Source organism: Uloborus diversus, chromosome 3 (genome assembly GCF_026930045.1).
Source record: "Uloborus diversus isolate 005 chromosome 3, Udiv.v.3.1, whole genome shotgun sequence".
Lineage (NCBI taxonomy): Eukaryota > Metazoa > Arthropoda > Arachnida > Araneae > Uloboridae > Uloborus > Uloborus diversus.
The window spans coordinates 163,135,218-163,279,396 of NC_072733.1; the positions used below are offsets into that span (position 1 = coordinate 163,135,218).

The 144,179-nt window shown below is 33.4% G+C and overlaps 1 protein-coding gene across 1 annotated transcript; it reads right to left on the bottom strand.

The window, feature by feature from the left end:
- Window positions 1-57,228: 57,228 nt before the first annotated feature.
- On the bottom strand, window positions 57,229-102,829 carry LOC129218327 (mitochondrial proton/calcium exchanger protein-like). The gene is made up of 12 exons (XM_054852563.1): window positions 102,748-102,829; window positions 98,539-99,062; window positions 96,835-96,978; window positions 94,153-94,293; window positions 89,779-90,064; window positions 87,644-87,813; window positions 74,630-74,770; window positions 65,361-65,436; window positions 63,799-63,959; window positions 60,778-60,983; window positions 60,398-60,548; window positions 57,229-57,737 (listed from the first exon to the last, which is right to left on the bottom strand). The coding sequence occupies exons 2-12, from the start codon at window positions 99,043-99,045 to the stop codon at window positions 57,570-57,572; spliced, it is 2,151 nt and encodes a 716-aa protein (XP_054708538.1). The 5' UTR covers window positions 99,046-99,062; window positions 102,748-102,829; the 3' UTR covers window positions 57,229-57,569.
- Between the last annotated feature and the right edge of the window lie 41,350 nt (window positions 102,830-144,179).

Sequence of the window (144,179 nt, forward strand, 5' to 3'; positions counted from 1 at the left end):
TAAATGAAAATTAATTTTTATTTCATAAAAAAGGAAAAATAGATTAACCTTCCTTACATTAAATTGGTATAAAATACAAATGTTGAAATCACAAAATAAATAATATTAGATATTGGGTAAAATATGTTATTCGGTGCACCTATGCTTTTTAGTACGGACAAACTGAGATTTGGCACTTGCACATTATAGTGAATCATAAGGAAAGGGGTAAGGAAAATAAAAATTTGTATTGTTGATATTTAGATATGAAAAATGCAGTAACCATTTAAAATATGTAAGTACTGTACACAAGTAAAATACTGTATTAAAATTGAAAATTTAGTTCTTTCAGTCAACCAGTTTTCTGCCAAAATGGAATGTTTCAATGACTTAATGGTTTGAGTTTTATAATTTACGAAACATGTTAAGATTTTTTTTTCTTAGTAACTACTTAATTTAAAGATTAATCATTTTGACTTTTAAAGGGTAGCTATTTCCTAAATTTTCCTTAGCAATTCTTGACAGTTTTCGTGCGTAATTTTTTAAAAAGACTAGCTAGGCTTTGTGTTGAATTTTAAAAATAATGAATATTTCTAAAATAACACACAAGTTATTAAAAAATATATTTAGTAAGATCTTTTAATTTAGGAAATAAAACTTTCAAGAAAATATAATTACACGGAATTAGTATTAATGCTCTACTCAAGCTATACATTGTATTATTTATCTTTTAAATAGTAATGAACAAAGTTTTAATGAACAAAATCATCGGGTTACTGCATACACGTGTTTTGGAGTTACAGGAACTCTTTTTCAATGTAAAGTGGTGAGCTTTTTGTATGTAAAGACCCAAAACACGGGTATGCAGTTGTCTGCTATTTTTGTGCATTAAAACATTGTTCATTACTATTTACTTCCATGCACAAAGATATTTATTTCTTATTTATCTTTTAGTTTAAAGCAACTTTTTTTTGCAGCCTTTAAGAACAAAATAAGATGCCTTCTTTGCACTAAGATTTTCAAGTAGGAGAGTGGAATTGCAAGTCCTTTCTCATCACAGATAAGTGATATTAGTTTTGAAAATATCAGTAGGGGAATGTGGGGCAAAGTAAAATTGTGAAATATTTACCCTGTTTTTAGTACAATATATCTAGTAATATTTTAAAATACATTTAGGCTTCTCGAGTCAGAAAAAGTTATCTCTGAAGGTCAAAGCGTAAGCTAATAAATACAAGCAGTTTTGAGAAATTGGTACTCATTTGGTAATATTTTGTTGTACAGTCAACCTTCGTTTATCGTGGTCAATTCGCTCCAGACTTTACTGCAATAACTGAATTTCCGCGAAGTAGGATTTATTTATAAACCAAATGTTTTTTTTTCCTAATTAGAGTGCATAAAACCAACTTACGACAATTTAAATAGGTTTTAACATAGTTAGAGCCCCCTAAATATTAAACAGCTCTCTTAATCCCCATCACATTTTCATTACTTTGTTAAAACTAAGCTACACGCACAATATGCAGTTCTTAAACATTACTACTAATCTGTGAAAACAGCTCAACTTGTTCGATGATGAATATGTGCCCCCGTTCTTCCTCTTTACTTATCCTCATTAAAGGTATTATATATACAACTTAAAAAGCTTGTACATTGTGAACACTATATAGAAATGTATGTATTTATCCCCTAACAATACAATGATTTATACTTTCCAGTTAGTGTTGAACGGTTAAAATGAGATAGCGATTCCCTACACTTTCTTCGCCGATTTTGTACCTTCACTCCCTTAACTAGTCCAACTATAGCCCCTCAGAAGAGCTTATCTTACTAAAAGGACATACTTTGTTATTCTTTAGTGGGAAAAAATTTACAGGGCATAAAAAAGAATTATTACTATATTTGAAAAAAAAAACCAGAAAAAATCGCAATGTAGTGAAGCCCCGAAAGTCGAAGCGCAAAGTAGCAAGGGATGACTGTAACTCAAAAATTATTTTTGTAATTTTAAAATGAAATAGTTTTTATTATTAACATTTTTAGTACTACTTCAGGCCTATCAGTGCAGTTTTTACTCAATTATTACTAAGCTTAGTTTTATTTTAAATGTTTTTTCCAATTAATCATGTGCATGCGAGGTAAAGTAGAATAGTTTATTCCATGTACTTATTCATTTCTTTTATCACTTGTATATTAATTTACAAATAAATTCATATGCATTCCTTTGCATAAAAATTCACTACTTTAATCATTCATTTACATATTGACTTATTAAAGCATTATTTTATTTGCTCGTTTATTGTTTCGCATGTATTAATCAATCAACTTATTTATACAACTTATACTTTAACCCCGCCTCCCTCTGCCGCACCACCGTCGACCAGCCGCCTCACAGTGCTGCTCCTCTAGCGAAAACCGTCTCCAGGTTGCGTCCATATCTTACACACACACGCCTACACACACTCATGCCTGCACACTGACACAAACACATATGCCTATCAGAGGTCGAAATTAGCATCAGCTACTTAGGTGCCATTGGCAACCAATATTTTTTTCTTAGGTGCCGTTATGCTTTACTTGGTTGCAATTTGCAAATGCGTTCAATAACATGCTGAAATTTATACTAAACTATAATATGCATGAAAACAAGCTGATATATATGTACAATGCATTAAAATAATGCATTTTGAAATCACCTGCTAAGTTTATACAAGTACCATAATTACTATTAACTTAATTTAGTGACATAAAACCAATAAAAAAAAATTCTAGATTTAAAAAGTATTAAAAATATTGACAAGATGCAAAAGGATTGCAATCTCGAACACGATACGCAATTTTCCACAAAGTACAAGTTTAGTGTTGGAATGATTTCGAAAATAAATTTATTCATTAAAAAGAAAAACAAACGCAGAAAATAAGTTAATCTGAAGTGGCATGCGACTAATTGTCAAAAAATATTAATATATTTACAAGATGCAAAAGGATTGAAAGGTCAAAAGCGAGAATACACTTCCCGCAAAGCACGTGCTCATTGTCCGCATGTTTTGAAAAAAATAATATATTATAAATTAAAATAAAAAAGAAAATAAGCTAAGCTAAAGGTAGCATATGTAAAAAAAAATTCTAAATTTTAACAGTATTAAAACATTGACAAGATGCAAAAGGATTGCAATCTCGAACACAATACGCAATTTTCCACAAAGTAAAAGTTTAGTGTTGGAATGATTTCGAAAATAAATTTATTCATCAAAAAGAAAAACAAACGCAGAAAACAAGTTAATCTGAAGTGGCATGTGTCCAATTGCCAAATAATATTAATAGATTTACAAGATTCAAAAGGATTGAAAGGTCAAAAGCGAAAATAAACTTCCCGCAAAGCACGTGTTCATTGTCCGCATGTATTGAAAAAATAATATGTTATAAATTAAAATAAAAAAGAAAAAAACTAACCTAATCGTAGCATATGTAAAAATAACTTCTATATTTTAAAAGTATTATAATATCGGCAAGATGCAAAAGGATTGCAATATCAAACACCGGAACTATTATTCCGAGAAGAACGTGTTCAGTATTGAAAATTGCATTTATGATGTGTTTTGAAAAACAATTAAGCGCAATTTAATAAATATCTTTAAAAATAATAATAAAAATAAAAAAAGCGAATGAACCGCCTGCACTAATCAACAAGAAAACTACTTATTGTTTCGAATCTTGCAGTAGGACAACCATCGATGAATCCAGTATCTTCTTTTTTCCCAAAATCTTTACAGACTTTACATACCATCAGGTCTTCACCCTTTCTTTCCAACCACGGAAACTGCTTTTGCCACTTGATGAAAGTTGCAGCGTTGACACTTTTCCGTGTACATTTAGAAGTCGCATCTACTTCGTCATTATTTTTTTTTTCTATTTCGACTTCATCGGCAATCCTTGGCCGTTTATTTCCGCTAGTATTTAGTGGCGTAAAATATGACTTAAGTTACGTTTACTCATATTTTCAACAAATAAAAAATGATGGTAGCGATGATTAAAAAAAGAAAGAAAGAAAGATGAGCGAAATCCTGTGCGAAAAAAAGGAATCCTCGTGCTCGCTGTGCGTTCGTGTTACGACGGGGGGTGGAACTTGAAACATGAAAAAGATCAGATTATCTGCTCAAACAACCCTGAGATGAGTCCGGTTTTGGAGGGGTGGGGCGATCGGGGGTAAACAACACTAAGGGAACAAAGGGGAGAAAAGATTACTCCAGAAAAAGGAGGAATGGAGGGGTGTGCTTGCAATGACACTGGCTGCTACAGTTCGCGGGCGAAGGTGGGGGGGGGGGGGAATTGTTCAAGCTTTTCCGACTGAAAGCGATACTTCCAGGAAATTTTCCGCGATCGCAACGCACGCAGATGTTTTTGGAGACAAATCTTCCGAAAGTGAAAGCTTAGTAGGGGGGGGAAAGCTAGGCGTCACAGTGACGACTACGTTTCGAATCGCGGTCGTCAAAATGAAATTTACAGTTGCAAAATACGACTAACGACCGCTAATTTCGAGCACTGATGCCTATATACACACACACACGAACGCCTACACACACACACATGCGGGTACACACACAACACGCGCACACACATGCATGCATACATACACACACACCCACCCACACACATGAGTCCACACAAACACACGCATACACTCTCGTGATTGCAAAAAACATAATTTAAATTCAAGATGCCAAAAATTCAAATTACTATAATTTTTTTGTTTATTCTTTCACTATCTCTTTATTAATTTATTAATTATTTTAGTTAATCATTTATTTAACCCAAAATGGTGTTGATAATCAGATAGAAAATATTTCAGACAAAAAATATTTTATTTTTCACTTTGCCCCTTGATAAAAAAAAGGGGGGGGGGATTCTTTATGTGCTGTAATTTTTGAAACAAATTTCCAATTTGCAACAAGTAAGTTATTTTAACTCTTACACTTTGCCCCACATTCCCGTACTTCAAACTTAAGACACCACTTATTGTATGATGGTTTGCTAAAAAAATTTGTCAAGTGTGACTAGATAGCCTTAATATTCCAAAGCAAACAAATGAAATTGTTTGCTCACCGAACATACATACTACAAAATTAATTGCTTCCAGTTCGTCAACCACATCTCTGTTGTCAAGCTTAAGCTGCAGTGAATTAGTTATTGTTTTATGGCATTTGTATTGTAACAAGTTAGTGTTGTTCGAATTCTCGTAAATTCCCCTTTTTTCTAAAAAGAAAAAGCTATGTTTTGATACAATTTTCTAGGGATTTACCAAACACCTCAGTGTGCTGAATACTGATAATAATATAATACAGCCGGACCTCCATATATCCAAGTATGAACTTACGAAGAAAAGATTCCATTTATAGAAATTTGGAAGCTTAATTTTATTAGAATTACTACTAAAACATTAAAGTTCAATCTAATTTTTCTGGAAAAACTACATTACTCATTTATTTGTGAATTATATTACATAAAAGTTAATGATTTGAAAAAGAAAAACAATAAGAAACTTTCTTTTTTTATTGTTTTTAAATAAACAGTATTCCAGACATTGGATAAAATCATCATAGCTGTATTCCTTAAAAAGAAAAGAAAAAAATTTATGAATAGCCAATTTTACCAACAGTTCACCAAAGAAATGTTTGCATTTATTGAATCCTCTACTTCATTAGAAATATTTTTCGAAAATTAAAGTCCAGAACCTGTAGTCAGAGACACCTCCAACATTTCATTTTTGATTAAATTCAAAAAATTGCATTTTTATCCCTCCCCCTTCTGTTTTGCAAGGAGTTATGGCTTTTTCAAATACTTAACTATTTCTGTGTCCATTAAGAGGTTTTTTTCTGCAAAATTTTAATATCTCTTAAGCAAATTTGAATCTTGTGATGTCTTCTTGAATCCAAAGTGTTCAAGTTAAACTTGAGATTTCCTACTGTAAAATTAAATAGTTTTTTCATTTGAATCAATCCATCAAGTTGTAAAGTAAAATGCAGTTGTACTTTACTAATCAAAATCATATATTTTTTTAAGTTAAAATTTTTAAAATGTTTTTTTGGTTTAAGTGGGTTTTTTTTCCATTCCCTTTCAAAAATTGCATTCATATTTTTTTTAAATTAGAGGGAAGGAGAGAATCCCATCCAATCAAATCAACTCTAACTACCCCCCCCCCCCCCTCTTTGTTCCCTTTATATACATGCGTGCGTGTGTGTGTGTGTGTGTGTGTGGAAAAACTAACCCAACTGTCATGAGTATTTCCTGTTTCATTCATTGACAAAAAATGTTTCATTCAAATGTTTAGAGTGGTATTAGTTTTTCAAAATATATTTTAAAAACTAGCAAATTTGCCACTAAATATAAGTTTTTTTTTTCTTTCCAGGAATCAGGACTTCTAATCAGAAAAATAGCTCTTTTAGTCCTTTTTTTAATTTTAACTTTCTCCTTTTATTTCTAACTAGCAGTACCCGCACCGCGATGCCCGTGCTAAAAATTTAATGGAAATCCAATGAATAAAAAAAAATTTACGCCTGCTCTCCCTCTGATGTAAAATGATAATTTTTCTTTGTATAAAATGCGTACACACCATTTCAAAGAAAAAAAAAACCTATTAAAGTTTCTTTGGAACTTAAAACTTTTTGTCAAATCATTAAATTATATTTACAGATACTTTAAAACTCTATTTAGCAAGTGAAGCGGTTTTTTTGCAATTTAAAATATTTCGCAAAATAAACAAAATAAGACATCAAATAATATCTTTCAAATGTAAAAACCAGGGCTGTGGAGTCGGAGTCGGACTAATTTTGGGGTAAAGGAGTTGGAGTCGGAGTCGTTAGAAAACATGCCGACTCCGACTCCGGGTTTCTTTTTTTCTTTCCTTTTCCCTGACTCTCCTTGCATTTTTTAAAAACGGACTACCAATTGGTTCGATTACATGTATAAAAAGATACTAATAAGGAAATAACTGCCATTATGGCAATCAGCTAGCTTGAGTGCTTATCGAACTTTCTGTAGCTGTCCCCTAGTTTGCTTGCTTTTTAACTTAACTAATAGCAACTGTCAGCAAACGGTTTTGTTGCCTAACATTTTCAAGTAATCACTTTCAAATAAAAATAGAAATATAGTGTTTTGTTCGATCTCAATTATAAAATAGTAAAAGAAACGTAACAAATTAGTAAATTGAGGCCAGTAGATAAGGTTGAAGCGTATAAGGGTAAACGGCAAATTCAAAGAAGTTCTGGCGCGAAAGTACGAATCCAAAAGATTCGATGAAATAATCTAATGTTTTTTTCTTTATTAAGACTATTTCTATAAGTTTGGTTCTCACTAAAAAGTATGGAACAAAATAAGTGTAAATGATTTCTTGATTACAACACTCAATAATTGCAGTTAATCTTAAAATCTTCATATTAAGGTTAATTCAAAGCAGCCAATAAAATTTAAATTAAAAATTTAGCGAAGAAGAAATATAGGTATAGTAACCGCTATTCGTACAAATTTATATACCGCCGCATTTTGTGTAAAATTAGCTCCTGACGTATATGTGCCCTATTTTCGTTGAAATTTTATTGATAAAATATAATTTAAAATATATTCGCAAAAATTTTCAGAAGTATTTGTATTTTTTATAAACTCTGAAATTAACTTTGGGTGTCATCTACCAGATGGGTGTCACCCGGAGCGAACCATCCCCTCTCAAGAACTTGGATTTAGAAAAAAAGCTTTTTTTCTCTCAAGTTACAGCTTTAAAAAATTGAAAGCACACGATTTGATCAATATCTATTTGTTAAACATTAAAGGGGGGCAAATTACAGATAATCCTTTTCAAATTTTTTAAAAGGGATTTAAGTCATCTCACTTTTTAACTCGTAACTATTGGAAAATTTGATCTTTAAATTGAATATCTAACGTTGTACGCGTCTTAGGTTTACAATAAAAAACAAAATGCGAAATTTTCATAAAAAGGAATTAATATTTCAATCTCTGTTTAGAAATTTTCCCCCTTCCCCTGAAGAGAGCGAGGGAGTTGAAAAAATACAATTATTTTTTTTTAATCCGGAGTCGGAGTTGGAGTCTGAGTCGGGCGTTTCAAAATCCAGGAGTCGGAGTCGGTCATTTTCCTTCCGACTCCGCAGCCCTGGTAAAAACTACCAAAATATCACGAAACAGGCAATGACTTCGTTCAAATGTTGACGAGTAGAAGCAATTTTCACCTCTATCATACCTTAACGGGCAACTTTCTAGCTTAGATATAAAAATTGATACAATTAAAGCTATATACAGATTAGAAAAAAATGCAGAAGTTGGCGCCTGCAACTTTCTGATATTTAGTCAGAGCCTGAACTCATTCTTTGGGCTTCTTACCCTTGGAAAGGATAAGATTTGAAAACTTTCTGTTGGTTGGTGTCGACATGTGCGTGGTGTACACGTGATGTGTGAAGGGTTAAACCCCACGTAGATATTTTGCGAAACTGATTGATCGTCACTGCATTTTATTTAAGTATTAACAAGTGCTGTGATACTTAGTAGTATTGTATTTTCTTTAAAATTTTTTCAATTATACTTCAAGAATATAATATTTGCCATTATACTTTTTTAAAATTTACTTCAAGATATCATGTTAGGTATTCAACTTCTCTTAATAGCCAACTTAATGTAATAATATATTTTAATACTAGTTGAAATTTGTATGTTTCCCACCAGTACAGTTTTAGTTCAATAACTTTTGTGGCATTTTTCTTCATTTGTATAATATTTTTCCAACTTGCATGTCTGTCTGGAGGGGCACATTTAAATGGTAGTTTATGTACAGGTAAGGACTTATGACCAAACCCAATCCTCCACGTTAATTCTGCCTCCTTTGGTGCATACTAGGTGAGTCAACTCTCTTGGGCAAAACTTTAAGGCAGGTCAGATGGGAGGGTAAAGAGTAAGAATCTTATTCAACATATGGTCACAAGTGCAATGCTGACGCGCTACATGCACACAGAGCTAGAAACTGATGGATGCAAAAGGAGTCTCAAGTTTATTACACAAAGAAAATTTTACGTAAGAGTTTTGATTTTAAAAAAAGGTTTAGAGCCAGGCCGTGATCTATAAATTTTGAGGCCTCCTGCAAAAAATCAGCAGGACCCCTAACCGCCTACTGGTTTTCTGTGCCATTAGGGGCTGCTGGCACTTTTAGTGCCCCTCCACCCTTGTGGGATCTGCAAATAGTTAGAAGTTACGACCTGTAGTATCTAATATGTGCTGTCCCAACAAAAGAGCAGCAATAATAAAAGTTTATTCAAAATGGCTTGTTAGTGCGATATTAAGTGCTTTGTTATTGCCACACATGTATTACAGCTATAGGCTATAAATTTCAGCCAACTACTTTAAACCTTTCTTGAAAGCTAAAGTGTTGTGTAAAATCTTCTTTATGTAATGTGTGTGTGTGTGAATTTTACCGGTTTTGCTTCCATCAGTTTTTCCAGCTTTGTGTGGATACAGCTCATCAGCCTTGTGCGACCATAGCTTCCTACGTGATTCATGCTTTTTATCCTCCCCTCTGTACCCCTTAAAGTTTTGCTCGAGAGTTTCGACTCACCCTGCTTGTATAAATTTTTGGGTGTATTTGGAAGTTTAAACTCAAATAAGGTGTGGGTTTATTTAATAACCTTGCAGTCAGTGTGATAACCATATTATGATAATGTCCTCATGAAATTTGTTCATTTTATAGCATCTCTGTAATATTATATTGGGTTTAGTATTTACTTTGTATGAAATTTCAAAGATATTTTACATCAACATTCAAAGCATATTAATACATATATTTTTGTACCTAAAAGTAGATAAAAGGCTTAAGTGATCCCAAAAGAAACCTTTAAATTCAACTCATGAAATTATTGGTGTGAAACATTGTATGCAGGGTCTATACACTATTCAATTTTCGGGCCCCTTCCAAAATTTAATTCTGTATCTGCCCCCTAATGACATATCCAGGGCATGTAAAATTTTCAGTGTGGCATGAATCTTTGTAGTTTTTGATCAAAAATTTCTTCTAAAACTTGATTATTTCATATTTTATTGAAAAGTTACTGTAGCTCAAAATCGATTGCAAATGGTACCGCTAAAATCATATTTGGACAAATAAAAATCATTAGTCATCATATAAAGCTGTTAAATTATTTTTTTTGTCTGATTAATGCTATACGACACATTCAAATGTTTTTATTCATATACAAAAGAAAAAACTGGGTATGTACAAATTTCATTCCAGCATGTATGAACATGCCTGGCTGGGCATGTAAAATTGTAAATGCTTTTCTAGCCCTGCATTTCAAGTTCTTGGTGTTCTGAGAAAATACGCCAGTTGTCTTAGAGTGATTTTTTACCATTTTAGGCTATTTTGTGCGTACACTTTTGTTCAAAGGTAGTGAAAAGCACTTATTTTTGCAGGTTGTAGATTTCACAAAAGGAAGATATTGTGATTTTGCCAATTTCATTTGAACAGAACCAAAAGTTGATCATATACAAACAGTTGAAATACGTCCAAAACTTAAATCTTTGGATTATGACTGGCTAGCAAAAATTAATGCCTTGCAGAAAATTCTAAGTTCTCGATAAGATGTGAAGTTAATGCTCATTTTGTTTATGGGCTATAAATATTGTAATTTCTTTTAAGTTGCACTATATATGATGTGGGTTCAAAATATGTCTCACTGCAGTGTAATGTTCTGCATTAGTTTGAGGCGTTTCAAAGTGCTACGTTAGAAATCCTTTATTGCTTTATTTTATTTGTTTTGTTATTTGTTCATTCTTTTTTTTTAGAGCAAAATGAGAAAATATCTACTGAAAAGAGGGAAGGACTCCTCTGGAATTGAGACCGAGATGAAGAGAAGGAACAAATATTTATCCGATAAAATTCAGAATCTGCGTTACAATAAAGTTTAATTGAATAAATTTGATTTTAAGTGTTCTTTGTACTTTTATTTTCCTATTTATTACATGCCATTTTTATTTAGCACTGGAGAGGTTAGTAATTTATTATATAAGTCTGAAATGAATTTTATAATAACCTCGGTGAAAGACACTTGTTTAATGCTATAAAAGTGAAAAATTAAACCAACAGTGGGTGGTAAGAAGGTAGCTGGAGTAGCAGATATTAAAGCAAGACAAAAGGTAGAAATCAAGCTAGAAAAGCAACAGATGGTAGAAACTATGGTAGACTAGCAACAAATAAAAGCAGTGTGTGCTAGAAATCTTGCTATAAAAGCAAAAAATAAAAGCAGCATGTGCTAGAAATCTTGCTTTGCAAGCAGGAGAAAAAAGCAACGTATGCTAGAAATCTTGCTACAAAAGTCAAAAAATAAAAGCAACGTATGCTAGAAATCTTGCTACAAAAGTCAAAAAATAAAAGCAACGTATGCTAGAAATCTTGCTAGAAAAGCAAAAATAAAAAGCAACAGATGCTAGAAATCTTGCTAGTCTAGCTTAAAAATAAAGCAACAGATGCTAGAAATCTTGCTATAAAAGCAAAAAATAAAAAGCAACAGATGCTAGAAATCTTGCTATAAAAGCAAAAAATAAAAAAGCAACAGATGCTAGAAATCTTGCTATAAAAGCAAAAAAAATAAAAGCAACATATGCTAGAAATCTTGCTACAAAAGCAAAAATAAAAAGCAACAGATGCTAGAAATCTTGCTATAAAAAGCAAAAAATAAAAAGCAACAGATGCTAGAAATCTTGCTAGACTAGCTTATAAATAAAGCACCCTGTGGTAGAAATCTTGCTAGAAAAGCAAACAATAAAAGCAACACAAGCTAGAATTGGTATGCTTTAAAGCATGAAAAGTGTTCCAAAACACTGCATGGCATGCTAGTAAGTTTGCTAGAAAAAGCAAAGATTTTTGCTAGTTTATGCTAGTTTTTCTTGCTAGAAATTAGCATGTGATGCTATAAAGCAAACAATTTCTAGCATGAATTTTGACCTGGGTAAAGATACATTTACCGGGCTTCCCGCCTTCCCCATCTATCTTCTTATTAGTTCTCTCTTCTCTTCCTTTCCTCCGAAAACACCAATCACTACCCCATCACCCCCAGAGGCACGGAAGAAAAAGCTATGTCCGTAAGGTTAGCCCCCCCCCCCCCCCCGGAGATCATCAGTGAAATTGTTAATGAGGTCTAAGGATATGAATGGTGCAATACTATAATAAGGTTTAAGGCGAGCTGAACGATGGTTTTTCTTGATCGTTGGCGGTCTGTGATGAATTTCCCCTACTGAATGGAAAACTGGTACTCGGACCCGCTTAAACGAATACCGTGAGTTCCAAGAAATATTATTCGATTAAGCGGGGAAATTTTATTTATTTTTCCTGATTGACAACGTTTGTCTTAAAACGTTATAATAAATCAATATCTAAGTAATAGAAAAAACATGTTTTTTATTAAAAAGCATTTTAAATAAGCTAAGTAAATAAAAGTACGTATGAAAATTATATGTCACTTACAACTATGGGTAGTGAATCTTTGTTCCGACACCTTTTTTCAGTTAATATTTTTTTGGAGACAGTCCATAATAGTGAATTCCTTGCTCAAGGTATTTTGGGAGCACCTTTCAAACTTCAATTACCGTGTTTTACGCAATTAATATCTATCAATTTCTTATCTTCTGCAATGTTTATATTTCGTTGTGTTCTTTAATTTAATTATCAACTGTCTGTTGGTAATGGCAACGATAAAAGAAAATAAATAGAATAGTGGATATGCTTTGATGGATTATGAATGTTTTTCCCCCCGCCGGTTGTTTGCCGAAAAATACAATTTTTAATTTTTGCTTCAGTAATTGCTCTTAATTAATTTTTTATGTATTCAAAAATTTTCTCAGCTAAAACATATGCGAAAGCTGATCACTATTATTCGATTAACCGGGGAAATTGTTCGATTAAGCGGGATCCCTAACATTGCGAAATGTCTAACATTGGGAAATATTCGGTTCCTGGAGATTTTATTCGTATAAGCGGGGTTTTCGTTTATCCGTTACGAGATAAGGCGGGGCTGACAACATTGTGTTTCCATTACGATCCAAGTGCGCAGAACAAAAATTGACTTATTTTGTAAACAAACAAATAACAGAATTTTTTAAAAAATACCAAGAACTTTTCATAATGAACTCAAAAAGTACAAAATAATTTTTCTGGGTCACAAAGGACAATTTAAGAATTCCTGTAGTTTTTGAAAATGACACCACAAACGAAGAAAAGTGCGGCTCATGTCATCAAGAGGATTTATTATTATCTAGCTTTCAATCATAACTTTGAGTGTTGAAACATGCATATTTTTGTTATTGGGAAAGTTTGGTTTGAAATGACTAGAACCGCACTTTTCTTCGTTTGTGGTGTCATTTTCGTAGAATTTTCGAAAAATACAAGAAATCTGATCTAGAAAAGCTATTTTGTCCTTTTGAGTGCATTATGAAAAGTGCTTGGTATTTTTAAAAACATTCTGTTCTTTTATTCTTTTTAGTGTAAATGTATTTCAGAAATAGAATAATTTTACCCTCACGTTTTTAATATAAATGCTCCCCACTAAAAGGGAAAAAACCTATGTACGTGTCTAAAACTTTAAGCAGTAGGCACTAAAATTTAATCCTTGTTCCTCTGTAGGATTTATGTTTGCTAATTTCATGATTGCTTCAGAGGAGCCTTGATTCAAAATTTTCATTATGATTGCTTTTAACATTAGTGTTGAAAGGCAACAAAATTTGTAATAATGAGTTTTATATTTAAACATTTAATGAGGAAATTACATGAAACTTGCGGTTTTCCATCTTAACTGAAATAATTATTTTATTTTAGAATTTTTTTTTTCAGCGCTAAGTTGTACCTTAAGATTAAGCAAATCATTTAGTGAAATCCCGAAGTCTCTAAGTAGTCTAATAGCAGAGATATAAGCAAAACCAGGCCTCAGATTTCTCCGAGACAATCAAGCCAAGTTTAATAAAAGTGCTTAAATAACAGAATTAAAAAAAAAAAAAAATACCAAGCACTTTTCATAACGCACTCAAAAGGACAAAATAACCTTTCTGGGTCAGAAAGGACAATTTAAGCATTCCTGTAGTTTTCGAAAATTCCAAGAAAATGACACCACAAACGAAGAAAAGTGCGGCTCAAATCATGAAGAGAATTTCTTATCATTATATAGCTTTCAATCATAACTTTGAGTGTTCAAACATGCATATTTTTCTTATTGGGGAAACGCTTTTTGTGTTCTCAAGAAGCATTATGATATTGAATGCAAAACAGTGGCGTAGCTAGACCCGACTTTCGGGGGGGGGGGGGTTACTTCTTTTATATATATATCTGTCTCTCTGTCTCTCTCTCTCTCTCTCTCTCTCTCTCTCTCTCTCTCTATATATATATATATATATATATATATATATATATATATATATATATAAATAATATATATATATATATGTGTGTGTGTGTGTAATCGCTTGGAATTTTTTCCTTTTCTTCTTTTTTTTTCTTTCTCTTCTCTCTTCTTTTTCTCTTTTTTTTTTTTGAGACTAACTTTTCGGGGGGGGGGTTGTCCCCAAACCCCCCCCCTTATCTACGCCCCTGATGCAAAATAAACCTAATATTTACTCTTTGTTAAGCTTTAGTAGTTCAAAAAAAAAAAAAAAAAAAAAAACTCTTAAAAGTGTTACATGACGTTGTGTATTTATCTCTGTACTTTTTTGAAAAACCTTCTTCATATAAAAACGCTGTCCGAAAAGGTGATTTTCAGGAAAAAGTTATAAAGGTCATTTTATATGTGTCGTGGAAAAGGTCTGCGGACTGATTTCTAGTTGATGAGGATACAATGCGAACATTTATCGCTCGAAATCTGAAGACTTTTATTGTCTTAAAGTTAAAATTGCGGAATAAAACGCAAATGCGTATATTCACAAGGAACGATAAAATTAAAAATTTTAAAAACCTCCGATTGAGTCGCAACTGCAGAATCAAGAGGGAAAATTGAAAATCCTTTTAAAAGTCTTATATTATTTAACCTCAAAGTCAAGTATTTTTTTTTTTTTTTTTTTTGCTATTAAATAGAAACTGGCAACAGATAAAAACTTTAAATCACTGCTTTTAATTCCCTTGTTGGTCAACAATGAATGGGGTCGTTTCCAAAATTTTAAAAGTATTTTTTTCTGAAAGAGCATGCTTAAAAACACAGGATCTGACAATTTTTTAAATAATTTGTTTAAGTTTAATATTTAAAAAAAATGCTAAAATCTGCGCGCTTTCATTGTTTACATTTCTTGCCTATGACATCACAAATGATGAAATGCCATTCTGTGTTGCCATTCACAGAGCAAAATATTTAATTCGCATCTTTACTCACGTGTATTGGCAACGATATGGTTAATAGCAAGCGTAGAGCTCAATTTTAATTGGCTTCTTGATTATCATAACGTGGAAACGCGGTACAAAGATGCGTCAAAGAGCATCATGTGTGACGTCACCAAGACCACGCTTTGTTTGAAAAATCGAACATATTAAAAAATTAATTAAAAAATAACTGTTGGAAAAATGAAAGAATTTTTTGGGTTATGTCATTTATTTATTTATTTATTTATTTATTTATTTTTGCTTATTCAATCAATTTTAGTGACTAAAAGTATTACTTTTGACTGAAGGAAACAACCCCATTCGGTTTTCAATCGCGTGAATAAATGCTTAGCGGTTATTAAAATCTGCATTAAAAAACGTCATAATTCGAATTTTATGAAAGATAAAAGCTCCAAACACATTTTATCAGAAGGCGGAAAAAATTTCTCTTTATTTTGGTATTAAATTTTAAAATTTTTTAACTATGTTCTCACTGCAAAAATCGCGAAAAACATTTCAGAGGTTTTTAACTAATATCTTCGTTAATTAATGTCATCCAAAAACACAACCTAGCTAAAAACACTCCCGATCAACTCCCCTTTCGATTTTTTTTTTAAATTTTTTTTTTAAATAAAGCTGTCCGTCCATTTTGGCGCTAGAGTGCGACAGACAGATACACACACATAACGGGTGCTCAGATTTTAAGAAAATGCATATATACTTGCAGTGGCGGATACAGCCGGCGGGCAGCCGGGCATTTGCCCGGTGGGCCAGTCATGCTTCGTGCCGATCAACTAACAGCAAAGTCTTTCGGACCTGTCTACTAACAGCAAAATAAATTTTGCGCGCATGTGTTTAGAATAACGCAAATTCGCAAAACACAGCCTCAGCTCAACTTTATGCATGGGCTAAAGCTTGCAAGCTTGCTGGTGGAGGGAGGCAGCGCGTCACCAAGGGGGGGGGGGATTTCTGAAATGGGGCTGCTCAGGGCCTGATTACCACATAGGCTGACTAGGTCTAGGTCTGGGCCCCATGTTCCTAAGTGATCCCAAATATTTTAAAGAATTATGCATAGCATTGCAACGATATGAGAAATACATGTATTTTTTAAAAATTAAAAAATATGACTCTTTAATTGGGAAAAAACTTCTTTAAAGGGGGATTTTTAATCATTCTGCCAGTAACGAATTTACTTGGTCACGATTATGAGGGTGCCCAAAGGGGATTCATAAATGTACATAAGTGATTTATACATAGTTGTGTGATTAGACAAAGAGGCCCCCAAAAGTGCTATGCTTTAAAAATATAAATCAAACACTGCACAGCGTTCAGGGGGTCGCCAAATTAATATCGGCCTAGGGCCTAACTTTTAGTTAGTCGGACCCTGGGGCTGCCAATATGTTATCAGTGTTGTAATGAAAAATAAATGCATAAATTTAAAAAAAAAAAAAAAACAGGGAAACCTTAGCGGTCGTAGAAAATTAAAATACTTTTGGTCTCTTTGACGCTTTTATTTATAAATGACAATTCACAATTGCTATAAAATGCAACTTACAACAAGGACTGACGTGAGGTCATGTCAGCTTAGTTGGAGAATAGTTTGGAGGGGCCTGGCTCGGAATTGAACTCGTTCAGAGGGTAAAATATCTTAATGGTGAAAGGTGTAGAAGGGGGCCTGTGAAAAAATTGACCTATGTCATTTTTTTTCCCTGATCCGCTTTTGCTCTCAGCGACCCTGTTTGTAACAATTGGAATAAAAGTGAATAAATATTTTTTTCCGTAAAATTATTTAAAAAATGCAATCTTAAAATACTATTGAGGAGTATGAAAGACTCTAGATTATTAAGATTATCAAATCAAAAGCCAAAGGCCGCCGAAATGTGAATTTCAAACATTTTGTGACGAAACATAAAGTATTTTTTATGCTGTACAAACTCACGGTTTCGGACCCCTCAGTTTAGAAAGAAAATAAGTTGATAAAAATCAATGTCGAAAGAATTCCGTAGTCCCCAGAACCCCCTCCCCTCCCCCGCCCTCTTAATATCATCGAAGATCGTGTAAAATTAAAATTTTCGGGCTTCAATTTTGAATAACTACATAAGAAAACAGCCAAATCCACTCCCACCATAACATGGAATTCCAGTTTCGAAAATTTGCTGGAGGAAAGTACTCGAACCTCTCCCATTTTCTTAACATTACCAAAGATGGTCTAAAAATGTGTTTTTAAATTAACAGTATCGAAAATTTTCCGAGAAAGCGCACCGTCCCCTCCTCTCTCTTGGCATCATCAATGAAGAACGTTTTAAATCTGGTTTTTAGTGCTTCAATTTCGAAAATTTTTCGGGGTGAATCTCCTGAAAACTCCTTCTCCTAACATCACTGAAGACCAGCAAAAATTTCGTTTTTGGAACTTAACTTTCGAGTAACTGCCAGTGCATTAGTCTTTACCAAAAAAGGCTTTTTAAACTTCAATTTAAAAATTTTCTGGTGGATGGCCTCGGAATCTATCTGGACTTAAAATCACTAAAGATCTTCTAAAACTGCGTTTTCAGAGCTAATACTTTTTTAAAAATTTCAGAGGAGAGCCCCCGGAACCGCTCTTTATACCAATACTCGAATATAATTTAAAATTCTGTTTTTGGATCAGAGCCGGATTAGCCATAGAGCAGAAGTAGCAAATGCTACGGGCCCCGCGGTTCTGGGGGCCCCGCGCCATGAGAAAAAAATCCAGAAAAAAAACTACTTTCCGTACTTTAACCCGTTTAAATTTCTCTCTATCTTTCTCATTTTATTTAGATTTAGCTTTTCTAAATGCTCAGGTAAATTAAAAATATCATTTTTTCGACAGCTTGTTTTCGAGAAATTTCTCCCAATTGAAATCTTAAAAACGCAATTTTAGTTGATTTTTCTTAGTGGAAGGAAAAAAAGCTCTGTTGGGTCATAAAAGTTTCAAAACTGACCTAAAAATTACAATTTTAGGCAAAGTTTGGAAAAACGGAGAATTGGGTTTTCTCTGGATTTTTTTTTCTTTTTTCAAAATGAAGTCAATTTTAGGAAATTTAAGGGAGTTAGGGTCCTAAAACTTTCAGCTATTCAAGCCTAAAAAAAAAGAAAATTTTGGTTGTTTCATAACAATTGAGGAAAGGGGAAGGGGTTCTTTCCTGAAATTGTGTTTAGAACTGAAGTCAATTTCAGGTTATCTTTGGGAGGAAAGGGTTTGAGGGATCGAACCATGGTATAGCTGAAAACGAAATTTCAAGCTATGTGGGAAAATTAGAGAAAGGAATGAGGATCCCCCAGAAACAATACTGACTTCAAGTTTCAAACCGTGGTTTTAGATTATCAGTGGAGACGTTATAGGGGGAGGGGGGGGGATACGGGTTTGCTTCGCAAAATGTTAGAAACTGAAATCTTCAAGACGCATACTATCTTTAATTCTAACTTTAGGGAAGAGTATGGTGGTTTGGTGCCTTTTCCCCCGAGTGTTGAGAAGCTAGGGAAGTAGGTGGGTATTCTCCTTTGAAACTTTCTGGAAATTTTGAAATCGAGATGGTTCAAGGGCTTTCTCCGAAATTTTTTGGAATTTAGGTTCTAAAAACTCAAATTTAAGCAATTTTTGTTGCTAGCAGGAGAAGGAGGATGCTGAAATTCTTAAAGCACAAATCCTAAAACCCCATTTTAAGGTTCTCTTTTTTGATGTCAGACAAGAGAGAGGAAAGGGTTACCACCCAGAAATTGTTTGAAAGTGGCTTTCTTAAAACTTTCGAAATTGGAGTCCTGAAAAAATAATTATTAGTCATCCTTTTAAACTCTCTATGTTACCCTCAAAATTTTCCACCCCGCGACATGAGCCCGTAGATCCGACACTGTAAACAAGAAATAAAAACAAAATTAAGAGATCATGATAGAAGGAAAGAAAAAAAATCTGAGACTTCACACTTATGCTGAGCGAAATAAATGAATTGTTAAGAGAATATTTTTTGATGACCTAAAATAATTATGTGTAGAAGAAAGACTTTAAATATCGTTTTGAATTTTTTTCTCCGAGTGGGAGGGAACTAAAAAGTTGCCACCCATACCCCGAACCTAACCCCTTTCTTTTGCATCACTAAAGGTAGCCGAAAACGTTTTTATTCAAACTTGAAATTCAGAAAAATTCAGGAAGAAAATTGCTTAACATAATCGAAAACCCGCTAAACCTGCTTTCTGGAAGTTCAGTTTTGAAAAATTCCCGTTGGTGTAATCCCGATCCCGTCCTATAACGTCGTCTAACAAGGTGGACTACAAGTGCGTATTTTGGACTATAATTTCGAAAACTTTCAATGGGAGTGTACCTCTCCACCCCCCCCCCCCCAACATTGTTTACAATGGTCTAAAATGTACTTTTAAGACTTTAACTTCGAAAATTTTACGGGTTGCCTCGGAGAGTGCCTGAACCAAAGATAGTTCATACGCAAAGATGTTCCACTCCGGTAGAAACGTATGTAACCTTCCTTTCGACCCCTGACGAAAAAGTGGTTCGACCAAAAAGCGGACATTCAGGAACAGGTTGGCGAGACAAGTTTGGGAAAAAGCGTGCTTAAATGATCGAAAAGGCACTAAATCGCCAATGCTGATGTCGCTGCATTTGCAATGCGAATCCGGAGGTGAAGATGTTTTCTCTCTTCTCTCCCCTCTGCGGAAGCGCTGAAAGGCAGGGTCTTGCTGAAAGGGAGGTAATTAAGCATTATTTGTACGATGGTTCATTGCTAAAGAGTAGTAAAAAAGTCATTGTAGAATCGTCAAGCGTAAGTTATTACGTTAGCGATACGTGATTTAAAAGAATTGGGGCGAAATTAGAATGGCGCAAAAGTATGAAACGAGTAAAAATTTTGAATCCTTAAAATAAATTAATTTTGCAGGAAAAAAGAAAACATGCGTTGTTTTTCACTTCGAATTTTTTTTTTCTTTTTGTCCTTTTTTTAAATCACAATTTGCTTAACACCAGGGCCTGTCATCAGTCGGTGGACCCTGGTATCAGATATTATAAAGAAACCGCTTGTGAACCCCCCCCCCTCCCTTTCACTTATTCATTTTTACGCGACATTTTTACCTCTTACATACCCCCCCCCCCCTCTTAATTCTAAAATGAGAGTACTAGTGGGTTGGTAAGATAACTTTATATCAAAAGTACTAAATAAACGATCAGCAAACTTCAACATATTAATTAATTAGCATACTAATTTACATCAGAACTAAACATCCGAAATCTAAATATTTTATTTTAGTTACTGGAAAAACCAAAACATACTTTTTCATTGTGTTCGTGTGCTTTTCACTGTAGATTTTTGCAGTCTAAATGTTCTAGACTTTTGATAAACGCTAAACACGTCTGTTATTTGTTCCCAAACGTGCTAAATGCCCCTCATGTTGTTGTAAAACAATTGTTAGAAGATCTTCGAAAAAAAATAATTCATCATTTATTGAATTACCTTCTCAATCAATTTGGCCAGCCTGAAAAATTGAGACGGATGGACATTCTCCATATCCAATTCTAAGTTCCACAGTACTTCTTAAAGCACGTGAATCAATTATATCACTGATATAGTAGAGATAAGCAATTTGCAATTATTCAAGTACACAGTGGCGAATTGGTTGAAAAAATCGGCCCTGGCATTACGAGATGTAGCGGCCCCAAAGCTCTTATAGATACTAAATTTTACTTAACGATTGGGATATCCCTTAAATATGAGGACTTTGCTTTCTGACTTCTGGGAGTCATTAAAGTACTAGCAATATAAACTTAATGGAGAGATTAACATTGAGTTTGAAATAGGGGGTCCGGGGGATGTTCAAAATTGTAGTCTTAATAACTCATCTTTAGACAATATTTGGTGATGTTTGGGGAGCGTAGGTTCAGGGTTTCTCCTGCTGCAATTTTTCGGAAGTGGAAATCCAAAAACAGAATTTTAAATTATATTCGAGTATATGGTATGAAGAGCGGTTCCGGGGGCTCTCCTCTGAAACTTTTTAAAAAGTATTAGTTCTGAAAACGCAGTTTTAGAAGATCTTTGGTGATTTTAATTCCAGATAGATTCCGAGGATATCCACCAGAAAATTTTTAAATTGAAGTTTTAAAAGACTTTTTTGGTAAAGACTAATGCACTGGCAGTTACTCGAAAGTTAAGTTCCAAAAACGAAAATTTTGCTGATCTTCAGTGATGTTAGGAGAAGGAGTTTTCAGGAGATTCACCCCGGAAAATTTTCGAAATTGAAGAACTAAAAACCAGATTTAAAACGTTCTTCATTGATGATGCCGAGAGAGAGGAGGGGACGGTGCGCTTTCTCGGAAAATTTTCGATACTGTTAATTTAAAAACACATTTTTAGACCATCTTTGGTAATGTTAAGAAAATGGGAGAGGTTCGAGTACTTTCCTCCAGCAAATTTTCGAAACTGGAATTCCATGTTATGGTGGGAGTGGATTTGGCTGTTTTCTTATGTAGTTATTCAAAATTGAAGCCCGAAAATTTTAATTTTACACGATCTTCGATGATATTAGGAGGCCGGGGGAGGGGGGGGGGGATCTGGGGACTACGGAATTCTTTCGACATTGGTTTTTATCAACTTATTTTCTTTTTAAACTGAGGGATCCGAAACCGTGAGTTTGTACAGCATACAAAATACTTTATGTTTCGTCACAAAATGTTTGAAATTCACATTTCGGCGGCCTTTGGCTTTTGATTTGATAATCTTAATAATCTAGAGTCTTTCATGCTCCTCAATAGTATTTTAAGATTGCATTTTTTAAATAATTTTACGGAAAAAAATATTTATTCATTTTTATTCCAATTGTTACAAACAGGGTCGCTGAGAGCAAACGCGGATCAGGGAAATAAAATGACACAGGTCAATTTTTTCACAGGCCCCCTTCTACACCTTTCACCATTAAGATATTTTACCCTCTGAACGAGTTCAATTCCGAGCCAGGCCCCTCCAAACTATTCTCCAACTAAGCTGACATGACCTCACGTCAGTCCTTCTTGTAAGTTGCATTTTGTAGCAATTGTGAATTGTCATTTATAAATAAAAGCGTCAAAGAGACCAAACGTATTTTAATTTTCTACGACCGCTAAGGTTTCCCTGTTTTTTTTTTTTTTTTTCTTTTTAGATTTATGCATTTATTTTTCATTACAACACTAATAACATATTGGCAGCCCCAGGGTCCGACTAACTAAAAGTTAGGCCCTAGGCCGATATTAATTTGGAGATCCCCTGAACACTGTGCAGTGTTTGATTTATATTTTTAAAGCACAGCACTTTTGGGGGCCTCTTTGTCTAATCACAAAACTATGTATAAATCACTTATGTACATTTATGAATCCCCTTTGGGCACCCTCATAATCGTGACCAAGTAAATTCGTTACTGGCAGAATGATTAAAAATCCCCCTTTGAGGAAGTTTTTTCCCAATTAAAGAGTCATATTTTTTAATTTTTAAAAAATACATGTATTTCTCATATCGTTGCAATGCTATGCATAATTCTTTAAAACATTTGGGATCACTTAGGAACATGGGGCCCAGACCTAGACCTAGTCAGCCTGTGTGGTAATCAGGTCCTGAGCAGCCCCCCATTTCAGAAATCCCACCCCCCCCCCCTTGGTGACGCGCTGCCTCCCTCCACCAGCAAGCTTGCAAGCTTTAGCCCATGCATAAAGATGAGCTGAGGCTGTGTTTTGCGAATTTGCGTTATTCTAAACACATGCGCGCAAAATTTATTTTGCTGTTAGTAGACAGGTCCGAAAGACTTTGCTGTTAGTTGGTCGGCACGAAGCATGACTGGCCCACCGGGCAAATGCCCGGCTGCCCGCCGGCTGTATCCGCCACTGCAAGTATATATGCATTTTCTTAAAATCTGAGCTCCCGTTATGTGTGTGTATCTGTCTGTCGCACTCTAGCGCCAAAATGAACGGACAGCTTTATTTTAAAAAAAATTTAAAAAAAAAATCGAAAGGGGAGTTGATCGGGAGTGTTTTTAGCTAGGTTGTGTTTTTGGATGACATTAATTAACGAAGATATTAGTTAACAACCTCTGAAATGTTTTTCGCGATTTTTGCAGTGAGAACATAGTTAAAAATTTTAAAATTTAATACCAAAATAAAGAGAAATTTTTTCCGCCTTCTGATAAAATGTGTTTGGAGCTTGTGCTAAAATGTGTTTGTGTCTTTTATAAAATTCGAATTATGACGTTTTTTAATGCAGATTTTAATACCCGCTAAGCATTTATTCACGCGATTGAAAACCGGATGAGGTTGTTTCCTTCAGTCAAAAGTAGTACTTTTTAGTCACTAAAATTGATTGAATAAGCAAAAAAAAATAAATAAATAAATAACATAACTCGAAAAATTCTTCCATTTTTTCCAACAGTTATTTTTTAATTAATTTTTTAATATATTCGATTTTTCAAACAAAGCGTGGTCTTGGTGACGTCACACATGATGCTCTTTGACGCATCTTTGTACCGCGTTTCCATGTTATGATAATCAAGAAGCCAATTAAAATTGAGCTCTACGCTTGCTATTAACCATATCGTTTGCCAATACACGTGAGTAAAGATGCGAATTAAATATTTTGCTCTGTGAATGGCAACACAGAATGGCATTTCATCATTTGTGATGTCATAGGCAAGAAATGTAAACAATGAAAGCGCGCAGATTTTAGCTTTTTTTTTTTAAATATTAAACTTAAACAAATTATTTAAAAAATTGTCAGATCCTGTGTTTTTAAGCATGCTCTTTCAGAAAAAAATACTTTTAAAATTTTGGAAACGACCCCATTCATTGTTGACCAACAAGGGAATTAAAAGCAGTGATTTAAAGTTTTTATCTGTTGCCAGTTTCTATTTAATAGCAAAAAAAAAAAAAATACTTGACTTTGATTTTAAATAATATAAGACTTTTAAAAAGATTTTCAATTTTTCTCTCTTGATTCTGCAGTTGCGACTCAATCGGAGGTTTTTAAAATTTTTAATTTTATCGTTCTTTGTGAATATACGCATTTGCGTTTTATTCCGCAATTTTAACTTTAAGACAATAAAAGTCTTCAGATTTCAAGCGATAAATGTTCGCATTGTATCCTTATCAGCTAGAAATCAGTCCGCAGACCATTTCCACGACACATATATAGTGACCTTTATAACTTTTTCCTGAAAATCAACTTTTCGGACAGCGTTTTTATATGAAGAAGGTTTTTCAAAAAAGTACAGAGATAAATACACAACGTCATGTAACACTTTTAAGAGTTTTTTTTTTTTTTTTTTGAACTACTAAAGCTTAACAAAGAGTAAATATTATGTTTATTTTGCATTCAATATCATAATGCTTCTTGAGAACACAAAAAGCGTTTCCCCAATAAGAAAAATATGCATGTTTGAACACTCAAAGTTATGATTGAAAGCTATATAATGATAAGAAATTCTCTTCATGATTTGAGCCGCACTTTTCTTCGTTTGTGGTGTCATTTTCTTGGAATTTTCGAAAACTACAGGAATGCTTAAATTGTCCTTTCTGACCCAGAAAGGTTATTTTGTCCTTTTGAGTGCGTTATGAAAAGTGCTTAGTTTTTTTTTTTTTTTTAATTCTGTTATTTAAGCACTTTTATTATACTTGGCCTGATTGTCTAGGAGAAATCTGAGGCCTAGTTTTGCTTATATCTCTGCTATTAGACTACTTAGAGACTTCGGGTTTCACTAAATGATTTGCTTAATCTTAAGGTACAACTTAGCGCTGAAAAAAATAAAATTCTAAAATAAAATAATTATTTCAGTTAAGATGGAAAACCGCAAGTTTCATGTAATTTCCTCATTAAATGTTTAAATATAAAACTCATTGTTACAAATTTTGTTGCCTTTCAACACTAATGTTAAAAGCAATCATAATGAAAATTTTGAATCAAGGCTCCTCTGAAGCAATCATGAAATTAGCAAACATAAATCCTACAGAGGAACAAGGATTAAATTTTAGTGCCTACTGCTTAAAGTTTTAGACACGTACATAGGTTTTTCCCTTTTAGTGGGGAGCATTTATATTAAAAACGTGAGGGTAAAATTATTCTATTTCTGAAATACATTTACACTAAAAAGAATAAAAGAACAGAATGTTTTTAAAAATACCAAGCACTTTTCATAATGCACTCAAAAGGACAAAATAGCTTTTCTAGATCAGATTTCTTGTATTTTTCGAAAATTCTACGAAAATGACACCACAAACGAAGAAAAGTGCGGTTCTAGTCATTTCAAACCAAACTTTCCCAATAACAAAAATATGCATGTTTCAACACTCAAAGTTATGATTGAAAGCTAGATAATAATAAATCCTCTTGATGACATGAGCCGCACTTTTCTTCGTTTGTGGTGTCATTTTCAAAAACTACAGGAATTCTTAAATTGTCCTTTGTGACCCAGAAAAATTATTTTGTACTTTTTGAGTTCATTATGAAAAGTTCTTGGTATTTTTTAAAAAATTCTGTTATTTGTTTGTTTACAAAATAAGTCAATTTTTGTTCTGCGCACTTGGATCGTAATGGAAACACAATGTTGTCAGCCCCGCCTTATCTCGTAACGGATAAACGAAAACCCCGCTTATACGAATAAAATCTCCAGGAACCGAATATTTCCCAATGTTAGACATTTCGCAATGTTAGGGATCCCGCTTAATCGAACAATTTCCCCGGTTAATCGAATAATAGTGATCAGCTTTCGCATATGTTTTAGCTGAGAAAATTTTTTTATACATAAAAAATTAATTAAGAGCAATTACTGAAGCAAAAATTAAAAATTGTATTTTTCGGCAAACAACCGGCGCGGGAAAAAACATTCATAATCCATCAAAGCATATCCACTATTCTATTTATTTTCTTTTATCGTTGCCATTACCAACAGACACTTGAGAATTAAATTAAAAAACACAACGAAATATAAACATTGCAGAAGATAAGAAATTGATAGATATTAATTGCGTAAAACACGGTAATTGAAGTTTGAAAGGTGCTCCCAAAATACCTTGAGCAAGGAATTCACTATTATGGACTGTCTCCAAAAAATATTAACTGAAAAAATGTGTCGGAACAAAGATTCACTACCCATAGTTGTAAGTGACATATAATTTTCATACGTAATTTTATTTACTTAGCTTATTTAAAACGCTTTTTAATAAAAAACATGTTTCTTCTATTACTTAGATATTGATTTATTATAACGTTTTAAGACAAACGTTGTCAATCAGGAAAAATAAATAAAATTTCCCCACTGAATCGAATAACATTTCTTTTAACTCACGGTATTCGTTTAAGCGGGGCCGACTACCAGTTTTCCATTCAGTAGGGAAATTCATCACAGACCTCCTACGATCAAGAAAAACCATCGTTCAGCTCGCCTTAAACCTTATTATACTGCCCTGTGCAAGTAAACAGCAGTAACTGCAGAAATGATTTTTCAAGATATTTGAAGAAACGCGTTTAGGATTTAAGGCTAACAATAGGAAAGTGTTGGAATTAGACGTCTTTTTCGCGCGTTATTTTCAGCGGAAACAAAATAAGCGAGCTTGTACAGTAAAGATAACGTACAATAGATGACAAAAATGCAAAAAAAATCAAAAATGAAAAATTTCCAGTTACTGCTTTTCCCCTGCACACGGCAGTACAGTATTGCACCATTAATATCCTTAGACCTCATTAACAATTTCACTGATGATCTCCGGGGGGGGGGGGGGAGGGAGGGGGAACTAACCTTACGGACATAGCTTTTTCTTCCGTGCCTCTGGGGGTGATGGGTAGTGATTGGTGTTTTCGGAGGAAAGGAAGAGAAGACAGAACTAATAAGAGAGATGGGGAAGGGGGAAAGCCCGGTAAATGTATCTTTACAGAGTTTCCTAAAAAGTATCAACGACTAGGATCATTCAGCAGTTTTCCAAAAATCATTAGTGGGTCCCCTTATTAAGCGTGCAAGTTGCTCCGATATTCGATAAAGTTCGATAATTTTCCATGATTAAGTAGGAAGAGAATAAGCTTGATCCATTTCGCCGTACGAAACTATTCAAAATAGTTATACCTCGATGGAAACAATTAAAAACTCATGTTTAAAACTATTTTCGTCCAGAAATGTACTCGAGAGAACTCGTACTGAAACTTCACTTTGACAAATTCAACAGGTTCTAATAAAAGTGAAAAAGTGAAAATGGTTTAGATTGTTTTTTTTTTTTTTTTTTTTGCACAATTTTAACAAAGGTCGGTAACATGATAATGAACGATAGTCTTTCAATGATGAAAAGTAATGAAAGATGTCTAATTTAAAAAATAGCTTTGATCCCACAAATTCAATTCATTTCTGGTGAAATCATTCAATGTTTTTCATAATACAATGTTTTTTTATGCTACGTAATGTGTACTACAGCCTATATAGAGCTAATATTCTAATGATCAATAGGCAATTTCATTAGTTATTTCCTTTTATATTAAATTTATCTTGAATTCAATCAGTTTGGTTATGTATGCTCATTTTCCCAATTGTATTGTTTGCATCAAAAATAAAGATTGCATTAAAAATTTGAGTCAATAAAATTCATAATACACTGAAACACTTGATTACATAAAATAAGAATATTTACATGATTAGTTCATTAGTTTGCTTCCATATCATTACATTTCTTATTGTTGTCAGGTCAACAAATTAATTACAACACTATATTTCACTAGAAATCTGCTCAGATGCAATGACAAATAAATTGGTTAGAGCAATTTTTTTGTCATTTTGAACTGAAAAACATTTGAATTGCAACAAGCAACATTTTGAATTCGATTTTGTGAACAATTGTAGGAGAAAATTGAAAACTCAATTCCCAAATTGTATCCTTTTTTCGAAAAAATGTAAACAATAATTAAATAATATACTATTTCCATTTTAGAACAGTTTCAAATTTCATTCTATGTATTACACTAACTTATATTGCGTAATGTAGAATAACATTGCAACTGTAACGAAAACCCTTTAAAGCGGCCACCCATTTTGAACGGCCGAAATTTTGCGGAACGAAGGGGTGGCTGCTCAGAGAGGTTGCGCTGTATAAGGTATATTTGCAGATACTAAGGACCTAGACGCCAAAATAAAAATTGATTCATATTGTTTGTTCAATTTATGGTTTAGGCTACTTTTACGATATCTAACACATTCTGAGCAATTCCTAAAACAGATAGTCCGTGGGACAGTCAACCATATTGTTTCATTCTACGACAATGGAATTGCAAAATGAAAAAAAACAGCAGGAATGAACAAGAAAATATTCCATGGTTAAAATACTAAAATATCTTGATTCGAAGTTGAGTAGAAAAGAAAGTCATGGTTTTCTTTCTAAATTTTTTATTTTCATATTTTTAACGTAATGAAAATACGTTTTTAACAATCGTTTCATAGCTGTTGACATCCATCGAACCGGCTGATAATGTTTACGTGGAAGTGGAATAATTCTTAAGTTAAAGCGTTGCTGCTTGGAAGCTTGGTCAAAGCTTTTTTACTATGTATGCGGAATTTAATGAAAAAGAAACGTCATAATTTGTGAAAATACGCATTGCTACAGTATTTCCTAATAAAGATTTCATTTTAAAACATTGCATTGGGGCAAATAGCAGAATAAGCTACAGGTCAGAATGAGCCGACTAACTAGTAAGATCGCAGAACAAGCAGCTCTGACACAGAACATTGCAATCTATGGTATTCTGAGATGCATAATTACAGTGGCTCCCAAAAGTGTTCGTACACCTACGACTTTCAATGAAATATGACCCTATCCACTGGTTAGAATTAATATTTCGGAATAGGTATTTAATTATAAGATCTATGATCAATTTTCAACAAAACTACATGAATTTTTTTTTTAATTACTTAAACTTAATTTTTAAAAATCAAAAACCAAAAGGTGCCAGAAATTTTATCTGACAAAAGTCTTCGTACACTTTAAAAAATGTCTATATATTATTGAATAATCTAACGTTTCAGCCTGCTTCCCCGGTAAAAATCAGAAAAAGACGAAAAAAGCATGAAAGAAGGCTTAATGCAACTTAAAAATATCCCGAAAAACAAAACAAAAATAAATAAAATAATTAAATAAACATCGAAAAATTAAAAATTGGAAAGTAGGGTATTGAGATGGGAAAAATGTCTATCGGTCTGTCCCCCCCCCCCTAATAACTTTTGAATGAATAGTTCGATTCGAACAAACTTTTTTTTTGTTCGAAAGATCTCGGCAAGGACACCTCATTCCCATATTTCAGTTTTCGATTTGAACTATTTTTTGTTCAATTTTGAAGAATTCAAAAAAAAAAAAAATAACATTAGCGCCTACGGGGAAATTCCGAACTGTGAGGCGAATTTGCTTCAAACTTCGTAGGGAAAAGCTTTTGATGGAAAACTTGTGTATAAAATATCTTTTTGATTTGAACAATTTTCCGTTCAATTTTGAACAGTGCAAATCCCTTAACATTAGCGCCTTTGGGGAAACTGAAAGTCAATGTAGATTCCGTACTTGTAGGTGGATTTACTTCAAACAAATTTTGTTGGAAATGGCTCTTGACGCCAAACTCCAGACTCCCACTCCGAGAATTTAGGGGTACATGACTCCGACTCCTACTCCTGTGCCCGACAGTTAATCGGAATCCGACTCAACGACTTCGACTCTGACTTCGTAGCTTTGGCAAAAATTTTTACACGGAGGACAAATGACTGACTCCGATCATTGGATATTTGACTCCGACTACTTTATCCCAAAATGAGATTGACTCCGACTCCGATTCCGCAGCTATGGTTATAACTGTGAAATAATTATTGTTGATATGACTTTTTTTTATTTTCACGGTAAAGTTGTATTTTAGGTATTCAGTTTTCGGCGAATGAACTCGAAGTCATTTATGTTTCTACAGAAAGATATGCGCAGACGATTTTTTTTTTTTTTTTTTTTTGACAATGAAAATTATTTCTTTAAGTTGACATTTTAGTGTTTTTATTTATTTTGGTAAGTGCATTAATTCATTCAAAAAATTATTTTTGGCAACAGGGGGAAAAGAAACGATTTTTTTTTTTTTGATATGATGTATTTATTTTAATGATCTTATTAATTTCAATTATTTTTTTTCGTTTTGAAAACTGTTAAAGATTTTTTTTAATTGAAAAAAGTGTATTAGCAGCTTTGTTAAAAAGGTGCTGCTATTTTATTTATTTATTTTTTTTTAGATGAGTAAAGAATATTTTATTCCTAGAAATAGCTTAAAATATTTAAAAAATATGTTTGAAACAATTTGCGATGATAGCTATTTTTGAGAAGTTTTAGAGTTTTTTGGTTTTAGACGGAACTTCTTGTTATTAAGTAATTATTTAGTAGAATATCATGCAGTATCAACAACACCTTTTAAACGTCTTCGTTTAAACCATTTCTTTAAATTAAAAAAAAGAAGAATACTCCCCTAAAACAACTCCCGTAGCAGACCAAAAAGGTTATTTTGTTTTTACAACCTCAATGATATAAATCAGCAAAAGTGGAAATAAATAATAATGTTTCTTCCCTCAATGATCAGTAAAAGGGGAAATTTAGGGCGAATTCATTCTGATTAGTAGATGCATTAGTTCGCACAACGCTCAGGGGTCGAACGGCGCGATGACACTTCTTCCAGGCCCACTCAAAGAGAAAAATCGCGGTATCAGTTGCGGTTTTTCAACAGTAGCAAATGAGTACATTAGTTAAAAGAGAAAAACGATTGAACATCTGGAACTCTTCAAATCTTCAGATACAAAAGGCTTTAGAATCTCCATGGGGGGTGTGTCTCCCCGACTCTCGCGAGGAAATGGCAACCCTCCGCCAAGTCAGTTCACCGTTGGCGACGAATTTGTTCCTAAATGTCGGCTTTTGTCCCAAAACATGTTTTCGTTAGTAATTTATTTTCTCTGCGGAGCTTACAAACCGGTCTCGAAGTGGAACTTCTTTCCCATTATCTATATTCTTTGCCTGAACCCCATACCGAAACGTAACCCGCGATGGCCTACTATCTATCACGTTTTCACAACTTCACTTTCGAGAAATTTCCAGGGGATGGCTTTCGCGAACTCCGCCCCAAAATCACCAAATAATGTTAAAAAAATACCTTTTCAGAGTATATAATTTCGAGAATTTTTGCTTAAAATTGTGTTTTTAGATTAATAACACATAATAAATTCAAAAATTTTTCAATGGGACCTCCTTGAACACCCCTCTTACTTCTCTCTACAACATCGTTAAGGATAATCTACAGTTTTATTTAAGACTTTAATTTTAAAGAACTGCCTGGAGAGTCGCTGTGAACCCAATTTTTTTCCTTTGATCTTACCTAAGATAGGGTGCAATCACGTTCTTTGACTTTAGTTTCTCCAAATAATGGTCTCTGAATATTCTCTTCCTAATATCATCAGGGGTCGTTAGAATTGAGTTTTTAGCATTGAAATAGCGAAAATTTTCCGGGGGTGAGCCCCCCGACCCCCTCCTTTTATATCGTTAAAAATTTGCGTTTTTGGAATGGGGTCGTATCCAAAATTTTAAGAGTATTTTTTTTCTGAAAAAGCATGCTTAAAAACATAGGATTTGACCAATTTTTGATAAAATTTGTTTACGTTTAATATTTAAAAAAAAATTACTTAAATCGGAGCGCTTTCATTGTTTACGGCTTCTGCCGATGACATCACAAATGATGAAATGCCATTCACAGTGCAAAATATTTAATTCGCATCTTTACTTACGTGTATTGGCAACGATATGGATGATAGCAAGCGTAGAGCGCAATTTTAATTCACTGCTTGATTATCATAACGTGGAAACGTAGTAGAAAGGTGCGGCAAAGTGCACCATTTGTGACGTCATCAAAACAAGCCTTGTTTCAAAAATCGGACATTTTAAAAAATTAGTTTAAAAAAAAACCTGTTGGGAAAATGAAAGTATTTTCTGGGGCTATGTTATTTTTTTTTTTTTTTTCTTTTTGCTCATTCTATCCGTTTCAATGACTAAAAGTAGTACTTTTGACTGAAGGAAACCACCCCGTTAGAAGCGTTTAGTAACGGGAAGACGAGGGGCAATATAAGGGGATCATAGCCATCGTAAAACTCTAAAATTATATCCACATTTATGTATCCCTACGTGTTATAGGTACACCTCCCGTCTCCATGAAGAAGTGCTATATTGTTTACTGTATCATTCGAAAACGAGGGCCCCTTGGAAACATTTGCTACGGGCCCCGCGCTGGCTTAATCCGACCCTGTTTTGGATTTCCACTTCCGAAAAATTGCAGCAGGAGAAACCCTGAACCTACGCTCCCCAAACATCACCAAATATTGTCTAAAGATGAGTTATTAACACTACAATTTTGAACATTTTCCGGGGGAGAGGCCCCCGGACCCCCTATTTCAAACTCAATGTTAATCTTTCCATTAAATTTATATTGCTAGTACTTTAATGACTCCCAGAAGTCAGAAAGCAAAGTCCTCATATTTAAGGGATGTCCCAATCGTTAAGTAAAATTTAATATCTATAAGAGCTTTGGGGCCGCTACATCTCGTAATGCCAGGGCCGATTTTTTCAACCAATCCGCCACTGTGTACTTGAATAATTGCAAATTGCTTATCTCTACTATATCAGTGATATAATTGATTCACGTGCTTTAAGAAGTACTGCGGAACTTAGAATTGGATATGGAGAATGTCCATCCGTCTCAATTTTTCAGGCTGGCCAAATTGATTGAGAAGGTAATTCAATAAATGATGAATTATTTTTTTTCGAAGATCTTCTAACAATTGTTTTACAACAACATGAGGGGTATTTAGCACGTTTGGGAACAAATAACAGACGTGTTTAGCGTTTATCAAAAGTCGAGAACATTTTGACTGCAAAAATCCACAGTGAAAAACACACGAACACAATGAAAAAGTATGTTTTGGTTTTTTCCAGTAACTAAAATAAAATATTTAGATTTCGGATGTTTAGTTCTGATGTAAATTAGTATGCTAATTAATTAATATGTTGAAGTTTGCTGATCGTTTATTTAGTACTTTTGATATAAAGTTATCTTACCAACCCACTAGTACTCTCATTTTAGAATTAAGAGAGGGGGGGGGGATATGTAAGAGGTAAAAATGCCGCGTAAAAATGAATAAGTGAAAGGGAGGGGGGTTCACAAGCGGTTTCTTTATAATATCTGATACCAGGGTCCACCGACTGATGACAGGCCCTGGTGTTAAGCAAATTGTGATTTAAAAAAAGGACAAAAAGAAAAAAAAAAATTCGAAGTGAAAAACAACGCATGTTTTCTTTTTTCCGGCAAAATTAATTTATTTTAAGGATTCAAAATTTTTACTCGTTTCATACTTTTGCGCCATTCTAATTTCGCCCCAATTCTTTTAAATCACGTGTCGCTAACGTAATAACTTACGCTTGACGATTCTACAATGACTTTTTTACTACCCTTTAGCAATGAACCATCGTACAAATGAGGCTTAATTACCTCCCTTTCAGCAAGACCCTGCCTTTCAGCGCTTCCGCAGAGGGGAGAGAAGAGAGAAAACATCTTCACCTCCGGATTCGCATTGTAAATGCAGCGACATCAGCATTGGCGATTTAGTGCCTTTTCGATCATTCAAGCACGCTTTTTCCCAAACTTGTCTCGCCAACCTGTTCCTTAATGTCGGCTTTTTGGTCGAACCACTTTTTCGTCAGGGGTCGAAAGGAAGGTTACATACGTTTCTACCGGAGTGGAACATCTTTGCGTATGAACTATCTTTGGTACCGCTTCGAACGGCTTTAGGGTTGTTGGGGGTAAATAAACATGACGGACAAAAAGAGAGATGCATTTCGTAAATCATGCTTTTTAGTCATTTCCTCCTTTATTAATCGATATTAAAATGCTTTATGTGAATTATATCAAGGCAGTATTCAATTTTATTCGTTGTACGCATTTATTATGCGACAGAAAGATTTGGTTTTGGTGACATCTCGGCAACGTAGCAAACCCGTCGCACTGCGACGTATGTAACATCTCGGGCACGTCACGGCTCCAGAAACGTCCCAGAGATGTTCTGGCAACGTGGAATTGTCCGACTTCAGTTACGTCGCAATGCGACATGTACGGTTTGTCGCAATGTGATGTTGTCATCGCAATGCGACAGCCCAGAGATGTTTCGGAGACGTGGAATTATCCAACTTCAGTTACATCATGGAGTAACTTCATTGAGCTTGTGATATTGCTGAGGAAATGCGACAGCTCGCAGCTAAACATTTCTAAAATCTTTTCTTATTTATTGGGAAAAAAAAAAATTGTATCAAGTAACATTCACATTAATTCTAAATGTTTGGTAAAATTGTATAGCTAATCATTCAAACATAAATATTTAAATTCCCACATTACACACACAATTCGTAAAAGTTAGTACGCACTAACTTAAGTAGAAGTAATAATTAAAAGAAAAAAAAATTCAGATTAGTTGTTGCCAGGGGCGTGTACAGGGGGGGGGGGACACCTTTTGGCAAAATATTTTTAAAACTAGGTGTGAAATATAGGGGAAACAACCATAGGCGGATTTACAGGGGTGCCAGGGAGTGCGCCGCATCCCCAAAATTTTTGGTTGGGTTTAAAAAAAAATAGTTTAGTATATTTCACCCAGAAACGCAGTTGGGGGAAAAAAGTTCATAGCTGCTATACTAGTAAAGTTACTTGAACCCAGGGTATCACCACACGTCCCTAGAGCAAGAAAAACATATTTGCGCTCCTATTAAGAATTAAAGTAATTTTATCTATTTGGAAAAAAAAAACTAATAAATAATTTCATGCAAATAAAGAAACTTCTCAAACAATTTATTGCTCAGTGCTATGTTATTGTATAGAATCATTGCATGTTCTGTAATTGGGTATTTACCGTATTTTCGGGAATAAGCGCCGCACCCGGTGTAAGCGCCGTATCGTAATATATTCTCAAGGAAAAAATTTAATGTAAGCGCCGCACCTTCCATATGCGTGCACCCAACATTAAACAACTTAAAAGCACAATCAATAGTAAAGAAAGCAGGATTAAATGTAAATAAAAAATATTTTTTGTTTCTCATTATTATTTTCAATTAACAATAATGAAATATTATTTTAAAATCCCCATTTTGCACTTTTTTCCTTCGGCGTCCCTCGATTGGCCATCACTATCGATGGTTTATTTATTCGATTTCCAACGGCGAACGCATCTCTCATCAATGCCAAACTCTCTGGCAGCAAGACGATTTCCAATTGCTTCTGCCTTTTTTTCTTAAACTTAAAGGCTGCAGTATAACTTTTCAATCGCTTAGGAGCCATTTCAAAAGCAACTCTGAAAAAATTCCGTAAAAAAGATAAGCCAAGAATGCGCACGAACGACAGCCAAAGATGCAACGCGACGATGTGAGTGAATAATAAAATTAGAGCAAGGAGACAAGTTTTCAATTAGGTTGCTTGAGCGAGCAACCCACTTTTGTGAGGGCGGAGGTAAATTCCCTTCATAAAACAGGACGTCCATCCCCCTCCCTTACTATTACTTTTGCTGCCTCCTCTCCCTGACCCCTTCGCCCCGACGCGATAAACCTTGCTCGCCCACGTGGATCAGCGTTTCTCTCCCGAGTGAAACACGTGCAATCGCTGACTCACCTTCCCTCCCCCCTCTTTGCTTTACTTGTCGCCCAACGTCAAAGGATTCCCAGACTCCTTCGCTCCCACGTGGATCAGCGTTTCTCTCCTCAGTAAAACACGTGCAATCGCTGACTCACCTTCCCTCCCCCCTCTTTGCTTTATTTGTCGTCTAAGGTCTAAGGATTTCTCAAAATGAAAGGAAACGATGTGGTGCCATATATTAGCAGCATTTTCAACTTTTTTTTTTAAACTTGGGGGGGGGGGGGGGGGGAAAGGACACTGTATCCGCCGTACCGGCAATTTTTTAACTTTTTTTTTGTATGCGCCCCGGCGCTTATTCCCGAAAATACGGTATTAGTATATCAATACCAATTCTTCTACTTTGAAACAATTAATGGCTAATAAAGTAAAAAAAAAAAAAACATGGATATTGCAAGAGACTTTACCAATAAAATCTACACCGAAATCAACCTAAAACCAACATTTTTAAGGTAAATTTTCAAAAAATTTTGAAGGGGGACTCCCGGACATTTTGCTGCAGTGGTGCATCCAGGGGGATGGGGCACAAGACCAGTGACCCTCCCCACAAAATGCTGAGTAGATGTTTAAAAAAAAAAAAAATTCTTTATTATTGAAGAGGAAAAAAAAAATCTCATTTTGGGAAAACGCAGTTATTTTACGAAAAAAAAGAATGTTTGGAAAAAATCTTAATTTTTTTCAAAAAGAAATGTTGACATTTAAATTTTTCAACAGCTTCAGATTATTGACGGCGAATTGTGTGCCTTCTCTCCCCTCCTCGCACCATCCTCTTTCTTTCATATCTCCCCCCCTCTCTTTTTTTTTCATTTTTTTCTATTTAGTTTTCATTTTTTCTATTAGTCCTCAAAATTTTTCTTCTCCAATACAATTTCTCCAGCCCAAGTTATTACAAAATACCTCAAATTTCGTTTCTTGGGATTTCTTTTCGCAAAATTTCCAAGGAAGATTTTCTAATCACCTAAATCCATTGAAAATCGTTTAAAATTGCGTTTTTGAACTTCAGGAAAGAAGAACTTCATTTTTAGGACTTCAATTTCGAAAATTTTCCAGGGGAGAGCTCCAGAACACTCCGTCCGGTAACAGCATCAAAAATTGTCCTTCGTAGTATTTTTGCAACTTCAATTATGAAAAGTTAAAGAGGTAGCGTGGGGGAGGAGAGAGGGGTACGTTTTTCTATCTGCTTTTCAAAAAATCGATTGGAGACAGTCTATGAGTCTCATTCCTAACCCAAACTATAAATATGGACTTTAATCACATTTATAAGACTACAATTTCTAAAAATAACCTTGGAGCCACACGTACCTTTCTTGCCCCTAAAATATCCCCAAGAACTGTAAAACTGCGTTTTAAAAAATACTATTTCAAATTTTTTCTTGGACGTGAATCCCATTCCAAATCAGTAGCTGGATTCACCCATTGCTTCTAATATCGACTTTCGTTTAAGACTTTTTCTGCAGTTTGAAATGTTAAGAATTGCCCATCCCCTAATCTTACTAAATATGGCTTTATATCGTGTTTTTTTGACTGCACGCCCAAATATTTCGGCCTAAATCCGCCTATGTAAGCAACATGAATGTGAACGGGAAAGTCATTTGTGATGGGCCCCAACGGGCATACGAACAACGATTGTTCAATTTAAAAAAGTATAAAATAATATGTCAAGAGTATAATGTTAGGGTGGTCCTTATATGAGTTGAAAAATAAAATTGTAAATTTTCAACGGGCCACCCCCTAGTTTTTATCTAGTATATAAAAAAGAATTACTGTAATTTTTTGAGATTTTTAAGACAGATTTTAGGGGTCGCTACCGCAGCTGAAACTTTTGAATTTTCAGAAAATATTTCAAAATTTCCACTTTTCAGTAAAAACAACACTATTTATTAAACATTTCTGCAATTTATCGTTAAACACATCTTTTAAGATTTTAAAAAACTCTTTCGATTAACATAAATAAAAAACCAAATCACGGTACTGATTGCCTTTTAAGACAATAAGGTGCTTTTTTTAGAGTCGGGAAATTTACTTCTGAATAGTTTCACTTACAGCAACAAGTAAAGAAACGGTATCAGTAACAGACAGTTATAAGTTTGAATTTAAATGAGAACTTTAAGCTGGTAAAACTGATCTTGTTGTGGCTCATGAATGCGGTGCAATCATCTATTGTTATCTGAGTCAATTTTATGAGCCAGTAGGTATTTACAAGGCAGTGGTGGAAGGTTATGAACAGTTTGCCTGAGATCAGCTGGTGTTTCATGTTCATTTGAATTTAATTAAGCTTTAGTTCTAAAAATAGAGAACTTTTGCTCAGTTTGAAGAGGAAAAAAGAAGTTAGTCCATTATTTATCCTTTCCTCATCCCATTCGTTACTTGATATCATCAGAATTTTCGGTGTCTGTTACGGGGGGCCGGACCTTTTTTTCGAAATTGAGGAAATAAAAATAGTATTAACTAATTCATAGGATGCAGAAGCAGCCAAATGTTAGATGAGATGTTGTTGCATGAGAGGAAAATAGTTTAAAAAGTCTAAATACATTAAAAAGCTCAGAAAAATAAGTTAACCTGATGTCTTAAGAATGTTTGTAACTGGTGCCGTTACCCTTGCCGTTGCTTTTGTTCTTCGTTTTTTGCAAGTTTATTGTATTCTTCCATTAGTGCAACTCCAAGTTCCGATACATTATTTGAAACTTTTAATGAACCAACAATTTTACTTTGCTTGTAGGATTCGTCTTTCCATTCTATCACATCTTTTTATAGAAATTCTAAAGATATACTCAAGATTTCAAAATCGTGTTGCTCGATGGATAATCATTCAGAGCCTTTTTAAGGACTGCATCATCTGGATCTATTTGGGTTCTCTTTAAAGGTTTATCATCTCCTTTTATTTTTTAGGGCAAAACAAGCAGTTGATGCTTGAAACCAACTGTTTACGTAGCATTTTACTACAAACGAGCATAAATGTCACGAATATTAGCTTTGTCTTGTTCGGAAAGTTCAAATTGATCTCTAAATAAATAAATTTTAAGAGCATAAATTGCGTTTGCTATCCCTCGAGAACGATGTCGCCCCTCTGGGACTCTGAAGCGTATTCCCCATTTGGGAATTCTTCCAAGAAGTACACTGGTGTGCAAAAATTGAGGACGAAGTCGAAAAATTAGCATATCAGCTGAACGAAGAGGCAGAGCGGACAGAAAGACCAATCAGGAGATTAAGTAAGGTGATGTACGGTAGCACATGCGTAGATATGCAGACAGACGTAATGGGGGAGTGTCTGAGTAGTATAAAGCATGTTGTCGGTGTAAGATCAGTATTTCTGGCAAAGAGATGCACGCCGTATAGCAGTTAAAATCACACCGAGTTGCTGCCTCAGCGAGAAATGGTGAATAATCAATCCGTTAGACGTCATCTGGATGCTTTTACCCGAGGTCGAATCATTTGGAAGTTGGAGGAAGGCCGCAGTGTGACAAGTGTGGCTGCAGAGTTCGGAATTGCTCACAGCATCGTTTCACGACTTTGGAGACAATTTCAAACTACAGGAACAGCTATCCGGGGGTTCAGTAGTGGCGTCTACGAGGAACCACAGATGACCGGTATATTGTCTTACAGGCCAGAAGAAACAGGCGGCAGACAGCGGGAAAAATCGCTAGATACACGACACAGGCGACTGGACGACCGATATCGCGTTTTACCGTGGCCAGAAGACTGCACAGTAGGGTGGTCCAAAATTTCGAAGGTGAAAATTTTTTGAGTCCTACCCTCCAATTTTGTTCCAATGTAATAAAAAATAAACCAGACAAAATTTTAAAACATTTCGATAATATTTAGAGGTAGCTCAACGCAGATAAAGTTTTCATCATTGCTGAATAGAACGCGTACGATAAACGACCATTGACCTTACTAAGGTAAAATACAATTGCTATTTTTATTAACAAGAAAACAATTGCTTTATAAAATTGCTATTTTATATAGAGACTTAACAATAGCTATTTTGAAAATACTTTTGTAAATAAAAGTAAATACATAAAATCTATTCCTTTAACAGTCGTGATCGAATAAATTTTCAACTTGTTGTTGCTTATGTATGTATTCTTAATTGTTTTGGTTTTGATTTCACCACTGTTGGAATGGCAGTTTGCCCTTATTTTTGAAATGCATATGTCTCTTTACTTTAAAATAACTGAGCATGGCAAATACATCAATTAGATCAAAATCAGAGGTTTATCTTCTTAGTTCAACCATAAGTGAGATGACAGGTAGTAAACTACCTTCCATTCATATGGCATTGGGTATGTTTCTTCATAACCATATTGAATTAAAGAAAACTGTAAGAGAATCTTCAAGAAATACAATAGAAGAAATAACAAAATTTTGGCAGAAAGCCAGAATACCCGTACAAAGACCCCAAAACTGTCAGCCCAAGTTAGAAAAACTTTATTAACAATGGAAGTTATTGAAAAAAAAAAAAAACAGAAGTACAATGACACAAAAAAAAAAAAAAAAATAAAGAAGGTGAGCTTTGCAGGACTGGGGTCTAACTGACAAAGTTTCTGCAATGTGCTTTGACACAACGAGTGTCAATACTGGGGAAAGCAAGGGTACCCGTGTTTCACTAGAGCAAAAACTAAAGAAAAGGTTACTATATTTTCCATGTCGACATCACATTATGGAATTAATTATTGGTGCGGTGTTTAATAAATGTTTGGGTTTTTCTTCCGCACCTTACGTACCTCTTTTTAAGCGATTCCAGGCCAACTGGGAATTCAAAGACAAATACATCATAGGCGTCAACAATAAGGACATTTTAGCACAAGTTACAGATGTAAAGGCTGATACAATAAATAGTATTTGTTGAAAGATTACTACATGACACGCAAGCGAGAGATGATTATGGAGAATGTCCTGAACCATGCTTAATATTTTTCGGTAAAGCTTCTCCACTTGGTATCAAATTTGTAGCTCCTGGGGCTATGCATCATGCTAGATGGATGTCCAAAATTTTGTATTGTTCAAAATATGGATGTTTAGCTGTCAATTTACCATCACGTCAATAGAAGAAAAGGGATTGCAAAAAACATGCATATTTGTTGTACGTGTGTATTTAAAGGTTTGGACGACTGCTTCTATGCCTCAAAATGCACCGTATAATGATTTTAATGAAATCTTTATTGAAGTATAAAAAGATTGATGAAGACATATGCAAAACTGCAACTCAGAAACTTGCCAATCACATGTGGTATTTATCAGAAGAACTCGTGGCATTAGCCCTTTTTGCCAATAAAGTGCCACACTGCATTAAAAGACAGATGGTGAAGGCGATGAATGAAGCAAATGGGAAAAATAACGTGGTGGAGCGCCCTAAGATTTTGCTAAAACATTTTATGGATATGAAATTTGAAGAACTTGTGACAAAGGGGTCAATTTCATTTTTTTCAAAGCATGGGTTTTGCTGATATCTTCATTCCCATAGATCCAGAAATCTGGGTGCTTCAGGAGGATCTTAAGAAAGCAAAAAGGATTATTCAAGGAATTTCAGTGGTTAATGATAATGCTGAAAGGGGTATAGCCCTTATAAAACAGTTTAATAGAAAAATGACATGCAATGAAGAACAATTCCAATTCTTGTTGCAAGTTGTCGCAGAACATTGAGGAGCTTATCCCGGATGTAAAAAGCAGAGTATCTGATGTGTACTGAGGAAAGTCATATAAATAACTGTTGAAATATTATTATTATGTAACTATTTTTAACTTACAAAATGCAGTTAATTTTAATTAAATAAATTATATACTTTTCCTAGCGTCAATTTTATTTCTATCTGCATTTATGGCATAAAATGGTAAAACGCGGAACTTTGAGGCTGTTGAGCTACCTCTAAATGTTAAAATTATAAGCTCAAACTTCACAATAATTATTTTTTACTCAGATGGAACCAAATGAGGAGGTAGGACCAATAAAAATCAGGAATTTTTTAAAAAGGGCCTTTTTTGGACCACCCTACTGCACAGTGGTGGTCTGTTTGCATAACGCCCTATATACGGTGTGTACCTCTAACGTCTGCTCATCGGAGAAGGCGTTCTCTGTGGTGCCGGGAACACCGGAATTGGAGAGACAATGAATGGGGACTAGTACTCTTTACAGATGAGAGCAGATTCAGTCTGAGTAGCGATTCTCATCGCATACTCATCTGGAGAGAGCGGGGAAGCCGTAATCATCCCTCGAACATCATTGAAAGGGACAGGTATGGAGGACGCGGTGTTCTCGTTCGGGGAGGCTCATGCTTGGTAGTCGTACAGACCTTCACATCTTCGACGCAGGTTCAGTCAACGGGACCCGTTATTGTAACGAGATTCTTCTTCCATATGTGCGTCTTTTTAGAGGCGCTATGGGTCCGCAGTTCCTTTTCATGGACGACAATGCACCATGTCATCGCACAGTAGCTGCCGAACAGCTCTTAGAGAGTGAGGATATTGAACGTATGGATTGACTGGCACGATCTCCGGATCTGAATCCCATCGAGCATGTATGGGATTTTCTAGGCAGACGCTTGGCAGCTCGTACCTTACCACCAGTAACGATTCGGGAGCTTCGATTGGCGCTGCAAGACGAATGGGCAGCAATGCCTCAACAACTCATTGACATCCTCATTCTCAGCATGGGCAGACGCTGTGAAACCTGCCTAGCAGTCGGGGGAGATCATATCCCCTACTAAAGACCGGATGTTTCTTGCTGGACACCCATCACAGGGATGTTTCGGCCTTCAGTCGCATTGCGCTCCATGCTACTTTTTCAATAAAGCTTCTTTTTATCCCTCTGATTTCTCTTTTAGTAAGTGTTGCGTACATTACACATGTCCTTACGTATTGGGGATCTTACGGTATTAAATGTGTTGATTTGGAAAGCTTTTGTACAAAGTTATATTGAAAAAACCGTCTCGTCCTTAATTTTTGCACACCAGTGTATGATGGTCAAATATAAAAGTTCTTTGTAGTCCTCACAAGGTTGGAACTGTTCAAGTGGATTCTTGACGATATCTGGTGCATTTTTCATTACTTTCTCGTGGATAAAAACATCAGATATAGCAGTTTGAAAACTACTGTGATTGATGGAGCTCCAAAAATGTTTTAACCGTTTGAATATCAGTATTTCAGGCCCTGCTAATGATCCAGTAGATTTAACCACAACAGCCTGAAGCATTATTTCAAGAACATAATGGCGACAAGCTATTAAGAGTAATTCTTTGTTCAGTTTTTTTCTCAATGAGGACACATGCTGCTTTTCGTGATCCTTTGTTTGTCGAAGTTGTATCAAAACCAAGACATTTGACTTGGTCACTGATTTTCCAGGATTCTAGGGTTTTGCAAACAACCGAAGCTATTGCTTCGCGTGTTCCCAATTGGAGTTTCAGTACCGAAAATAACTTTTCCTGAAAGAATGATTGGTATTCGGTCAACAGTTTCACTGCCTGCAATGTCTTCTAAAAGTTTTTTTATCGAAGTGAATGGTTAAAGTAACATTAACTGAGAATTTACTTTTAAATGTTGGGCAGCACTTTTCCTGCTTTTCATTCTGAAACGCCGAATAGAAGATTTGTTTAAGTTGTATTCCGATTGATCACAACTTACGCTTTTAAGCGTTGTCGTCAAGGCAACGGCTTCTTACCCTTACGAAAATGGTCTATAGAGTCCTATAAAAAAATCTTTAGAAAATACCTATATAGAGTCTTATAGAATTATGGCCCAATTTTCTATAGGTCGTTTTCTATAGAATTCTATAGTGAAAAAATTCTATAGGTTTCTATAAAATTAGTTTTATAGAATTATTATCCTATACTTCTTATAGAATTCTATAGAGTTGTTTTTATAGAATCCTATAGAAATGTCTTATAGAAAATTGGACCATAATTCTATAAAACTCTATACAGGTATTTCTTATACAGCCTATATAGATCTTCTTATAGAACTTCTATAGAGCCTCTACAGATCTTATTCCTATACAGTCTCTAGATCCTATTAAGAGCTTCATAAAGCACATAACTCAACTCTGCTGCATCAAGACTCACAGCAACATCATTATTTAGAGCGTTCTTCCTACCTCTTTTTCTTTTGCAAGTTGCACGATAAACCTTGATCTGCATTTAAAGAACAGCTCTTTCAAACAAGTCACATTTTCCTCTAAAGGTGTTGATACTCTTTCAAACAGCAGTCTTTTCTTATTCACGTTGCTTCCTTTTTTTGAAACTAATCCCTTTTTTAATGAGCATTGCTTCGTTCTTCGACAATTTTGCATCTACTTTACCCATTTTACCAAAGCAGCTGCGCCATTATTAGTATTTTTCCCCAATGAAAAAACGAAAATTCACCAGTCTTACTTTCTGAACATATGGTCCTAAAATCTCACATCAAAACATTAAACGTGAATTTGACTCCCTTCCACCTTGTACGAGGGGGAAGGTAGGCTTCTTGTGTAAACAGTAGATGACGTGGATTTTAATTTATGTAGTTTTTAGTCTACAGTAAAATTCATTTGAAATTTTGAAAAAAATGCTGAATTTTCAATTTTGGAACCCGGTAGCGACCCCTAAAATACATTTTTTTTTTGTCTGAAATTTTTATGTAAGTCTTTTTAGCCACAAACAAAAATGGGAGGGTGGCCCGTTCAAATTTCAAAAGTTTATTTTTAAGGACCACCCTAGTATAATGTATATTGTTACTTAATGGTCCATTGAAAAGACGAGATTGATTTATCACATGTTTTATTGAAGAACAACATTTCGTCGCTCAACACGTACCAAACCATATCAAAACTATATCAGAACTGGGAGTCGAAGTCGTACTTTTCTGTGTAAAATATAATAAAATATATTCAAAATGAGAACCAATAAAGTAAATTAAAACAAATGTTGAAGTTATTTACATTTAATGATACAATAATTCTGCAATTTTTATTTTCGTTAGAAATTTAACTTTATGACAGGTTTTCGTTGACGGTTTGATCTCCTTAAAGGAACTGGGGTGCTGGAGCCACAAGCTTTTTCGATATTGTTCTGGGCTTTTTTAAAAAAAAAAAACCCGGGTTTTTGCCACCCTGTCTGAAAGGGAGATCACTTTGGTGACTGATGGTTGTTGGAGAACTGTGTGATGGAAGTGAGAAGTGTACCCTTTTGGGTAAGGCAAAATCTGAAGACGGTTTGCTTACTCGGCACGATCTTAATTGATTATAGTGCAATACTAAGTAGTGCAATCGTCCAAACTTATCTACGACGATACCATATTTCCATTTGTTGGATGATGTATAATTTCGAGATTGGACTCTTATCTCCAAGTTTATAACTTATGGAGAAATCGGGCTGTGTAACACTGTTGTTTATTTTTGATGTTGTTGGTTTAATGAGATCAAGCTCTGATCGTAGTTTTCGTCCCAGTAATAATTCAGATGGAGTTAGTCCGTTTTGTAGGGGAGTTATTTGAAAACGAAAAAGTAATTTACACAATTTTTTATAGAGGGTTCCTGGGTAATATCTCATGCACTTTAATTTTGTCTTCAGAATTTATACATATCTTCCCATTTGTCGCTAGCCAGGTGCGATTAGGCTTCGTTTTATAGCGTTGATTCTGCAATAGTCCTGGAATTCTTGGGATTTGAATATGGAAGTATTGTCTGACACTAATATTTCAGGCAGTCCGTGCCGACTGAAGATTTCTTCCATCAAGAAAATAGTATTTGTGGAAGTTGGGGATCTCGTAATTGGGAAAATTTCTGGCCATTTGGAAAGGGCGTCCACAACGATTAAAAAATTGTGTTCCATAAAGGGATCTGCATAATCAATATGAACTCTTTGCCAATTTTTCTCTGGTTTTTCCCAAACGTGAAGAGGTACTTTAAAGGATTCTTTTTTATGTTGCAACATTCTTTACAACTTTTAACAAGATTTTCAACATCAGAATCGATGTTTTTCCAATAGCAGTAATTTCGTGAGAGAGCTTTCATCTTGACAATGGCTACGTGTGTTGAATGTAGTTGCCTCCCATTTTTTCTTTTCTTCTTTTTTTAAAGGGGGTGGGGGGCCCGGATATCTGCAGCCCTGTCCACCAAACCGAATATTCGGTTTCTCTGCCGAATCCTAAGCGAATATTCAGTGCATCTCTAATTGTGATCCTGGGAAAAGGTCTCTCCAGATCAAGTAGCTCCACCTGCTGCAAAGAAAAATGTGAACCGAGCAGATCCGTCTAACAGCAAAAATAGTCTGTCTTCACCTTTCCTCCAGATCAGTTGATCTCAACCTTTTCACCGCAGAGGACCACTTTGTACCCTCCCAAATCCATGCAGACTACATAGGGTCTGGTGGGGGAAAGTGGTCAATGGGGTAAAGTGGTCATACGTCAAATAAATGGCTATAGCTTGGAAATAAATGTTCGAATGAAAGTGAAAATTTTATTTTAGAATAGGGCAGTTAAAAATTACATTTTGAATACAAAATTTTACAACTGACCAAATTTTATTTGGAAGTTTCCTACATGTCTCAAGAACTCTTACTCATTAGCAGTTAGCTGAATCCATTTTAGATAATTTTTTAGAACAATTTCAGTAAGATGGCGTAAAGTGGTCCTAATGTTAGGCTTAACGAATATTGTTCTTCTAATGTCACTTAATCTTTAAGAATAAGGCAGATATAAATGAAATATTAATTTCACTTAATATGCATTATTTTTACAGTAAACGGGGTTAAATATACGAGTATATTCGAATGCATATGCATATACTCGTGTACACACATATATATAGACGTATTCACATAAATGCACCAATAAATATGGATATTATAAAGTATTTTTATCTATACAGATATACATTCATTCGACTATACACGTATATACTCGTATATATACAAACACTTACAGACTCAGATAGACATGTATATTGATAGATGCAAAACAGGTCACAAACACAATACTGACGCGCTACATGCAAAACAGGTCACAAATTTATTACACAAAAAATATTTCACACAACATTTTAGGTTTAAGAAAGTTTTAAAGCGATTGATGAAATTTGCGGTCTGCAGCTGTAATACGTGCGTCGCAATCACAAAGTCCTCTCTTTTGCAATAACGAGACTTTTGAAAAACTTTCATCAGTCGCTGCGCCTTTGTTGCGATGCGTGTATTAGAGCTACTACAGGCCGTAACTTTTAACAACTGATCTGAACATTTCATAGAAATTAAAATGTTGGGTAAAATTGTCTTTGTGCAACAAATTTGTGACCTGTTTTGCATCCATCAGTTTCTGGCTTTGTGTGCATGTAGCGCGTCAGCGACCATAAGTTTCACAGGATTCTTTGCTTCTTATCCTCCCCTCTCACACCCCTTTGATTTTTACCCAGGTACATAATCCTGTTTACACGTATACATACCTATATATATACATGTGAGTAGACACGTACAAACATGCACTGGATGTGTCCACGAATTAACTCGTGTACTCGTATATAGGTATAGGTATATATGTACTTATATATGCGTATATACGTCTACTGTACACATATGTACTCAGGTATGTATGTACATACAAGAGATACAAGTGCATACACGCATATTTGTTTATACGCGTATATACTTGTATATACGCATATATACTCGTACATACGCATGACCCGTATACACTCCTGCGGGTAATCACATATACATACCTATATACTCATGTATACACGTATATCTTGAGTAGGCTCGTGCATGCATGTATCTGATGTGTACATGCATCTACTTACATGTGAACGTGTTTACTTACGTTTACACTACAAGTATGTACTCGTGTATACAGACATATACTTGTGCATATACTTGTAACTACAAAAATAACCTAAATATACAAATATTAGGGTTATTTATAATGGTTTTGCATCTATTTTTAACTATGATCACTTTACCCCATGCTATGACCACTTTCCCCCACCCCATAAACACATAGGGAAAAGAAAGTGTTATAAAACTATTAAATCAATATTTTTTCCCCCCAAAATTCAATGTACCATGTTCTTTAGTAATGCAATGTGAAATAACAACAAAAAAAGCTAAAGTGTTTAAAGCATTTATTGTACTTATTTTCCACCTAAGTTGAAAACCTACGATTTTATGACCACTTTGCCCCACCAGAACCTACCATAGAAATAATATTTTCACAAAAATTATATTAGGTAAAATGATATGAAATGATTCACTCTCGAATTCAAGATTCAGGAGGAATAAAAGGTCACATCAGTCTAATCAGTAATTAAGGTCCCAGGCCTAGTGCAGACCTGGCTCCAAATCAGAATAGCATAAACTTTATGGGGGTAAGGGACCTGGCAATCAAACTGACAAGAGTTCCTCCTGCCTTGGCTTTTGGCGGTCCTGCAAAATTAATTCTCACTAGCTGCTCGCGGACCACTTGTGGTCCAAGTACCACAGGTTGAGAAGCACTGCTCTAGATCATCCCTTTTCAGGTATAGAGAAATGTAAAGAAAAGTTCATATCTGCAATTGACAATTTATCGAATTGATCTTCATGATTTACAAACTTTTCAAGACAACTTAATGTTATCACGACCCAAGAGAGGATAACGAAAGGGATCAATTTATGCCTATGGCTAGTCAGTTATTATTGCACCTGTATTTAACTACTAAATATAATAAAAACAAGCCGGTTGCTGGGAACAGTCGGATCCCATTAAATGCAAGGTAGAGCAAGATGAACCATTCATTTTGAAATAAACAAAATCAAAAATGGTAGCAATAGTGACTTATCTGTTAATGTGTATGGTTGCACTCAGGGCCTCTCAACAGGAGGTCACTGTTCTCTCCTTAAAATTTCCTTATTGGGAAATTATTGTCCGAATGTTCCGATTTAATTTTCTTTTCACTAGATATACATATGTTTGCATACCATTATTTTATTCCTTCAACAAAACTTGAAGTTCCATTTGAAAATTCAGAATTTCTCCTCTCTCAAAAATTTAAGTTTGGGGCGCCCCTGGATGCAGCATCTGCATTAATGTATTTTTGAAGCATTTTTCTGAATCGTACAGCTTAGGTAACATCCAACACACTGAAGGCAAGTCAGAACCACTTCTAAGCTAAACTTTGAATGCAAGCAAACAGATTTCGGGTATGAACTGTATGCAAAACCCGAAGTAATGAGAGACAATGATGAGAGACAACATTCAGCAACAATGAGAGAAACAACAACGAGAGACAACATTCAAAAAATAATACAAAGAGCAAAAAATTTTTCCTGTAAAAAAAAATATATTTCAACGTATTGAATGATACACGAAAAAAAAAAAAAAAACCATGAGTGCTGTGATAAACGTCAATAAATGCAGCGACTTACTGCAGTGCAAAATTTAAACAAATCTTATTCTTTGTCTTCTTTTAGGGATACCAGAAAACTAACATAATTGAAAGCTACACAAAACTGGTCGATTAGAAACATATATCAACAGGTAGTATTCTGTTTATTCTAATGTTTCTTCTTTTAAAAAAATTCTTCATATATTATCAATATTGTATAAACATTATTCATTCTAAAAATAAATTATGAAAAAAATAATTTAATTGGATAGAATACCTTTGACTTTAGGGACAAATATACAAATTAAATTATAAAAATAAAAATTTTAAAAGCCCATTCTGCTTTGTTTACTTTTCTCCTTCAAATAGGCATGTTTCTTGCATAGAGAGTTTATGTCAATAAAGGTAAACATACAATGATATAAGTTTTGCATAATCGTCTCACTCAAAACCAAAAAAAAAAAAATCTGTGGCACCGATATTTGTCACTGGGCCATCTTGTTAGGAGCAGTTTTTTGTCAATGTGTGCCCAAACATTACTTTTAATTACATTTTTAACATCCTGGGCTTCTTCTGTATCTTAGCTGTGGTACCCCTTAGCATTCTTTTTTTTAATGGAATGGATATCACTGTGTGTGCATATAGTTAGGTTTTTAACTTTCACTGATTTTTTTTAATACCTCTTCCGTTAGCCCCACATCATACTCTGATACAGTGGTGCCCAACCTATGGCCCCCAAAGCTGATCCATATGGCTTGTTCTTTGGTTTAACCCGCAACAGGGGAGGTGAAAAAGTAGGACGTAACAGGGGACATGAGGTCTCAGAGATATTTAAATTTTTTTTTTAAAATCATGTAATTAAGCATGGGCTTTTATTAGCATGGGTAAAAAATATTTTTGAATTTTGAACCAAAGTATACCTTTTACAAGAAAATGTTGCTAGAGTTTTAAAATATTTCGAGAAAATCATATACAGCAGTAAATAACGAACTACTCGTAATAAAAATAAATCTATTATTTATTAATGATTTCACTTTAGTTCTTTAATATATACATAACATTTCAGTTGCAGAAAATTGATTATATCACCTTACGGGAAAATTTGAGTCCTTTAACTATTAGTATTTTGAGGAATAATTCAGCATTCATTGTCCGTAGAACATTATTGCGTAACATTTGTGAACCTTTCAAACTCTCCACCTCATTTAGAATATTTTGCATCTCTTCCACATAACGCGAATAAGATAAATGAACCTATATATCTAAGATTCCAACGTTAAGAGCCATGACTACCACTGCCAAAAATTGTAACACTGAAGGAGAGATGCAGTCTCACAGATCACTTCTAAAGAATGCAATGAAATTTAAACCAGATGCATTTGCCTAAAGATATTGATTAAAAGGGGGGTGTTTAAGGTCACAAAACAAAAAGCTATTGGGAAAAACCATTCAATCAAACTGAAAATGAAGCAGGGGTGGCGGGATGAACTTTTGAGCGGTCTGTGAGACCGCACCTCCCTGTTAAGGGCTAAATCAGTGGTGAACAAACCTATAGCCTGCTAATCTGATCCGTGTGGCCCGATGTTTTGTTCAGTGCTACAAATTGAAAAGCACAATCAGTGGCAATGTCACAAATCTGTTGCCAAATCTTCAGAAATTGGTTTCTGAAAAGCATACTTAAGTAATGATAGCAATAATTATCGGTTTGTATTTTTTTCCCTTTCCCTTTGTGAAAAAGAATGAAATATTTTGAAATTTTATATGTGTTCTGGCTTGCAAGAATGATTTTAATATAAGGTGCAGCATCAGGCAGAAAAATGTTGGGCCCCACTGGTTTAAATGATAAATCAAGTATATTGGCATTAGGGGGAGGGGAGCATAGGGGGCAAGTGCGCCCCTACTTTTTTTGAGCCATGGGCAGAGTTATTATTTTGCCCCCCTATGTTTTAAGCAAAGGATTTTTTTTAAATGTTTGTCAAATGATGTATACCTTATTTTCAAACGATAATAAAATATAATTCATATATTACCACTGCAATTGTTATGAATTATATACGAAAGTTGTATCCTCGTCTTCAATCACCAATTAGTAATTTCAACCCATAGTTTTTCTGGTTTTAAACTGCACCACAGCGGCACAATCTGAAGCCCAGAAGAAACCCGTATACCTGATCCCAAAGTGATGATGAACCTCCCCTCCCCCCACAATATATATAGGCATGTAATCCTAATTTACTAAATTTAGGTAGTGAACTAGGACTACATGCCCAAAAAAGTGAGTATTTTCGAAAAAGAGCGGACATTTTGCATTTCCGAAGTTTTTCTCCCTGAACTAGCGCTCATATGAATGAACAACCAACCATGTAATGGACGGGTCAAAATAAAACAGCGGCCTAACCAGAAAGGGGGCCCAAAGCCTCCCCCAGAATGCTGAGTTGAATGTTTTTCAAAACCTTTATTATTGATGAGAAGAAAAGAACATGTCTTTGGAACACAAAGTGATTTTTAGAAATTAACAGTAATGTTAGGAGAAGATCTTAATTTCTTTTAAAAATAAATCTTTGAATTAAAAATATTCAAATAGGTCTTATTTCCAAAATCGGCATTCATTTTTCACATGTGGTGCTTTTGCCCAATGTAATCCTGAATGTTGACTTTTTCGGAACTGGACATTCTATTCTTAGTTTTAGTATTAAATGAAGAGTACTGGCTTCATCTCTGTCATTTATCTGTGTTGTAACCTTGTCTGTTTATTGCTCTATTGATGTTTATATATATATATATATATATATATATATATATATATATATATATATATATAATAATAATAAAAGTGAAAAATATTTGAATAAGTTAGTTAATATTTGAAATTCTGTTTGCTTAATTTTATATTTACTTGGCTTTTTAGTTTTGCTGCGTTGCGCATCTATGGGCTTTTGGTGTGGTCTTTTCAATACTTTTCACTTTTACTATTATTATATATATATATATATATATATATATATATATATATATATATATATATTACATTACAAAAAATAATTACGATAACAAATGATGATAATATTTTGGGAAAGAACACTTAATTTCAATTTAATTGGAAAATGATTTAGTAACAAACTACATATGAGTTTTATGTGCAGCTTTTAATTTTTTATTACCAGCATCTATTAATGCTTGCCCCACTTCAATGTTAGTCATGCATTTATGTTTGAGTCCAAATTTTAATTTGGTATTCCCCTCATCTATCATTGCCTAAGCTGAATTAATGCTTCCCTTAAATCTTTTTAGTTTATCTCCAGAATACTTTTTTGTTACATCATTCAATTTAGGGTCCATATTTTTCTTTCAGATGCTGTCTCATTTTTAAAATTTACACTAACCTTTTCCACATGGTGTTTTATCGTGTCTTTTATCCCTCTAAGACTAACAATTGTGTCTTAACTCATTTTGGTTTGTCACTAGTCACAATTCTTTTGTTGACAGAAAAGAATCTCTCCACCAAAGCTTGGCGATGAAAGTAAGGACAGCCTTAAAAAGTTTGGTCTGCTTTTCATTTTCATCTTTCAGGTTAAAGATGAAATCCCAATACTTATCGTTGGAGTTATCTATAAGAGTAAAGAGGGAAAAAACCCTGAATATCTGCTTCTGAAGAGTACGATGATCCCAAAACAAAAGGTAGGAAAAAAGGAATTCCTTATTTTCAGTGTTTAAAAGAAGTATAGGCCCTAGTTCCGCATAAACCACACCCTCTTGCACAGAGTCACGTTTCTGACCATTTACAAACATGTGATCAATAGAGACATAATAGTGACCAATAGCGGAACTACATTATGGTAATGCAGAGAAATAAAAAAAAATGCCTCTGGGGTGCCAAAAATATAGGATTTTTTTAACTGAACTATAGAATTAATAGGGAATATAGGACAGTTTTTGACCTTTTTTGAAAAATATAGGATTTATAGGAAGTATAGGACGACTTTGATCCCTGTAACCATGGATCCCAACATTTCCATTAGATAGCGACTCGAAAATAGAATTTTCGCTTTCGTCTTACGCCCTGTTTTCATAATACTAAAACTGAGTTATACACTCTGCTTCTTAAATAGGAAGTTAGTCCCCTGATCCAGGGTCCTCAGAAAGCCATCATGATGCCCTGGGGTGTTAATGTGAGAACTTCTCTTTCTACACACCAAACTATTACAATATTGCATTAAGCACAATGCATGAATTTCTGCTATAAAAAAAGAGGATTTAGTAGTCAGACTTTTTTTTAATTCAGTTTTTCCTTTTTTTGTGCAGCTACATCCAATCGAGACAAAAACAGAACAAGTTTTCTTTACAATAAAAACTGGGAAGAACACCGAGAGGGAAGGGAGACACTGTAAGACATATGGAAAGTAATATCAACTCATCGAAAATTATTATATAACCCTGGAAAATAGAAAACAAGTTGCTTCCTTATTATTGCTTGGAATTTAGTTCACTTCATCAGTTTTGAAAGTTCAAACTATGAAAATTTATTATGCTTTAAATTCTTCCAACTTCCCTTGCATTCTTTTCTTCTTGTCACCTAAGGGGACACAAGAAGTGCATTCTTGACCATTTCAATCAAAAATAAATAATATGCAGATTAGATCTTAACACCTTCACCTTGGGAAAACATCTGAATCATACCATATAATCCCAAACATCCTTTGCACATGGGCCTAGTAGTAGAAATGTTCTCAGCAGTCAAGCAAGGCTGATTGAAAACCCCAAAAATTAGTCTGCAATGTTAACCAGTATGAGATTATTCATAATGGTTGAGATAAATCATCACCTAGAAATGCTTGATAATAAAATGCTGAATTTAAAAAAAAACTTGGAGTAAAGTATTGTCAAAAAAGCTTCAAAATAAAAAAGAGAACTGAGGCATAGATGGATGCCAGAGCAAGCGCTTAAGGTTTCCCATCCAAAGAGTACTCCCATAGAAGTTAGGCTTTTTTGTTGTTTTTACTTTTCCTTTTTTTCCATTTTATACTTAGACTCAAAAGTTTTGTGATGAAAGTGAAAAAAAAAACTTTCCAATTCAGAAAGACTTTGCAGACCTTTTTAATAAACTGACAGTTGTTGCAGCATCAAGCTGTTTCTCCTATTGGCAAATAGCAGAAAATTGAAAAATCGGTAAAGACAGAAATTTTAGCAGTAAAACTGGTGCGCATCTAACATTTGCATTTTAAGTAAATTTATGGAAAATTATATTTAAAAAAATATTTTTAATAAAAACTGTAAAAAGTAGAAATTATAAATGAACACACAGAAAAAATGATGACTGCTTACAATACGAAATATTATAACAAATTATTCCACGTAATTTATGAACAATTTACTTTCCATCACTAGGTAAGGAACAGTATTTTTTTCAATTTATTTTTCATCACGAGGTGAAGAACATTTTAAACAAATTTAATAAGCTCAAAAAGAATAAATAAAACAAGAAAAGTAATTAACTTGAACATTTCCCCAATTAAACTCACTCACTGATGATGCACGATTTTTTAACTTTCATCTTTCTACTCCTTATTTTTTTTTTCATAAATAGAAATCTAAAAAAAAAAAAAAAAAAAACGAAAACTATAGTGTTGCTCAGATAGAAACATGCCACATGTTCATTACTGGGATATAATTTTTGAAGGGAAAAAAACAATTGTGAAAAAAAACAAAACGTATTGAATTTCTGTGTGACTGATACAGTAATTCACCGTAAAACAAGTCCTCCCCTATCCCCCCTAAACTATCATTACTGTTAATCCCCCCTGCCAACATAGTTCATGGGAACCCGGGGGGTGCAGTTCACTGAAATAACTAGGCTTTTAATACCAAAAATAATGCAACAGGGTGGCAACAGGAACTGTGAAAAAAAGTTCCCTGACTTTTCCCTGATTTATGTTGCCAATGATACTGGTTTCCTTTCTTTGCTCTACTTGAAATCTATTGTATGTTTGTATAAAATGCAGTATTTTAAATGTTTTAAGTTGTGTAAAGTTGATGAACTAAAGATGTATTAAAAAAATGCTACTTTTTTAACAAAATGGTAAAAAAACATATCAAGTTTTTTTTTTTTTTTTTGAAAAAAAAGAAAGAAAGAAACCTACAAAACGGTATAAACTTTTCTACATGGAAAGATTATAGAAATTTAAAAAAAAAAATACTTTACTTCCAGAAACCACTTAGCATAAGAATTTTAAGAAACTATTAAAATTATTCTTAAAAACATATGTGTATTTATGGTAGAACTAAAAAGTAATTGAAATTATTTTGAACTAAATTTTCAAACAGTATAATAATTGTTGCAACAATAACAAGTAATAGTGAAAGAATAGAAGTAATGTACTTACTCTTATATAACTAATTGACATATTTATGCAAAACAGATGAAACTTTTTGACATCCATTCATAGGGAGCTTTTCTCGAATCAAGAACAAAGGTTTTAATGAATGAATACAGCATTTTAACAATAAAAAAATTAAGATATTTACTTAAGTACACAAGTTAACTCTATTTCAAATGATTTAAGTATGTAACGAAAAAAATCTTAGATTGCTTTTGTAACAAACAACTTTGAAATGCAAGAAAAAAAAAGCAGTTAGTTAATTTCAAAATACATAAAAGAACAATACAACTTGGTTATAAAATAAAAGAATCACAATTAAGTCTGAAGAAAAGAAAATCTTTATAATCTGCACTGACAGCAAATAGTATAACGGCAAAAAACAAAGTTTTTTGATCGAAAGTTCAATTTCAGCAACTAAATTAAAAACGTGAAGAAGTAATAACTTTTAAGCTTTTATCAGTATTAATTCAAAAACCAAAGATTTTTTCTTGAAATCGTGATTACAGTACGCTTCACTTCAAGACAATGGAATAAATACAAAGGAGCTAAGGCATTAATGAAGGCTTCCTCTTTGCCTGTATGGTTGTTTATTTTACATCACATTGAAAGCATGAAAGGAAATTTCAAACTAGGTGAAATAAACAACCTAACAGACACAGAAGCAATCTTAGGAAGTTCATCCTGTGGTTAATAAATAAGATTCAATACTAAGACGTTGAGGAAAAAAGATGCACAAATACGCGGCAGTGTATAATCGCACCTCAATAATTACTTTTTTTTTTGAACAGATGATAATTTCGGAAAATGCATACGGAATTAGGATACTTAATTTTGTAAAGCAAAAAATAAAATTTTTTTTTTCATAAAATCAATTTTCCCTGATTTTTTGTTATTTTTTCGAATTCCCTGATATTTTCCTGATTAAGTTCCCTGACTTTTCCCTGATCTGTCGCCACCCTGATTGCAAAATCGGTTTCAAACTACCTTTTCTTTCGGTCAGTTCCCCCCAAACATTTTTTTTTCCAATTCCAGCACTGCCCATATCTATCAGGATGGATTCAAATAGTGAGTCAAAGGGTAATGACAGCCTTTAGTGGATCTAAAGATAGCATTAATTAGCATTTCAGAAATTTAAATTTTGATAACTACTGGTGGAGGTTTCTGTCATTCTAAAAGCTCTTCTCCAAGTGAGTTCTGAACTATTGTGAGTTTAATAACTTTACTTCTGGAAGGAGCTCTGGAACCAATGCATAAAATGTCCCCAGTGCCCCAAATTTGATTATTAGCATCCAAAAATGCAGTTGATTACGCATAATCTGCAAGCTTTGGTAGTTTGGATTTTGAAAAGAGGGGAAAATTTTATCTGTTTGCATTGTGGCATCCGCGTAAAACTGAAACTCATTCGCATATGAGGGTCTACTGTATATTACTGTCTAAAAAAATACATAAAAAACATATAACTCAACAATTTATTACACATTTTATCACAATGAAGATGCACCGTATATATATATACAAATGTGTACTGTTTAGCATTTGTAATGTTAAATAAAAAATATCACTTGTGAATACATATAAGGCATTGCACATTTATGTCAAAAGATATTGATGTCAAGATAGACTAAAAAATAGTACTAATGATAACTGTTATAAAAATTATAGTCCATGAATTCTAAATATGCGTAGTTTACAAAAATGAATTGTTTCTTATATGCTTCTAATAAATAGTGAAATGATGGGTGATCAGGTTAAGATGATCATCTTTACAAGAAATGTACATCCATTATTTTACACGTTTAGTTTTCTACCTTCCCTTTAGACTCTTGATTTTCTTCTTTCAATTGCTTCTGTTTTTCCATTTTCTCTTCCATTTCTAGTTGGTCTTCTTTTATCAAAAGATCAATTATTTCCTCCATTTGCTTCACACTTACTTTGACATTATCCTTTCCCAAAAGCTCAATGACCTAAAACATTTTTGCAGTAACGTAAATTATTATCATCAAGAGATAAGTGGAGCATTATTTAAAAATGTTGATTTTTCAGCTATTAAATCAATAAGAAACCTATTGAAATGTTATTAAAAAAAACATTTACAGTAGAAAATTTGAAAGGAAATTGCAGAGCCTAAAACCTGCTTTACAAAGAATGACTAGAGAAAATTTCAAAGTTTACATATAATTATCTAAAAATCCAAAATTAGCAAAATTTTATAAGTCAATAAAAGGAGCAGGGATTAAAATTTAAATTCATTCACATAAAATAAGTTAAATTGAACAGGTAATGTGATACTATAAAATAAAGTTAGTACACATTTTAGTATATTTTACAAACACAATTTGTAAATTCAGTGTAAAAGTGAATGAAGTTGGTTTTTCACATTGAGATTTTTGTTTACACCCAATAGGCTGAATCATTAACAATTAGAATCACTTTCCCCTTGACATACCAATAGTTTAATTCAGAATTCAAAGAAACAACCAATCAGTATGAGCTTGACTGCTTTTCTGATGGCTGTTTTAACATTAACAGCACCTGAGCACTTATTTATAATGTGTTTTCTAGTGTAGATGTTACTCCAAAAAAAAAAGTACATCAAACAACATTGAGTAGTAAATAAACTAATGCCTTCATTGTGTTGTAGGATTTATCAATTCTAAGTGTAATGAAGAAAGGTGAGAAAAAAAGGAAGATAATCTTAATAAATGAAAAAATAATAAAGCATTTTCCAAATAAAATCATTCAATTACTATACATTGCTTTTTATTTATTTATTTTTAAACTCAGCAAGAATGAAAATCAATCTTACAAAAATACATTAAACATTATTAACCATTAAATAAGCAGATGTTCATTAAGTTAAATAATTTTAAAATCTTAAGGGTAAATTAAATAAAAAAAAAAAAATAATTCATTATTAATATTTTTCAATGAGAACGTTCAAAGTAAGATTAATATAGAAAAATGCACATGAAACAGGTTTGTATTTTATAAACTAGGAAAGCAGTACCAAATAATACTTAACATGTTTATATTTAATTAATTTAAGGCAGAAAGCAACATTTGCAACAGTAGAAACTTAAAAAAAAAAAAGCAGAAACTTAAAAAATAAAAAGAAATCACATAGGTCACACTGGTATAAGATCATCCATACAGAGATGCCACTTAAATTCTGCTTCAAAACTCTTATAGTAAGTAAAAAAATACTTCACATGGCATAAAAAATGAGAACTTGAAAAAAATCATGCGTTAAAGAGTAAAATTTTGAAACAATAATTGTATACCACATATTTCCAAATAAAGGCTGATACCTGTATAAGCTGAGAACTGTTTTTCCTCCAAAAAGTTACAAAAAATTCAAAAATCATGCATAAGTTAAATTTACGAGAAAAAAAAGAATGATGCAAAAATATCCTGCCATGAGGGCAAAATACACTATGCTGGAAATAAAAGGTCGAACATTTTACAATCAAGTTCATGTCAAGTTAAATGCCAAGCACTAATGGCAATTATTTCAACTCTGACAACCCTCTTTGAAGTGATTCTTTTTTCCCCAGTCCATTTACAATTCAATTGGTTGATCTGAGCTAGTCTTATCTTTGTTTGCTGAACCATGAATGATAGGGGAAAGTCTGATGTAGCAAATTTCAAGCTGTATGTGACGTCCATTTGTGCTCCTTATTTTGCTTTGGCAGTGATAAAATAAACTAGCAATACATATAATGTTTTCAAAAAATAAAAAACAAAACAATTCTTTAAAGTTAATTTTTGAAGAAAAATAAAAGAAGCCCCCCTCTTTCTAGGCAGTATCTAGTCGTGTATTGATTGCACATGCATCACACAAATGACAACATTTTTGACAAAATTAGCGAATTCATGTATAAAGCCAACCCCTTTATCTACCACAAAAGTTCCAAAAATTATTCTGCTAGGCAGGTAAATGGCAGTATCTGCAGAAATGAGTTTTTGAGATATTTAAAGAAATGTGTTTTGGATTCAATACTAACATTAGGGAAATGTTGGAATTAGACATTTTTCTTGTGCCTTTTTCTAAGTGGAAAACAAATAAGCAAGCTTGTAGAATAAAGCTGATGTACAATAAATGACAATAATGCAAAAAAAAAAAAAAAAAATGAAAAATATAAAGTTACTGCCCTTTACCTACCCATGACAGCATTGGCTTATACACTAAATTGGGTGATACAGTATGCATACTTTGAGTTTCAAAAATATTCCTTAAACAGGTATTATAATAAGTTACTAACATGTATTTAAGAAATAAAAGTATGAGGTTTCAAAAAACATGTACATAAATATCACTGCAAAATACAACAAATGCTTTTCAAAACATAAGGGAATCTCATGCTAACTTTATTCCAGTTTAGTTACTTCACTCTTTTAAGAAATTATCAAAACTTACTTTTTCCTATTTATTTTTTAATGCTTTGGAATATCCCACAACAAAATTATACCTCTGAATATGATATGACTGATTTCACCTATTTTCTCTTTTACACAAGTAAAATTACACATAATTTTAAAACCAGTATCTAGTTTGATTCAAATATTTTGGAAAATGAAGGACAAGTTACAATAGTTATTAAAACTGAAAGATATAAAAATCTACCTTTAAAACATGGTCAACTTCTACAGCACCATCACGATCCACATCCATTTTTTCTAAAACATCTGCTATGCGCTGCAGTTTTGTATCATCAGAAACTTTTTGAATTCTTCTTATTGCCAAAACTAGCTCATTGACACTGATTATGTCATCTCTATAAGAACATACATTGAAATCATATTATAAAAGATTTATTATTAAAAAAAAAAAACTAAACAAAGAACAGAAATTTAAAGTTCTGTTAATTTTAAATGATGTCGTTCTCATTTCGTTCACATTTCAATGCAAAATCGTGGAGAAAAGCATTGATTATGAAAACAACATTTTCAATTATTATTTACTTTAATATTTGTTAGGACAAAGAATGACAAGTAATTTTTTACCTCTCTTTAACAATAGCAACACCTTCTTTCATTTTATCATCAATTTGCTGTTGTAAAGTATTTTTCTCTCTGTTCAATGAGTCCAAAAGAGCATCCATTTTGGAAATCATTTTATTCACCTTACTTGACAGTCGCTGAGCAGCTTTGGACTGCTTTATTTCTGTATGTCCAGTTTCAAGAACAATATCCTTAAGCTCTTCAATATCCTAGTAAAAAAATAAACATTTAAATATTACATACCTAACTTTAAAAATGAAGAATAAAGTAAAAATTTTGAACTTTAAATCAAATAATTATAATGATGAAACAATTTATAACATTATTGCTAATATTGATCAATATTTTTAATTATATTTTAATAAGAATGGTTTTTGAAATTATGTTTCCTTCAAATTGATCATAGTACAGTTCATGCTAGAACCTAGTCTATAAGCACTAAAAGGGTTAAATCAATAATTTTTGATAATTTGTTTCAAAAGATACAAAAAAATAAATAGATGAATGATTTAAACCAGCATAGAGTGGATGATCCAGATTCAGATCTGCCATTTGGGGGACCAGGGGGTTCAACTGTACCCATCTCGGGGATTTCGGAATCATAATGTAAATGTATAATTAAAGTAAAATCTTGATTTAGTGCCCACTTTCTAAAGTGCCAATCTTGTTATACTGCCATAATTGTGTCTAAACAAATCTTCCATTTAGAAAGTTTAACGTGATCAATTCGTTAAGACGCCAATTCGACAAACCACCAGACAATGGCGTGTCTCAAGAAAACATTTTTCAAAAACTACTCTATCTCCAAATTTTTATTCTTTATTTTAAAATTATTATTGCTTTTTCTCTTCAGTAGCTACTTTTTAGTGAGCTTTTCGGGTTATTTAGAGATTAAGTACTCCAAAATGTTTCAAGGCAAAAACACCTCACAAAGAGTTTGTTAGCAATAAACAAGTGGCCTACCAGGAAAAAGACAATCCATGATATAACATTTTATAGAGGGACTATTGCTTTGTTGTAGTGTGACCGCATATCACTTCCTTTTCAATGTATTGTTCATAGAAATCTTTACAGAAGCCCAGTTTCCTATTGATTTTTTAGAGAACAGGTAGTTTCTTTTCTAGTATTGAATTAGATTGGGAAGCTCAGCATCAAAATAAAAGTCATCTGGCTTATCTTTGAGGAACTTAAAATGTTGGCAAAAATTGAAAAATGTAGCCTTTATCTCCTGGATGATTCAAATAATCATGCTTTTAGGACAAAAACAGGTTTGAAAGCAATGCAAACAGACGTCAAGAGAAAAGAAATTTCGCTTACGACAAAAGAAACAGTAGTTAAAACTGCTTTAAGAGCTGCGGTTTCATAAACAGTAATGATGACAAAGCTAAAGTGACTTCAAAATGTGGGATAATTTTGAAATCTTTTTTGATGTGGATTAGGTAAAAATAAATGTTTCATGAATATTGATTAATATGTACAAGCTACGTGTAAACTCTTGTACTGCGAAGCGATTGTGCAAGAAGTGCAGATTTTGATAAAGAATTAGAGGGAGAAGTAGAGAAGAGTAAGAGAAGTAGAGGATGAAGAATATTTGTCCCCCCCCCCCCAACTAATTAGCAAGTATCATACTTTACAAATATTTTATTGCTGTACCTGGAAAATTCCGAACGCGTAGATAAGTCCAATTTTGTGTTTGCAAGTATAATGACATTTTGAGATGCGATAAAAAAATGTAAGCAGTAAAAAATAACTGCCTGTTTTGAAGTATCTTAACAAAGCTTATCATTTGTAAAGATATTTTTATGTATTACTAATAATTATTTTATCCAAACTTTATATTTTGCAACCTATTTATCATGCATTATTCTTCGAAAAAGAAAACAAAAATTATTCTCAAAAAGACAGGAAAAGGAACTTCCGATAACTCAAACTGACGATAAATCAAAGGTTTTGGCCATTTCCTTAGGAAGAGTCATCAAGAGTTGACTGTATACAGAGCACTCAAACAACATGGAAAGAAGTAGAGGAATGTGGTGCAAAGTGAAATAGTTAAGATGACTGAGCTTGTTCAAAAAGAACAAATTGGAAATTTGATTTGAAAACTTGCATTGGAGTATTATTTTTTGTTTTTAGCAGTAAAATTGTTCCTCAAAAAAAAAAAAAGTGGAAAACTTTCAGTTTTCTTTTCATGGGGCAAAGTGAAAAGTGAAATATTTTTTGAATGAAATATTTTCTAATAAATTGTGAAAAATATTCAAATTAATAAGCAAATAAAAGGATAATTGAATCAATGAAAAGATAATGAAACAATAAACTAATAAATAAATAATTTAATACATGAGAGAAAATAAATGAGCCAATAAAATAGTGAATGAATTAATAAGAGAACAATGACATGAAGGAATTTTAGAAATTAGTTAATGAATAAGTATGTGATTTAGTAAATGATTGAATCAGTAAACGAAATGAACTAATTTTACTTTGCCCCATCCACTTTCCCCTGCACCCACTTGACTAATGGTGAAAAATATAACAAGAAAAATATTAAGTAAATAAATACTGCTCTGAATATTAGAAGGTCCCAATTAATATTTAAAATGTTAAAACAAGAAGCTTATCATTTGATAATATCAAAATCATTTTTGAAAATTGCTTGCATTATCATATGCTTTGATTTTCAGAGGTAATTATTTCTAGACTGGAATAGACTACATATATTACTACAAAGTTAAATTATTATTTGGTAAGTAGCGATAAAAGTGGAAAAAATATTTCAACATTTCACTTTGCCCCACATACTAGGGCTGTCATAAAAATTTAACCTGATCTCAGGGTGATATATTAACATTATTGTCAATCTCTGCTGCTCTAGATTATCAAAGAATTAAGGGAGAAAATTTCCGCACAGCATTTTGAAAAGTTTAGGATTTTCTCGGTTTGTATCCATTTTGTATTATCACTCACCGTATTTTAAACCCTAATTTACACATAAACATAACTTAAACATTAAGGAGGCATAACTACCTGTTTATACTCGGCCATTTCTTCCTTCAGATCTTCTATTTCCTCTTTTTCAATCAGCAATTTTTTCTTTTCAGTGGCAATATTTTCAATTGCATCTTCAAGCTCATCAAAATCTTCTTTAGAAAGCTGTTTTTTATCAACAGCAGCATCAGTGTCTTCCACTAAAATCATTTAGCAAATGGAAAAAAATCAGCTATGATATGACTGACAAATAAAATTCATTAATGAGGCAGTGAAAATAAAACATTAGTATGCTATAATAATAATAATAAACAGTGTTTTGAGTAATCTAAAATGTTAAAAATCGGGGTGTAAAAAAATCATGTATTTTTTGGAAAAAGAAAAAAAAACTAAATAAAAAAAAAAATCAGTTATAAATATTTTTGCATTTATAATTATAGTTAAATTTGAAATTCCTGTTTTCAAAAATTGTAAAACCATTATATTTCAAGTATTACTTCACCAAAAAACTTTCATAATGTGATGTTAAACCAATGTTATACAAAAGGCTAATGATTAAAATCAAAGTTAATGTAAATGGCATAGAAGGAAATGAAACAAGGTAGTGTAAAATGAGATAAAAATTAAATGATAGTCAAATGAAAGAAAATTAAAATTTGGTTTAAATTGATTTTTGATAAAATTGCTGTTCCACTTAACCTATTTTGTTACAGAACATCTTGCAGATTTTTAAATAATAGGTTTTGCTGATTTTTATGCATAGAAATGATATCTTAAAATCAGTTTCCCATTTTCATTCGCCCAATTTTTGTACAAGTATACACAAATCTATACATTCGATTTTTATATGTATAATTACAGTTAAAGATTTTTTATCTTCATCCTTTTCATTTGAGGAATAATTTTTTTATATATTTTTTTTAAATTTATTAGAGGGAGGTGAGGCAGATTGATGCAGAAAAATTCATTTAGTTATTTTTAGTAGTAAAAACTTTTAATTTTTAAATTTTTGGCTTTTCAGGTTGAGTAAGAAAAGAGAATTTGAAATGATAAAAATGGTCAAGTGAGGATAAACCCTGGAAGTAAAATGTATAACAATGATAATTGATATGTATTGTTACATTGATTTAAAAAAAAAACAGTACTATTTGAAATTTTTTAGACGATTTTTAGTTTTAAGTTCAAAAATACTTTAAATAATGATTAAAATCAATTCATTCAAATCAATGATATTTTCCTTCCGACTCCTCAGCCCTGGTAGTGATAAAAATAGTAAACCAATGAATTAAATAATGTGAATCTTTAGATGTTTAATAAACTTTCATGCAGCACACAAAATTGTGCTCTATGCCAAGGCAAAATTAAGTATTTTTTCAGTTTAAAAACGAGCAAACATGCAACATACAGAGCACATGTCTAATTGTGTAGTGCTGAAACCCAACCTAAACAAGTTAATATTTTTTGTTTCAAGAAGGTAATGACATTTCTAGAAATAGAAAATCAGAAATTTATCTTCAAGCATGAGAGATTAATAAACAGTACTGAAAACAATAAAATGAATAAAACACTTTAAGTAAGAAATGGAAATATTTAATACTTACATTCCTTTGCGTGATCCACCAATGGTTCAGCCTTATCTTTCAACTCTTCATCAAGTGCTTTTTCTGGTTCTGCAATCTAAAATGAATTCATTCAAGTTACGAAAGACAACATAGCAAAGAAAAATAACACAAAACAAGTTTTAAGCAACATAGGAAAGGAGAGCATTTGATGAACATCACTCAGTATTTGATTGAATGCAATGTCGCTTTTAAAGGAACTTCAGATACATTATATGCATTACACAGTAGAAAGAAAAGTGAATTGATGTTATCTCCAAATTTACCATTGTAACAAAATCCTGCTACCATCATGAATCAATATTAGAACTTTTTTGTACTTTGATGAAAGCATTTCATATGGGCATTTGATCAGCTGAGCAAAAGAAATTCTCTTTTTCCTTCCTTTACATCATAGTAAAGGAAGTATTGTAATAGTGAAAAAAATTTCCTTCAAATTTCTGCCTATATTTCCACTACTCACCTCTGAATGAATGTTGAGTGGTTCTTTGGTCCGACTGCACGTGCATATAATGTGCTAATATTGCACGTGCTAAGGGTATATGGAAACCCGAAATATTCATTTTGACGATCCGCAAGTTAATTACCATGAGTTTTCAAATGACGTTTGTATGTATGTGCATATGTACATATCTAGCATAACTTAAAAACGGTATGCTGTAGAAAGTTGAAATTTGGTACATGGGTCATTCCGGTGAACATGGTACATTTCAGTTTTTATAACTTTTTTTTTCAAAGTCATCTAATCCAACAAAAATTAATGTCAAATAATGGCAAAAGGGTTTAATTTATCTGAACTGTAAAAATTAATTAGCTTAACTTGGTATTAATATCCAATTTTCTTGGTTCTTTTATCAGAAATGAAAGATTTTGTCCACTCTGTTACATTTAAAAACAACAACAAATTCAAAAATTTCAATAATTTTTTGAATTTTTTTTTTGTTTAATATAAACAAATGAAACATATATTTCATACAAATGCTTAAAATGTCATCGTAAAAGGCACATTTAAGTTTTATTGGCAATTATCTTACTCAAAAATACAAAAATTTAAAAAATCATTTGAAAAAGTTAGATTATTATATGAAACAAACTTTAAAAAAGATTTAAGTTGGTTTATTCTGGTTAGTAATTGCGTAGTTCTATGCAAATTAACCTTTAAATTAAATATTAAAAAAAAAAAATTACAATCAAATCAGTTAAAATATTCCTGTAACAGAGTGGATATACCTGTAACAGAGTGGGCACTATTATTGAAGACAGAAGTAATCTCAATGTTTAAGCAGAGAAAATAGATGGACAATGTTTCATTTTTTAAAATTTTGTATTTAATTCAATTTTTCTATAAATTTGTTAAGCTAAGCTTTTTGAAAAACATCAATAGCATAAGCGACTTGTTTACTATTTCCATAAATATAGTCCATTCTGTTACACGTGTAACAGAGTGGACATAAAAGTAGTTAAAATTTCTTTTCAAAACCTAAACATAAAGTAACAGTTAAAATAGTGATACAAAAGCAAAGAGTAACTCTAAAATTACAACTTTATATGTAATTCAGTTTTTTTTTTAAATTTTAACTAGTAAAATTAATGTAACATAGTGGACATTTTGTTACTCAAATTTACTATCAGAGACAAAGAATGAATCTTACCTTGCTTGTTGACTGTTGAATCAACTAGAATTAGCTATACATGGAGTTTTTACCATCTGATCATCTCAAAAGTATCGCCAGTTTTTTTGTAAAAATTTTTTTTTATTCTTTAATGACTGTAACAGAGTGAACATTTCAAAATTTGTAAACTGTAGGGACAACTGTAAATTACCTGCATTTTCATTAAAAAAATATTTTTCTAAAAAAAAATTATTGTTTAAATTGTTACAAAAAAGGTGTTACAATATAGTTGGAATTTTTTTTTTTTTTGTTATTGCATCTAAGCAATTACTTAAATCACTCTTTAACTGTCACTGTTTTGAAGCTGGGACATCAAGATTTTGCCTTTTTGACTAACATAAATTTTTTTTAAAAAATTCCTAAATCAAAATATTGAAAACAAAAGATACCTCATGATACAAAATTGCATGAAGAATAAAGAAAAACATATGATTAATTCATATTAACTCTCAACTTTTTTGTAAAAAATCCAAAAGTGCTGGACATGAAATGTACCATTTTCGTCGGAATGACCCATATAGATTGAGTGGGAACTAACTGTGCACCTCATTTTTTGGTGGCAAACGATTACATCTTTTAAACGTTTTTTTTTTTGGGGGGGGGGGGGCAAATCAGTGTTAATTCAATGCAGACTGAAGTGATGTTACAATTTGGCAACCACTTGGCAATTTATCGCCAAGTTGGCAACAAATTTGGCCAAAAAATGCTTTTATGAATCTGGTTTCAATTTGAAACTACTGGCAACATTTAGTGAGTTATCCATTGAATCATATTAAAATTTCAACGTAAAAGGAAGTACTATGGTGTCCATATCAAACTTTTTATTAGAATTACTTAACTTTTATTTTCAACTTGTTGCACTATTTCTTTATTTATTATATCTATTTTCTACAATTACTGGAAAAACATTCTCTTTTGAGATGGTCACATTTGTTTATTTACTTTTTTGGGGGGGGGGGACATTTGTAGTGCTGCAGCCTATTAATACAGTGACCACGTTTCTTAGTTACATAAACTGATAAGTTTCTCAAAACTTCAAGGAATGTTGAATATAATTCCTTTATTTGAGTAACTCACAAATTTCCCATACTTTGGCCTATTTTCTTTTGCAGAAGAAAGTATTTTCACTTTAGAAATCTATCCTCAACCTAATTGATCCAATGATTAGATAAAATTGATTAATTTTTCTTCCTCATTAAAAACTGAGTGCGTTTATCTGCATATGCACTCTAACTTCTTCAAATGATAGGGAATTGACAATCAAACCAGGTACTGATTAGTGATGTGTGGGATCGTTAAAAAAAGTAGATCCACGGATCCGGATCATTAGTGCCAAGATCCGCGGATACGGATCTCAAAATTTTTTTTACCCAATTCAACTATCCAAGTGTAAAATTTGTTACGGTAGGTATTCCTGTCAGAATAATGGCAGTTTCTTCAAAAAATGTCAACTGCGGCAAAAATATAATCAAGACTATGATTTACTCTTTAAAAAAATCTTCGTTAAAATTGAGGGAGAGTTGAAAGGGATGGGTCAGCGCTGTATTAATGTTTAGATGGAATGTGAAAAATTATTTCTGGCTTGCTCGGTAGATGTAGGATACAGGAACAAGAGTATAAAGCTGCTACCGTATATACTCGCGTATAAGTCGAGAAATTTTGTCCAAAAAATGAGATCAAAGGAAGGGGGGTCGACTTATACGCGGGTCAAATTTTCCGAAAAAATTTTTTCCGATCAACGAGAGCTGGGAAGCTACGAGAAATGCCGATGTGCGGTTACAGGTAGTCGCTGATAAGTTGCTAGTGTGAAAAAGTAAACTTATTCAAAAATAATAACTAAAAGAACCTAAATAATACACATAAGTAAAGATAATTTTATTCCTCTTTATTAAGGATCAAATCAGCAATTAACAAATATCGTGAAACGTATTAAAATATTTATCGTCAACAGTCACGCCATTCAGACTGAGAGTGCGTTCGACGAGCACGACCGGGAGCGACCGGTTAGAACGCCGCGGTTAGTAACTGGTTACTTACCGGTGACCGGTGAGGTTCGTCGAACGCATCCTTTGACGATTCTGCAGCCGCCGATGTATAGGATGACGCGGTGATGACGGAAGCGGACTTTAATGAACTTTTTTTTTGCGTCCGACTCGGAATCCGAGTTTGAAGGCTTTTAGAAATGTTTTCCTATTTAATTCCTATTTTATTTGTAAATAAATGTGTTCATTATTTTGAAATTTCTTTGAAAATAATTCGCGATGTTTTTGGAAAGTATGGGGGTCGACTTATACGCGGGTTTTAGATTTTTCTGGATTTTTTCTCTGAAAAAGGGGGGGGTCGACTTATACGCGAGATCGACCTATACGCGAGTATATACGGTACTGGACAGGCTAGAAATAATTTTTCATATTTTATTTCAGCATAAATGCAGAGCTGACCCATTCCACTGAACTTACTCCGACCGACGAAATAGAGTCGGGAACACCTTTACAACAGTAAATAGATAATTTAGTATCACTTTTTTGAAAGGATGCCGAGAAAAACAAAACTGAAGAACAACAGAAACCCCAAATCAATAACAAAAACTAATATTAAATAAAAAATTAAAAAACCAAAACATGTCCCAGAGAACCGATCTCATATTAAGATGAATTTCGCGGGTCAGATTACACATTTGTTAACAAATATGAACCGACAGCAGGTAAATTTTAAATCACTGAGCTTTTCTCCTTATCTTCCGACTATGAAATCGCTACCAATCTCGCGTATAAAGGCTTAGAATTGCATTTAAAATTTACTTAACAAGATTATAGCTCCTACGTTTATCACTTGGAAGTTTAAACGCAGAAAACATCGTTCTTTCAATTAGGGCCAACATTTTTAACGTACCGGTAAACTTTTACTACCCTAATTGTGAAAAACGTTAAGTCGGTTTTTAATTAATATCTCCGGTAATTAAAGTTCTACAAAAATGAGGCCAAGCTAAGAACACTTTCGATCAAGTCTCCTGTTGAACGAAAAATGAACTATCAAAATCGGTTTATCTGTTTAGGGGCTACTATGCCACAAAAAGGCACACTGATGCACACTTTTAAAACTTTATTTCACTTTTATTTTGCAGGCTTTTGAAATGATACCTTAAAATTTAAATAAGGAATAAAACGTAATTTAAACGGAATTTACGAGTCTTTTATTTAAATATTTAAAAATTTTTAGAATAGAAATGATCCGTTTAAGATCCATCAAAAAAGTAACGGATACGGATATAGATCTTTATTTTCCCTCTGATATCCGCGGATACAGATATCCGGAACATCACTAATACTGATAGATTCATAAGTCTTCTGGCATCATGTTTACGAATGTTTTATTTTCCTACGCCTTAAATTAGCAGAGAAATTAATTACCTTTCATGAACTTTAAAAGTATGATTGTCTGTTGCTGGAACCATGTCAGTAGTTGTCTTGCAAGGAAACAAAGCTACAGAAAATTTGACCTTGGCAGAATAGCTTCTTCTGGTTCAAGTGGTAAGTATTTTCGTGCGGTGTTGAAAAAAATATTAATTAATGTACTGTTGATTCAGGGTGCAAAAGTAGGGGGGGGGGGTCATGGCAGAGACTGCCTATGAAGTTTTTAAGGGGGTGTTTTGTAGGGAATTTCTCTTTTTTTGGGATAGCTTCATGATATTTGAGGGGCTGCAGCGTTGCTGTTGAAGGGAATGGGCATCCCAGTGCTGTTTAATTTATGCTCCACAGCATCTGATAAGACATTTTCTTGCTGTCTCAGGTCAAAAGAAGGGAACGAGGCCCCCCCCCCCCCCAGCCGAGTACTTTGGTTTTTTGGAAGAATGGAGATGCACACCAGCTCGCATGCAGTGAGATTAAGGCGGCTACCGAAAGTGGCTAGTCTTTTTATAATCTTCTTTTACTATATTTTAGGCAAGCGTAGCAAGCATAAAGGCTAAATTTTTCAAAAAGTGTTAGCTTGAATAAGTTTGATTCAACTGGATAGAAATTTCCAAAAGGGGTGCAGTAAAAAGATGAGCATGCATATCCTCTGCAAGAGTAAAACATAGAATGAGTTGAAAATAATAGTCAACACAAAGTTGCTAATGTCTAATTGATAGAAATGCATACTTGATCAAAATGTGGGAGTGTTGTAAAAGTGGATGCAATTGGATTTCAAAATGTATAAAAATTGGGACTGACACGTTAAAACGTAATAACAGCTAATATGCTCCCAATTTTTATGCCTAATGCAGGGGTTCTCAAACTAAGTGTCATGGCAACCTGGGGTGCCGTAGGAAGAGTCTGTGGTATCAGTATATATGTAAGGTGAGAGCACCAAATAATGCCCGGGTTGACCAGTAAGAAAATCCTCCCTTTTTTGACACAGTATAACAAAAATTCACTAGACCTGCTTTCATTGTCATCAAAAAAACTAACTGATGACAAAGGACAACAAGCTATTTTAACTACCACGCAAAAGTAAAACAAAAGTTGTTGCAGAAGAGTGATGCCAAAACTGATCTTATTTTATGGTTAATTTGTTGCTATAAGAAGTTTAACTAGAATAAAAAGAGTTGCATACTGTTCCTGAAACCTAAATTATGTAGTTAATGAATCCAAAAAGAAAAATGTTGGTGTGCGCCGTAATTTTTTCTCAAGATTTGATAACGTAGAAAAGTAGATTGTAGTATGATAGGACCATGGTTTGTCTTAATAACAATCCAATGTCCTTATAATATAACACCACAGTATTTGAGAGGAAGATATGATCCTATGCTGCACACACATGCACAGGTGTGGGAAAATGCCCCTGAAAATAACGACTTATTAGTTGTTTACATAATAGAGATGGACTAGAGTGCAGTGAGAAAATTTTAAATCTTCAAAGGGTGCCGCGAGTCAAAAAAGTTTGAAAACCCCAGGCTTAATAAATAAGGAGGCAGGTATGCAACTGGCTTAAGATGAAACTTTTAGTCAAACTAATTTTTTATCATTTGCTTTCCAATAAACTTTTTTTTCCCTTTCAAATTTAATATAGTACCACCTTTGAAATGCAGTAAGTGTGGTTTAAGCCTCACTTAATAATTTGTGGATACAGTACCTGTCAGTGTCTCAGTGTCCAGTTACCTAAACTTTGAGCTCAGCTAGCACTTTAAGGGAGATATTTTCAAAATAAATATATTATTCTGCATTCCAACGAAAATAAAATACAGTAAAATTCTGAAATTTGGAAACCTCATTACTTCTGCAGGTTCAAATTCCAGAATTTTTTGAATTTCAGAATAATAGTATTTCATATTACATTCTCTCTTTAGTTTTTACAAGGTGAAAGAAAACTATTGTGACATACAGTGCTGGTAAAAAAAAATTGCATCACCTTTGCATTTTCACAACAATGGGATATGTGAGAAGTTTTGTTCGACCGATTAACAATGAATGTATTTGAAATTCTGCAAAACTTATGGAATAAACATTTAACAGCAGGAATCTGATAATTGTTTACTTTATTTATGGAAATACATGGTCAAAACTGCAACAAGTACAATGTTAAGTGCATCCACATTGCCAAGTGGACAATGAAAAAGTAAGTAGAAGTTTTAATTGTAACTCTTTCTGTTCAAAAATAAAAAAAAGTAACATGAAAATGTTTGAACATCATAAAATATAACCTAATATTTTGTTGGTCCGAATCTAGCTTTAATGACAGCTTGACATCTATGGGGCATTAAATGGATGAGTGATTGAATGTATTCTTTATTGAGTTTATGGTGACAGATAGGAATTATTGATTCCCGGAGTTTTGCAAGTGATGTTGGCTTATGTTTCATCACTTCTACACCCATTCCAACAATTTTTGACCGGATTTAGATCAGGGCTGTTTCCGGGAAAAGGCAAACTGCTGAACCCATGCTCATTTTTCCGTTTCTGAACCCACGTGCGAGTTTACACACACACACAAAAAAATTACTTAACCCCCATGTCAATTTAAGTCAAATGGCAAGGTAAAGGCTTTTAAATTGTTACTTACCAGTTTTGCCCTACGGCACGGAGCAGAATCATCTTGGAAAATCATATTCGGAACTGAAGTAAAGTGATTCCGGATAGTGGGAAGCAATTTCTCCTCAAAAATGTCAATATACACCTGAGCATTTACTGTTCTTTGCACAAAGTGAAGCCTACCAACTCCTTGATCAGAAATACATCCCCAAATCATCTGGGATACAGGACGCTCGACTGTGTGTTGAATGCAGTCAGGATGATATTCCTCTCCTTTGCGGCGTCTAACTGTGTGCTGTCCGTCGGACCCATGCAGATTGAATTTGGACTCGTCCGAAAACACAACTGATTTCCATTGATTGACAGTCTACCCTTGATGAGCTATTGCTCAGTTTAGACACTGTTTCCGCATTTTTTTGGTCAACAATGGCTTCTTTCGTGGTCGACGTGCCTCCAAACCCGCACCACACAGTCGTTTTCGTACAGTAGACATGAATGCATGAATACCCGATTGGTTTTCCCGTTCTGTTCTAAGGTCTGTGGAAGATGAGTGTCTGTTTCGGAAGATTGAGTCGTATCAAATACCTGTCCTGCACAGCATTGGATATTCGTGGACGATCACTGCCACTCTTTCTTAATGTGCTTCCAGTGCTCTTTAGCTTATTCAGTAGTCAAACAATACAGTGGAGCACCGTTTATACGTTTCTTTTTTATACGTTTTTATCGATTACACGTTTTTAAAATTGGTCCCTGCAGAGTCTAATACACATTAATCTTTATCTATTATACGTTTTTTCATTTATACGCTCTTTTCATGCAGTCCCTTCAAAAACGTATAAACGGTGCTTCACTGTAGTTGATTGCGAGCAGCTTATTCTTTTTGCTATGGAACATGACAACAATTCTTCTATGTCCAATGCAACAGGAACACTCTTCCTTTGTTGTGTTAGTTGAACGTATTTCGACAAACTGCAACTCATAAGTCCAGATTGTAAATGAATGCGTTGAATGTTTAACTAGTTTTTTTATATAGTTATAAGGATGATGCAATCTTATGCAATAGCTTGTGTCATGTACTGATGCCAATTCGTGTTACATGATGCAAGAACCATTAAATATTTCATAATTACTTATAAATGCTACAAATATTCGGATTTCACTGGTGATGCAATTTTTTTCACCACCACTGTATATGCATGAATTGCAGATGAAATTCACTCCTGTCATTACTTAAAAAATAAATTGTTATTTTGTGGAAGATGAATGAAGAGGATGATAACAGAGCTTACTAAATTTGTTAAAAGAAAACAAGTAAGATTCTTCTAAGCAAATGATTTTTTAAAACAATACAATTTAATACAAAACTTTCTATGAAGTGCCTAAGATATGCTGCATAAACATATATGTAAATATATGCACCTAAATTTTATGATTTAAAGTAAGGGATATAGAAAGAACTGTTTAATAATTATTTAGATGTTGTTGTCGTTGTCATGTGCCAGCTAGGCTGGCTATTTGGAGTGCGCTGCTTCACTTTTAAAACAATCATTTAGATTTTAATTTTAAATACCTTTTTCTCATTTAATAACTCTTGCTGCCTTTCTGCAGTTTCTTTTTTGATTGCCTCTTCTTCTTGCTTAATGAGCTCAAGCTTTGTCTTGTTATCTACTTTCCCCTCCATTTCACCAATTTTCAGTTTTGCTTCTGTAGCCTGAGAAACAAAATAAATCAATATTCTGGCATTTTAAAATCACTGTCTTCTTGAAAAACATCAACAAGAACACAATCATATAGCTTAAGTTCTTTCAAGTCAAATTGAAAGTTCATTAAAGAAAATATTATAAACAAATAAATGTAAAAAGAAAAATTAATAAAAAAATACAGATCTTGATAAAAACATGAATTTTGAATGCTTGTATCCAGGCATTTAAAAATAAAGAGTATTCCAGGGATTTCTCTAAGGTTTTAAATAGTTGTAAAATATAGTACAGATAATTGCAGAACTAGGAATGCTTCAGAAAAGCAACAAATTTAATTTTTTGAATTTAAATACCATAAAACAAAATACATTTATGAAATTTTTTTTAACTGGCTTTTCAACATTAACTTCGCAATCAGCCTTTTTTTTCGAAATTTTGTATAATATTAGGATGGAAAAGTGTTCAGCTTTTACTTGTATGTATTACAGGGTTCATACTCAATTTGGATAAAAAAATTCCATGACTTTTCCATGACTTCATACAAATTTTCATGACCTTGTTACACGAAGAGAGTAGTACTATTTAATGTCAAACTTGCCAATTTTTTCAGAAATGGCATTAGAAATTTTTTTACATGAGTGCCATTACCTCATTGGAGCACTTACTTGTGACTGAAAAAATATCTGCATTCTGCTGAAAGTAATAAATTATTCTTTTTTGTCTTCATCACATAAATTCAAGTAAAATAAAAATATAATGAATGCAATACACTGATGTTTAAATGTCTAATAAATATTTAATAAATAGGGCATAATAGTAATGAATGGGATAAAAATTGAATAAGTTTAAAATAATAAATTTACTTCATAAAAACATTGCCGTTTGATGTCAATAGTGCATCTTATTACTCATGTAACTGGACAGATATTCGTTCATTAAAGTAAAGCCACATTTTACAGTAAATTCATTTTTCCAAATTAGATATTTCAGTTGGCTAAAAGGATCAGTTTTGGGAGCTATATGTTGGGCACTACTGTTTTAGAGTATTAGAATTCTCCTATTTCTATGTTCTATTGCCTGACTCAAGTCTTCATTTTAAAACCTTCAACATATCAAGATAAACTCTGATAAATTTAATAATGAACTTTTTGCAAGTAGTTGAAACGAACTCGGATCCCAGGTAGCATCAACTCATCGGATTTTGCTCGGCCGATCATCGACTCCTCCTAAACTCATCGCGTAATGCACGCTGATATCGTTGCGATCAGAATCCGAGAACGATTTTCGATGAGCTGTTTTTTATCAAAAAACTATATCCTTACGATCAAATTTTCCGATGAAAAATTGCCGAGCGAAATATCATCAGAAAAAGAGATCGTAACGATCAAATTTTCCGATTAAAATTTGCGGAGCTACATTTCATAGGAAAAAGAGATCTTAATGATCAAATTTTCCGATGAAAATTTGCCGAGTTACATTTCATCTTAAAAAAAGCAGGTCGTTTCAATTTTCCGATAAAAATTTTCCCAATCTAAAATTTTTGGAAATCTCCCAACTGTTAAAGTAGGATAAGTTTTATTATTCGAATATCCGACTATTGATCATTTTAAGGCTATACGGATCAACATTCAGGGTTGAGAATCAGAGGAAAAATGACTGAGACTGACTCCGAATCCGACTCCTGGATTTTGGAAGGGTTTACTCCGATTTGCTGCAAAATCAATTCAACTTGAACTCCACGATTCCAACCCCGATTACCTCACTGGAATTGCGAACAAAATGAGACTCCAACTCTTGAATGATTTCTCTCTATCTCCAAAACAATTCCACTCCGTTCAATTTGACTCCCAAAATTACTGACTCCGACTCGGTTTGCGGGCAAAATGATCGACTCCGACTCTTCATTAGCTGGCGCCACAAGTATATTCACGGAATAAAATTCTCACTTTCCGTTCAGAAATCTGTCATAGCCTTGCCCCCATATAGATGGCGCCACAAATGATTTTCCATTTAATACATTATTTTCTTTCTTGAAAAGAGTAATGCTTATTACTTGTCTAGTGGTTAGCATATGAATCTCGTATTCCAGGGGTCTAGGGTTCGATTCCCGGCTAAAGCGACTTAGATTGAGCTCATGAATCACGTTCATCAAAAGTTGTTAAATTAGAAATTAAATAAACAAGTTATTAAAAAAAATTAAATTATATTAAAAAATTGTTCAAATGACGTCATCCGAAAATCCCCCTCCTGAAAGTTTTCAAGATGGCGGAAGGGTCACGTGATCATCCAAGATGGCGGACCCCCCTTCCCACTGTTAATTTTTTTTCTTCCTGCTTGTCCCTATATCGCAGTTGTTACTACTTCTCATCGTATTTTCATCCTAAATTCATCGCCTCGGAGCAGCACTGCTCGTATATTGCTCCAAATCTCATCGTATTTTCATCCAAAATTCATCGCCTCGGAACAGCACTGCTCGTATATTGCTCCAAGTCTCATCGGTATAGGGAGCAAAATTCATCGGATTCGGATGATCGGATTCTACTATTGCTGATGAGACATATTGGAGCAATTTCCGATGAAAACTCATCAGACTCTGATCATCGGCCGATCAAAGTTTGATTGGATTTCGATGAACGGCCGATGAGTTGATGCTACTCGGGATGCAATTGAATTACACTTTTTGAGGGGGCATGGCAAAATCAAGAAAGTGAGAGTCCACTACTACAATATAAAATATAAGAAGTACTGAAAATAATGGTGGGTTCAAAATTAGTAATGCCCCAGTAGTAAAATCACATCAGAAAAAAAGGTGAGCAGCTGTTACAGAAGCGGATGAAATTGGATTCCAAAACTCGGATTTGTTTTTGAGATCGTTCAATTTATATGCAATATTACTAAATCGCTCAATATCTCTAGCACTCTTTTAGCAATTGTTGCTCTCTCACCAAAAATGGTCACACAGAACACAAGTCATTCTCATTGTTTTTTTTTCAAATGTTTTTTTTTCTTCTTTTTTGAAAAAAGACTTGTGTCCTTAATAGGAGTACACTGAAACAGTTGAACTAGGTTATAGTGACCTTGTTTGTAATCTTAATTTTTTCGCTGCCGATCACGCACCAGAGCCTGATGCTAAACAGTTCCTCCTCTTCAATAGGCATCTTATATTAGGTATGTCTGCAAGTATTGGCAAACGGACAATTTATTAGCAGCTGACATGTTAAAAGATTACTTCCCTTTATTTTCTTTTAAACTTTAATGTTAACTGAATATAACACTAGTTGGCTATAACATAGTAAATATTATGTATGAAGTTTCAAAATATGTATCATATATACACTATATGACCAGAAGTGTTGAGACACTTTCAAAAATTCTTATTTTTAAGGATTTCTCAAGAAATAAGAGACTAATTGCTCTGTAACTTTTGTCACATAAAAGGTATGCTCCAGCTGTCATTTTCCAGCAAAAATTATATCACCCTTTCATTTTGGGGGTCAGTAACAAATTGGGGGAAACAAAAATATTTTTTGATCATCATTCATCCTTAATTGCTGAGAGTAAGCTGTAAATTTCAAAAAAATAGTTAGCTTACTATATACAATTATTTTACATACTTTTGAGAAAGTATCACTGATATTTATGAAGATATCAGCATTTCTTTCAAAATTACGAATTTTATTTGAAGATTTTTGGCTTATAACATGCAAAGTCTTCCATCAAAGTTCACCTAGCTTTCAGAAATCTTGATAGCATAGAAAAGAAATATAATAAATTTGAAACTCAAATGTTGAAAATTTGAAAAAATATAGACATTTATAGCAATTAATTTTTCACTGCACATGCGCAAAACATAGCAATTTATAACTTCCATAATCTAAATCCCAACAAGATCCCTCAACTCATGATAAATTTCTAGTTGAATATCTTAAAAATTCAGAAAGTTAACAGTGGTCTATTGAGTCAAATTTCAACCATTCTTGGACAGGCAACGCATCATGAGGAAATGTTTGCAAATAATCAGTTTTTATCATGAATTGCACTGAACCACTGCAACCAAATGTTGCAAACTTGCGAACGACCACTCACAATATGTCACATATGTCGCCTATTCAAGAACTATTAAAATTTGGCTCATTAGATTGCTGGTAACTTTCTGAATTTTTAAGATATTCTAATGGAATTTTATCATGAGTTGAGGAATCTAGTTCAGCTTTAGACTATGGAAGTTATAAATTGTTATCTTTCACACATGAGCAGTGAAAATCTAATTGCTCTAAATGTCCATATTTTATCAAATTTTCAACATTTTAATTTCAAATTTTAGTATTATACTTCTCTTGTATGCTGTCAAGTTTTCTAAAAGTTTGGTAAGCTTTGAAAGAAAACTTAGTTTATTATGAGCCAAAATCCTTTAAATAAAAATTTGTACTTTTGGTAAAAATGCATATACCTTCGTGAATCTCAGTGATACTTTCTTGAAAGTATCTATAACAATTGTACACAGTAAGCTAACTAATTTCTGAAATTTAGAGCTTATTCTCAGCTATTTACAACCAATGATGATCAAAAAACATCTTTGTTTTCCTCAATTTGTTATAGATCCCCAAAACGCAAAGGTGATGTAACTTTTGTTGGAAAATGACTGCTGGAGCAGCACTCACAAATCACGATTCCATTTTTTTTTAATTTGATTTCATTGCAAAATTTGACAACAGCATTGTAGTTTTACAGTTTCAAGGCGCGACATAACCATAAAATTGCAGAAAAACTGTCCAAAAATTATACTGATTGCCATATTAGACACTACTACATTCACCATATAACTCAGACCTTAATAAATCCAACTATTTATAAGATAGAAGTTAACAATTCCAAAAAAAGTTGAAAATGAAAATGTTAGCATGAGTATTGAATATGAAAAGTACGATAGGGACTACTGTTATGTTGTACTTGTCAGGAGACAACAAAAAAAAGCATGATTATCCGAAACCTAGATATAATTAAGGTCATTGTAATAACGATTCTTCTAGCATTCAAATGTTTAATATGTGCATCTACAATAAGTACAGTTTGTTTTACATTTGAGTGGCTTTTAAAAATAAGAAAAAAAAGAAAACTACTCCAGTCATTGCTCTTTCAAAAACATAAAAAAAGTATTCAAAAATAGTGTAGTAGCTTTTTTGTGAAATTAAGATTTTACAATTATAACTTTAAATGCAGCAAATGCAGATAAACTGAAACACCCTTGTTTTTAGAAATACAATTTAAGTGGACACACATTTAAAGCAAAATTTAATTATTTTTACTTTTCTGGTAGGCGGAAGAAAAGTGTGATCTATCCATATGAGCAATATAACGAAACACGATATAACAGGGGGTACAGCACTATTGTTCAGTGTTTGTAACTTTATCGCCCCTGGTGAAGTTATTTTCTTAGAACTATTCACGCCAACATATAACAACCCTTTTTTTGTACGATAAGAAAAACATTGTAAAACCTGCCATTCTGTCCATTGCAATAAACGCTTACAGTCCACTCACTTGCTTGAAGATTATTTCAACTAAGTACCGCACATTTTGGTCCTCAGCGACCCGGATACGATAAATTTGAATTAGTTATAAAATTCAAGTCAACTCGCAAATATACAATCAAGTTAAATTACGCAATCACTATAAATTGCAATGGCGAACATCACCTCGTTAAACCACAAGCGCGGTAACATTAAAGAGCAAATCACCAAGATTTCTATTGCCCTCGCTGAAAGAAAAGACGAAATGGACATTTCCGAGTTAGAAGCTCTTTTTGAGACAGTGCTGAACATACATCAAAAATTTGATACTCTAAAAGATGAATTCTACAAAATCATCACCGAAAAGCAGTTTGCGGAACTGCAAGCGCAGTAACATTAAAGGGCAAATCACCAAGATTTCTATTGCCCTCGCTGAAAGAAAAGATGAAATGAACATTTCCGAGTTAGAAGCTCTTTTTGAGACAGTGCTGAACATACATCAAAAATTTAATACGCTAAAAGATGAATTCTACAAAATCATCACCGAAAAGCAGTTTGAGGAATGTGAAGATTTATTGTCTCAAGTGGACGAAGATATTCAAAACTTGGAGGTAAGCTTGAAATCATCTATTAACAAATTGAAGTTACAGCATTACAGTGACTCTGGACGAAAACAAAGTATTGATACTTCTACACAAGAAATTAATTCAATGAATGTTGATCAGCCAAACAAGGCTTCAATGAAACTTCCGAAAATTCCTCTTCCAATTTGTTGGCCTAGAACCATTATCTTTTGTTCTTCGAGAAATTCCTAAAGTTTTAGAAGGACTATAAAAGTTTCCAAAACTTACTTAATTCTTCTTTTGAACTTAGAATGTCATCCCGTTATTTTACCGGCGCACGAATCGCTCCCCAGAGCCAATATTCCCTGCATGCGTAGCATGCGTTTGTTGACCCGCCACGATGTGACGTCATAGGAAAGATGTTGAGTAGATTTTTGCTGTATGCATGTGGGAAACAATTTTAAAGTTTTTAGTTTTAAATTGTAAACTGTGTTGAGTTGTTTCATCAATATAATTTATGCATGCTTTTTGATATGCGTCACGCCATCGCGTAGGGAGATAGGGAATGCTATTTAAGTGTGAACTCTCAATCAATCATCCTCTTATTGTTTTACCATGTTGTGACTGCAGTCCGATGTTTTGCTGAGGTGCTGAGATTGTGCCTGGGAGCTGTGTGCTCCAGAGTTCCACGTTGTAGAGTGGATTCTTTTTGAAAGATGTAGGATGTTTTTCGTTGAGCCCAGCTAGAAATACGGGCATGTTCCAGTTGTTGCCTTGTGATGATCTTTTAAGTGAGGGATTTTCTCTCTAAAATTGAGAGTTTAAATAAAGTTGTTTTTACTGTGAAAAGGCCTAACAAACAGGACCATGGAAGGTCCATGCTCGAGAGCTGGATTGGATGTCTGTTGGATGGATGGTTCCTGTTGTCCGGGAGGACAGGTTTCTTTTCCTGAATTCAGCATGGTGGCATGGAATGGCCACGGACGATTTTGATATGGGATCCAAATTGGTGGATCGCGCCCTCACATGTTGTGCCAGCTTTTAAGGAAGAAATAGCTTGTTTGGTATGAACTTTTAACTCGTTCGTCTGAACTATTCTGTTTTTGGCATAGGACTCAAGAAGGTACTTGTATTAAACTAGTCATATGAATTTTACTGGAACTTTAACAATACTATTTTAAGAAATGTTTCCTACTGATATTTTTGGGGGGATTTTTTTATTCAGTTGTTGGAGAATGTGATTTTTATTTACACTTGTTAATAATTGAATGTTGTTCTTGAAAAATTAGACCGCAAAACAAGAAAGCAATATGAACTTACTCTTAAAGATAACGAAGTTCCAGATTTTGATGCATTGCTGGAATTCTTAGAAAGAAGATGTCATATCTTAAGTAGTATTAGTGCGAATATTTCATGTAAATCCAAATCCTTTATTGTTAAATCTAATAACATTTCGAAAATATGAGTCACGTGTGAACGAAAATATGTGTCACAAACTCAAACACATCAATTGTATCACTGTGACAAATTTAAAGCAATGAAATTATCCGAAAGGATAGATCTAGTTAAAAAGCATTGGCTTTGTTTCAACTGTTTAAGCGATCGTCATTTAATCCCCCAATGTAATTCAAAAAGTTCTTGCTTCATTTGTAAGAAAAAATTGAATCATCATACTTTACTTCCTAAATACGTAAACTGCATAAACAGCAGACAAAATAACGCAGATTGTAATGGTTCAACGGGAACGCTTCAGATTGAATCGCAAGGACTAAGCCAAAAACAGAACATAAGCAATTCTGAATTTGACTCACAAATGTCAAAAAATACTCGCGTCTCTTTCTTTACTAATGGGAATGAGAAAACTGTTTTGATAAATACAGTAATAGTTTATGCTAGAAATTCTACTGGCATAAGAAGGGGCTTACGCGCAATTTTGGATTGTGCAAGTGAAAGTTTATTCATTTCTGTTAGGGAAGCGGTAGCTTTGGGTTTGAAAAGGGAAAGAATAAATATTCCGATAAGTGGATTAAATGATTCAGCGCTAAATATCAAGAAGAAGATATCAGTTCACTTGTCTAATAAAGAGGATGATTCGCATTGGGAAATCGATTTATTATTTTTTCCAAAAATCACAGATTTCACCCCTTCTAAGAAAATTAATATCGCTTATTTAAACATTCCAAACGATATATGCTTAGCAGATCCAGCGTTTTATATTCCGCAAAAAATAGATATTCTTTTGGGTGCAGAATTATTCTTCGCATTTTTGAAGTCGGATAAAAGAAAGCTGAAAGATAGCTTGTATTTACAATCGAGTTGTTTTGGTTATCTTGTTTCGAGTAGCATTTCAGACAGCAGCTCTGATCATTCCGCAAAACACTGTTTTTTGTCAAAAAATTTGAAAACTCTCAATATTACTCAAACTAAGTTCTGGGAAATTAAAGAGTCGAAAATCACACGCCCTGTAGTGATGATGAATTAAACTACTGCAATGAACACTTCAACGCATTTCAGGAATTCAGATGGTAGATAAGTAGTTCAAATGCCATTCAAACCAGAATGTTCTGAAGTCATGCTAGGAAATTCTAAACAAATGGCATCTAGAAGGTTAGATCAATTATAGAAACGATTAGATCGAGATCCGGCTATGAAAGAGCGGTATACAGAATTTCTTAATGAATACAAAACTTTGAATCAAATGAAAGAAATAAAAGATAAGGGAACAGATGCCGGGTACTATCTCCCTCATCACGGTATTTTTCGACCAGACAGCAAAACTACTAAATTGCGCATAGTCTTCAACGCAAGTGCGAAAACAACCAGCGGACATCCTTTGAATGATTTATTGAGTAAAGGAGGGGTAATTCAGGAAGATCTCTTTTCAATTCTAATTAGATTTAGAAAGTATATTTATGCATTTACCACTGACATTAAACAAATGTTCAGGATGATTGAAGTAGATTCTTCTCAAACTAAGCTACAAAAAATATTATGGAAAGAGAATGAATTTGCACCTACTAAGATTTACCAGTTACAAACTGTCACGTATGGGACTGCATCTGCGCATCTGCTCCGTACTTAGCAACAAAAGTTTTACAGCAACTTTAGGGAAGACTTTCCTTTGGCGTCCAGAGCCGTTCTTCAAGATTTCTACATGGATGACTGCCATGGGTGCCACTCTAAAAATTGGCCAGGACTGAAAAGCGCGTGGCTCCATTTCGCGACACCAAAATGTTAGCACTTAGTTTGTTTGATGTTTTAGACATATATAATGGTAATTTTTGATGCTGTAACTATATAGTAAAACCAAATTGTAAGATTAAGTAAAAATTAAAACCTAAATAAAAAAATAACATATCACTGTCCAAGATTTTTAGGAGGTAAAAGCAGAAAAAGAACTTAATAATAAAATGCAATAAAAAAACTTACTATTTGCTAATGCAGAAAAAAAGCTTCAGATTTTATAGTTCATGTTACGTAAATAGTTCATATTTCATACAAAGAAATAGTAATTAAAAAAAATTCAAGTATGAGATTCTTGGCTATAAGATGCATTGTGATAAAAACTTGAATAAAATTTTCCAGATTAAGATAAGAATGGTTGAAATCAACAGATTGAGTGACTTATTTAATTATTTTTTGGGGAAAAAAAACAGCTTATCTTTTTAACTTTAGCAGATGGACCAGATTTTTGTCCTCAGAAGATGAATAAGACATTTTTTGAGAGTGAGAGATTCAAAAGTAAAGATTTGTTTCATCTATAAAAATCATTTTGAACATGGAAAAAAAAAATCCGATGGCCGAAATTTTTGAAAAGGCGGAATTCTGTCCCTTGGACGGAAGTGTGACAACCATAATGATTGCCTTTCTGGTAGTTCCAACTTGAAGGAGGTTTTGAATCTTCAGTTAGAATTGACGCAACTTCTCCAAAGAGGAGGCATGAATTTACACAAGTGGTGCAGCAACGAAGGTTCTACGACCGAACTTCAGGAATTTCCTCTGGACAGAAATTCTGAAGAAATTGTAGTTAAAACGCTAGGAATGCTTTGGAATAGCTTAAGTGATTCATTTATGTACAAGGTTAGCAACAATCCAAATCGCAATTTCACCAAACGAGATGTACTTTTGGAAATTGCACGCATCTACAATCCACTTGGACTTTTAGGCCCTGCCATCTCCAAGACAAAAATATATATGCAACAATTGTGGCTACTTAAATTAGACTGGAATGAAATGCTCCCTCCAGAAATTTTAGAGCAATGTTACAACTTTGTCAAAACATTCCCTGAGTTACAATCTATCCAAGTGCCTAGATGTATTTTAAAATTCGATACCAAGTCTGTTATACTTCAAGGTTTTTCAGATGCATCTTCAAAGGCTTATGGTGCAGTTATATATGTGAAAACTGTTTCCCAAACCAACGAAATAAAGAAGCAATTTCTGTGCAGTAAATCACGAGTTTCTCCGACCAAATTCAAGAGTATACCTCGTCTCAAGCTTTCTGCATGTTTGCTTTTATCCAAACTTACGCAAAAAGTCTTAGCCGCTATTAAATTGCATATAGACTCTGTGGAACTGTATTCAGACTCTACTATTGCGCTAGCATAGATTAATACCTCTTCAAGTCTAGTCAAAACATTTGTAAGCAACCGGGTATCGCAAATCCAGAAAATGAATAAGAACTTCCAATGGTCACACGTTTTATCGGAGGATAATCCAGCCGACAAGATTTCACGTGGGATGGATGTCAAATCTCTTGCTACTTGTGAACTGTGGTGGAATGGTCCGAATCTTGTCAAGCTGAACTTAACTGATCCGCAGACTTTGAAAAATTCCAGTGACTTGGCAAATCAACTCTACACCGAGGGGCTTAAACCTGTTTCCCAAGTGACATTAACTTCTAGTAGTGATTCTAACTTCTTTGACAGATTATTAGATAACACTAACAACTTTCAAAAATTAATTAGGATTCTAGCATTTATTTTTAGGTTTAGCAGAAACTGCAAGTCTCCTGTGAAACAAACAGGTCTGCTCATGCATGAAGAATATGTAAATGCCGAAACCCATCTCTTAAGAAATTGGCAGGTAAGATATTTTTCACCTGAGATATCGGCACTGGAAAAGGGAACTCCAGTTATGCCTACAAGCAAGTTAAAATTTCTCAATCCTTGTATAGACCTATCGGAAGGATTAATAAGAGTGGGGGGCAGACTTTCGCATTCAAATGTGAACTTTAACCAAAAGCATCCTATTATTCTGCCAGCGGGAAACAAACTTATAAAACTCATATTCCATTACTATCACAAGAGGGATTTACATGTAGGACCCCAAGCTCTACTAAACACGATTCTCTTAAAATATTGGCCTCTTGGTGGTAGAAGTGCCGCCAGAAAGGTAGTTCATGAGCGTATTGAATGCTTCAAAACCAAACCCGTTATGGCAAACCAGATTATGAGGATCAACCTACGGAAAGAGTAACCGCTAGTCCTGCATTTTTAGATGTTGGAATCGATTTATGTGGGCCTTTTGAGATCAAATATAAGGGTCAAAGAAAGGGTATTTTTCAGAAAATCTATGTTGTTATATTTGTATGTATGACAACTAAGGCTGTTCACATAGATTTTATTTCAGATTTAATCTCAGAAGCGCTAATAGTGACCTTAAAAAGATTCTTTGCACGGCGCGGTAAAAGCTCTATAATTTTTAGCGATAATGCTACTAATTTTACTGGGGCTTCTGCCGAACTGAAACGCTTACACAAATTAATGTTGAATAGTGAAGACATTTCTAACTTCTTCGTATCAGAAGGTATCAAGTGGAGATTTCTACCTCCCAGAGAACCCAACTTCAGTGGCCTTTGGGAGGCGGGAGTAAAGGCTTTCAAATATCACTTGAAGGGGTTGGTTCTACAAAATTAACGCTAGAGGAATTCATAACAGTAATTACCCGAATTGAGGGCATTCTGAATTCAAGGCCACTCTCTCCTTTATCTACTGATACTGACGATCTCCAAGTATTAACTCCAGGACATTTCTTAATAGGAAAACCGATCAATTCTCTTCCGGAACCTAACCTTGTTAATAAAAGGGATAATCTGCTAAATAGGTGGCAGAAAACGCAAAAAATAGTTCAAACTATTCGGAAATATTGGCAAAATAGCTATTTGAGCCATTTACAACAGCGATCTAAATGGCTGTTTGAAAGGCAAAATTTAATTCCAGGCATGTCAGTCTTATTAAAGGACATTCTACTTCTCATATGTAATTGGCCAATGGGTTAAATTGTTAAGGTAATTTCAGGTCCAGACGAAAACGTAAGAGTTGCCGAAATATGTACGGCCAAAGGCATTTTTAAAAGACCAATATCAAAAATTAGTGTTTTGCCACTTGCAGATAATCAAATTTCATCCAGTTAACTAAATCAGTTTATTGTAATTTTCATATTTGTTCTCTTATGTTTCTAAAATGTTCTATTATCTATTGTGTTTAAAAATTGTTTTGTGTCTTGTGTGTAATTTCTTGAAAATTTGAAATAATGTTATATTTCAACGCTGGGTCGGATGTTCAGTGTTTGTAACTTTATCGCCCCTGGCGAAGTTATTTTCTTAGAACTATTCATGCCAACATATGGCAACCCTTTTTTTGTACGATAAGAAAATCACCATTGTAAAACCTGCCATTCTGTCTATTGCAATAAACGCTGACAGTCTACTCACTTGCTGGAAGATTATTTCATCTAAGTACTGCACGACTATTATTCACATCATAAAAGAAGTGTTCAATTAAATTCAACTTAGCTTGTAAAAACTTACCACATTAGATGGTAAAGACGATAGAGTTGCTTTTAGTTGGTCAGGTGCAGGTAAATGCTCTGGTAAATATAATGCTCTGCTGAGTAACAACAATGATGGTGGGATCTGTGAATCTAAACTCAGTTCAAGCCACTGCGATAGTTGTGATTTCAAACGCTCTTCAGAAAGACCTAGTTATAAGAAAAATAACAGCATAAGTTATAAACTAATTTTATTCAAAAGTTCACTTAAAATAAATATTGTACAATTGACTCCCACTTGAACAAAGTTGAAGGAATCAAAGAAATCACTTTGCTGAAGTGCCTTTTGATACATTAAAATTAGTGATCTTATATTAATATAATTTGAGGATTTCAGATGGACTCGTTATAACAGAACTTTTGCAATAATGAGATTCAACTGTATTTGACAAAATTTTAAAGTTCTTAATCTCAAGAATGATGCCAGGTAATTTGAAGAATTTTTTAATTTTAAAAGATGATGTTTTCCTTAAAATAACAAGCACCCTTTTGAAATATACATTCAGTGGCCAAAAAAATTAGAGACACCCCAGGTGCAAAAGTAAACCAATCCGCCAGTAATGTAGAGTGATGGCACGATGTGGGGAATAAGGTGGGTATATAAGGAACGCCTAGCTACATATTACGTAGTTAGCACAAAACTTCTGAGTGCAATGGTTAAGACAAAAGATTTAAACGAGTTTGAAAGAGGCATGATCATAGGTGCGAGAAGAGCCGGTGCCAGCATTTCGGAAAGGACCACGCTTTTAGGATTTTCACGTCCAACAATTTCTCAGGTGTTTTGAGAGTGTAATTAAGAGGAAAAACTTCCAGCGCTAAGGACAATTCAGGTCATATAAGGCTGGTGAAAGGTAAAGGTGAAAGGCAAGTGGCCTGCATAGCCCACAGCAACCGAAGAGCAACAACACTTAAAATTACAGTGACATTCAATGCAGGTGCATTGCAAACAATGCACAGCACAACACGACCTACGTTGCAAAGGATGGGCTTTAGAAGCTGGAGACCTGCACGAGTGGCTTTGGTTTCACATACTAACCAGAAGCGACGCCTCCTGTGGGCCAAGGAACGCCAAATTGGTCACTTGAGGACTGGAAAAAGGTAGATTGGTCCAATGAATTCTGTGTCCTGCTCCCTCATGCAGATGGCAGGATCAGAGTATGGCGTAAACAAGACAAGTTCATGGACCCTTCCTGCCAAATGACAACTCTCTAGGCTGGTGGCAGTGGAATAATGGTGTAGGGAATGTTTTCCTGGTCTATACTGGGTCCTTTGATATCTGTGGACACATCTATGAAAAGCACCGAGTACCTCCTCATAGTTGCTGATCACGTGCCCTCATTTATGGCTATAATGTTCGCTGATGGAGATAATCGTTTTCAGCAGGATAATGCACGATGCCATTGTGCCCGAACGGTTTCCCAGTGGTTTGAGGAACATCAATTGGTGTTTCATCTGCTTCCCTGGCCTGCTCAGCCCCCTGATTTAAATCCTATAGAGCATTTGTGGGAAGAAGTCAAAAGATCAGTTCACAGCTTGGAAACACAACCATCCACTCTGTCCTAATTGCGAGCTGCAACTATATCGGCATGGGTTGACACTCCTCCGCAGTAGTATCAGCAGTTTGTGGAGTCCATGCCTCACAAGAATAGCAGCTGTTATCAAAGCAAAAGGTGGACCAATATGTTATTAGATGGGTGTCTCTAATGTTTTGGCCACTCAGTGTAAATCCAATACTTCTAGATACAACCTTTTAATTTTTTTTATTGTTTACTATTAGTCAATAATATTGAGCACTTTGTTTCCTCAGAAGGAGAGCTTCTACTTTTGAATAAACATGTTTTAGAAAAATTGAAAAAAATCAGTTTTAAAGGCACTGTATACTCAATAGTAGACCTGAAAAATCAAAGTTTTAGTTACTAGCAAGTGGCCAGTGAACACTTCATTTGGTTATGAAGAGTTCAATTTATTAGAGTTTATTATGGTTATAAGAGTTAAAAATGGGAAAAGTTAAAATTATTATTTTTTTCTTTTAATAATGTTCTGAAAAGGTTGAGATTGTAGTACATCATGCTAATATGTTCTTTAAAAATTCGAGTAAGAGTTTGTGCATCATACCAAGAGCTCTCATTCCACGTGCTCGGCACGCTGCTTGAAGCTCTGGAACGGTGAGAGTGTCTATTCCTTCTTTTCGTATGATAACATCGTCTGCTCTAAGTCGGCGGAGTTTTAGGCGAAGCTGAAACGTCAAAAAATTGTTTGTTCCTATGGGTTTAAGCTCTAAAAGTCGGCAAAGAGCAATAAGTTCAGGTCGGGAAAGTGAATCTAGAGTAATTTCATCCTCAAATAGCTTGCTGAAACGTAAAATATCCTCATTGCTTGGTTGTTCCCCCGATTTTCGAATCTGCAATGACACATTAAGAATAGAAATTTTAAGAAAAATAACTAAATGAAGAAAAAGGTTGCCAAACATTAAAAATCCAATTAATACAACATACTTACTGACATTAAATTCTCGGTAATAATATTTTGGAGAGCGAATTCCAAAAAATCTTAGGAAGGAGAATAATTGATTATTCTCTGCAAACTTATTTACAATAGCAACATAATACATTTTAGATGTGAGCATGGCATTTTATCAATTTTACAGTTACTCATTCCTGGGTGTCTGCTACACTACGAGTTTTGAAATCCACGACTTCTGCTGGTAACTTTCCATGACTCACCGTAGCTATTTTTCACAAGAATGTCTAAATTAGTGTTTTGTGAAAATTAAATTGCAACCATCTGATCTATGTTTTAGACATGTTTCTAAAAATTCAAATTAAAGGGAACTTTAACTAGCTCTCTCAGCTACTATTATAACAAAAAAAACAATTTATGAAATATTGATTAGTGATACAAATGAAATAGTTCAAGTTTTAACTTAATAATTTTGCAACCAAGCACATACATTTATAAATCTAAAACTTTTAAAAACATATTTTGTATCCCAATGAATCAAACAAAAGTTTTATGTAGGTAAGAATTTGCATGTAACAAATTTATTATTTTTTTTTCCGAAAATTGTGACAAGAAACAATCATTTTTCAATTATAAAAATACCGGAAAATTTTTTAAATTGCAAAATGATTTTTAAAAATGAATGCTGCTTCAAACATGCAGCAATAATGATGTAAAACTAATGGCAAAAAGCAAAACATTTAAGCTATATTTTTATCTATTTATTTTTTCTTTTGAATTTTTTAAAATAAATAAATTATTTTATAAACAAATAATGAATTTAAAACTTTATTTTTTAGAAAGCTAGTAGTTTTCTAAAAAAATTAATGACCAGCAATCATTTAGTAGGTACTAAAATTAAGTTTACAATAAATAAAATAAATAAATAATCAGAAAATTAAAATATTACATTAAAGCACTTAATAATTAACTTGCCAGACATTACCAGATATAGTACCGCCAAAGTTTTAAGATAGGCTACAAATATTTTTAAAAATCCCAAATTTGTGTTTTGCAACATTTTTGGACTTTTTTAAAATTTTACCCTTGAAAATTCCCCGATTTTGGCATTTTATCAATTTTCTAAACATTCTTAATAAATTCTTTAGCCCAATTTTATTTTCTAAAATCTTCATTAACTTAAGACACTACTGAAAATTAATGATAATTGTTATGAGTCTCTTTAACCAACATGGATGTAAATGACTTAAAATGCTCGAGCCGAATGAGAACGGCAAAATTAGAGGTCTACAACTTCTCAACTACACAATTAGACAAATAAAGAGGTTTAAAAATAATGCTAGCTACATAATTATAAATGTCCAAACGGTAGAAACACATTGTAAGAAAAACGAGCGAGTAGTATAGAAGCGGATGCAATCAGATTTCGAAATGTGTGAAAAACAGGGACTGATGAGTAAAGGCTTAAGAAACAGCTAAGATGATTAAATTTTGCACAAAATCTGTACAATTCGATAAATATGCATGTTCTTAGACTCAAAATCCATGACCAGTTGTCAATTTCCATAATTTTAGAGCATTTTTTGCTGAAAATCATGACTTTCCATGATCTTTTTCAATCATAGTCGAAATCCCTGACTTTCCAGGTGCGCAGACACCCTGTCATTTATTTTTGATATGAAAGAGTAACTCTAAAACTAATAAAGTGTTCAATCAGTGTTATATTTTACAGGGTAAGCATTAACTTAGAATACATTATATAAAACATCTGCTTTTAAGATTTTTCTGCAAGATAAAACAACTTTTTAAGCAGTTACAGTTAAAATAAAACACTTTGAATTGAAGCAAATTGCACTATGAAACAAATTTCTGGGAATTTGTACACACAATTGAGGTGCAGAAAGAGTATTTCAAAAGAATGTACTTAAAAACTAATTGCATCAAAATTTAAACATGTTAAGTCATAACTAAACATTTTTTCACATGAAAGTAATTTTTTACTGCCCCATTTTAATAATATGTTTCACTTCCTCAAACATTTTCTTCAACATTTATAATTTCTCAAATCAATTTCAGATACTTTCATTTAATAATGACTATAGTTATGAGAAGAGCCTACCACTCCTCTTGTGCTTTATGGCAAGTCTAAGGCTTCCCTCTAAAACATATATAGTTGCAGAGAAAAGGGGAACATTTTCTCATCTGTGGTCTGTGATACTTTGGAATATTCTTTTAATTTTAATTTAAAATAAAAAAATTGTGTAACTTAATAAAAAAATTTTAAAATAATTTTTGCCTCCCTTTTTTTTTTTTTTGGAGGCTATGTGTTTCTAGAACTTGAAAACTGATATCGCTCATTGGGAAGAAGAGTGCCACAATACAAAGAAATGAAATTTTACAGGAGAAGTGTTTGAAGTTGAACTCTTCAGGCAATTTGCATTAAGAAAAGTAAGTTTGCTATGTTCTCCAGTGGTTTATATTCGAACAAAAAAATCTGTCATTATTTTCCAAAGAAGATAATGTCCATTAAAGGCCTTTAAGTGAGAAAAAAAAAAAAAAGAAAATTAAAAATTTCATTTGTGGCTCTCTTCTTCCAAACGAGCGATATATTTAATGGTAAGTAACACTTTTCTCATCCCGAGAAAGGTATGCAAAAGTAGAGAGGAGGGAGGAGTGGCTAGCAATGCAAATCTAAAATTGAAATTTCGAAGAAAGCATATTTTGCTCACCTTTAGAAATTGTTAACATACTATACATAACCAGAACAATCAATGATTGAGTCATATTTGTGAGATCTGTATTGGTTATAATTATTTTTTGAATACATGGGGCACTTTGCATTAGAAAATTTTTAAATGAATAAAACTGAGATGTCAAATTTAGCTTGCTGAGCAATTTTTATTCCAATTGAAATAAGAGAAACACTTTTGGACTGTAAATTTTGTGAAATGAAATTGATGAAAAAATGCAACAGGATGCAGAGCCACTAATATATCAGCTATCACATTTTGAACTTGTAAAATCAAATGTAAAAAAGATATTTTTGAAATTATTTTGTGTGTGACATCTTTCATAGGGGTAGGTTCTTTAAAGACTATTTTACTGTAATTCTATTACAAAACATTCACAAACAGGCAAACATTTTCTTTGTTCAGAGAAAATCCTCCTAACATAAATTATCATTACAATGTGAAAAAAAAAAAAAACTTTTATTTTAATGCTTTAACAATGCAGTTAAACCTGTTTAGCTTGAATCTGCTACCTCAGAAACTTCTCCAGAAAAAACTTACAATTTATCACTATTCAAATATTTATTCATTAATTAATTTTATTCATGTTTATCTCAAGTAAATTATCTCGAAAACTTCTCATAGTTCTGGCTATTCAATTTTATATTTGAAAAACATTCTTACATTAACAATGTAATGGTACCTAATGAGGAAAAATTATGTTCAATGAATTATGCTACTGGACAAAACTATAGACTCAGAAACTTTTGAATTTCATAACTTAACTTAGTGTATTTTTTATACATAAAAATAAAGGTGAATTATTTGGAAAAAATATTCTAAATTGACTACAACTCATTTATTAAATAAATTATTAACAGAATTAAAAAAAAAAACCTGCAATTTTTATCATTACATATAACCTGGATAGTACAAGAATAACATTTTTACTGTCACATTTTGTGTTCAGAGTGGTTTGATACTTAACTAAATACTTTTATACTGTTCTTTGTGCATTGAATTTGTGAAAGTACTGTTTTATCCAACTGGAAAATTGTGAAGGTAACAACATGTAGTAGTAAATTTATTCTAAACGAACATTTGATTGCTAAACCAAAAAAAAAAAAAATATTTCATTTATGAATGAAACTTTTCACGTTTCATAACATTAATAACACTGACAATATTTTTATTTACTTTAATGAGAAACAAATATTCTTGGATTTCTCCATATTTCAAATTTAGGAGGATTTTCTTGTTTTCTGACACATTTTAAACATACTGTAAATGAAATACCAACTTTGTCAAAAAATAAAGAGAATTCCTTAGCTGTTTCCGAATGAGCATAACCTTTAGATACTGTGGCCATTTCGTCCAAGGTCTCTTGAAGAAATTTAGCTGTTTCGATTTTCACCTTGAGTCCTTGTTTGAACTTTTTTTCCTTTAAAACGAAAGAAAATAGCCGAGTTAAAAGCATTTAAAGGCAGAAAATTATTTATCCCTATTCATGTTATTTTTGTTTCATGTTCTTGAAAATACAACCGAAAAAGTGAACAATATGTTAATAAGCATAAAACTGAAGAAATTATGTATATTTATTAGAGATGAGATACAGTTTTAACTTAAAAATCAGTTCAAGTAACTACTATTGAAGTAGAATTCAATGTTGAGTCCATGGCAATTAACAAACTGATGTGTTGCATGACATGACTTCCTTTTACACCAATTTAATGATAATAGTAGTGCCTTGGAGTAAGCAAAGAAATATTTTAAACATTTTTGCCCCAAGTTTGTTGTGAACTGAAGCAAAAAAAAAAACATTTTATACAGATTAATTTTCTCAACATTGGACATTTTAATGTGATTCAATGGTTAACTCTCTAAATATCACCAATAGTGGCCAAACTGAAAAGAAATTTATAAAAAATAAAAAAAAGCCAAAATTTTTTTTCCGCCAAGTTGGCAAACAAACTTGCCAACCAAAAGCTTGGCGATATGTCACCAAATTATAGCACCACTTGAGTTTGCATTGATATAACAATGATTTCCCTCCAAAAAGGTGTAAAAGACTCTCTTAGGAACATCCGAATGCAACCAAAAGGGGAGGTGCACAATAGACCCCACTAGGAGTCTACATACCAAATTTCAACTTTCTAGGACATACCACTTTTGAGTTATGCAAGATACATATGCACATACACACATACATACAGATGTCACGAGAAAACTCGTTGTAATTCATTGGGGATCGTCAAAATGGATATTTCGGGTGTCTATACGTTCTTAGACATATATATACCTACGTGTGGTCGGGTTGAAAAAAAAACTCAACATTCATTCAGGCGAGCAAAATGAAAATTAATGCCTATTTTTGGGTCAAATTTTTTTCGTGAATACAATACTTCCTTTACTTCGTAAAAGGAAGTAAAAATACATTCTTGTTGCATTGAGTGCAATTGCATGCATAATATGAAGTAAATAAAGAAAAAATAGGAAATGTATTTCCTTCAGAATATGTTTTTTCTATATATGAAGGGCTCGGGGCAAGAACATGATAAGTGACAATTTTGAAAAAATGAGTTTTTTGGTATTCATGCTGCTTTGTTATTCTGTCTAGCAATTCATCGTATGATTGTTTTGTGTAAGTTCTGACACATGACACCACTGAACATCAAATAATGTTATTGCTCCAAACAAAAGTAAGCTGTTTTTGATGAAGAATTTGACAAGCCATTTGATACATTTGATAAGACAGTGGAACCTGGGAAGGGCATGTCATGTACTTGAAAGAACTTGTTGAATTTTAAGAATTAACCTAACAATTACAGTGATGATTCTTCTTTAGTTTTTGATGTAAATGTTGAAGATAAAGATTATTAACCTTCAAATCATGATTCATCATCTTCAGAACAGGTAAGTTCATAAAATAATAATTAGTGGCTAGTCATACTATTGCATACTATTTCAGATAATTATTGGCAGCAAATTAACGTACATTAAATGCTCTTTTTTTCTTAACAAACATTGTCTTATGAGTTTTTGAGTGGAAATTCTTCTTGCTGAAAGTTTATTTAGTAATACCATAAAGAATTTTACGTAATTGTTTAGGAGTCAATATTGTTGTAACCTTATAGGAGGATAGTGTGGCAAGGCATACTATTGCTCCTTAAATGTCCTTATGCTTATTCAGGTTCTTTATACTTAGAAACACATTGAACAGTGTGGGGCCTCAGTTGACTTTTCATCACCTTTAGCATTTCGTTTCACCTGCAAGAGCACATCAAGCTTATTTGTCAAGCATTTATTAAATGGAGACTTAAAGAAAGTGCAGTTCATCAGAGTTGGTTGACCTGCTTATGTTAAACTTCTCTCACTTGGACCAAAGTACAAGGCGCCTCTCAAAACAAATGAGAAAAAATTTAAAGTTGTGAAAGCACTCCTTCAATTCATTCCCTGATTTACTACAAGTACTATAATAATCGTAAATCAAACAATGAAGTAGATGACAATGTAACTGAATCATTACAGTAAAAAAATTATGGTTTAACAAATTCTAGAATTTTGTAAAATTTTATAATTTTGAGTTTATTTTCCAGAAGGCTACTTAGGTCATTTTCACATGGACAACAAATGTTTACTTTTTTAAATAAGTAGATTTTTGGGGCAGAAATGTGACATGTAACAAGATGAGTGACTTTTCCATCAAAATTTTTGTGTTTCGTAACAAAACAGAAATAAACCTGACAAAGGATTATGTCATTTGGAGAAAAACATATCTGGTTTTAGTATTGAAGAATATAGAATGTATAAAATGAAAAAAAAAAAATTGTAGAAATTTTCAAAAGTTGGAAATTGGCCTACTAAAAAATTCATGTCATGTGGCATATCACATTCTTGTCCCGAGCACTTCATATAAATAATTTTCAAACTTTAACATGACCTGTTTTGTAAGCCCATATCTTGTAAATACTGTTGTCCTTACTTTTTCAGAAGCTGTCTGAAAAGTTGATGGCATAGCTTGAGGGAAGAACTTGATGAAGAGTGGTAACGCTAATTCCAAAAATGGTACTGCTATAAAGATGGAGAAAGGGAGTAAACGAAAAAGATCAGCAACCGTTCGAATGAGCTGTGAAAGAAGAAAATCAAGCCTATATTATATATTTAATTAACCATTACTGAATTCATAAATTTAATTCAGTTACTTTATAATAGATGGCGGCAAATTTTAAAAAATGCATATTTAACGAAAGTAATATTTAGCAATAAACACTTAAATGCAGTCATGAAGAAAAATACAACATGGATCAATTTTTGATATTATTTTGCATTTAGATAAAAATTTATCATAGATTCACTTTTTATTATTTTTTCTAAAAAAAAACAGTTTTTGGGTATGTACCCAGGCCTAGGGTAAATACCCAAAAAATATTTACCTACCCAATGGGCATTTATCCTATAGGATAAATTTGGATAGTCAAATTACTATGTAGCACTTTTTTCTTTTTTTGGTAGCACCGAAATACATTTTGTACAAACCAGGGTTGGCAAGTTTTTGCCGGGGGCGGAAAAAACCATGGAAAAAACCACGGTTTTTACCGCCAGGCAAAAATAGGTTTTTGCCAGTTCTTGCCAAAGTGGCAAAAATAGATTTTCGGACAGTTTTTTTTTCCCTTTACATAAAAGTAAAAGCATGAAAAGATTTTGAAAAAAAATTTTAATTTAATTTTTATAGTTTAAAAAAATTTAAGGTTTAACTTGCTTTTAAAGTTATGGAGCATTTTTACTTTTAAATTTTTAAACTAACATAAAATTTCAGTTTGCAACATCTAAGACAAATAATTACTTACAATGAAAATCTAATTAGCTTGTTTATTATAGCATTTTTTACAGAATACTAAATATCTATATAAATTATACTTAATCAAGATGCAACTATAAAATAAAAGAAATTAAAGTAATTAAAAAGCAAAATACATATTTTTTTAGATTGAAATATCATTAGATTGAATTTAATTTAGAATTTTAATTTAGATTGAATTAAATAGCTTAAAAATCTTAGTGGGATCAAAAAAAAGTGATTAATTAAATATGTGTATATATATATATAATTAGAATTCAAACTTTTTATTAATTTACTAAGCTTAAGTAAACATTCTTTGTTTTAGCATTGAAGAAATTGGCTCATTCTGAAAAAATTGTTTTAGCAAACATTTAAAATCTTAAGTTTTGCAATCCCAACATTTGTTTTATATTTATTTTTCACATTATGAATTAGAAATAATATGGAGAGACATAACTAAAATATTAAAGTGCATTATTTATATTATATTGTCTCTATTTCTTGATTAACAATATGATGCTACTTTATTTGCAATTAGGTTTTTGCCGTTTTTTCCATTTTTGCCGGTTTTTTCCATTTTTGCCGGTTTTTTCCATTTTTGCCATGGTTCTTTCCACTGTCACGGCAAAAATACCTTTTTGCCGGCAAAAAACCCAACCCTGGTACAAACTACTTATACTATGTAAAATACAAACTATTGGATTAATTCATAGGAGTAAATGGTTAAAAACAAAAAAATTGTCCCTTGTTTTACATTTGGCTTCAACACAATAATCAAACATCATATAAACTCAAGCTACTTACATTTTTTTAACAAATAGAGAATGGGAGGAAAAAAATACTAACTTGTTTATGTTCACGTCTAGTCAATTCGTCACCATTTAGCATTTTTCTTACAAGGCGAAAAGAAACTTTGCAATCGATGGCCAGTAGCCGAAATCCATGGTAATAATGGACGATTTCATCGGTTATACGTTTCATTAACGAGCGTTTTGGAGCTGGCTTCTCTGCAGACTTTTCCACACTTATAACTTTTTTATCTTTTAGCTCTTCTTGAATAACGTGCTTAGTTTTCTCCTCCTTTAATATTTTAACAGTTTCTTCAATTTTGGAAGGCTCTTTAGCAAAAATGAATGATGAAGAATGAAAATAACGCTTCTGATGAATATGGAAATTATGGTTGTAAATCATTGAAAAACTTTTGGCATTATTACTTGATACAAATCTTTCTTCCAATACTAGGTTATTTAAATACGCACAGTTAAATTTGTAATTTCTAATAAAAAATGGTAGAGTCTTGCGAGATACAACTTTATGTGCCAAGCCTATGGTGCTGAAGATTTTGTATTGCATTTTGAAGTTATTTTCACCTACAAAGAAAAAAAAAGGGTTATATGAATGCTACATATGGTGATTCGCCAGTGGTTGACCACCAGACAATAGTTGACCACTTAAGCACAAATATGTAAAAAACAAGAATATAGATATTTTCAATATGATTGCTAAAACGCCCAATCCAAAAAAAAGTGGACATGAGGATGAAAATTCAAATTTCATTCAATATGGTTGAAATTTTGTATACACACTGTTAAAAGTATACTATTTCATATTTTATTGAAAAAAAAATTCATTTATGTCATTAACATACTTATTTTAATTACTAAAGTGGAACTATATCAATGTGAGCTATACTGCACCAAAACTGCTTATGTTCCATGGTCTAATACAGCTAAACAAACAATTCTACAAGTCTATAAAGTTTCACACATAATCTGACATTCATTAGCAACAGTTTTTTCCTGAAGAGAGATGTCTACTAATCTTCACTACAAAAGGTAAGCATATTTAATTATTAATTATTATGTCACACCCGCAACAAAAAAATACATTTATATTTCCACAGAAAAATTTATCTGCCTGAAAGTTTTGAAACTTTGTATTCAAAAATAGTTTACTAAAGTACTTTGAATAACAAACAGAAAAGAAATTAATTAATGTTTTAATTAGAGTTATTAAGCGTTGCGGGTGTGACATATTCCTGTTGCGGGTGTGACATTTAGTTAAAGTCACACCCGCAACATCTTTTTAAATTAAATACAAATGTAATCCTGGAAAGCATGTAGATGACAGCACTAATGTTTTACCTTTGACCTAACCTTTGGCCTTTGACTTATTTGTCTAGACCCCAATTAATTCAAAATTAGTATCTTTAGAGCATGTGCAGTTGATTTATTTAGTTTGGTGTTCTATATTATTGGTTCTCCTAAGAAGCACTTTTGTATTTCTTGATTTATAACTAAGACAACTATTCAATAAGGTAAGATTTGTTTTTTTTTTTTTTTTAAATAAAACTTTAAAAAACCAAAATAATATTTTATCTTTTTTAATATGTATAAAAATGTATAATTTTGCTTTCAGGATTTGGCTTTTATCCCCTTTACTTTTTAAAACAAATAATGTAATATTAGGGACAGATTATTTTTTACTTCAAATTCAAAATAAATTTAGAGAAATAATAAGAATAGCATTAAAACTGTTATTTGTTGTACACTTTGTATAAAATGTTGTCAGTTAAAGTTTTAAATGAATCAAAACGGAACTTTCTTAATTTCATTTGGGGTTAAAAAATTCAAAGAATTTCAAAAACATATATATATATATATATATATATATATATATATATATATATATATATATATATATATATATATATATATATATATATATATATATATATAAACAAGTTTAACCTTATATATTTGAACTTGTAGTGCTATATTTATTAACTTTCCTTTTTTTTTTTTTTTTTTTTTTTTGCAAAAGAATGAACAGCACTGAAAGATTCCGAAATCATCGTAAAAAGATAAAAGAAAACTCGGCTAAATATTCAGAATATTTTCAAAAAGAAAGGGATAGAAACAAAGCAAGAAGAGAAATTAAGAAGAAACTACTCAAAAAAAGTACATATGTGGCAAGAAAGAAAAGAAAATGTAGAGGCAAAAACAGAATGGGAGGCGGAGGAAGTGTAGAGAGAGAGAAAGAAGTCTTGGACAAAAGGTGCCACACCATCTCCAGCTGTAGAAGCAGAGTCGATGGGAAGTTTTCGAAGAGCTCGAACCTTTGGTAATGCAATCCATAGGCAGGTACAATCTTCTGTTAATGTCATACGGCCATAAAGACCACAACATTAAAATTGCATGGTCATACTTTGCAAGGTCTCATGGAAAAGGTGCCGTGGATGATGTTGGTGCGGTAACAAAAAAAAAATGGTGTCACTTGCTTTTCTACAGCGTAGAGCAACAGTCAGTTCTGCATCGGATTTTACCATTGGAGAAAAAATGGCTCGTAAAAAAAATCAGAGTATTTTATTCTGCGGAGAGCAACATCACAGAAGATGCTGTAAAAATGCTTGATGCACACTGCCGCCATGTACAATCGGTACACCATGTTATACCGATTGATATGGGTACAATTCAAGTGGCACCAACTGCAGAAAGTGCACTGAAGATAGTTACATTACTGCCTCAATTGGAAACGATCTACCTTGGTAATATAAATGCCATTGGAGATTTTGTAGAATTAGTTTTGTTTTCTACCTCAAAAAAAAAAAAAAAAAACTGTTGGTCAAATCAAGCAAATAGATGGAGAGGACATACAAATAGAATACTTGAAAAAAAAAAAAACTTTAAACCATGTATACATCTGGCCCAATCAGCCAGACAAACCATGGGAGAAACGGAACGTTGTAATAAGAAAACTAACGCCCCCTGAAATCATCAATTCTAGATTGGAAAATAGATTTATGTAAAAAATGTTCCTTAGTTATTTGCAATTTCTCTTATTTATTACTGTGCTAATCATAAAATGTTTGATTGATAACTATTTGTGTGTGTTGTTATTTTATTGGCCACACAAGTCACACCCGCAACAGGGTGTCACACCCGCAACGGCAACTTTGAAAAATTTTTACAGTGAAAATAATTGAGTGAGTATTTAAATTTTTTATAGAATAATTAATTGAGTATTGCTGTCTAACATAAAAAAAAACTAGTTCGATCGGTTGATATAACTCACAGAGTTTTGAATGTTTTGATCACAAGGTGAAAATGCATGTCCTTTTTATGTCACACCCGCAACAGGTAGAAATTAATTTTTTTAAAAATAAATAAAATATCAATCAACTTGCAAATTGGCATCAATGTACCTGCAAGTGGTCTTTATTGAAAAATATAGAAATTGAAACCTATACTCTAAAATATTTTTGCTGATGACTAATTTAGTTAGTGTAAATGTCACACCCGCAACTTTGGATTGGGCGAAAACTAGTTTCTAGTATCCCATGAAATACTCAGTTATAATTTATAGTTATAGCTCAAGCTTTAAATGATGGTTAAGACGGTACACTTACAAAGAAATCTGAAAAATTTCAAGAAAACCACTTTTCTTACTAGTAAGAATCGTCATGAGAGGTTTATAAATCTAAATCAAAACTAGAGAATAAAACATTATTATTTTTCAGAAACATACATTTGCTGGAGACTGGAATGCAAAGAAGAAAAAATATTAGGTAAAACACTCGTCCATAAATCAGTTGAGCGAAATATGACGAAATTTAGATTTTTGACACTAATTGTTAAATATGCTTCTGAACATTCAAGTTATCAATACTTTGTGGATCGTTCACAACGTTCGAACAACCGTCTAAATCTCTAACGCAAAACTAAATTATAAATACATTACAATCTGTCAGATATTACTTGATAGCAATTGTGGAAAATCGAATTCAAAGATCAAAAATAAAAATACAAAAAATAATACTGATATATCAAACAAATGAACAACCAATTTGAAATCAAGATCAATTTGTTGATATTAATCGACAAATATGTTGTAGAACATGTTTAGTCATCAATACTTGGTGGATTAAATGCCGTTATGCATAACGTATATTAAAGCAGTAAATCGAAATTAAGATATAAACACATCATAATCCATCCGATACATACAATAGTTGAAAAATAGAATGCAAAGAGGAACAAAAACAGAAAGTATTACCCAAATTACTCCTTTATGAAACAATTGAACAAATGATGACGAAATCATTCAACATACAAAACACATTGCTAATGTTTTCGGCCGGCACGAAGGGAAAAAGAGAGAAATCATGTTGATAAAGATGTTGCCATTTAGTTTTGCAATTACGAATATGCAACTGCGAAATACTGGAGGAAAAATACGGGGCCGAAAAAGGTAACTGATGAAATTTTTATAGTATGCCAAAGCCGTTTATTTATTTTGAGCAATCACGATTGCTTATTGCTTTCACTTGTTTTTGGCGTCCTATCATTTTATTTTCCCACCGCCACCCTCCGCACCTTCACCGTCGACCGGCTCCTCACGATGCTGCTCCTCTATAGCGAAAGCCGTCTCCAAGTTGCAGTGGCGTATATATGTTTTTATTTTGGAGGGGGCCCATATAACCAAGATTAGCTCCCCCCCCCCTCCTTTTTTTGTAATTTCAATTTGCGCAACCAAAAAATAGTGTTAGGAGGGCACTCTTAAAAAATTTTCGCTTTCGGTGAAAGGGAGTGGAGGGAGGTCCGGGGGTTCTCACCCGAAATTTTTTTTGGAATTATAGTCCTAAGAACGCAGTTTTAGACAGTTTTTGGTAATGGTACGGGGAGGAAAAAGTCGGGGGAGGGGGCTGCCATCTTCGGAAATATATTTAGAAATTGAAATCTTTCAAACGCCATTATATATTATATTTTTTGACGTTAGTGTAATGAAAGGAATGGGGCTTTTTGAAGTTGCCCTCGATTTTTTTTTAAAAAAGTAGAGCGAAATCCACCACCCCTCCGCTGGGGCTCTCCCCAAAAACCATTTTGAAATTGAAGTTTTAAAAAACGAAGTTTTAAAGAGATATTCAATGATACTGGATGGAGGGATTTAAGATCTCTCCACCTTAAATTTTTCGAAACTAGTTATTTTCGCTTTCAAATATCATACGGGAGCAGTCGGACCCTCCGCCCGAAGTTTTTTCGTAATTGAAGTCTTAAAACCGCGACTGTGGACCATATTTGGCAACGTTATAGGGGTTCGGCCATTTTTCGAAACTGAAGCTCCATAAAAGCAATCTTAAAAGACTTTCGATGCTTTCAGAAGGCAAAGCGTTTGGTATTGTCCCCTGAAAAATTTTTGACAGTGAAGCCCTGAAAACGAGGTTTGAGAGGCTCTTTAATGGTTTTAGTGGATGGAGGGGTCTTGCAAAGTGTAGCATTTTGAAGACTTTCGTATTTCAAGACCGACTAGGAAAATGAAAAAATAAATAAAAATGGGGGCGAGGGGGGGGGGGTGAATGAAATATGAGGTGTTGGACGAAATAACTGATAAATAGTCAGTAACTTTTAATTTATTTTATTTTAAGGTTCTTTTCAAAAGCAATTCAAACTTTTCCTCTAACATTAAGCATCTTTGAAAAGGAAGAATTCAAGAATCCTCCTCTGAAAGGTGAAACGCAATTTCAGGTCATCTTTGGAGGCGTTTAGACGAAAGGAGAGGTTTCAGGGATCCTCCTCCGAAGCTTTTCAAAACTTAAATCTTAAAGGCACAATTTTAGACTATTTTTTGTAGTAACCTTAGTGATGGGATGTTGGTTCGGGAACCCTCCTTCGGAAATGTTTTGAAATTGATGTCTGAAAAACGCCTAAATGAATGCGTCTTTACGAAGTCAATTGCTATCATTACTCCAACCGAACAACCGAAAATTATTTTAAATTTCTTGCAGTGGACGCGAGTTAAGGAGAGAAATATTTTGAAGACCCTTCTTTTCAGACAGACTAGGAAGGAAAAAAAAGGGGGGGGGGGAAAGGTTAACTTAATTTGCTAAACAATAAGCTGCATCTGTTTTAAAAAAAAATTAAATTTAAAGGTATCTTTTTGGAAGAATTGAGATCTTTTTCCCCAACATAATTTGCTTTTCTTTTTGTTGAAATAACCTCGTTTTCCCAAGACACGTTCTTTTCTTGAGTAAGGGGTACAGATCCCCTGACCCCTTTTGAACACCATTGCCTAGTACCAGTCGCCCAGCTAACGCAAGGTTCCCAAACTTTAATGATTCGCGCGGCACTCTTTGAAGAATTAGAATTTTTTCACAACGTCCTATAGTCCCTTCGCGGCACCCCTCACCTCCTCCTGCGGCACCCAGTTTGGAAATCTCTGATGTAACTTTTTATAATTTTTACTATCACTATCATAATTATTTCTTTAATTTTTTTTTTTTTTTTTTTTTTTTGTAGCTAAAAGTTTGAAATTCTTTGTGAGCAACTAAAACCAAAAACAACTTACTACCTTTAGCAAAAAAAATTCCACATTTTGGAGGAGCCCCGGGCCCCCTCAGCCCCTTCCTTATATACGCCCTTGCCAGGTTGCATCCATGTCCTACACACACGCGCATACATACACAACTACACACAAACACATACACACACATACACATACACACACATACACACACATACACCTACACACACATACACACAACTACCCACACATTCATGCCTGCACACAGACACAAATATATGCCTACACACACATACACACACCCCCTACATACAAACATACATGCCTACACACATACACATACCCCCTACACACAAGCACACACCCACACACACAAAACACACATACCCACACACACAAACACACTCGTGATTGCGAAAAGTATAATTTGAATTCAAGGTGTCAAAATTCAAATAAATTTTCTTGTATTTACCTCCCCCGCCACCCCTCTCAAAAAGTGAGAGAAAGTCAATAATGTGATTTCAAAGTTAATTTCGCAGTAATGATTTGCAAAAATGTAAGAAATAATACAGTTTTGGGCTCTTTGCAAAATTTTTGAGCATTGTAGCAGTAATTATTAAGCTCTCAAATTATCACATTTCAGAAATGTGCTCTGTTTTGAGAAGGAATTGTAGCGAGCTCCGTTTTGAATTTTTGGAGAACTTGCTGAAGAACGTTCGTCGGTGAAAGTAAGGAAAACGTGCCTGCTCCGACTACTACCTGCGCGCAGAATAGAGGTCGTAGGTAAACTGGGTTTGGGAAGATTGGGCGCCGGGAGCAGAGCCGACGCCAAGGGGGCCGGGGGAGGGGAGGTAGCCCTCCCCCCAGTTTTTCAGAAGTGGGGCCGCCGATTTCATTTTAGCGATGCAACAAACAAAGAAAAAGGTAAACTCTTCGTTGTTAAAAAAAAAAAAATAGTAATTATAAATGAACAATTGAAATAATAGTGACAAAAAGTATCTTTTCTGTAAAATTTGAATAGAAAATGTAATCTTAATATACAATTTAGGAACATCCATGATTCTCTTTTATTAAGATTGTCTGAGTAAGGGCCGGGGCCGCGGAAATGTAAACTTCAAACATTTTTTAACGTAAAAAAAAAAAAAATCAACCCCTGACGGTTTTAAACAAAACAAAGTAATGGATACAGTTGTTTTAGTTTTTACACGGGGATTGTTCTGGAAAATGCGCTTTTTATCACAGCATCAATGATATGCACTCGCAAAAGTAATTTCTGGGTATGCTACTGCTTTAGGTTGTTTCTTATTTCCAATTCAAAGTAATAAATGTAAGTTTTATAGAACCTTTTTAAAATTCGAATGTTTGATCGAAGCTAGAATTTAAAACCCAAAACATACGTTCATATTCCCTCGAAAATTATTTTAGGACTACTTTTTGTTCTGTAATTACTTTGGGAACTCGCTAAAGAATTTCCTTTGTTCGGGACTTTACATTTTATGAATAAATGTGCCCCGTTTTCACATGTGTCCCCCAGGGCCTGATTATGGCACAGGCCAACTAGGCCTGGGCTTGGGGCCTCATCTTCCTAAGGGGCCTCAAATTTTCTAAAGAATTATGCATAATAATTAAAAATAATAATAATAACTTATTAATCGCAAAAAACTTCCTTAAAGGAGAATTTTTATTCATTCTGCTGTTAGTGAATTCACCATGTCACAACTATGAGGGGCCCTGAAGGGATTCATAAATGCACATGGTTAATGATTCATGTAATTTTGGGATAGACAGAGGCCCCAAAAATGAATTCCGACGGGGACCAAACCTAACCACTGTATCCCGCTATAGAGTCTTCAGGGGGCCTCCACATTATTGTGGGCCTAGGGCCTCACTTTTAGTTAGTCGGGTCCTGGTGTCCCCCCTTTTCACCTTTATAGGAAAGGGGCGCACGAGCGAACATGGTATAGGATAACGTCAAGCAAAAAATCTTGAAAAAATCTCAAGTAATGGCAGTGGCATTCTTACTTCTTGGCCAAACTCTTAGAGCAATGAGCCAGTTTATTTTCCTGTGGTAACAACTTCTTAGTTTTCACAGGTGTTTTATGTAAGTTTATCTCTGTCTCATTCACGTGAAAACATATTTTAAACTAAGTAATAAGCTAAACTTAATCATTACACACCATAATATGAACATTATTCAAGTAAATTTATGACAAGGTTTAAATTTTTTAGTTACACTAAGAATTCTTACATTTTGAAAATTAGTTTGTAGGTAGATAACGGAGCACTTGTGAACATGTAGGGGCACATGTGAACAGTTCCTATATATTTCCGTACTATTAATAATGGTTTATGGTTATTATAAGTGTGAAAAATTACTACTAGCAGTTTGTAAATTTGCTGTTAATATTTATTGCATTATTATTAAATATTTATTTATCTGTTTTATTATTTTTTATTTTTAAAAATTTTTTTTGTTACTAAATAGGCCAATAAATTGGCCAACAATTTAGTGGTACATAACGCTCACTAGGAAAAAACAAGACTAAATATTTTCCATTAACTAAAAGCTGAAATTTCAAATAATTTTAAAATTCATCATCATATTATGTATGAAGTTTGAACGCACTATATAACAAGAGTAGGGGAAACCCGGGCATCGTGAATACCTTAAGCTTTTCTTGATTATTGACGTTTAGTTCTAACGGGGGAAATTGAAATAAATGTTTATATCACTCTTCGTTTAAAGAACTTACGTAATGCAATAACGGTTGTCCTTAATATTAAATAAACAATTAGATATAAGGCCAGTTTTCAACAATGGCATGAATATTCACTTTGCCCGACACCCCGGGTAAAGTGGATTCGGTACTAGGGGAAAACGAACAACATTGATTGTCATGAAACTAAACATTAAAAAATGAAATAACCGTCGAAAGTTAAAGGAACATATTCGAAATTTTTTTTTTTTTTGCAACAATGCTAATTATTGTAGTTACTACAAGCAAAGAAATTGAACTTAAAAATGAAATAAACTTTGAAAATTAAAAGAACATATTAAAATACATTTTTTGCAACAATGCCAATTATTCTAGTTATTACAAATAAATAAGTTGAACTTAAGTAAAATAAACATCGAAAATTAAAGGAACATATTAAAAACAATTTTTGCGACAATACTAATTATTGCAGTTATTATTATAACAAACAAAGAAATTAAACTAAAAAAAATCAACATCCAAAATTATAAGAGCATATTTAAAAAAGAGCATTTTTCTGCTACAATACTAATCATTGCAGTTATCACAAACAAAATCATCACCATTTTCAAATGCTGAACACTCTTCATGACACCACTGAGTACTAATACGACATTGTATTCAGTTTTCCGTTGGCCGATCATCTTCTTCAATGTAAATTTCAAGGCCATAGCCAGCAGGGGGGGGGGTCAGGGGTCAGGACCCCCCCCCCCCCCGAAAATTTCAAAGTTTTACATGCTAGAAAAGAAATTGTTTCGTTTTTCGAACTTCAACTCTGAAAAATTCAAGCTGTCCCCGAACCCCCCCCCCCCCATATCAGCAAAGATCGTCTAAACGTCCTCGTTTTCAGGGCTTCAATTCCGAAAAAATTTCCTGGGGAGCGCCCCTGAAAATTAGCGAAGAGTAGCCCCCAAACCCCTCTTCCCATGAACATCACCGAAGATCTTATAAAACTTGTGTTTTAAAAAGCTAACTTCAAGAATTTTTCATGGAGTGTCTCTCTGCCCCTCCCCTTCTTCCTGTTAACATCATTAAAGATTGTCTTAAATTCAGTTTTCGGGACTTGATTTTCGAAGAGTTTCCGGAGGAGAGATTGAAAACTCCTCCCCTTACGTCATTGAAAAATCATGGAAAATTACGTTTTTGGAGCTTCAATTGGGAAAGATTGCCGGTACCAAAGGTGATCTGCAATCGTGTTTTGAAGATTTCAATTTCAAAAAATTTCCGTGGATTAGCCCCGAATTTCTCTTCTCTAAAATTGCTTTTTTGCAACTGCTATTTCGAAAATTTTCGGGGGTTTGCCCCCGAACCCGTCTCTTCATAGCATAACAGATGATAATCGACAATTAAATTTTAACAGATTCAATTTAATGAAAGGACCAGGGGAACATCTCTGAATGCAACCTCCCATTGCATTACCAAAAGTTGTCTAAAATGCATTTTTAAAACTAAAAATTAATAAAATATCTGGAGTTGGGCCTTTAAATCTCTCCTTCTCATCACCAAATCTTCTAAAACTGCATTTTTAGAGTTATTTAAAAAAAAATTCGTTAGTGAGCTCCCGAACTGTCCTTCTATTAACATAACTAGAGGATATAACAATTGCATTTTCGAAAAATGGGCGGCGGAGCACCCTCAAATCTCTTCTTCCCGAACATTACCAAACATCGTCAAAAATGCGTTTTTAAAACCACAAATCCTTAAACTTTCTGTGGGAGAAGCGTATTTAAGAAACATGTGATGGGAAAAAAACGAAGCCTTTGATTTCATACACGTCCTTACTTTTTGGACCTTAGTATGGCCCAGTGCGATAAAAACACCGCAGAGACAAAAAAAAAATTTAAACCCCTTTGACAAGACCATATAGAGTCCAAAACAGTAATTTTTGGCCCTTAATTTTGGAAAACTTTCGGGTCAGAGGACCCGACCCCTTCCATATTCTCCTCAATATAACTAAAGGTAACTTAAAACTGCATTTTCAGAATTTTGATTTCGAAAATTTATAGGAGGACAGCTACCGATTACCCGCCCATTATGCAGCCGTACCAAACATAATCAAAAATCATATTTCTTGGACTTCGATTGCAAACAATTTTCTCTAGGCTACCTCTTTCCCTTCTGTAACGTTGTCGAAGAGAACTTTAGAATGAGTTTTACGAAGGGAGAGCTCCTAAATTTCCATCTCCTTCCCGTAAACTCACCCAAAGAAAATTTGTAATGTCATTTTTAAAGTCCTATTGTAAAAAATTTGAGAACCCCCCGAACCTTCTCTTCTCCCCCAGCGCATAGGCCTTATAACTTCAAAAAATTTCCGACTTAGAACTACCCACCTCCTCCCCTAACATGTCACCATGTATCTCAAAATTGCGTCTTTAAAACTTCAATAACGAAATTTTCCGAAGACAGTCCCAAATGCGTTTTTAAGGCTTCAAAAATTTCCAGGAAAACGTGCGCTAAACCAAACCTTTTCTCCAGTCTCACTACCAAATATAGCCTGAAATTGCGTTTTTTTTAAAAATGTTTTTTGAAACTGCGTCTAAAATGAGATGCCAAACCCGGTATCAGTTTGGCATGTAATGGACATTTTAAAAATACTTCTAATTCTGCTTCTTCCTTACAAACAATCATTTGGGTTCTCTTGATCCTAGGAGCTCATGAAAAGTGATTTGTGGTACATATTACTATTTTATGTAAAACTTGAGGGTCAATTACTGGTCTTCATGTCATGGGTATCTTTGGCAGTTGCGACATTTATGACACGACACATCGTTTTCTGAACCAACAAAACTTGTACATTATTGAATGTTGATTAACTGATATTATAACTATAAATTAAAATTATCTGTGAAAACATTTGCTCACATTTTGATAAAATAAATTTAACTCTTGATAATTCAGTAAAATTACTGTTCAAAAGAAAAAATTAAAACAACCAATAGTTTCGCCTGCCGCCTCCCTCCCGTCTTCCTTCTATTTTTTTTTCCAGTTTTTCCCCTCCCCCCCACCCCCATTGCCGTATATCTACCAATTCACAAGCTTCAAAAATAGTAGCAACAGGTGACTTTTTGTCGAAAATTGATGACCCCCCCCCCCCCAAAAAAAAAACCAAAATCCTGGCTACGGCTTTGGTATATTTCATCACTGAAAATGCACCTTACATCATCAAATTTATTTCCTTCTATCCTCTTTGTATTCTCTTTTGCAGTCTTATGTTGTGTGGCAGAGATTTTTGATTTAGTTTTTTTGGTAGTAGTCTTCCAAACAGTGTTCAGAGAAGTTTTAGTCGAAACATCATCTAGTAACTTCACGACAGTTTTTCTTGCTTTTTAAAATTTTTGTTTCTGATCTTCCTTTACTGGAGTACTTGTCAGGAGTGTAGATCTTTGTAGCTTTCGTTTACGTGTTGTTATTAGTTTAGCAGGCTGAGGAATAGATCGTAAAACTAAAAGACTAAAATAGTTCTTAGAACATCCAGGTTTGGGTGAAGCGGCGGCAACATCATTACCTTGGACGTATTTTGTTGTTTCAGACCCCATGGGAGTATAAGAATGGTCTTCAATGGTAGTATTGTCTTGAGGTCTCAAAATTAAAGGACTTCCAGGTTCAGATGAAGCGACTTCTCATGACCGGGCAAAGTGAATATGATATCCACTTTGCCCAATCAGCTTTGCCCTTCAGGTACATTTTTGAGGTTATACCCAAATTGATAAAATTGAGCGTCTTAACTCGTCGTCTACAGGTAGTTGAAAGCTACATAATCATGTATCAAATTCTACTCATAACAAAGAATCTGTCTCAAATATTATCAAAGTTATAAATGAAACACCTAACTCTGCAAAATAATATTATTTTCCCAAAAACATTCTGCTGTGTCCGCTCACTGGCGCCGCGCTGCGCGAACCCGTCCCGACATGTTTGCCGCACAGGGAGCGGCAACAGCTGACCTTTCCTATGACAACGCGGCTGCCGGCCAACGAACAATTTGAGAGTTATAGGCAATATTCGCTTTGCCCGGGATATCCACTTTACTCGGGTTCCCCCTAAACTTTACAGTTAAAAATATTCTTTGTATATTGTTTGTGTTATAAGTTTTTTTCCTGTCGATCCAGTGATCAGAACATGCTACGAAACTTTAAAATTTGACAGTGAGTGAATATTTCCTTAGTGACAGTTACTGTGCAATTCAAACTGACACTCTATAGGTTACCAACCCGTCAATGCAATTGGTACATATAAACGTTGTTTTACTAGCAGTACCCGCACGGCGATGAATTTAAAGGAAGTCCATTGAATAAAAAAAAATCCGCTCCCCCCTCCCCTTTGTGATGTGAAATGATCACTTTTCTTCAACTAAAATGCGTATACACCTTTTCAAAAAATCTATTAAAGTCTCTTTGGAATTTAAAACTATTAGCCAAAACGCATAAAAAGATTAACAGTAGCTTTAGAACTCAAAATAATCCTAGTTCATCGCTTAACGCGCCAAGCAACAACGCTACCGTAACCCTGCCCTTTAGCGAGTGAAGCGGCTTTTTTCCTGAGATTTAAAATGTTTCGCCAAATATACAATACTATAATAAAAATGTTATAAATATTAATCACAATTGAATAATACGAAAAATCAAATTATTAACTCAGGTAAGTAACTATCTTTAACTATAAGAACAGCGCGGCATGGTTCCTCGATCCTCGCAGCTATCCGCACTGTCCGCCAGCGCACTCTCGATGAGTTAACCTACCCCGCTATCTATTAGGAATTCATAGATTTAAACTTTCTTCGCCTTTTTTTAGAAATTCATTGAACTCAACAATTAATTAAACATTTAACTTGCAATTACAAATATTTAGGGCAATCTGATTAAAAAAAAAAGGCCTATAGCCTTCCTCAATAAACGGACTATTTAACACAAAAATAATTTTTTCAATTCGAACCAGTAGTTTCTGTGATTAGCGTGTCCAAACAAAAAACAAACTCTTGAGCTTTATATTATTATTATAGATATTAAAGAAATTTTCGTTGAAACATGATGCTTGTCCTGCATTTTTCAATTGTGTTCATATCTGCCCCAGGCTAGTTCACATTTAAACAATTAAATACTTTTTTTTCAAAATTTCATAAAGTAAATGAATAATTATTAAAAAATCTAAAAAAAAAAAATCCGTCGTTGCACAAAGAAAAGTCCAGTGTTAAAAAAAGGTGTAAAAGTTTATAACTGTTATTTTACTACTAGCGGTTTGTAAATTTCTTGCTAATGCTTAATTGCATTATTATTAAATATTTAATTATTTTTAAAAATTTTTTTTAAAATTCTTTTGTTACTAAACAGTTGGCCAACAATTTAGTGGTGCATAACATTTACTTAAAAAAAAAAAAAAAAGAAAGAAAAAGGCAAAATATTTTTCTTTAACGAAAAACTGAAGTTTCAAATTTCAAAATTCATCATCATATTCTATATGAAGCTTAAACGCACTAAACAGGGTGTTTCTGAACTCTTGGGCAAAGCTTTAAGGGGTGATAGTACATATCAGGACAAACAATATAATAGCAAAAATAAAGGTCCCAAACGTCTTCCGAAGGAGCTAGGCGCCATTAAGGTTTAGAGTCCAATATTTCAAATGATCATAAAAAACGGGAAAATTGGTCGATTCGTTTGCTGTTTTCGCTAAAATTATTCTTTTTATCAGTATTTTCCTGAACATAAATTTTGAAGAGGTAGTTTAAAAAATGCCGATAGAGGGCGCTTTAGACTTTTTAGGAACGAACAACTATTTTTACCGCTATTTTTGAATCTCATTAGATTTTTCGTAATGCTTAGACTTAATTTTAAATTTTCAGCTCAAAATCAGAATCAATGGGTGTGATTAAGTCACGCAAACTGAACTGTGTTCAGAAGTTGAAATACACTCTTTCACACAAAAAATACATTAACCCAGAAGGAAACTAGCGATCTTCACGAAACTTAAAAAGAATGTGACCTATGACAAGGTAAGGAAATGATTACAAACTCAGAACAAAAGATTGTTTTATTAAGAACTTATGACATAATAAAGGTTACAAAACCGTAAGTTGTATAGCCTCCTCTAGCAGCTATACAAATCAAAACACGGCGTGTATGGAGCGAAATACGTTACCGATGAATACTGGGACTTAATTGGGACTCATCGTTGAAGATAACATGTCTCCTGTCTGTCACAACCCACCTAATCAAATGCAGCGAAAATCCAATCCATCGCAATGGATGCAGGTTCGAGATACCAGCGTCTTTCATATTGTTTTTCTTGATAACATCAGTTTCTTGGGAGGTGTTAAATGACATGGAACTAATGTTAGCGACCTTGTTGATACGGTAGTGACCGCTCTTATGATGTAATGTACGATCTTCGCACTCATTTCTGTTTCTAAAATGCCTTTACCGACCGCAATGGAGTGATTCATTTATTTTCACCTATACTAAGCTACTACCATATCGCTCAACCGAGGTGGCGGCAGATACGCGCGCGCTTCAAGAGCTTGGGGAAAGTCCTTATGTAGGAAAGTAAATTGTAAGCTTTTAAGAAGAATACAAAGAAGATTTCTTCTGCGTATTATCCGAGGATATCGAACTGTCAGTTACGAGGCGGCCTTTGCAATTTCTGGTCTTCCGCCTTTAGATTTGCTTATATTGAACAATATTCAAGTTAAAGAAGACTGCATAAAAGCTAACGTTTATGACACCCTGGATGGGAAGATTCCACTTTCATGTTTGCCTTACCCTTCATGTAGGAAACCTGTTGCGCTTATTACTTATGGAAATGTTGATTTTCAGGACTATAAATTTATTTGCTTTACAGACGGTAGCTAGTTAGAGGGAAAGGTCGGCCTTGCCTTTGTTGTCTATGAGGATGGAGTGCAGAAAATTGCAATCCAGCGCCGAATACGGCGAGATGAATGTTCTGTTTTCCAGGCTGAACTCTTATGTCTAAACCTAGCTGTGAAGTGGATCCAGGATTATAGTCATGAGAATTCGGTGCATAAGTTTCTTGTTTGTAGCGATTCACTTTCCTCCCTCTTTCTCTTGCGTGACTTGGCTACTTCTGAGAGACTTGCAGTTGAAGTTCAGTCCATTTTGCATGGTCTTGATGGGGCTACTGAGATTCATTTTTCCTATGTTCGAGGCCACAGTGGAAATTATGGGAATGAGGGAGCGGATAGACTAGCAAAGGAGACAACTTGTTTTGATGTTACTTTGGCGATGTCTGTGCCGCTTTCTCATTTTAAATACAGTGCGAGGGAAAAAACTGTTACGGACTGGAATGAGGAGTATCTTGCCTCATCGAAAGCATTACGGACAAAGAGATTTTTCCCCACTATTTTTCATCGCTTGAAGTGCCAATTTTTTCCTCCTACTTCCTGTTAACCCAAGTTTCAACTGGACATAGTAGCAAAGATATTTCACACGCAAAGATGTCCCACTTCGGTAGAAACGTATGTAACCTTCCTTTCGACCCCTGACGGAATAGTGGTTCGACCAAAAAGCCGACATCCAGGAACAGGTTGGCGAGACAAGTTTGGGAAAAAGCGTGCTTGAATGATCGAAAAGGCACTAAATCGCCAATGCTGATGTCGCTGCATTTGCAATGCGAATCCGGAGGTGAAGATGTTTTCTCTATTCTCTCCCCTCTGCGAAAGCGCTGAAAGGGAGGTAATTAAGCCTCATTTGTCCGATGGTTCATTGCTAAAGGGTAGTAAAAAAGTCATTGTAGAATCGTCAAGCGTAAGTTATTACGTTAGCAACACATGAATTAAAAGAAATGGGGCGAAACTAGAATGGCGCAAAAGTATGAAACGAGTAAAAATTTTGAATCCTTAAAATAAATTAATTTTGCAGGAAAAAAGAAAACATGCGTTGTTTTTCACTTCGAATTTTTTTTTTTCTTTTGTCCTTTTTTTAAATCACAATTTGCTTAACACCAGCGCCTGTCATCAGTCGGTGGACCCTGGTATCAGATATTATAAAGAAACCGCTTGTGAACCCCCCCCATTTCAATTATTAATTTTTACGCGACCATTTTACCTCTTACATATCCCCCCCCTCTCTTAATTCTAAAATGAGAGTACTAGTGGGTTGGTAAGATAACGTTATATCAAAAGTACTAAATAAACGATCAGCAAACTTCAACATATTAATTAATTAGCATACTAATTTACATCAGAACTAAACATCCGAAATCTAAATATTTTATTTTAGTTACTGGAAAAACACCAAAGCATACTTTTTCATTGTGTTCGTGTGTTTTTCACTGTGGATTTTTGCAGTCACAATGTTCTAGACTTTTGATAAACGCTAAACACGTCTGTGATTTGTTCCCAAACGTGCTAAATACTCCTTATGTTGTTCTAAAACAATTGTTAGAAGATCTTCGAAAAAAAAATCATCATTTATTGAATTACCTTCTCAAATCAATTTGGCCAGCCTGAAAAATTGAGACGGATGGACATTCTCCGTATCCAATTCTAAGTTCCGCAGTGATTCTTAAAGCACGTGAATCAATTATATCACTGATATAGTAGAGATAGGCAATTTGCAATTATTCAAGTAAATATGCATTTTCTTAAAATCTGAGCTCCCGTTATGTGTGCGTGTGTGTATCTGTCTGTCGCACTCTAGCGCCAAAATGGATGGACAGCTTTATTTAAAAAAAAAAAAAAATGTCGAAAGGAGAGTTGATCGAGAGTGTTTTTAGCTAGGTTGCGTCTTTGGATGACATTAATTAACGAAGATATTAATTAAAAACCTCTAAAATGTTTTTCGCGATTTTTGCAGTGAGAACATAGTTAAAAATTTTAAAATTCAATACCAAAATAAAGAGAATTTTTTTCCGCGTCTGATAAAATGTGTTTGGAGCTTCTATCTTTCATAAAATTCGAATCATGACGCTTTTTAAAGCTGATTTTAATAACGGCTAAGCCTTTATTCACGCGATTGAAAACCGAATGGGGTTGTTTCCTTCAGTCAAAAGTAGTACTTTTAATCACTAAAATTGATAGAATAAGCAAAAAATAAATAAATAAATAAATAACATAACCCAGAAAATTCTTTCATTTTCCCAACAGTTATTTTTTGATTAATTTTTTAATACGTCCGATTTTTCAAACAAGGCGTGGTCTTGGTGACGTCACAAATGATGCTCTTTGACGCATCTTTGTATCGCGTTTCCACGTTATGATAATCAAGAAGCGAATTAAAATTGCGCTCTGCGCTTGCTATTAATCATATCGTTGCCAATACACGTGAGTAAAGATGCGAACTAAATATTTTGCTCTGTGAATGGCAACACAGAATGGCATTTCATCATTTGTGATGTCATAGGCAACAAATGTAAACAATGAAAGCGCGCAGATTTTAGCATTTGTTTTTAAATATTAAACTTAAACAAATTATTTAAAAAATGGTCAGATCCTGTGTTTTTAAGCATGCTCTTTCAGAAAAAAATACTTTTAAAATTTTGGAAACGACCCCATTCATTGCTAGCCAACAAGGAAATTAAAAGCAGTGATTTAAAGTTTTACCTGTTGCCAGTTTCTATTTAATATCAAAAAAAAAAAAAAAACTTGACTTTGTTTTTTAATAATATAAGACTTTTAAAAGGATTTTTCAATTTTCCCTCTTGATTCTGCAGTTGCGACTCAATTGGGGGTTTTTTAAATTTTTAATTTTATCGTTCCTTGTCAATATACGCATTTGCATTTTATTCCGCAATTTTAACTTTAGGACAATAAAAGTCTTCAGATTTCAAGCGATAAATGTTCGCATTGTATCCTTATCAACTAGAAATCAGTCCGCAGACCTTTTCCACGACACATATGCAATGACCTTTATAACTTTTTCCTGAAAATCACCTTTTCGAACAGCGTTTTTATATGAAGAAGGTTTTTCAAAAAAAGTACAGAGATAAATACAGAACGTCATGTAACACTTTTAAGAGGTTTTTTTTTTTTTTTTTTTGAACTACTAAAGCTTAACAAAGAGTAAATATTAGGTTTATTTTGCATTCAATATTATAATGCTTCTTGAGAACACAAAAAGCGTTTCCCCAATAAGAAAAATATTCATGTTTGAACACTCAATGTTATGATTGAAAGCTAGATAATGATAAGAAATTCTCTTCATGATTTGAGCCGCACTTTTCTTCGTTTGTGGTGTCATTTTCTTGGAATTTTCGAAAACTACAGGAATGCTTAAATTGTCCTTTCTGACCCAGAAAGGTTATTTTGTCCTTTTGAGTGCGTTATGTAAAGTGCTTAGTATTTTTTAAAAAAAAATCTGTTATTTAAGCACTTTTATTATACTTGGCCTGATTGTCTCGGAGAAATCTGAGGCCTGGTTTTGCTTATATCTCTTCTATTAGACCACTTAGAGACTTCGGGATTTCACTAAATGATTTGCTTAATCTTAAGGTACAACTTAGCGCTGAAAAAATAAAATTCTAAAATAAAATAATTATTTCAGTTAAGATGGAAAACAGCAAGTTTCATGTAATTTCCCCATTAAATGTTTAAATATAAAACCCATTGTTACAAATTTTGTTGCCTTTCAACACTAATGTTAAAAGCAATCATAATGAAAACTTTGAATCAAGGCTCCTCTGAAGCAAGCATGAAATTAGCAAACATAAATCCTACAGAGGAACAAGGATTAAATTTTAGTGCTTACTGCTTAAAGTTTTAGACACGTACATAGGTTTTTTCCCTTTTAGTGGGCAACATTTATATTAAAAACGTGAGGGTAAAATTATTCTATTTCTGAAATACATTTACACTAAAAAGAATAAAAGAACAGAATGTTTTTAAAAATACCAAGCACTTTTCATAATGCACTCAAAAGGACAAAATAACTTTTCTAGATCAGAAAGGGCAATTTAAGAATTCTTGTATTTTTTCGAAAATTCTAAGAAAATGACACCACAAACGAAGAAAAGTGCGGTTCTAGTCATTTCAAACCAAACTTTCCCAATAAGAAAAATATGCATGTTTCAACACTCAAAGTTATGATTGAAAGCTAGATAATAATAAATCCTCTTCATGACGTGAGCCGCACTTTTCTTCGTTTGTGGTGTCATTTTCGAAAACTACAGGAATTCTTAAATTGTCCTTTGTGACCCAGAAAAATTATTTTGTACTTTTGAGTTCATTATGAAAAGTTCTTGGTATTTTTTAAAAAATTCTTTTATTTGTTTGTTTACAAAATAAGTCAATTTTTGTTCTGCGCACTTGGTTTGTAATGGAAACACAATGTTGTCAGCCCCGCTTAATCTTGTAACGGATAAATGAAAACCCCGCTTATACGATTAAAATCTCCAGGAACCGAATATTTCGCAATGTTAGACATTTCGCAATGTTAGGGATCCCGCCTAATCGAACAATTTCCCCGGTTAATCGAATAATAGTGATCAGCTTTCGCATATGTTTTAGCTCCTGAATTTATCTACAGTTTTTTATGTGTACAAGTGTGGGTTACTTTGAATAAGTGATTTAACACCTCAACACCCCTGAAACTACCACCCCTGATTCTTTATTAATGCTTTTGTTTATAAGATTTGACTGTAGAGGACCCCCAAAAAAGTTTATTTGGGGTCTACATTAGTCGGGCCCTGAAAATATTACATACAAAGATCCAATTCATCACTCATCACGCAAAGCGAATATATGCATTGCAAGAACTTACAAGTTGACCGTAATTCGTTGAAGCCTTGTTACTAAACTTGCTAGATATTTACTCCATGTAGTGAGTTTTTCTGAATGTAACTAGACCGCAAACTGACTATAGCAGAGCACATATGCTGGAGGCAGTCCTTGTTTCAGAAGCCTACACTTTGATTTAGAAATGTATAAAATGGAGTTAAAACTGCATAATTTGGGTAAAACAGCTGAAATTATCTGAAAACTAGAGCTGCTAGAGAAAAACTAATTTCATATTTTGATTCAGAGCCCCAAACATATCTAAAATCAGTCCTCAAACTCTGGGCACCAAAAATACAACATTTTTTGTGCTGTAAAGTAGATGCTGGGACACTTGGTGTTCCTGTCAAAGGGGTAAAATTAAGCAAACAAAATATTAACTACTTTTTAATTTATTTCTTCGTTTAAACCATTTCTTTAAATAAAAAAAAGAAGAAGAATACTCCCCTAAAACTACTCCCGTAGCAGACCAAAAAGGTTATTTTGTTTTTACAACCTCAATTATATAAATCAGCAAAAGGGGAAATAAATAATAATGTTTCTTCCCTCAATGATCAGTAAAAGGGGAAATTTAGGGCGAATTTATTCTGATTAGTAGATGCATCAGTTCGGAACTCCGTAATCAACACAACGCTTAAAGCTGCCCCAAAAAGAGTGAAGAAACAAATTTCCCCCATCAACACAACGCTCAGGGGTCGAACGGCGCGATGACACTTCTTCCAGGCCCACTCAAAGAGAAAAATCGCCTTATCAGTTGCGGTTTTTCAACAGTAGCAAATGAGTACATTAGTTAAAAGAGAAGAACGATTGAACATCTGGAACTCTTCAAATCTTCAGATACAAAAGGCTTTAGAATCTCCAGAGGGGTCGTGTCTCCCCGACTCCCGCGAGGAAATGGCAACCCTACGCCAAGCCAGTTCACCGTTGGCGACGAATTTGTTCCTAAATGTTGGCTTTAGTCTCAAATCATGTTTCCGTTAGTATTTTTTTTTCTCTGCGGAGCTTACAAACTGGTCTCGAAGTGGAACTTCTTCTCCCTTTATCTATATTCTTTGATAGTAGCTTCAATAGTTACTTGTTCCGTTTTAAGTTGGTGAACAGTGATATTCGTTTTGTGGTGAAGCCAAGGGGGATATTGAACATTGTCTAATGAGCTGCTAACTGCATCGTGAGGTCAGATGTTCCTTCAGGGAAAGTTTATATAGTTTGTCCTGTTGTTAGCCTCCTGTTATTTCAGATCTCGTAAAATGTTCAGAGAGACTTGATGTTCTTCGGGGTTTTGTTTTATGTCTTGGACTCTAGTTGTTTTTATGTATTATATTTTTCTTGTTTGTGTTTTTCGGTGTTTTGTTTTGTGTTTTTCCTTTTTTGTTTATTTGTGTCTTATGTTATTCTTGAATGTGTTCTTTGTTCGTTTAAGCTTTTGTGATTTTTACTTACTTTTGTAAGCCTCATGTTATACTTTGTGGTGCATGAGGAGTTCTGAATAAATCTTAAATTTAAAAAAAAAAAGAAAAAACAACCTGCTTTTTTGAGACCTATTGTACGTCCTTTTAAAAAGTCCAAAAATTGTTCGTATTCATCTAAAATGTCGTTCTAGTCACAATAGCATCCTTACAACTCGACTGTTTCGTTTGAAATGCCCTTTTACACAAGCTTTCACACTTTCAATTGTACCTATCTGCGCATCTTGTATGCGCATAGCGCGCTTACCCTTTCGTCGCTGGCGACGAAATTTAAATCATGTCTTACCAAACTACATTCCTGCCGAGTTTGTTGGTTACAGCTTAATTTATTCTTGATGCATACATTTTTTTTTTTTGGTGACAAAGTGTGTTTCAACCTTTGAAGACAGTTCAGTTATCGTCAGAGCCCAATTTTCCAATAGACAGAGTAGGCAGCCAGGGAGGCAATTATTTTTTTTGGTGGCGGAAAATTTTGCTTCAATGTCATTTTTTAAATTATTTTTCTTGAAAATGAAACATCAGTTCTTTTTCAATTTTCCCCAAAACAACGACATAACTGATCCTAACTTGTCAGCGTAATTGATCGTAATTGTCGAAACCACAGAAAATGCGGTGTGACAGACTTCCGGTAATAGGTAATCAGTTTCAGTTTTAGCTTGCGGCAGGGACGGAGTACATCTTCTATTGAAAACATGCACTTTAATTTATACCTTCCAAGAATTTCTTGCCCTTCAAAGAAGGTTCTTCCAGAGCGCATCAAGAAGAGAGCCTCAGGTAAAACTCACATAACATCTGGTTTTCTCTTAAAAAGACTATGTGTAGCACTGGAAGGGCTGAGTGATCATTATCTCCTGCATTTAAAAAGAGCATTTTATTCCTTAACGCCACAATTCGATAGTTTTAATGTATGCATTTGAATATTGAAAAAAAAGGTAAGTGAACACCGAATGATTTTGAAATTACGGTGTTTTTTATTGCTCAGTTAATTTTGTGCGGTTACTTTGTAAACGAAAAAAATGAACTAAATTCTGTTTTTGTCAATTTAAATGCCGTCTCACTGTTTTATAAAAGTGTTTAAAAGCGAATGCAAAATTTCAGACACCCAAATACTAAAAGGCAGAATATAATTGTAATAAATAGTTTTTGAAATCATCACGCTTTTGAAACGAACTAAAAAGAATTAAAAAAAAACTCTCTAAGCCTTGTGTAGATTTCAAGCCCCATAGAGATTCAACATGCCTTATAGATTACCTGAAAAGTTTGTGATTGCGAATTTTAATCGCAATCAAAACACTTATATCAAAAAGGAAAATCATGGGGTGCATGACTATAAGAAGTATAAAGAGTGCATACACATATATATTTTCACGAAAATAAAGCTATTGGTGATTTCGCGCTTTGAATATTTTGTGAATTTACTATTAACAGAATCAAAATTTGATTATAATATATAAAGTTGAAATATTTCGTCAGTCTTAAATTTTCTCTTTTTCAACGGCTCGTGAAAATTAAAGCCTCGTGAAAGTAAGTGCTTTTCAGTATTTAAATTGACCTTGAATAAATCACTTAAGTTGAGGGGTCGGGGGGCAGGTTTCAAATCTGCCTAAGGGCGGCATGAAGCTAAATTCGGTCCTGGTTATCCGCTACTTAACCACTTCCAACTATTCAGATTTTGAGCTCAAAATTTAAGTTTAAGTCCAAGCACTCGAAAACATTTAATGAGATTCAGAAATAGCGGTAAAAAATAGTTATCGGCTACTCCAGTCTAAAGCACCTAATATCGGCATTTTTTAAACTACATCTTCAAAATTCATCATCAAGAAAATACTGATAAAAAGAATAATTTTAGCTAAAACCGCAAACGAATCGACCAATTTTTCCGCTTTTTATGATCATTAGAAATTTTTGACCCTAAATATTATTGCCGCCTATCTCCTTCGGAAGACTTTTGGGACCCTAATTTTTGCCATTATATTGTTTTTCCAGATGTGTACTATCCCCCTCTTAAAGTTTTTTCCAAGTCGAAGAGTTCAGAAATATCCTGTATAACTAGAGTAAACTTTAAATTTCAAAGTATTCTTTGTATATTATTTGTGTTATAAGTTTTTTTTCTTGTCGATCCTGTGATCAGAACCATGCTACGAAACTTTAAAATTTGATTTTGAGCAGAGTCATGTAGTTCGGAAAAAATATTTCCTTAATGACAGTTACTGTACTGTTCGAACTGATACACTATTGGTTACAAACCCGTCAATGCAGTTGGTACATTTATGCGTATGTGTTTTATATTAAAGAGTTTTTCGTTGAAATATGAATATGATGCTCGTCCAGCATTTTTCGATCGTGTTCATATCTGCCCGAGGCTTGTTCACTTTTAAACAATTAAAGACATTTTTTTCAAAGTTCCATAAAGTAAATGAATAAATTTTTAAAAGATCTGAAAAAAAAATCCATTGCACAAAGAAAAGTCCAGTCAATTATGAGAACAGTTTTGCTGTACGAAATTGATGATACGTGCCCCTTTTTCCACTGTATTATATTTCCTTGGTATGATTTTAAATTCAATGAGTTTGCCTCTTGCGTTTGAACAAGCGAAATAATATTTCTGACTTCCCCCAATTTCCTTTTCTATTTAATTGAACAAAAATCAAAGAAAATACATTCGAAATTTTCGAAACGTTTTCACTTTTTTCTATGATCAATTTGTCTTTTGTTATAGTAGTGTTATAGAAATTTATCAAAAAATATGATTGAATTTCAGTTATAGAGAAGCGAATATCTAATACTGTGAGTAGTATCTCTCTCTGGTGTGATTAAAATAAAATTTTTTTTTTATCCCTATATTTAACGTCAGAATATCCTTTTAAGAACTCTTGAAACTTTGAATTTTTACGAACTAATTCGATTGGTGTATAAAGTGGAAAACTTAATGAAAAATGATAAAATGAAAATTAAAAACTGAATGGAGCTGAAGTTTCCTAATAAGGAAGTTTAGAAAAAATGGCGCGATTAGGTAACTCAAGAAAATGTTACTAAGAAAGAAAAGCAGACCAATGGACTATTACTTGAAGACCAAATTGATCGTCACGCATTTCTCTGGATCTCAGTTTTCTGCCCTTGAATTATTTTTCTCACAATGATTAAATTTATTAAGTCAGTATACATATAGGGAAAGGGGGGCACATGTGAACATTTTTTTTTTTTTTTTGATTTCTTAATTTCTCAGAGCAAAAGTGTCCCCATGATTGAATGGGCTTTTCTCTGCACCCTGGAATTTTTTTCAGACTAAAAAAATATATATATTTCTTTACTTTATGGAATTTTTTAAAAAATGTCTTCAATTGTTCACATGTACCCCGATACACATGTGAACACCCCCATGTGAACCACCTGGCACATGTGAACAAGCCTGGGGCACCTATGAACAAGATTGAAAAATGCAAGACAAGAATCACATTTTAACGAAAAACTCTTTATTATGAAAAATAAGGTTTGTAACCTACACTGTGTTAGTTTAAATGCTGCATTAACAGTCAATAAGAAAATACTTTTTCTGAATTATAAAACTCTGTTAACTGCCAAATTTTAAAGTTTCGTTGCATGCTTTAATCACTGGATCGAAAAGAAAAAAACTTATTAGACAAAGAATATCTTATTATGTATACAGTTTATTTCTGTTATTAGTGCGTTTTAGCTTCATACGTAATGTGACGATGAACCTTAAAATTATTTTAAACTTCAGGTTTTAGTTTAAGGAAAATATTTTGTCTTTTTTTCTTTGTAAATATTATATAATACTAAATTGTTGGACAACTATTTAGTAATAAAATAATTTAAAAGATCAAAAACAATAAAATAAATAAGTAATAAATTAATAATAATGTAATAATAATGAACAATAAACTTACAAGCTGATTGTATGAAAATAGTAGTTATAAATCTCCACACCTTTTTTTTACCACTTATAATAACCCAACACTGTTATTACATTGCAGAGAGGATATGGGAACTGTTCACATATGCCCCTACATGTTGTGTTCACAAGTGCCCCGTCATCTCCTTCAGGACTAATTTTCAAAAATAAAGACTTCCTAATTTAATTAAAAAATTTAAACCTTGTCATAAATTTACTTGGATGTTTATCTAATGGTTTGACATAGTTAATTTTGCTTATTAGTCAGCTTAAAATATTTTTTTACGTGAAGAAGAGAGTAATAAAATTACATCGGCATCTGCTAAAACAAAGAAGCTGTCACCACAGGATTATAAACTAGGCGTCTTGCTCTAAAAGTTTGGCCAAGAAGTAGGACCGGTACTGCCATTATTTGAGAATTTTCAAGATTTTTTGCTTTACCTTATCCTAGTAAAACATACCATGTTCACATGTGCCCCCTTTCCCCTACTATACACAATGGCGTGGGTAGAAAATATTTCCAGAGGGAGATAATTCATTATTAAGTAAATGACCTTTTATTAATATCTATAAGCACTCTAATATTTATTGAATTGAATAGAGCATTTATTTTATGCTGATAGAACTTCCTATCATGTACTTAAAGCTGACAAAGAATTAGTTGTCTTGGCACTTAGTGATTTTTTGTAGAATATTTTTTTCACTCCACTAGATTACGGAAAATTTATTCAAACCTCTACAACTGATCTTGATCAAAATTTATTTATTTAGGAAAATAATGTTTTCGTAATTTTTCGAATTAATTAGAAAGTTTTAAGTCGTCATTAACGACTTTCAAAATGTATGGTAGAAATTTATCAATAAACTATGACAATGGATCGTGATAAGTACAAAATTTAAATGAGGAGTTAACGCAAGTACTGCAAAAGCATTTACTTTCGTAATCTTCACGAGCCCCTCATAACCGCAAAAATTTGAGCCTCGCGAAATATTTGATAAAATCAACTTTCGGTTCTCTTCATATAAAATTTGGGAAATTTTCAGCTCGAAAAATCACTGATATGTTTATTTTCGTGAAAATGAGTGTTTTTACAGTATTCTTAGAAGATTTTGCAAAATGTGCCGTTTTTTTTTTTTTTAAATTAAAACTGGAAAAGTTAACATTTATGACGTTCTTGTACTAAATTTCAAAGATAACATTTGAAATATCTCAAAATGTGTCAGTATTGTTACTAATTGTTCTCCTTACAATATCAGCATAAATGCAAATAGTGCGTTCTTACTTACAAAATAAGAATGAAAATACTCTTTTGTTGTGTGCAATTTACTGTTTTCGGAAAAAATAATACAATCTTTCACTTAACGACACAAATGTTTCATGCCTAATGGATGCAGCACAACCCAAGATCTGACATTCTTGGAAAGCACATTCCGAAAATACTTGAAAATGCAAATACGACACTTTTGTTCCCTAAAGGAGAAATACTAAGAAAGGAAAAAAAAGGAGCTTTTTTTTGCAGATATATGCTACTCATTCATGGCAGTTCAAAAAAAAAAAAAAAAAAAAGGATAACTCATAATCGCTAATTTTTGAGATGTGACGTTTTTGAAAGCAGTGAGCAATATGTTTTCTTTTTGTAATTTATGCACATAAAATCGATTAGGTCATATTTATTTTAATAGGTTACTTAAAATTTATTCGAATATTGTACCCGATTGAAATAATTCAACCCTGGCCTCCTTGCCAAGGGTCATGGCTCCAGGCCCGTGCTGGGTCTCCGAAGAGGGCGGTGGAAAGACTAGTTGGGGGCGCCTATATTTTTAGGTGCATGTTCACATATATATATATATTTTTTTTTTGGGGGGGGGGTGTGGACAATTTTTTTCCGGAAGAAAGAAATCGCTTTCTGGGAAAGTTCTTTTCCTTTTTTTTTTATTCAACTCCCCCAAATGCAATTTTGTTTACCTGTCTCAAATGCATTTTGTTCTGCTAGAGTTGTACTTCAAGCTTTTGGGTTTGACCTTAAGAGGGGCAATGGTATCATGAGAGTAGTAAAGGGCTCTCCTGTAGTTGGGGTACAGAATATCCCCAAATTTGGGGGGTCCGGGGGTTTCTCCCCCAGAGAAAAATTTAATAAATAGACATAAAATTCTGCATTTTGAAGCCATATAAGGGGTAATTGGAACTACAAAAATATGGGGGGAAAATAGGCAAACAAAATTTCTTTAAAGTTATATACTCCTTTGCAAATTAAGATAATACAAATTAAAAGTTGTTTTGGTTCGACAAATCATGTCAGCAGCCGATAGAAAGAAAGAGCGAGGGAGGAGAAAAGTTTATTTATGCATTATTACTTTCGGGGCAACTCGTTTTTGATCACCCCTCCAACTTCAACTCACCGACAAATACTACAATAAATTAAATGTAAAATGGTCAATAGTAAAAAATTGCTTTAAAATAAATGGTGCACAGATTTAGAAAATAGATAACTATATAGTATCATAATGATACTGTCCATTTGGACAATTCATAATTTAAGAGCACTTCATGAGAAATAAATTGGAACACTTTGCTTTAGAGCTCGAAAGACTTGTCTAATTATTTTTATGGACTCTAGAGCAATTAAAAATATGTTAAGGACTTCACTTGCACTTTTCAGTCTCTGATATTTTAGTACTTGGTTGCATAGGTTAAGCTTTAAAAACTTCGTAAGAAACAGCTCTTTTTAAATTTCGCATTGCAACAACTTTTTTTTTTTTTTTTTTTAATTACAAGTAGTGCAGGCTAGAAAACTAAAAGAAATAGAGATTGTGTATTTTTTTTCCTAGCTAACTGAACAGATTGACAACGTGCAGAAGTTATATAAAAGCAAGCAATACACAAGTGGGACAAAAATTAATTTGTTTTAAAATCCCCGATTACCCCGGCAAATGTAGATTCAAGAAGGAAAATTAAAAATCCTTTAAAAAGCCTTGTACTGTTAAAAATCAATTACAAGTATTTTATTTGTGAACAAATAGAAACTGGCAACGGATAAAAATTTCAAATCATTGCATTTTCTTTCCATGTTGGCCAACAATGAATTCGGTTACCGATCGCGTAAATAAAGGCTTAGCCGTATTTAAAATCAGCTTTATAAAGCGTTATAATTCGAGTTATAATGTAACATGGAAGTTCCAAATACATTCTATCAGACGCAGAAAAGAAAAAAAAAAAAACCTCTTTATTTTGGTACAAAACATTTAAATTTTTTAATATGTTTTCACTGCAAAAATCGCGAACAACCTTTTAGATTTTAAATTAATATCTTTGTTAATTAATGTCATCCGAAAACGCAACCTAGCTAAGAACACCCTCGATCAACTCTCCTTTCGAACAAAATTTTTTTCTCCAAAATCGGTCCACCCGTTTAGCTGCTAGAGTGCCACACACAGATACGTTAAACTTATAACCCCCTTCCTTTGTGTGTCGGGGGGTTAAAAAGAATTTCTAAAGTACTGCATTCGCTTATTAGGGATGAAATAAATAGCAAGATATGAAACACGTGTCACAAAATATTTCTCTCACCCATCCCCCCCCCTCCCCGCACCCATTTGATAGAAATTTTAAAATTTAAGGTTTGTAGCCAAACTTTTAAAATTTTTCAAGGTTTTCAAGCATTTTAAAATGAAATTTATCTTTTCTACTTTTCATTTTTTAGTAACGAATCATGCAATTTTTCAGGAGTTGGAAACCCCCTACAAAACAGGATCTCTTAACTATAGCCTGTTTAGCTAATAGGTAAATTCGGCCTTGGTTCTTAGTTATAACAGTACTGACGACAGAGCATTTTTATAAGCATGATAGTATGCCACATAACCACCATGTAATAAGCGACCGCAAATTGTTAACGTATTTGAAAAATAACTTTTTAAAATACTAAGACTTCGAATCTGGACTATACAACTACATAGGTATACCATTTACAAGCAACGATAAAATTAAAAATTGTAAAAAACCCCGACTGAGTCGCAACTGTAGTATCAAGAGGGAAAATTGAAAATCCTTTTAAAAGCTTCATATTATTTAAAATCAATGTCAAGTATTTTATTTGTTAACAAATAGAATCTGGCAACAGATAAAAATTTTAATTCAATGCTTTTAATTTCTTTGTGGGCAAACAATGAATTCGAACTAAACTAAGAACACTCTCGATCAACTCTCCTTTCGAACAAAAAAAAAATTTTTTTTTCAAAATCGGTCCATCCGTTTAGGTGCTTGCAGACAGACAGACAGACACACACACACACACACACACACGTCAAACTTATAACCCCCTTTCCTTTGTGTTTCGGGGGTTAAAAGCCATGAAGGAAAAATAATAACGAAACTAAGAAAGATATTAACATCAGCTAATTACATAACAAAAAAAAAAAAAAATCAATGAACTGGTAAATAATGACCATAGGTTAAAATATTCTGTTATTACAAGATTACTTTCGCAAACTGCTCAAAAAACAACTTTGTATTCAACCAAAACACAATCAGTAACAAAACCGAAACGTTAATGAATCAAACTGAAATTACGTTTGACGTTTCATTTCTGAGCTGGTTTCACGCATTCATTCTAAAATTTTATTAATTCTTATAATGAGAGTATTGATGACTGAGCATTTTTATAATCATGGTAATATATAAAATAATTACAAACTAATAAGTTACCGCAAATTGACGCGTCATTAAAGAATTACTTTTTAACCCAGACTTCGAATCTGGAATGTCAATTAAAGATGAACTAAACAATAACACAGGTAAAAATTTTAAACATGAAAAATAAATAAATAAATAAATCAACAATTAAGAAAACCTTAGAAAGATATCAACATTAGCTAATTACATAACAAAAATCAACAAAATGGGGAAAAATGACCGTAATATTATTTACTATTAGATTATTTCACAAAACCTCAGAAATGACGGCTTCCTGTGGGTGAATATTTCATGGCGCCCATTCCCCTCACACAGATCGGGGAGAAAGTACCGAACATTTTTATATAAATTATTAGATAATTGAACATGCAATCCGAAATTTATGTGTACCATAAAAGACAGGAATTAAATCTAATTAATTAAACTGATCAATTTGCATTCTAAAAACCATTATTTTTAAAAAGAACAAAATTAAAACATTAACTAATTGATTGTAATGCAACAAAAGCTAAGTTTATGGCACCCTCTCATAGCTTGGCTACCGGAGCTATCCGGCCTCCTCGACGACTTCGAAGAAATGACGACTTCTGTGGCGACCATTTTCTGGCTCCCCATTCCCTCACACTGAGAGGTGATAAACGTACCGAACATTTTCATATTAATTATTGGATAGTTGAACATGTTATCCAAAGCCTATGTGTACCATAAAAGACATGAAAATTTAAAAAAATAAGCTTTTTAAAAGCCTCTTTTTTATATATATAATTAGAAAATGAAATAATAATAATAATAATAATAATAATAATAATAATAATAATAATAATAAATTGTAATGCAGCGAAAGCTTAGTTTATAGCGCCCTCTCTTTCTCATACGTTGGCGCCCATGGTTATCGCTCCTCTTCGGACGGCCAAGAAGGCCGGTGTCCAAGGCGAATTTTTTCTGGTGCGGAGGCACCCCCCCCCCCGACCCGGACTGGCTCCTTCTGGGGTGATCGGCTAGGTACTGGAAAGGGCCCCCTGGCCCTGGTATGGGGGTTCCGGGGGTCCTCCCCGCGAAAATGTGAGAAAGTTATTGTTTCAAAAATTGCTTTTTCTTTTTGGACATGTTTAATAATAAAACTGAAGTTAAATTAATGTATAAAAAAAACACGCGTTTGAAATTTTACTTGACTTACCCTTTAGCAGAAGGAAATTTCATACCATTTTTACAAAATCTATTAAAGGTGCGTTATTTTATTTATCATTGTTTCTGAATTGAATTTTTTTCTTTTTTTTTTCTTTACTTTTTTTAATAGTTTTATTTACCTTGTAAGCGGAGAGGGTGTGGAGAAGGATTGTGATGCAGGGACAGGCTTGGAAAAGTTTTTCCCACCACCGGTATTTAACCGTCCTGGGAAATACTATGTTTTTCCCACACGGGAAAAATTGATTATTAAAAATATAAATTCAAAACAATCTTTTAAAATATCAAATGAGTTCTAAGTAAATAATACTAGCTTGAAAGACAATGCACAAATTACAAATCATAATCGTGTTTATATTCTTCGTCTTCTACTTCCACATTGGATCTTAGCATCAGATAACAAAACACTAATTAGAGACTTTTTGCAAATTTTATTTAAATTTTATTTAAATTTAACACAAATTATTTGCTTCTCTTGATGACCCTGGTATTTTTAAGTTTAAAAATTTTATTTTATTGTGATCAAAAATATTTATTTAGAAAATTAATTATTGATATAAAACATTGTGAGCAAATTTTATGTTTTATATGCAATAATTCTTATTTATTTATACTCCTTTCCTACACAATAATTTAAAACCCAAGGGGAATTTGTAATAACTATTTGTTTCTAACCTTCATTCTACACATCAGACTCAGATAACCAAAACATTTCTCACATATTGTTATTTAGAAGTGTTTCCCGGTATTTACCATTTCTTCCCAGTATTTCCCATCGGTATGAAAAAAAACAAGTTTTGACGGGGAAAAGCCAACCCTGTGTAGAGCCCCTCCTTCAGTGGAGTATGGTAGACCGGGGCACGTTTAGGCAGTGCCCTTTTTTCAAAACGAATTATAACTGGAGGGCCAACAGTCATAACAGATTGATGCTGCTCCCTAGCAAATATCCTCACAAGGTTTTGAGCATCAGTTGAGCTTCAGTCTGGCGTGTAGAAAGAATTATCGGTTTTCTACCAAGTCGAGTAAATTTTGAGTTGAACGTTTTGAAGCTTACTGTGAATAAATAATATTTAGTCAGAACAAATATAAATATATTAAAATTGGTAAAATTTTATCCTTTTTTTTTTTTTTTTTGAGAATTGTATTTGTAGGAACTGAAATGTTATTAACTTTTTTTGGACGTTAAAAATAAATCCAAGCTTGGCGAAGGGGCAAGTTTGCGCGTTGACGTCTGAGCACCTTTACGCACGTTCTTATACTGTGGCTTACTTCTACTCCAAACTGTCTCAATTTTTTTTAGCATCACCAAGCACTTTAGTTTTTAAAATCACTATTTTAATTTTTAATTGAGTTACAAATTCGTATCTTATAGCTTACAATCATGTAGCTCTGTCTTCATGCCCGTTCAGTTTTTACTTTATACACTATTCAGTCTGTAACAAATTTGCTTTATGTTAACGATGGTAAGACATTATGTTCAAAACACTTTAACAGAACCACGTTAGGTGTCAAAATAAATATGCGTAAACGTGTCCCGTGTCCGGGGTAAATTTACGCAACCGACATGGACTTAAAAATAATTTTTTTAACGGTTAAAAACAAATTGAACAACAACTAATCTTGACTCCATTAAATGCTTCCTTAAACCGCAATGACTGAAATTTCCTAAGTTAAAACATAGAATATAGAAAATTCATTGAAAAAATTCCGCTGAAAAGTGCTTTATTCGACCCAATAGAATATTCCCAATTTTAGGTGGTCCGAGGGGTTCTCCCCCGGGGAAAATTTTGAAAATCAGATATAAAATTCTGCATTTTTAGGCCTAATGGGGGAGGGGCGGAGCTTAGTCTCTTAGAGGGAGCCCCTTATCCTCTCCGTGAGTGTGCCACTGTTGGAAGGGACTGAGATTTTTTTACAACTTTTAAGCTTAAAGCGATGAATTAATAGTAGAATAATTCTCGTACCTTTTTTGCTTCATCTTGTCATTATCTTCTCCCAATGTATCTATTTTTTAATTTCCATAATAGAAATTATAGTTGGCTTGCACGCAAGTAAAATACAGACCTTCAACTATCGTACTATAATGCAGATTGAGATTGCAGAAGTAAAAACCCCACGTGGAATAGTTTTATGGCCAATATCCGGTGATAAAGACCCTATCGGAAAGATTTCCATGTGCATTCAATTTTCCCATTTATTTACTGGTTTAAAAGCAAAAGGATTTGGTGCACTAAAGCAATCTAAATGAATCCATTGAGTCTTGAACAAGTCATGAAGTTTTTATGTACTCCTACTTTTATTACACCTGCATTTCTCTTTTGTTCGAGTTTTTTTCACACGGCCGTCATCCATACCCAAATTTCACAGTTCTTGTCTTATCTCATCTTATTGATTCTACAAGAACTTGCAGTATTATTAGCGGCTTGTATCAGAAAGGCTGACATCACTCTCCGAGGTGTTCTAGTTTACACCTGTCACCGGAGTAACTTATAACCATGCGTTTAGTACCGCCGTCACCCCTGGAGGCGTCAGTCGGTAAGTACACTTGGAGAAAGAGGGAAGGAAAGAAAAGTTGTTGGTTAAAATTTTATTTGTTGGAATTCGCAAAAGATAACTTTTTTCAACTTTAGGATTGCTCTGGAGATCTGCGTACTCGCAGACTCCGCAATGCGAGGAGGAGGGGGGGGGGAGGGGCACACCACTAAGGGGCCCACGACCCGAGAAACCAAAGAATCTTAAAAAAAAAAAAAAAAAAAAAAACGAACTCCTAATCACCTCCAGGGTCTGATTACTGAATAGGCCAACTAGGCCGCGTGGCCTAGGATCCCCGATATTTAGGGGCCCTGAAATGGCTGAAACTACTTTAGTTTGCGGCTAAAATTGTTTTAGCCAATGAATAGAGTTTGAATACTGGGCCCCCCATAAAAATTATTGGCTTACGACCCCTCGAAACCTTAATCGGGCCCCTAATATCTTTGCTGAAATTTTAAAAGTTAAAAATATGTTTTAGCAAATATTTGAAGAAAAAACGAAACTGAACTCATATTAACCCAGGAGCAGCTAAACTGTGCAACTGTGTCGTTTAAACACATTTTTAAATAGACAAAAAAATATATGTACGAAAAGCATGAAAAATCCGCAAAGTTTTAAAGTCTCTCTTCAGGGGTGCCCACCGGGGGGGGGGGGGGTCATGGCGCAGACTGCGCCATTGAAAGTTTTAGGGGGTGTTTTGAGGGGTACTTTTTACTTTTCTGAGGGGGGTTCTTGCTTTGGGGGGGGGGTCTTCGTGATATTTAGGGAGGTGCGCCCTTGCTCTTAGGGGGGTTGGGCACCCCTGAATCTCTTAATGATAGTTTCATCAGTTCTAAAAGGGTGAAAGCAAAAATTTAACTTGATCAAGGGATTGATGTTAATGTTTTGTATCTCAACTTATATAAAAGGCAGACAACACCTCTAAACATCCCGGTTAATAGAGGAATAAAATGAAATTCAAAAAATGGATTCAAAGCGTTTAAAAATTAACCGAAAATGGTGGCGGTTATCAGTGGGCGGTTATGGGCCGGGATGATTTTTTGCAAGGAGGTCGAGCATTTCTGTTAGGGCCCGTAGGCGATCCCTAAATTGCCTATTTGGTAATCCGGCCCTGTTAACGGGACAAATTCAGAGAAATTAAATCCCAAGGGGACCCTAACCTAAAATTAATATTTGCCCCGGGGCCCTACCTGACTTTAATTAGACACCCCAGTGTGCTATTTGTATAAAACTATTTGTATAAAACTTGTATGATCAAAAGCATCCCGGACAGGGCCTGATTTAGATATAGGCAGGTTCTAAGGAAAGATTTTTTGGAGTCACTATGCAGTCAAATCTTACTTTTAGTCATTAGCTAAAACAACTTTAGCCATTATGGGGCCCCTAAAAAGCAAGGGCCCTAGGCCACAGTCTAGTTGGTCTATTCAGTAACCAGGCCCTGATCGTGGCAAAACGTATAAGGAAACATATTGAAATAGTTACAAGGAAATCAAAGAATTTTAAAATCATTTTTTGCTACAATTTTTTTTTTTTTTTTTTTCGCTTCATTTGGGGGCTCCTCCTAGCACGGGGACTCTCGGTGATCGCCGACTAGCCGATTTGGCCAGTCTGGGTCCGCTCCTCTCTCTCCTTTTTCACACAGAATGATAAAAAAAAGTACCGAACAGTTTTATAGTAATTATTACATAATTGAAAATGTAACCTATCATCAAAATGTAATCTATGTGCGCCATTAAGACAAGAATTAAATCTAATGTATTTGTATTCTAAAAACAATACTTAGACTAAAATTTAAAAATTAATAATTAATTATTATGCAGAAAAAGTTTAGTTTATGGCGCCCTCTTAGATCTCTGCGCGTGGTGCAATTGCCCCTTTCGCCCCCTTTTCGGACGGCCGGTGGCACCAGGGCGCCGTAAAGTCTGAATGGTCCTAGTCTGAAGGCGCCATTATTTTATGGCAATTGCACCGCTACTAAGAAAACGTTTCAAACTGAGGAACCCTTACTTTTTTCCCTCCCTGACTTCATACACTGCTTCATATTAACTCTAAAGGAACATTTAAATAGAAGCCATCTGGTTACCCCAGGGAATAATTTAACTTTGTCTAGAAAGGAATGATGGGGTCATCAGATGTAAACAGTGATGAATGGCAGAGGGTAATTTACTGTTCAGAAGTTGCCGAACCGCCCCCCCCCCCCCTTTTTGTATGGATTGGGGAGCTCTTTTATTGCAACTATTGTATATCTTATTGAAACTGGAAAACTAGTACGTTATCTTTATGCGGGCACTTTACGGAAGATATCGCTTTCCCCCTTTGGCTATTGTCTACTTGAATGGTGCAAGATTTTAATAATTAGTTTGTCGCTATGGTTGAGTTTTCATTCGACAGATTTATAATTTTTCTTGAAGTATTTTCTTTCGTACTAGTTTCGATAGAAGTTTACATTCTTTGAGAAAAAGGGCGTCGTAAAAGGGGGCGCACCGGGATTCGTCCCGGTGTCCCGGTGGGCCAGCACGGGCCTGCATGGCTCACCTATTTTATTATTTTTTTTCTGTGGTCCCCGTTGAGAAACCCTGTCACATATTTGCGTATGAATACGCACAAAGACAAGTTATTATGGTGTGCGGCTTTTGAACCGTGGGATACATGCCGAACCGTGTTTCGGTACTGGTATACATGCCGCAGTTTCTCTTAACAGGATTCCGCTATTACTGAAATTTAAATTTATCTAACCATGTCTTATTTTAGTAAGTTAACTTTCATATTACTAAAGTATAGGTTTTTAGGTTTTATGTGTTTGACTAGTCTTAAGATCTTTTTCTTATTTTTCTTAACGACAACGATCTTGAAGATCGTTTGTTTCAGACACTGGTGGATGTTAAAGCCTCGTAAAGATGGTCCTGACATGACCACGTTACGGATGACCACATGAGAGCCAACGCCACACTTGAAATTTTCGCCTGGGACAAGAGCTTCTAGATACGGAACTGTTAACAACACCGAACGAATAACGAGCAAAAATTAGGAGGACATCATTTAAGAATAATAGCCTCCTAGAATGTTCAACCCCCCCCCCCCCCCATTGAGCAAAAAATATTTTAATTATTATTAGTGTATTTCTTGTAGAGCAAAAATAATCACATGTGGAAAGAAGGCCTTGTGAGAATTTTTTAAACTAACAAAAAATGAACAATTATAAAGATAACGAAAAAAATTAGATGAAAAGTACCGGAAGCTAATATTAATAGTTTTATTTAATGTAATTTTATAGTATCCAAGGGCTAAACTTCACAGACAGTGTGATAATCAAGTCTTGACTACAGTGTCTCCAGTGCTCACTTTTAATTTTTGAATGAATTTTAATTTCATCCCTCGAGTACTAGCGGGTTGTGCAGGTGACGACTCCCCATCCTCAGGGTGTCACGTGACGGGGATTAGCCGAGCAGTGAAGACAACAAAGAAGGGCGGTCGTCATGGTTTACCTCGACAACCACGCGCTATTGTGTGGAGGGTGACTCTTCATTAAAGGCAAGCCGCCACTTGTCGCCCTTATGAAAGCAAAGCTAAAGGGGGCGCGTGGGACCAATACAGCTGGAAGCTTTTGTCGCGTCGTCAGCTGACTTGAAGCTTATGAATCAGAGAAATCGTCAATTCGTCGTGCTGCATTAAGTAGGGTAGATTTAACAGTTGCACCTGTGAGCAGAGTAGGTGGAGAAATCTGAGAGTGTGTAAGGATGAATGATGATGTCTTTTTAGAAGGGATTTTATTGATAAAGAAATGACGACAGGCCCTGATTAATGCATGGGCCAACTGGGCCCAGACCCAGGGGCTCTCAAGGATTGGGGCCCCCGTTTCTATTTCAAATTTCATTCATAGAATTTGCATTAATTAGTTTTTAAATATAAATTTTCTAAAAACAAAATTTTTGGCAGATTTTTATTTTATATTTTTGGCAGCAGTTTAAGAAAAGAAATGGCAAATTAGCCTTAAAAGGAATAGGGGTTCCTGCTCCTAATAAGGTCAACTCTGAAACAACGCCAAAAAGGGACCATAAGACTGTAAGATATGGAAAAATTATCTCTTATCAATATAAACACATATTAACCACATTTGATAAACTCAAAAACCACATTTACTTCAATGAAAAGGAATAAATTAATCGTCACATTCCGGGTACTGATAAGTTGTTATTTTTTGTTCTTTGGTCCCTCTTTCGAATATTTGTGCATAGATATGCAGCACTGGATCACATCCTCCATCCACCCCGAAGCATATTAATAAGGACACCGAAGTCTTAATAATCATGGCCTAACTGGAGTACAGTCTACTGTTCCAGAGTTATCAAATCACATGAAAAAATTGCGTTACACAGCGACACTTCGCAATAAGACTTTCTAGAACAATGGGCAACTACAGTGAATCAGGACGAAACAAAATTGACTGTAAACATTGATCGGGTGATTTTGACGTGATTCTTTTGAAATAACCGTTGCTACACTTTTTTCTGTTGATAGCAAATTCCTTGTGATATTGCTTTATCATAAGTTAGATTTTTTTGATGACGATAAAATCATGATCTAGGAAATTTTTGCTATTCTACGTAGGAAAAGGGGGGATTGGCCTGATTGGTTAACATTGCCTTATTTGGCCCACCCACCTTACATCTTAATTATAATGTTGAAAGTCAGACCCCAAATTATTCACGGATTAGCTGCGTCAGTGGAGTGATTGCACTGTTCGTACGGAATGCGCTAGTTTTTAACAACAGTGATACGAACATTTTTTTTTTTTTGGTTTTAAATATTAATAATAGTTAAATTATATAAAAATATTTTTCTTTTGTAATTTTATTTAGTGACAATTTTTCAATTTGTACTTTCGTGATGCGAAACCTAGCGTTTCAGTAGATTCTTTTTATTGCTGATATCACTAAAAATATTGACATTAGTATTAACTTCCCCGCTTTAAATTAGCTAAACTTGTATGAATTTCTGAAACAAATAGATTTATGTAGTACATAGTTAAAAAAAAATCTTAATTTTTTTTTTTTATGAGTCTCAACTTTTACTAGTAGCAAAAGTTGTAGGAGGACTTTATAAAAAAATAATTATGTATTTTTACACGATAACTAAAGTACTTAATTTCTTATTTTTTCTTGTTTACTTCTTGACATTAAATGTTATTTATCTTAGCAGAGCCTCATAGGTACAACTTATTTGAGTTTTAGAGTACCTGTTTTACCATTTGATTGCATAAATTAAACAAAAATATCGTCCCATGCATCAATTATACATTTTCTATTGCAAGAAACTTGGTTTGACGCTTGTGAAATTCCAACCCTTCAATGAAACTTAAGATAGATAATTATTTTTGTAAACTCATATTTCAGCAAATTAATCTTCCAAATTCGAAGAAATAGACAATCTGATGTTAAATGTTTTTAAAAATATGTCTGTAGACATGGTAGTGCTGATATGCAAGTTTTCTTTCTATAAATCATGTTGTCAATACAATTTCAATAGTTACCCTTTGCGAATTATATAAATGCTTATTGAATAAAGCTTAATTGGAAATATTACCAAAATTAATTTAAATTGGTTCTTTCATTATCAACCATGAAATTGATTCTGGAACTTACAGAAAGAGGATTCCAAAAAACACGTTTAAAAAAATTTCATGAACTGCAGCTGCCCGATATACTCATAAACTTAAGTGTGGAAAAATATTAATACATTTGGCATATTGCAATGAAAAAATAGAAAATAGAGTAAATAGAATAAGTACGAAACGTAAATTTTTATGTGATATTTTATAGCTATAAAAGTCATACTTTCATTCAAACATCTTTATTTTGTTGATGCAAGGCTTTCAAACTTATTTTATTATTATTTGCATCGACAGGATAGTTGCAATTAGATTTAATTCAATGTATAATTTCTCCACTTTTAATATAAAAGTGCCATGGGGGCAGTGAGCAACGAATTAATATGGTCTCACTGTTACCTCACTACAGAATATAAACTCAATAACTGCCATTCTCAAAGAAAATTATCAACATCATTCTACAGCTAAAATGAAGTTGGTTAATGGGCTAGTGTACAATTACTAACACCAGCCTGAAAAACTTGACTAATAGTTTAGAAACAATGCAGCAAACAATTGGAGATACTCGTATTTTACCTCAATGGGTTCAACCTATGATGACATAGTTATTTTCCTTGTATAATACTTAAAAGCAAACATTTTTTTCTATAAGTTCAGTGTGCCGGATCTACAATTTTTTTGAACTGGGGTAAAAACTCAAAACTGCAGCCCTTACCCATCTTCCTTCAAATTTTTATGTCTAGTTTAAACGATAAAAACACCGAAATAAGGTGAATTTGCCGCCCCCCAGAAGTTGCCAACCGGGACAAGAACCCCGGCCTGCTCCCCCCTAGATACATCACTTATATTTTTCACAGCATGTCGACCTGACTTTTTAAAAGTTTTACCAAGCGGCTGGAAATATCCAAACAGAAAATAAATTGCTGTTGTCTCACTCTTCTTCCTGTCTTGTACCCACTTCTCCCCTATCTGTTTTTCAAAACTTTAAAAAATATAGCACGTAAAAAAAAAAAATAGATTTATTGTATGACTGTGTTACATTTTGTAAAACATTCTTTCAATGTTGGAAATTTGAACTTATGCTTTAATTGCTATCGATGAGAAGTTATAAAGTTTTAGATTTTAACAAATAAAGGAAAGTGGGGGAAGGGGGTAACACGTGATCGTGATATGTTTTACTAAAGACAAATTCAAATAGTAAATCTTTAAAAAATTTCTCAAGTAGTGGCAGTATCAGTCCTACCTCTTGGCCAAACTTTGAAAGTAATGAACCCGTCTATATTTCTAGTGCTACAACTTCTTTGTTTTTGCAAGTGTTGTATATAGTTTTATCGCTGTCTTCTTCACGTAAAAACATGTTTTTTATACTTACTAATAAAATAAACTTATTTATTTCAAACCATTGTATAAACAGTAAAGTAAATTTATGACATTGCTTAACTTTCTTTATTAAATTAATGGTAAATAAATATCCTTAATAATGCAGTAGAATGAGTGACTACTCATGTACGTACGAGTTATTTTCGAGTACTGTACAGCAGACCTAAATATTGCAAGACAGCAAACACTATTTTTTAGCATTGATTCTCTGCTGCATTGTTAACAATTTTTGCTTTGGAAATATCCAAAAATTTAACTTTAGGCCTAGGCGGGAGAATATACCCAGCTAAAAAAAAATCTGCAGAAAATCTTTTAAAAAAATCTGCTGAAAATCTAAACATATTTGGAACATCCTTTCTAAAGAAAATCTGCAATTTTTATGTGTAGATTTTTTTGCAGAAAGCATGTTCCAAATATGCTCAAATTTTCTGCAGATTTTGTGAAGAAAGCATGTTCCAAATATGCTTAAATATTCTGCAGATCTGTATCTACAGATTTTCTAAAGAAAGAACGTTCCAAATATGCTCAAATTTTCTGCAGGTGCCTTTTAAAAATATTCTCCAGAAAATCTGTAGATAAACTACAAAAAATATGCGCAAAAAATTAAAAATAGTAGATAACAACTAATAAAAATGAAATTAATGCAATAAAAATCCGAAAACATTTTTAATTTCAAATTTCGACATTTTTTAATAAAAATGAGTAAATTCACTACTCTCATGTGTGTTTAATAAAACATATAATTAAAACGAACTACTCCTCAGAAATGAAAATTTAGATTTTATTAATTTGGAGCATATGCAAATTGAAATAACCAAACCAAGCTTGGCACAAAAATGCATTGCTATGATTATAAAATTAGTACAAAGTTTCAAGATAAAATAATAAATAGAACTATTTGTAAAAATTAAAAAATTCGCAAAACTCCCCCAAATCGACCACGTGTTTTAAAGTAATTAAGTTAATTAGACTGGTTATTATTGAGACATCGTAACACAATTTTTTTTATTAATAGATATTGACAACGTGAATGTTTGCTCAAAATTTTAAGCCAATCTTTGAAAAATTAAAAATTTCAAAAATTAATAACCTCAGATTAGGCATTTAATTTTCTAACTTACCCTAATCAACTATACACTTATTAAATAATAGTTTTTTTTCTCAAATAATAATTGTGTTGAATTTTAAAGTGTCTTACCTTTTTGTAAACCGGGGCACGAATAATGGGTTTCTTCTTTGGGTATATTTTATTGGGTTTCCAATGATAAAACTTAATTCTGCCCTAATTATTTGTTTCCGTAACGGAGGAAAAACAACGCGCGTCACCTGGTCGAGCGGTCATCTGCTCTCGTAGCCCTGTGGCACCCGCATATTGCGGAACGGACGGTAAGAGGTTCGGCGTTCGGTGCGTTTGTACTAGGCAGAATGCCGTTCGAGAACATTATTTCCAGTCATATTTGTTCTTATTTAATTTTCCTTTCCTGATTTTTCTCCGAATGAGACAAATTTTACTCTGTTCAAATACGTATCCTTCTTGAAGTTGACATTTTTGGAAGCCCTTTGAAACCATGTAATAACTTGCCTTGTTCAATATCGTTTTTTTTTCAACAAAAAATGATGAAAAATTGCTATTTCAATTTTATTTGATTTGAATCATGCACTTAAATTAAAATTGATTTTCATGTCATATTATTTGTATAATACAATAAACAGACATTTTTTATATGGTAAATGTTTCAGACTTGTTGAATTGCTTTTAAACTTCAATTTAAGTTATCAAAATATAAATAAAAGTTCTTGGAAAAAAAACTTTAAGTTATTTACTACTGATTTAAATTAGAAAAACAAACCAATTTGCTTGATTTTCTGGAAATTCTGGGAAAAATAAAAAAAATTAAAATAGTGAAAAAATATTGAAGCAGGAGCAATTATAATGGAGACAAAAATTAATATTTTTTGTCTGTTGATATTTTTTGTCTGTTGAACTTTAATTGTTCCATTTATTAGTATGATTTTATTACCTTACAAATACGTTTATCCACACATACCCATATTTTTTTAAGTAAATAAAAAAAAATATTGTTATACACAGCACATGAGAATGAATTTCTTCTTGTTAAGTAATGAGCTACTTGAGTTTTGTTTCGAATCCATTGAAATAAAAGCTGTAATGAGAGATTGTTGTAAAACATGTTCTTGCAGAGAAAATGCAGACTAAAAATATCAGTTTCAATATAAAAAAATATAGAACAGTCAACTTTTATGATGTGTAGTAAAAAATTGCGCAAAACAATTTAAATTGAAATACAGATTTTTTTTTTTTTTTTTGATGACCATAAAAAAAATCTGCAAACTATTTAGAGAAAACTGTAAGAGAATTTTTTGTGTAGATTTTCTGTAGATCTAATTGAAGACAATTTACAGATTTTTTTTAATTTTCAAAAAATCTGCAGAATATTTAGAGAAAACTAAAAATAAAACTTTTTTGTGTGGATTTTCTGCAGATCACATTGAAGACAAAATGCCGACTTTTTTTGTCTTCTAAAAATCTGCAGAAATCTTGAAAAATACTTAAAAAAAAACATTTTTTTTCTGCAGATTTTCTGAAGATTATTTTTAGCTGGGTATTTTTACTAGAAAATCGTCCGTCAAGGTATGACGGGTGAAAATTGCTTCTACACTTGAACGAATTAATTGCCTGTTTCCTAATATTTTTTGATAGTTGAAAATTTAACCCTAACTCCCGTGGCTAACGTTTATAATCCAAAGCTCAGATATATTCTACAACACATAAAAAAATTTCACCAGAATACATTTAAAATTTAAAAAGTTATCAGCGATCTAAGAAGCCGAATTTCTATAATTCTTGGATAAGCGGAAAATGGTAAGGGGTCGTTCGCAAACTGGCAACACTTTCCTACTATCGTTGCGGAGTGATTCATGATAAGAACGGATTATTTGCGAACGATCCCTCACTGTTCGTCGTCTAGCCAAGAATTATTAAATTTCGGCTCATTAGATCGCTGATAACTTTTTAGATTTTAAAGATATCAAGGTGGAACTTTTTCATGAGATGTAGAATATATCTGGGCTTCCAATTATGAAGGTTATAAATTGCTGTCTTTCGCGCATGCGCAGTGAAAAATTAATTGCTTTAAACGTTCATGTTTCATTAAATTTTCAATACTTTAACTTCAATTTTTATTATTATGTTTCTCAAATATGCTGTCAAATATTCTTAAAGTTTAATAACGTTTGATGGAAAACTCTGCGTGATATGAGCCGAAAACCTTAAAAAAAATTGAATTTTTGAGAGAAATGCTTAATTATCTCCGTGGGTGTAAGAGATAGGGTCTGGTGGGGGAAAGTGGTCAATGGGGTAAAGTGGTCATACGTCAAATAAATGGCTATAGCTTGGAAATAAATGTTCGAATGAATGTGAACATTTTATTTTAGAGTAGGGCAGTTAGAAACTACATTTTGAATGCAAAATTTTACAACTGGTAAAATTTTATTAGGTAAAAAATAATATTTTGCGTGAATAAGAAATTTTTTTAAATCTAAACACCTATTTTAACTTCCTTGGGAAATTTTGTTTGTTAGAATTAGGAAGAAATTGACCGCATAGGAAGCTTCCTACATGTCTCAAGAACTCTTACTCATTAGCATTTAGCTGAATCTATTTTAGATAATTTTTTAGAACAATTTAAGTAAGATGGGGTAAAGTGGTCATAATATTAGGCTTAACGAATATTGTTCTTCTAATGTCACTTAATCTATAAGTATACGGCAGATACAAATTAAATATTAATTTTACTTGTATTGTTTTTACAGTAAACGGGGTTAAATATACGAGCATATGCATATATATATATATATATATATATATATATATATATATATATATATATATATACTCATATATACTCGTGTTCACAT

What these genes read in the sequence shown, in the direction of transcription:
- LOC129218327 (XM_054852563.1), bottom strand. Translation starts at nt 99,045, where the DNA reads ATGCAATACAAAATCTTCAGCACCATAGGCTTGGCACATAAAGTTGTA. An exon ending in AAATGGCCGAGTATAAACAG is followed by an intron (nt 60,984 to 63,798) that starts GTAGTTATGCCT and finishes TTTTTTTACTAG; the next exon opens with GATATTGAAGAGCTTAAGGA. An exon ending in AAGTTGACCATGTTTTAAAG is followed by an intron (nt 57,738 to 60,397) that starts GTAGATTTTTAT and finishes AAAATGTTTTAG; the next exon opens with GTCATTGAGCTTTTGGGAAA.